The sequence below is a fragment of the Manihot esculenta genome, chromosome 6, assembly GCF_001659605.2.
Source record: "Manihot esculenta cultivar AM560-2 chromosome 6, M.esculenta_v8, whole genome shotgun sequence".
Lineage (NCBI taxonomy): Eukaryota > Viridiplantae > Streptophyta > Magnoliopsida > Malpighiales > Euphorbiaceae > Manihot > Manihot esculenta.
The window spans coordinates 22602709-22742601 of NC_035166.2; the positions used below are offsets into that span (position 1 = coordinate 22602709).

At 34.7% G+C, this 139893-nt stretch overlaps 17 protein-coding genes, 2 long non-coding RNA genes and 3 other non-coding genes across 29 annotated transcripts; 10 read left to right on the forward strand and 12 right to left on the reverse strand.

Moving 5' to 3' along the window:
• Positions 1–2687: 2687 nt before the first annotated feature.
• Positions 2688–4712, reverse strand: LOC110618339 (transcription factor MYB28). Its single transcript, XM_021761506.2, has 3 exons — positions 4538–4712; positions 4254–4383; positions 2688–3716 (listed from the first exon to the last, which is right to left on the reverse strand). Exons 1-3 carry the CDS (start codon positions 4668–4670, stop codon positions 2753–2755), a joined length of 1227 nt encoding a protein of 408 aa, XP_021617198.1. The 5' UTR covers positions 4671–4712; the 3' UTR covers positions 2688–2752.
• A 17603-nt stretch (positions 4713–22315) lies between these two features.
• On the reverse strand, positions 22316–23053 carry LOC110617913. The gene is made up of 2 exons (XM_021760915.1): positions 22982–23053; positions 22316–22933 (listed from the first exon to the last, which is right to left on the reverse strand). Exons 1-2 carry the CDS (start codon positions 23051–23053, stop codon positions 22316–22318), a joined length of 690 nt encoding a protein of 229 aa, XP_021616607.1.
• A 6951-nt stretch (positions 23054–30004) lies between these two features.
• LOC110616659 (NAC domain-containing protein 100) lies at positions 30005–31943 on the reverse strand. Its single transcript, XM_021759097.2, has 4 exons — positions 31788–31943; positions 31236–31596; positions 30860–31137; positions 30005–30767 (listed from the first exon to the last, which is right to left on the reverse strand). The coding sequence occupies exons 2-4, from the start codon at positions 31420–31422 to the stop codon at positions 30156–30158; spliced, it is 1077 nt and encodes a 358-aa protein (XP_021614789.1). The 5' UTR covers positions 31423–31596; positions 31788–31943; the 3' UTR covers positions 30005–30155.
• Positions 31944–35544: 3601 nt separating this feature from the next.
• On the forward strand, positions 35545–38667 carry LOC110617388 (pentatricopeptide repeat-containing protein At4g21065). Its single transcript, XM_021760130.2, has one exon. It carries the CDS (start codon positions 36046–36048, stop codon positions 37552–37554), a length of 1509 nt encoding a protein of 502 aa, XP_021615822.1. The 5' UTR covers positions 35545–36045; the 3' UTR covers positions 37555–38667.
• Positions 37712–41464, reverse strand: LOC110617391 (2-hydroxy-palmitic acid dioxygenase mpo1). The gene is made up of 4 exons (XM_021760133.2): positions 40939–41464; positions 38295–38357; positions 38123–38194; positions 37712–38024 (listed from the first exon to the last, which is right to left on the reverse strand). The coding sequence occupies exons 1-4, from the start codon at positions 41284–41286 to the stop codon at positions 37908–37910; spliced, it is 600 nt and encodes a 199-aa protein (XP_021615825.1). The 5' UTR covers positions 41287–41464; the 3' UTR covers positions 37712–37907.
• A 2646-nt stretch (positions 41465–44110) lies between these two features.
• LOC110617389 (photosynthetic NDH subunit of subcomplex B 4, chloroplastic) lies at positions 44111–48513 on the forward strand. 2 transcript variants are annotated; one of them, XM_043957525.1, is made up of 6 exons: positions 44111–44221; positions 47460–47504; positions 47594–47756; positions 47831–47886; positions 47981–48052; positions 48140–48513. In XM_043957525.1, exons 1-6 carry the CDS (start codon positions 44126–44128, stop codon positions 48251–48253), a joined length of 546 nt encoding a protein of 181 aa, XP_043813460.1. In that variant the 5' UTR covers positions 44111–44125; the 3' UTR covers positions 48254–48513. The 2 variants fall into 2 exon arrangements, with proteins under 2 accessions (XP_043813460.1, XP_021615824.1); XM_021760132.2 differs by lacking the exon at positions 44111–44221 and adding an exon at positions 47029–47360.
• Positions 44525–46045, forward strand: LOC110617914 (expansin-A1-like). Its single transcript, XM_043957205.1, has 4 exons — positions 44525–44599; positions 44826–44885; positions 45021–45373; positions 45463–46045. The coding sequence occupies exons 1-4, from the start codon at positions 44525–44527 to the stop codon at positions 45770–45772; spliced, it is 798 nt and encodes a 265-aa protein (XP_043813140.1). The 3' UTR covers positions 45773–46045.
• A 16322-nt stretch (positions 48514–64835) lies between the features above and the next one.
• LOC110616845 (thioredoxin-like 1-2, chloroplastic) lies at positions 64836–66500 on the forward strand. The gene is made up of 4 exons (XM_021759344.2): positions 64836–65398; positions 65489–65671; positions 65789–65953; positions 66054–66500. The coding sequence occupies exons 1-4, from the start codon at positions 65159–65161 to the stop codon at positions 66273–66275; spliced, it is 810 nt and encodes a 269-aa protein (XP_021615036.1). The 5' UTR covers positions 64836–65158; the 3' UTR covers positions 66276–66500.
• Positions 66501–70277: 3777 nt separating this feature from the next.
• On the reverse strand, positions 70278–70357 carry LOC122723937. The gene has a single exon (XR_006351131.1). It is a non-coding gene; the product is annotated as a small nucleolar RNA snoR122 (small nucleolar RNA).
• Positions 70358–70697: 340 nt separating this feature from the next.
• LOC122723929 lies at positions 70698–70786 on the reverse strand. The gene has a single exon (XR_006351124.1). It is a non-coding gene; the product is annotated as a small nucleolar RNA R44/J54/Z268 family (small nucleolar RNA).
• A 240-nt stretch (positions 70787–71026) lies between these two features.
• LOC122723927 lies at positions 71027–71100 on the reverse strand. The gene has a single exon (XR_006351122.1). It is a non-coding gene; the product is annotated as a small nucleolar RNA Z267 (small nucleolar RNA).
• An 8164-nt stretch (positions 71101–79264) lies between these two features.
• LOC110616865 (expansin-A15) lies at positions 79265–80896 on the forward strand. Its single transcript, XM_021759372.2, has 4 exons — positions 79265–79494; positions 79586–79715; positions 79813–80125; positions 80194–80896. Exons 2-4 carry the CDS (start codon positions 79589–79591, stop codon positions 80501–80503), a joined length of 750 nt encoding a protein of 249 aa, XP_021615064.1. The 5' UTR covers positions 79265–79494; positions 79586–79588; the 3' UTR covers positions 80504–80896.
• Positions 80897–81305: 409 nt separating this feature from the next.
• On the forward strand, positions 81306–82609 carry LOC110617228 (chlorophyll a-b binding protein P4, chloroplastic). Its single transcript, XM_021759886.2, has 3 exons — positions 81306–81711; positions 81824–82239; positions 82323–82609. Exons 1-3 carry the CDS (start codon positions 81506–81508, stop codon positions 82457–82459), a joined length of 759 nt encoding a protein of 252 aa, XP_021615578.1. The 5' UTR covers positions 81306–81505; the 3' UTR covers positions 82460–82609.
• A 52-nt stretch (positions 82610–82661) lies between these two features.
• Positions 82662–88135, reverse strand: LOC110617226 (agamous-like MADS-box protein AGL65). 4 transcript variants are annotated; one of them, XM_021759885.2, is made up of 14 exons: positions 87976–88135; positions 87826–87889; positions 86912–87097; positions 86582–86641; positions 86459–86477; positions 86263–86327; positions 86158–86173; positions 85994–86055; positions 85235–85331; positions 84765–84812; positions 84565–84692; positions 83837–84221; positions 83065–83083; positions 82662–82984 (listed from the first exon to the last, which is right to left on the reverse strand). In XM_021759885.2, the coding sequence occupies exons 3-13, from the start codon at positions 87094–87096 to the stop codon at positions 83072–83074; spliced, it is 1077 nt and encodes a 358-aa protein (XP_021615577.1). In that variant the 5' UTR covers position 87097; positions 87826–87889; positions 87976–88135; the 3' UTR covers positions 82662–82984; positions 83065–83071. The 4 variants fall into 4 exon arrangements, with proteins under 4 accessions (XP_021615577.1, XP_043813321.1, XP_021615575.1 ...); XM_043957386.1 differs by having other exon boundaries at positions 82662–83083; positions 87976–88134; XM_021759883.2 differs by having other exon boundaries at positions 82662–83083; positions 87981–88067.
• A 67-nt stretch (positions 88136–88202) lies between these two features.
• Positions 88203–90275, forward strand: LOC110617229. Its single transcript, XR_002488330.1, has 2 exons — positions 88203–89329; positions 89887–90275. It is a non-coding gene; the product is annotated as an uncharacterized LOC110617229 (long non-coding RNA).
• Positions 90276–92402: 2127 nt separating this feature from the next.
• Positions 92403–95860, forward strand: LOC110617196. Its single transcript, XR_002488325.2, has 2 exons — positions 92403–95352; positions 95524–95860. It is a non-coding gene; the product is annotated as an uncharacterized LOC110617196 (long non-coding RNA).
• A 2575-nt stretch (positions 95861–98435) lies between these two features.
• On the reverse strand, positions 98436–100929 carry LOC110616631 (cyclic dof factor 3). Its single transcript, XM_021759061.2, has 2 exons — positions 100675–100929; positions 98436–100010 (listed from the first exon to the last, which is right to left on the reverse strand). The coding sequence occupies exons 1-2, from the start codon at positions 100828–100830 to the stop codon at positions 98778–98780; spliced, it is 1389 nt and encodes a 462-aa protein (XP_021614753.1). The 5' UTR covers positions 100831–100929; the 3' UTR covers positions 98436–98777.
• A 1772-nt stretch (positions 100930–102701) lies between these two features.
• LOC110618030 lies at positions 102702–103777 on the forward strand. Of its 2 annotated transcripts, none has more exons than XM_021761039.2 (3): positions 102702–103067; positions 103157–103218; positions 103322–103777. In XM_021761039.2, the coding sequence occupies exons 1-3, from the start codon at positions 102920–102922 to the stop codon at positions 103460–103462; spliced, it is 351 nt and encodes a 116-aa protein (XP_021616731.1). In that variant the 5' UTR covers positions 102702–102919; the 3' UTR covers positions 103463–103777. The 2 variants fall into 2 exon arrangements, with proteins under 2 accessions (XP_021616731.1, XP_021616730.1); XM_021761038.2 differs by having other exon boundaries at positions 102741–103067; positions 103319–103777.
• Positions 103778–106694: 2917 nt separating this feature from the next.
• LOC110617149 (GDSL esterase/lipase At1g74460) lies at positions 106695–108460 on the reverse strand. Its single transcript, XM_021759759.2, has 5 exons — positions 108105–108460; positions 107893–108023; positions 107538–107777; positions 107214–107463; positions 106695–107062 (listed from the first exon to the last, which is right to left on the reverse strand). Exons 1-5 carry the CDS (start codon positions 108340–108342, stop codon positions 106830–106832), a joined length of 1092 nt encoding a protein of 363 aa, XP_021615451.1. The 5' UTR covers positions 108343–108460; the 3' UTR covers positions 106695–106829.
• Positions 108461–109482: 1022 nt separating this feature from the next.
• On the forward strand, positions 109483–112787 carry LOC110618260 (malate dehydrogenase, chloroplastic). The gene is made up of 2 exons (XM_021761397.2): positions 109483–109782; positions 111266–112787. The coding sequence occupies exon 2, from the start codon at positions 111275–111277 to the stop codon at positions 112511–112513; it is 1239 nt and encodes a 412-aa protein (XP_021617089.1). The 5' UTR covers positions 109483–109782; positions 111266–111274; the 3' UTR covers positions 112514–112787.
• A 752-nt stretch (positions 112788–113539) lies between these two features.
• LOC110617915 (protein RKD1) lies at positions 113540–115865 on the reverse strand. 3 transcript variants are annotated; one of them, XM_043957177.1, is made up of 4 exons: positions 114731–115865; positions 114455–114594; positions 114024–114367; positions 113540–113943 (listed from the first exon to the last, which is right to left on the reverse strand). In XM_043957177.1, the coding sequence occupies exons 1-4, from the start codon at positions 114964–114966 to the stop codon at positions 113641–113643; spliced, it is 1023 nt and encodes a 340-aa protein (XP_043813112.1). In that variant the 5' UTR covers positions 114967–115865; the 3' UTR covers positions 113540–113640. The 3 variants fall into 3 exon arrangements, with proteins under 3 accessions (XP_043813112.1, XP_043813111.1, XP_043813113.1); XM_043957176.1 differs by having other exon boundaries at positions 114024–114370; XM_043957178.1 differs by having other exon boundaries at positions 114024–114346; positions 114731–115859.
• Positions 115866–116570: 705 nt separating this feature from the next.
• On the reverse strand, positions 116571–119408 carry LOC110616481 (protein EMBRYO DEFECTIVE 514). The gene is made up of 2 exons (XM_021758849.2): positions 118998–119408; positions 116571–117189 (listed from the first exon to the last, which is right to left on the reverse strand). The coding sequence occupies exons 1-2, from the start codon at positions 119349–119351 to the stop codon at positions 116863–116865; spliced, it is 681 nt and encodes a 226-aa protein (XP_021614541.1). The 5' UTR covers positions 119352–119408; the 3' UTR covers positions 116571–116862.
• Positions 119409–139893: the final 20485 nt, after the last annotated feature.

The following is a 139893-nucleotide window of genomic DNA, read 5'->3' on the forward strand; positions in this document are numbered from 1 at the left end:
TACTCAATAAGCCTTTATATTAAAGCCATTTATGATATGCCAAATAATTTACTGAAATAATTCTCTTTTAAATATGGAATTTTGGATAATACAATATGAAAAATAATAAATGATTGTGAAATAAAAATGTTTCTTTCAAAATTAAATGTTCACACGAAAATTTTAAGATTAATTAGAACTAGCCTGTCTTAATCCGACCCCACAGGTTAAATAATTAAAAATATTCTATTAAAATTTTAGATTTATTAATCTTCGCTTTATTTTGAAAAATATATTTTTCAGAAAAATAATTTATTTTTATTATTTAATTTTAATTTAAAAAATAAAATATATATTAATAAAATTTTCAAAATATATAAAATAATTTTTTTAAAAAAATAAAAAAATTTATTATTTAGCTTATAAATATTGTCATTATTAACAAATCAGTACCTACATTTTTAAAAACTTATTAAAATATATATATATTTTTTTTTCCACCAATAAAATAATATTTCTATTTATTTCTACCATTAAAAATATAGTAAAAGACCATATTATCTCTCTCCTCCTTCTCTTTTTCGTCTTCTAAATAAGAAAGTTTTAATAGATTTATGAAAATACAGTACTGATTATTAATAAAGGTAATATTCAATAATTAAATAAAGAATTTTATTTAAGAGTAAAATTATATTTTAAAATTTTTTTCTCTCATTCTTCATTTATTTTTAACGATAAAGAGTAAGAGTGAGCAGTATTTGGTTCAAACCGAAAAAATCGATCGAATTGAATTAATTTAAAAATTCAGTTTGATTTTTTATTCATTTCGGTTCAGTTCGATTTTTAATTTCAAAAATTTTGATTATTTCAGTTCAGTTTGGTTTTGATCAGAAAAAATCAAAAAAATTGAATCGAATCAATTAGTGATAATAATATATTTTTTTAAATAATACAGAGAAATTTAATCATATTAAATTAAAATATTTTAATTAAAATTTAAAATATTAAAAATAAAGTGTAAAAAATAAAAAAAATTATTAAAAATTGAAACCAATCAAACTAAATTGAATCAAACTGAATCAGACCCGTTCAGTTCAGTTTCTGACTAAAATCGATTCGATTTGAATTTCATAAATACTAAAATTTTAGTTTTCGATTTATTAAATTCGAATCGATTTTAAATCGAACCGACCGAATGCTCATCCTTAATAAAAAGAATAAAATAAATATTTCGTTAATAAAAATAAAAAATAAAACTACTTTATTAAATTTTTTAAAATATATAAATTAATTTATTAATAATAAAAATATTTAGAGATTATATTGAAAATCTCTTGAAAAAATTATTTTGCTTAAAATTATTTATTTTTTTATAAAAAATTATTTTTTTATTAATTAATTCTTTTTAAAATATTTTGAAGACTAAAAAATATATAAAAATATTTAAAAATATTTTTAAATTTAATTCACAACGTCATTGATTAGACTACCTCTGGAAAAAGAAAAAAAAAATCATTGATTAGACTCTTTCCTGACTAACTTAGCTTTAAATCTATTACATATGGCAGCGTGATGACAGACCGTCCCAAGCAAACAGAAATACACATTTTTCATAATTTTAAGGGTGCTTTCATGGAAGATGGGCTGTAAAACCCTCAATCAAAACGTGCAGAAATTGGCATAGAATTTGGGAAAGTTGACCCTTTTGACGATTTTCATTTTCCATATTTAGCATATATAGTTCTTCAGTTCCACAAAATAATTGTATAATTATTTCTATATAAATTAAAAAATATAATTAATACAGTTAAATTTTCCAATTTATATATATATTTTTAAAATATTAATATAATAATATTAGAAAGTGATATTACATAAATTATAAAGAAAAGTCACTTATAATTTATAATTTTCTTTTGAACAATTGATAAATATTATTTAAGCAGTATATATATGTAATGATGGAAATTTTGCTAATTGGTTGGTAGCAGTGATGGGCGGTTTGTCAGAATCGGACAAAGCATCTCAATATTATGCAGAGAACGTATCACTGGATTTCTGGTCCCCGCGGCCACTCAATTCTTTCACACCACGCCACCATAAGCTGACACCTAGCCTCCATTTCGCATCTATTTCTAAAATAATAACATTATTTTAATTTATTAAAATACTAATATTTTAAAATAAAAAATTATATTTTTATCCCCACGTGTTATCAATATTCAAGAAAATTGTGTGGAATCGTATACATTGAAACTTGATAGAATGTTTGGTTGTATTGCTCCAATTCTCTGTATCGAGTCCTTTCTTCCTTCAATGTGAATTTCAAGAACTCTCTCGTCTCCTAAAAATAAAATTATTTTTTTATTATACGTTTTTAGGATAATGTATTTATTATATTTTTATACATCTATATGTCTTTGATTTATATACATTAAAAAATAAAATTTATTAGTTGTAACAATAATAATTTAATAATGTCAATATAAGCGGAGAGCATATTTAAATAATAATATAAAAATATTATTTTAAATATATATTTTTTAATGCATGTGAAACTAATTGTAAGTCTATCGTCGTACGTCAGATAAAGAAGGGTGTAATGAGTAATTTATATAATTTATATGTCCTAAAAAATAATTATTTTTATAACCATGCCCAAAAAAAAAAAATACAGAATGTTTATTTTCTCAACTGATGATGGAAAGCTAAGGTATTAATTAAGCATCTAGCGAAAGAAGAAGAAATTAGAAAAAAAAAAAATTACACCAACTCAAACGACATTCGAATCCGGGAGTTGATAATTATTCTCAAAGAAGTGGTCCTTATGCCGAGAATATGTAGCATCTTCAAAAACCCTGTCTTCATGTGAATCTTCACTGCAACCATTGATTGAAAAAATGGAGAAGCCATCCATGAAATGATTATCGTATTGTGCAGATCCATATGTCTTGTCACTGTCATTATACGTCAATGCATCCATAACTTCATGCATTGATTCACTACCAGAAAATGTCTTTTTGTTCTTAAAACTAGTGAAGGGAGACTCCCAGCAGCTGCTATAGGTGTCAACCATGTTAATACTTGAAACGCCGCCGTCATCCACCCCGTTCCAATCTTTAAGCAGGTCAAGATTAAAAGACTCCATTAATGGTGAAAGATCAGGGGTAGCTATAGCATTAGATCTTGACATATCTGAGCCAGTCTCTGAAAGGCTTGAAGCAGATGTAGAACGATGCATGAAGTCATCATGATGAGGAGCCTCGATGGCATTGTGACCTTCAGATTGATAATCTAAAGAGCTTGAGAGGATAGATTTTAACGTATTAAGGCAGTGTAATGGAGTCGTGAGTCTACCGGCCATTTTGTTTAGCAGCCTAGCAGAAGTACTGGAAATAGGCCTCTTTGGCAGAACATTTTTTTCAGCTTCTGTAGACAGGGACCGAAGAGAAGGGCTCTGGCTAGTTTTTAGTGCCACGAGGCATCTTGATGGCGCAAGCTTAGCTGCTAGTTTGTTGAGAAGCTGGGCTTGAGTTGTAGGTTGGGTAAGTTGAGAGTGGGGAGACGTGTGGGTAGGGTTAGAGTTGTTATCGGTGGTCGGGGAAGAGGGACCGAGTGGCTTGTGAGTCACCGGATCAATGCCCATCTCGGCTAATCGCTTATTGAGATGTGTGTTCCAATAATTCTTTATCTCGTTGTCTGTTCGCTTTGGGAGATGCCTGGCTATGGCTGACCACCTGGCGACAAGGCATCATGATTAGACCCAAACTTCTTTCTCAAAATGGTCATATGAGAATGCCTATTTTTATTCTTTATTTTTCTATGTTTTTTTAATTTTTTTTTATAAAAATAAATGTAATCCTAAATAAAAAAAAATGTGTTTACTTGTTAACCATGAAAATTTCGAACTTCTGAAGTTATTCGTATCTTTACAATTAAAAATTATTATAAAGTTTTATTTTTATAATAATAAAATTAATTTTTATTACCCTAAATAATTATTTATTTTAATAATGAAAATGATAGTATATATAAGTTTAATTATGAAAACTAATATTTATTTAAAATAAGAATTTGTTATAAAAAATAATTTTTAAGTTTTGAAATTAAAAGTTAATTTGGGAAATATAATTTCGTCGTTTCAGTTAATTAAATAACATTAGATTTATTGTATGTGTAATATAAAATTACTGTTAAAGAAATTCATTATGTTTTATTTGGTAAGAAGAAATTCATTAATTTTCCTATAATAACATAATGAAGAATTAGTTCACCTGTTCCCTAGAAAAGCATGGAGTTGAATGATCTTTTGCTCCTCTTCTGTACTGAACTCTCCTCTCTTAATATCAGGTCTAAGATAATTAGCCCACCTCAGCCTGCAGCTCTTTCCACATCTTTGGAGACCTATTAATTCCAAATCCAAAATGAATCAACAGAGCTGGTCAGAAAACAAGCTACTGGGGATCTCACATCCTCATGAATTTTAGGTCATCTAATTGCTACACTTGAAGAAAAATAAAATTATTTTTGGATCTTAAATTGAGTATCTGATAGATACCAGCTTTCTGAGGCAAGGTTCGCCTGCCTCCTTCGCCGTGTTCTTGAATGTAAGCGATGAGTTTCTGGTCCTCATCAGCTGTCCATGCGCCTTTTTTTAGGCCGTCTGCATTGCAGCATGGAGTCCTTCCCATAATTCTTCTGCTAAGACTGGAAGTGGGCCGAAGATAAATCACTAGATAATAGGTGATGACCGCTGGATTTCCCTACCCCCAATCCTGGGCCTAGATTACGGCCACGGCCCATGAGGTTATACGGGCCTTCCTTTCATGGGCCGTGGCCGTAATCTAGGCCCAGGATTGGGGGTAGGGAAATCCAGCGGTCATCAATTGCCTCTTCACCTTCTTGGCAGTTATTGCTCCGATTGCCGAGGGGGTAAATATCGAGAACCATTATGACCGCGCCTGTTCGGAAAAAGTAAACCGAAAGCTCAGTGGGCTAGTGGAACTCAGAGCTCGACCCATTGATTAAAGACAGAGCTCGCAGGTCGGTTAGTCTCGCTTGGATAAAGTAAACCGAAAGCGAGCTCGCAGGTCGGTTAGTCTCGCTTGGATAAAGTAAACCGAAAGCGAGCTCGCAGGTCGATTAGCCCAGCTCGGAAAAAGTAAACCGAAAGCTTAGTGGGCTAGTGGAACTCAGAGCTCGACCCATTGATTAAAGATAGAGCTTGCAGGTCGATTAGTCTCGCTTGGATAAAGTAAACCGAAAGCGAGCTCGCAGGTCGGTTAGCCCAGCTCGGAAAAAGTAAACCGAAAGCTCAGTGGGCTAGTGGAACTCAGAGCTCGATCCATTGATTAAAGACAGAGCTCGCAGGTCGGTTAGTCTCGCTTGGATAAAATAAACCGAAAGCGAGCTCGCAGGTCGGTTAGCCCAGCTCGGAAAAAGTAAACCGAAAGCTCAGTGGGCTAGTGGAACTCAGAGCTCGACCCATTGATTAAAGACAGAGCTCGACCCATTGATTAAAGACAGAGCTCGCAGGTCGGTTAGTCTCGCTTGGATAAAGTAAACCGAAAGCGAGCTCGCAGGTCGGTTGGTACAGCTCGGAAAGAGTAAACTGAAAACTCAGACTAGCTAAATGAATTCTGGGTCTGATCAATTAAAAGGCAAGACGGAAAAAACAATATCGCAGATTTCTCAGAAAAAACCACGAAGAAAGCAGTCTCAACACCTTATTCATAATAAAGAAGGAACAGTTCGGGTATGAACGAAAAAACAAAAGTTTCATTACAGCACGTTACGAATACCCACATTACAGAATAAAAAGCTATCCTCAGAGGATTTACATGACCAGATACATCATCTACGTTTACATCACTATCACCTATCACACTATCCTAGTTTTCGATACAGAGGAACTCTCGGATACGGAGAACGAGTCCTGTAGGCCGGTCGAGTTCTGCTTCGTTATTATAGGGGAATTGAATAAGTTGATTCCCACAAGTATTTCTCACTGTTCCCCTATAGGCAAACATTCGGTTGCCCAAGTGTGATTCACGGTACATACGAACAAGCTCAGATATTATATGCTGTTCGTATATCACGCATGAAAAACATAAGTCTTCGAGTTACGGCTTCAAGAAGATCACAGAGCATATATTCGAAGGCATCGACGGAAGCTTGACTGAGTGCAGCAGATCTCAGCCTCTCATAATACAGGTATTCCACACCAAAGGGGACAATAAATTGATCATTTTCGCCACCTCCATTTATATCAAAAGCAGACAACAGGGGCATCGGGGAAATTTCCTTCTCGAAGAAAGGTAAAGTCAAAGCAGACCTCTCAACAGCCCATAGCCTCTTTGGAGCTCGAACAACAACCAGAGGAGGAGGCCAGCCAGACGATCTGGGTAAAACAGTTTCAACGACCTGCCAAATGGCCCTACCCATCAACCGCCCTACTAGGAGGACCGCTGAAGCAACCTTCAGACTCCCTCGAGGTAATATCAGATTTTCAAGAGGTTTGGACTGACCCATCTTTATCTCAGGTACTGCAAAAAGTTCCAAACAGAGATAAGTCAGGATAATCTTTTATCAAGATGATGAAAGCAAGATTAGAGCAAACCTCTGGGGCAACAAAGCAATGAAGCCCCAGGCTCACCTCAATCCGTTTGAAGAAGGCGTCAAATAGGTCCTTTGCAGAAAAAACAGGAGAATCTCGCTGGAAGAAGGAAATAGACAGAGGGCTGGAAGGAAAGACTCCCTTTCTGCGACAAAGGGCCTAAGAGTGAAGAGGAGTTGACGCTGATATATACTCAAAATCTGAAGTCTTAGCACAAAGTAAAGTAACTCTAGACTTTGAGCCCACGATGTCAGGATCTTTAAAAGATATTCATGGAAAAGGAAAAAAGAGGCATGTCCAGGCGATAATGACAGGAAATAAAAAGAGCAGAGTATACGAGAGGCAAGGAAAGGCCAGAAAGGGAAAAAGGCAGATAGGACTCAAGAAATGAGGAATGACAAAAAGATGAAAGGGAGTTATGAAGGCAGCTACACACGAACAGGCGCGGTCATAATGGTTCTCGATATTCACCCCCTCGGCAGTCGGAGCAATAACTGCCAAGAAGGTGAAGGGGCAATTGATGACCGCTGGATTTTCCTACCCCCAATCCTGGGCCTAGATTACGGCCACGGCCCATGAAAGGAAGGCCCACAAGCCCTCTCAAGTAAAACAGGCCCGGATCACCAGATCCCTGAGGCCGGACTCCACCAGATTCTTCCTCATCGAGATCGGCCCAGCCCGTATAACCTCCCCACGGATTCCTTCTCCCTCTGGGTTCAGCGTCCAGCCCAGCTCTCGGCCCAGCCCAGAATCCAGAACGAGACTCGTCATACAGCCTGGCAGATCCGCTCGAGTGTACGCACGGGGGAGAATCAGAGGCCGTTACGCATGGAGCAGGCGCCGATATCCTCGTACGCCCATATCTGTATGGCAGAGACGCGTGGTCCAATCATGGGAGAGTCGTTATATGTCACCAGCAAGCAGGAAGAAAAGGATAAAAGGGATACCCCTCTAGAGAGATAGGCCAAGTTTTATTCTTCAATACACAAACTCTTGTAAAACCCTATTCTATTGAATCTCAGATCATCAATAGAAAATGAAGGTTTTGGTTTGATAAACTAGTTTAACTCATGTAGTTCTGTTAAGATAAATTAAGAATCAGGAACATTCCTCCAGTTGATAATGCTTATTTCTTGCTTAGAAGAAGATAGATAGAGATGCAGGTGGTGCTTGGCAAATTTGGGTGTTATTTTTTCTGGAATATAGATGGCATTGCTTGCTCATTGATATTAAGCGGAAACGGAAACGGAAACTTTCTCCATATATATATATAGAAAAGAATGATTGGTTCAGAATGTCAGAATGTATTTTTGAATATGCGAGACTTAGTATTTCTCTATATTTTGTTTGTTTGTTTGTTTCGCTCTATTCAACTTTTTAAAAACTCTGTTTCTTGGACAAAGTAGAAGGTAACCCAATCTCAGAGCCTAGATGAAGAAACCCAATACTACCGCCAGTCCACTCACTCATCATTGAACTCTCAAACAGCACCAGATCTCACTATAGGAAGGATGAAGAAAGCAATACCAATGCTTGAAACCAACATAATTCCGACATAGACAAAGGAAAAGCAAAAAGACGTGGGTTATCTTGAGCGCTTAAAGTCAGCATTAGATTAATTTAATTTAAAATTAAACGGAATCGAATGAATTAAAAATTAAAATTTTAATATGTATGAAAATTAAATTAAATTAATTTTAATTAGAAATCGAATCGAATTGAATTTAAATTTTTAAAAAATTTTTTATTTTTTAAATTTTATTTTTAATATTTTAAAATTTAATTAAAATATTTTAATCTTATTAATGTAATCTCTATATATTATTTAAAATAATATACTATTATCATTAATCAGTTCACTTCGATTTTTTTAATTTTTTTTTAATTAAAACTGATTCAAATTAAAATAATAAAAAAATTTAAAATTAAAAATTAAAACGAACCAAAATAATAAAAAATCAAACTAAAATTTTAAATTGATTCAATTCAGTTGATTTTTTTAATTTAAAATAAATACTACTTTGTATCCATCCGCAGCATTAGGGAAAGGGTTTGAAGGGAAAAGATCACCCATTAGTGACCTATTTGCATTTTCCCATACCAATGGTTTAGTATTTTTTTTTTTTTGAAAAAAAAAATCAATTTTGCACAAATATCTCACTACGGTTTATTTATGCAACTCTTTAACTATAATTTTTTTAATATTTCAAATATGATATTTACAATATCGACATTAAAATATCAGAGTAATTCTCACATAGAAAGTAATAGAACTCAATTTTATTGGAGCTAATGTGAACGTTAATTATTAGACGTACTGATACAATCTCGAAATGTCCACATTAAAGTTAAGAGAGTCTCTCTAAATAAGAAGCAAAACGTCTCATACTATTAAAATCGAAAAACCAAATCAATAAATACAAAATAAAATCAGTAAACAATAAAATTATATATGACCGGACGGAAAGAAGGTATTGAAGCCAAAGCTGCCTTCCCACGGGCGAGTCAAACCCTCACCGACTCTCAGACTTCTTTTTTGCTTATTAGTCAAGACGAGTAATAATTATGGTATAGTTGGGTGCAGACAGTGGCGGAGTCAGGAGCTTCCTTTTGGTAGGGCACTGCAACTGTATTGCTGCAGCACCACCGGCTACACCGCTGCGGCACCTTCATCCCCTTCAAAACATTTTTCGATCGCCGGTACGGCACGTGCCTCTTACCGTACCCTCCCTCCGCCCCTGGGTGCAGATAAGAGGATGATTGAGAAACTAATTGTTTGTTTGCTGACTCCATTTTATGCAAACCACATAATGCTCTATCCCTAATTTATTTATTTATATGATGAACATCACCACACGACCACTCCCAAAAATTGGCATATTCTCATTAATTCACCAATTTACGCAGGCATGGTCATTTGATGTCATCCCCAATACTTATAAAATTATTTATTTAAAATTTATAAATCCATCATGCTCATATGTTATAGAAAACTAATTAAAATTATTTTTATACATGCCATGTGTCAAAAGTCGAAATATAACCTGTTTATTTTCGTAACAAATAACACTTTCTTAATAAAAAAATAAAATACAGTACTTCTGTCCCACAAATATTTTTTTATTTTTTGTTTTAAAAATTTTAAAGTAATATTAATTTTAATTTTTTTATATATATTCTTATTAATTTTTAAGTTATTTTTTATTTTTTGAAAAAATACAACTTTCAAACGGTGGCAAAAAAAATCATATAGTATAAAAATATGTGAAGAGAATGAGCAAAATGAAATGTGATGGATCTGATTGTTGGCCTTACAAATTGTAATAGCATGAGGAGCTGGGGTGAGCAGTATTCGGTTCAAATCGAAAAAATTGATCGAATCGAATTAATTTAAAATTTTGGTTTGATTTTTTATACATTTCGGTTCGGTTTGATTTTTAATTTCAAAAATTTCGATTATTTCGGTTCGGTTCGATTTTGATAAGAAAAAATCAAAAAAATCAAACCAATTAGTGATAATAATATATTTTTTCAATAATATAGAGAAATTAAATCATATTAAGATTAAAATATTTTAATTAAATTTTAAAATATTAAAAATAAAGTGTACAAAATAAAAAAAATTATTAAAAATTGAAATCGATTAAACCGAACCGAATTAAATCGATTCGATTCGATTCGATTTCTGACTAAAATCGATTCAATTTTTATAAATACTAAAATTTCAATTTTTAATTTATTCGATTCGATTCGATTTTAAATCAAACCGACCGAATGGGTGCCCCTAAGAGTCTTGATGAGATCCACCATCAATAATTGGCGTCAGGCAAATACGTGAATGTCTCGTTCATTAATTATCAGCTAAAATGGGCATGCTACAATTATTATTATTTTCCGAAAATAGAGATGCATTCAATCTCCAGGATGCTGCAAATCTCTTGAAAAAAATAAAAGAAAAAAAAAGTTAAAGATTAAGAAAAAATTCAACATGTTATAATTATATTTTATATTTTTTTATTAAATTTTATTTTTTAAATTTATTTTAAATACATTAAATTATTATTTATATCATTAAAATTAATAAAATTATCACGTCACTCTCAAAATTAATATGATATCATAAATCATATAAGTAAAATTTAAAATTAATAATTAAAAAAATATATATTTTAATTTTATTAAAATTTCACCTAAGTTATCATTTTTTATTATTAAATATAATTATTTTTTTTTTATCAATAATTTTATAGTAATAATTTATTTTAATTTTATTTTAACTAAAATTATCATGAACTGATTTTCTTTGAATTTATCATATATTTACTATTTAGCATTATTTTTAAAATTATTGTTAAGAAAATAATTTTATTAAATATAATTATAAAATATTAAAAATAATTTAAAATAATATTTAATATGATTCAAATTAAAAATACTAAAAATATTAGAATAATTTTTTAAGATATTTTTTATAAATTATTCTTTTAATTTTCAAATATAATATTAATTTGACCTTTTTTAAATTATATTAATATTTAAAATGAATTTAAAAAATTAATAATATATTAATTAAATTAGAATTTAATTGATTAGTTTGATAAATAAGTGATTAAAAAATATATAATTTATTTGAAATCATAAATTCGAATCTTATTTTTTATTTTTTTAAAAAAATTTATATCTTTAATTTTATTGTTATTATAATCAAAACTTTTAAATTATTATTAAAATATATTTATATCGCATATTAATATGATAATGATAATAATGTCAAATTTAAAAAATTATAATTTAATTGATAAAAAATAAATAATACATAATGTAATTACAATAAATATTTATTGACTAAAAAAAGAATTTTTATATTTATAATCTAAATTTTTATTTTAAATTAAAAAATTACAATTTTAAATTTATTGTAATTATAATAAATTTTTAGATTTATTTTAATTATATTTAAATTAACTCAGATGGCATGCTACATGTCATTATTTTGTCATATAAATAATTTAATTAATTTAAATTAAATTTTAATTAAGATTTTAAATTTTTAATTACTTAAAATTTTTATATGAATATAAAAAAATAAATACTTTAATTATATAATTTAATAATTTTATATAATTAAAAATTAAAAATTTTAATTAAAATTTAATTTCAATTAATTCAGTTTCTTAAATAATAAAAATAATAAGATATTTTTAAATTAATTTAAATATGATTAAAATTAATTTAAAAAGTTATTATAATTATAATAAATTTAAAAATTAAATTTTTTATTTAAAATTAAAAATTTAGATTATGAATATAAAAATTTATAAAATTAGAGTATTTTTAAATTAATAGATTATAATAAAATTAAAATTACCCAATTTTTTTTAACTAAAAAAACTATGATACAAAGCATCATGGCAAAACAAAAAACACATACAAAGCATAACCTGTCAGTGAGATGGCGCCAATCCATGGCAATGACGGAGACGACACATTCCACAACTTGTCATCAATATTTAACATTTTATCCCCCACGTGTCTTAATTCCGTTGGTGGTTTCCTCACCGTTGATGAAAAGTAGGAAATGCAAATGCCATGACTAATTACATTTTTAAAAAATTATTTTTATTGATAATTTTAATTCATAATAAATAATACTTTTAAATTATTATTACCTATTTTATATTTTAGTTTGTTACTTATTATATTGATTAAACATTTTATCTCTCAATTTTTTAGTGAAAAATTCACAATAAATATGATAAAAATACAATAATAGTGATTAAATTGGCCTGTGGATGACTGGTAGAAAGCATGCTATAAATATTTTCTATTGCAAGAAATATAATTGGCCTGTGGATGCAACGCTGGGTTGAATAAAAATGAATTCTTACGGTTTTTTTTTAAATAATATTTACATAAAATTGATACATTAAATAAGAAATTATTTTTAATAAATATTTACTCTATTTAAATTATATCAATCTCTCGTTATTTGAAAGTTTCAATAAATTTTAATCGAAAGAAAATAAGCAACAAAAAGAATTGCCATATTAAAGTACCAACTGTATATAATTAAATTCCAAGGTTGTCAAATATAATATTATTCATCACACTCAACACGCCAATCCATAATCTTTTAATGATAAATTAAATACTAATCTTTTAAGCAATAAGGCTAAAATGTAATCATAAATAATATAATAATTAAAATATGATATCAATGAAATCAGTTGTCATGCATCAAGAAAATTTTAGAATCTCAGAAATAGAGGTAGGTTTAAATTGAATAAATTCACTGAATAAAAATTTAGTTTAATTTATTAAATAATTTAATTTAATTATATTTTTTTAAAAATTTTAATTTAATTAATTTAATTTTTAAACAAAATATATCGATTTAACCAAATCAAATTGATATATAATATTTAGTAGATTTTTTTATACCATTAATTATATATTGCCGAGTAGTTGATGGATATCCTTAGAAAGGTATAGATTAAGGTTTAAATTTTATATTTTGAGATACAGAAAATAGAGTTTATGATAGGTGTATAAGTTTAGTTTGAGAAAAAGACTTTTCTCCCCTTTTATCCTTTTTCTTTTATCTGCTAGTGATGTCTAACTGTATTTCTGTTATAGTACTACATATATTTGTCATTCAGATTCGTATATACGGATCTGTCAGAGCTTATCTCCACTTCAAAGAGCCTTTTAATTCGCTCGATGCGCATGCAGATAGAATTGTGAAGTAATTGGACATGCTTGCTTTTCTACTTTTTATCACGTTACCAGACTAAACTTCATTTAGATGGATTCGCGCGTGTAGTCTGTCCGGCCTGCTTTTTGTCACTAAATTAAGTCGCACCGCTTGAGGCTAGTTTGTATTAAGAAAGGCCCGGTGAGTCTTGAACCTGCATTCTTCTTTAAGTCTGACCTTGTCTTCAAAGGTAGAAAGTCCGGCGGTTATCAAAATATTTTTTTATCTAATTTTTCATTTTTTTAATCTCAATATAATTTAATTTTTCATTTAAATCATTCACTTATATATTATAAAATTTTAGCCATTAAATTTCTGATATATATTTATTTTTAATGGAAAACCTTAGTTGCTCTCCATTTTGAAAATGAAGAACATTGAGTTAGTTGCTGCTCCTCAAGCCCCCTCCACAGTTGTTGCTCCTCTACTACTTTTTCGTCGCTCTTCTTCCATTGCTGTCGCCATCGCTTCTCTACTGTTGCCATCGCTTCTCTACTGTTGCTTTCGCCTTCACCATCGCTCCTCTGCTGCTGCCTTTACCGTCGCTCCTCTATCGCTAGCATAACTATTATCACTCCTTACTATCATTGTTGTCGTCACGCTTCACTCCTTGCTGCCAATGTATTGTTGTCGCGCTGTTGTTGTCGTCGCTCTTTTGCCATTGTTTCTCTGTTATCGCTCTTTTGCCTCAATCCTTTTCCTTTGATGTCATTGATGCTCTTTCCTAGTGCCATCGTTGCTTTGTTTTCGTTCATTACTTTAAAAATTTGAGGGAATAATATTTAAATTTTGAGATTCTATTCGATCTTGACATTCATTTATTTTTTTTCATTCAATTTGGCCCAAATTTAATTATTTAATTATTTAATTTTTATATTGTAATTTGTATGATTTTGATAAATGGGTTAAATATTAGTTGAAATATTTATGAGAAGTTTGAAATTTTTAAATGAATTTGGATAGATATTGATGTGGGAGATGTTGAATATGTGTTTAATAGTTTTCTTGTTGAATTGTTGCAATTTTAGTGGATCAACTGATTGGATTAATGTAATAATATTATTTATATTTTATTTTTTATAATAATAAAAATTTTCATAATTTTTAATATATTTTATCATTAATATTTAAGTAAAAAAATTATTAGTGATATATAATTTTATTATTATAAAATTAATATTATATTATAATAAAACGTGTAAAAATAAATCAATAATACTGTGCACATCTACTTAATAATATAATTTATTAATTATTTATAATAATAATGTAATTAAATAACATTAGTGGTATATAATGTCATTTCATAACTTTAATTTTTTTGTTATCAACTTTTATAATATCTCTATATTAAATATAATAATTATGTATCAATAAATTTATAATTAATATTATTTTTCGGTGTTATTATAATATTATATTAAAAATAAAATAATATAAATATATTATTATTATAAAAAATTATATTATAAATAATATTAAAATATTTCAAGTTTAATTTTTATAAATCTAAAAATTCATTTTAATTAATTAATTAATTAATTCTTGTACAATATTACTAAATTGTTTATAATTTGAGAAATAAATATATTATGAAAATAATTAAAAATATTTATTATTATAAATAATACTATCAAATTAATATAATATAAATATATTATTATAATATAATAATAATTAAAAAAATAAAACTATAACAATTATTTTGTTGAAAAACTAAATTTATTAGATTGTAGCGGTTAAAAATAATTATTTATTTAAAAATAATTATCTATTTAAATATTACCAGTTATAGAATACTATTTTTAATATATTATTATAATATCATAATTAAATAGTATTAGTTATAAATTTATTAATAATATTTATTATATTTTATTATTTTTAATATATAAAAATACTATAAAAATTGATAATAAAAGAAATTAGACAGAAAAGTATTTAATATTATAATATTATTATGCTATTAAATATATATAAAATTATTTAGTTGTTTATAATTTATCAAGTAAAAATAAATAAATAAATAAATAAATATAATTTGAGAATAAAATAATTATTTAATTTATTTATCTTATTTGATACATATAAATTTATTATATAATATATTAATAATTAAAAGAAATTTTGGATGGTAACAGGACAAAATGAATATTGGCGAACATAAATTTATTATTATAATATATTAATAATTATGAAAAAAATTAAAAAAAAAGTGACAAGGACATATTTTAAAAAAGAAAATAATCTGATGCTTTTAATAAAAGTGTGCGAGGCTTGGTGCACTTATAGCGGTCAAACTCCAATCAATAAATTTTTTATTTTAATTCTTTTTTCGTGTGTTTATAGCGGTCAAATTCTAAATTAATAAATTTTTTATTTTATGCTAGAACAAAAAATAGAACATACAGCAATAAAGAAAAATATAGCAGAATGAGATAATTATTTTATGGGTAAACTATAATTTAGTCCCTCTGATTTAGTGAAATGCAACCTTTCGTCTCTCTGTTTTAAAAAACCTTTAATTTGTTCACTGTGATTTTTAAAAACTATGCCATCAGTCCCTCCGTTAGATTTTCAGTTAAATCACCCGTTAATTTTAACTAAAAAGACTAAAATACTCATTCTCTCTCCTTCCTCTTCCTCTTCTTCTTCTTCTCCTTCCCGATCTCCTTCTTCTTCTTCCTCTTCTTCTTCTTCTTCTCTTTTCCGATCTCCTTCTTCTTCTTCCTCTTCTTCTTGTTCTTCTTCTTTCTCCTTCCCGATCTCCTTCTTCTGCTTCTTAAAATTTTTTCTGAGTGCACTAGTTCCCTTTTATTTTACTGTTCTTTTTCTTTGTGCTTCATTGTGAAAAAAATTTTCTTAAAATTTATTGTTAATAACAAATTTTTATTTATGATATACTATGTTCTTGTTGCAACATCTTTCTTTTGCTTAAAGAATCAGGAGGTAATGTCATTTTCTGTTCTAACAGAAACCAAATGTTCATCATTAGCAAAGACTGAATTGGGGAATCAAAAAGATCAATTAAGCAATGGTACTCTGAATGCTTGGGCTGAATTGGAAAATCAACAGGGATCTCATAGCAATGGTGTTTCCGAACATGTTATTCCACCGCCATCCAATACGGCTCAGACGGCTGCTACTATGATTGCCGCCTCCAACAATGAAATTCCACAAGTTCAAGCCCCCCCACAAAATGAGGAACCAATGACTTGAAAAAGATTGTAGAAAGCTTTTATCTCTAAAAGCTGTCCCAAGCCCCAAGGTATGCTTCTGAATTTGGTCATTCTAGATCAATGATCATTGTGGCTTTGTCCTTGCTGCAATCTTGAGGTGGCATTGGGGCCCATTGTTGGAACTAACCAGGATCTGATTTATTCCTCATGTCAACAATATATTTACATATCAGTCATTCTGCTTCAGCCACATATCAAGTCAAAGTGGTGTATTGCAGAGCCTTACAATTGCACAGTATGTCATTTATGTTATAACATGGCAATGACCATCATAAATTGTATCTTCAGATACTAGGAATTTTTCTTGTTCTCTTCACGGTATTGAAAACAAAGAAAAAGGAGATCGGGAACTAGTGAAGGGAACTGGTGCACTCAGAGAAAATTTTAAGAAAATTTTTTTCACAATGAAGCACAAAGAAAAAGAACAGTAAAATAAAAGGGAACTAGTGCACTCAGAGAAAATTTTAAGAAGCAGAAGAAGGAGATCGGGAAGGAGAAAGAAAAAGAAGAAGAAGAAGAGGAAGAAGAAGAAGGAGATCGGAAAAGAGAAGAAGAAGAAGAAGAAGAAGAAGAAGAAGAAGAAGAAGAAGAAGAAGAAGGAGATCGGGAAGGAGAAGAAGAAGAAGAGGAAGAGGAAGGAGAGAGAATGGGTATTTTAGTCTTTTTAGTTAAAATTAACGGGTGATTTAACTGAAAATCTAACGGAGGGACTGATGACATAGTTTTTAAAAATCACAGTGACCAAATTAGAGGTTTTTTAAAACAGAGGGACGAAAGGTTGCATTTCACTAAACCAGAGGGACTAAATTACAGTTTACCCTTATTTTATTCACTGCTATGTGCTTAAATACAGCAAAAAGAAATTAAAATTTCTATATTTCAGCTCAACCATGGAACATACTTTCATATTTAACAACTTAACTAAGAAAATGAAAATATTAACTAAAAATCAGTAGAATAAATCAATTGAAAATAAAAACAGTAACTAAAAAATAGAAAGTGCAGTAGCAGCTAAGTCAACATTTTAATATTCCTCCTTGGCTTTAATGCTGCAAATTCCAAGTTTTTCTCTAAGAAACTCGAACTTGCTTTTTTCCAAAGGTTTGGTAAAGATGTCTGCAATATTGTCACCAGTTTTGCAATATTTCAGAACAACTGAACCTTCTTTCTGCACATCTCCGAGAAAAAATAACTTGATATTGAAGTGCTTTGTTTTCCCATGAAAAACGGGATTGTTGGATATAGCTATTGCAGCTTGATTATCCACAAACACATCTGTACCTTCCTTCTGCTCCAGATTCAGATCAAATAAAACTTTTCAAAGCCATAAAGCTTGATTTGCAGCAGCTGTAGCTGTAACGACCCGAAAATCGGACCGCCACCGGCGCTAGGATTCAGGTCGATTTAAGGTCGCCGAAACCCGTAGCAAGCCTGCTATACTCCCTGTGTACCTGTAAAATCCCATACATGATCATACATTTTCCGTGAAAATAAAAATTTTTCTCTGAACCAAGGCTCAACCTGTGCATGCACGATCTCTGTACTACCGAACCCCTGACTAGAGCTTGCTCTAGATGGGTTAAACTCATACCTGTTAAGCCTGGTTTTACACATGCTTATAAACATTTATATAAACAGATCAAGTACATAAAAGATTTACAGTACAACTAAGTCAAGCACAATTCTAACTCTATATACAACTATTACATCTCTTTAATGTTACATGTCCACACTATACTATTACAGAACTCTTTTCTCTTCCTGTACTCTGCTGAACTTCCCCTGTACACTGATCCTGCAAGACTGGGGTTAAGGGAGTGGGATGAGCTACGATAGCCCAGTGAGTAGAACAATAACATAGGTTATTAAACATGCTCTTATGGAATGCATCACAACACAAGTAAATCACATCACCTCGGGTGATCATGTCCCCAATAGTCCCGACATCTTATCCTCATGCCAGGGCGTAGAATGGGCACCTGGTCTTCCTGTACACAACATCTGATACTTACCATATACCGTGCCAGGGCGTAGACTGGGCACCTGGTCTTTCTACCGTGCCAGGGCGTAGAATGGGCACTTGGTCTTACTCAGAGACTATTGGATCATCCACTTTCACCCACAAGAGGACAGAACCTTGCTCTGCCTCACGCCGAACCTCTCCAAACTTACCCAAACTCAAACACCACAATTCCTCCACATACATATACTCAAGTATATGCACAAAGGGGTCAAAAACTACTTAAAACCCCAACACAAACATAACACAACACACATATACATGCTTTCATCACAAAAACACCAAAAAACACTCTATGTAACCTAATCATGCAACTCTACCTATAAACTCCATAAAACCTTCATAAATAATGAAAAGAAGCTCAGGATCTTCACTTACCTCTTGAAAATAAGAAGATGAATGATCCCAACGTGGAGATATGGAGCAACTCTCCTTCAAACTCTCCAAACTTCAAAACTTGTGTTTTTAGCTCAAACCCTTCAAAATAATATTAAAATCAATCAAAACTTTGCAAGATTTGATGAAAACATGAAGTATACCCAAGGAAAGCATGGTCTCACCTCTGTTTGTGAAAGGAAAAGCAAATCTTATCCTTTAACCGACTGAGGGCCTTTTATAGGTGGCTGGCCAGACCACCTTCAGCGGCCTAACGTGAAACCAAAAGCCATGCATGTTCGGCGGCCGAACTTCACCTTCGGCGGCCGAACCTGGCTTTTCTTCCTTGACTCATTTCTTTCAAAAACTCATTTCTTTTATACGTTAAAACTATAAAATATACCAAAATACTTTAGCAAAACATCAATCTTACCATTCTAGAGGATTCCGACATCCCGGATTCCACCGGAAAGTAGAATTCCGATGCCGGACTCTAGCCGGGTATTACATTAGCTGCAATAAACTCTGCCTCCGCAGTTGATTATGCAACAGTTTCTTGTTTTTTACAAGACCAAGAGAACATCCCTGACCCCAGATTAAAACAATAACCAGAGGTACTTTTCATATCCTCAGAACCACCATAATCGCTATCTGAATAGCCCTGCAAAACATGATTCTGACTAGCACAAAACTGAATTCCATGCTTCAATGTGCCTTTTACATATCTTAAAACTCTTTTTGCAGTTGAAAAATGAGTTTCCGTAGCACAATTCGTAAATCTAGAAAGCAAACTCACAGAGTATAAGATATCGGGTCTTGTGGCTGTTAAATACATCAAATAGCCCACTAGACTTCTGTAAAGAGTTTCATCAATCTTTTCCGCTACATCATCCTTGTTGAGCTTCACATTTTTACCCATAGGAGTGTTAGCAATTTTGCACTCATCCATTCTGAATTTTTTCAAAATTTCTTTAGCGTATTTGGTTTGACAAATGAACACTTCTTTCCCCTTTTGTTGAACCTCCATTCCAAGAAAATATGCCATTTCTCCTAAGTCAGTCATCTCAAAGATCTGCTGCATATCTTTCTTGAATTCATTCACAAGCTCCAAATTGCTTCCTGTAACAAGCAAGTCATCCAAATACAGAGAAACAACAATAAAATTGATTTCATCACCTTTGACGTAGAGGGTAGCCTCATTGAGACTTTTTTTGAAACCCAACTGCATCAAGTGCTGATCAATTCTGCTATACCAGGCCCGCGGTGCCTGCTTCAGGCCGTATAGCGCTTTTTTGAGCAGATACACATCATTTTCTTGCTCTTCTATGACAAACCCATCTGGTTGTTCAACATAGAGCTCCTCTTCAAGAAAACCATTTAGAAACGTTGATTTGACGTCTAACTGGTAAACTTTCCATCCCTTTTGAGCAGCAATGGCCAGTAGCAACCTGATTGTTTCAATTCTGGCAACAGGAGCAAAAGTATTCGAAAAATCTACACCAGGGATTTGGGCATACCCTTTCACGACAAGCCGCGCTTTATGCTTGTTTATAGAGCCGTCACCATTCAGTTTTGTTCTGAATACCCATTTTACCCCAATCACGTTTTTGTCATCGGGTCTTTTTACAAGTTTCCAGGTTTTATTTTTTTCAATCATGCTTAGCTCCTCCTTCATCGCAGCTACCCATTTTGGATCTCCTTTTGCCTCCCGAAAATTTTCTGGTTCCAGGATTGCAATATTGCACCTCTGATAGATTTCAGAAAGTGATCTTGTACCTCTGATCGGTTCATCATCAAACAAATCAGATTCGGACAGCTCTTGCAATTTTGAATCTTGATTTGGAATAGTTCCAGCCTGATCTCCTTCCCAATTCCATTTCACATCTTCCATAAAATGCACGTCTCTGCTTATTTGAATTTTTCTCGTATTAGGTTGAAAAATTCTATAAGCCTTTGAAACTGAGTTGTATCCCACGAAAATTCCAGCTTCAGCTTTTTTGTCGAGCTTGTCCCTTTTAATTTGAGGCACATAAGTGAAAAACAGGCAGCCAAACACTTATAAATTTTTTAAAGAAGGTTTGTAACTATACCAAGCTTCAAAAGGTGTCTTTCCATCAACTGCTTTTGTAAGAAGTCTGTTTAGCAAAAACACAGAAGTGTTAGCCGCTTCTGCCCAGTATTCTTTGGGCAAATCCTTCTCATAAAGCAAACACCTGGCCATCTCCATTACTGTACGATTTTTTCGTTCACTGACTCCATTTTGCTGAGGAGTATATGGAGCAATGAGTTGATGATTAATTTCAGCCTCCTCACAATACTTACTGAATGTTGCAGACGTGTACTCCTTCCCATTATCAGACCTCAAAGTCTGAATTTTGCAGCCACTTTATGTTTCAATCCAGTTCTTAAAGTTCCAGAACACACCAGCCACTTCTGATTTGAATCTGAGAAAATAAATCCAACACATTCTGCTATAATCATCAATAAAAAGTAGATAATACTTACTCCCATTAAGTGAAGGAGTTCTATGAGGACCAGCCACATCAATATGAATCAATTGAAGCTTTTCTGTTGCTCTCCAAGTAGCTTTCTTGAAAGGAAGTCTTGATTGCTTACCATATTGGCAAGCGTTGCATTCTGGCAGATCAACTTCAAGATTAGGCAAATCGCGAACAAGTTCATTCTTTTGCATATTCACCACTGCTCTATGATGAAAATGCCCCAGCCTTCTATGCCATACTTCTGCATTTATTGCTACTGCTGAGTAAACCGATTGCGTTGCCTGCAGGGGTTCTAGTGCAAAGCTTTTCCCTTTCATCCTCACTCTAAAAATACCTTCATCTTTTGAATTTTTGATTAAGCAATGGTTGCTCTCAAAAAATAGTTTGAAGCCATTTTCAAGAAGCTGACCAACACTGAGCAGATTTTGAGAAACATCAGGTACAAATAATACTTCTCGAATAAATTTTATACCTTTCAAAGTTTCTATTGCAACTGTGCCTTTTCCTTCCGCTGCGATATATTCTCCATTGCCAATCTTCACCTTGGATATAAATGACGTATCCAGCTCCTTGAATAAATCCCTGTCAAACGTCATATGATTAGTGCAGGCACTATCAATGAGCCATTTGTCATTTGAGTGATTTGCTGCAAGACAAGTGGCTACAAATAGTTCCTCCTCTTCATGATCAGCTACATGAGCAACGTTTTTCTGCTGAGAATCATCTTGAGTTACAACCTTGCTCTTGCAAATTTTTTGATGATGTCCCATTTTTTTGCACTTCTTGCATTGCACATCAGGTCTCCTCCAACATTTTGATGGCGGATGACCCTTAATTTCTGTTGCAGTGCTTACAAGGAGGAAAGTCAGATTTTGATGAACTTGAACCTTCCTTCTTGTTTTGTACCGTTGCTGCCAATGCTCCTTCAACAAAACCTTCACTTCGCAGAAGCCTTCTCTGTTCTTGAGCCTGCAACGCATGTATCAATTCTGCCAAGCCAATCTTTGACAGATCCTTGGTATTTTCCAAAGAAGTGATGGTAGCTTCAAATCTTTCAGGGACGGTAACAAGAATTTTTTGAATTATTCTTGTATCATCAAAGTCAGAACCAAATAACCGTACCTTGTTTACAATATTGAGAAGTCTATCTGAATACTCTTTGACAGTTTCAGATTCCTTCATTCTTTGCATCTCAAATTCTCTAACCAGGTTCAGCACTTGCATTCCTTTGATCTTCTGATTTCCTTCGTACTCCTTCTTGAGATAATTCCATATATCAAAGGCTGTTTCCAAGGACATGATTTTGGTGAAAATTGAGGATGAAACTGCAGCAAACAAGCAGTTTTTGGCTTTGGACTTTCTTGCTTTCCTTTCTTTGAAACTCTTCATTTGAGCTACTGTAGGATTTTCAGATAATGGAAGCACTTGGTAGTCTTCCTCAACAGCTTCCTAGAGATCATTTGCATCCAGGTAAGCCTCTATTCTGATTGCCCAAACTTGATAGTTTTCCCCATTGAACACAGGAAGTGCAATGGCATTGAAAGGAATTTCAGCACTTGAAGCATCCATTTTTGGTGAAAAAAAAAAAACACTCAAGTTCCTCACAAGTCCCTTAAAGAAGAGGGCTTGATACTAATTTTGTTAGAGCAAAAAATAGAACACACAGAAAAGAAGAAGAATGTAGCAGAATGAGATGATTATTTTATTCACTGCTATGTGCTTAAATACAACAAAAAGAAATTGAAATTCCTACATTTCAGCTCAATCATGGAACATGCTTCCATGTTTAACAACTTAACTAAGAAAATGAAAATATTGACTAAAAATCAGTAGAATAAGTCAATTGAAAATAAAAAAAGCAACTAAAAAATAGAAAGTGCAGTAGCAGCTAAGTCAACATTTTAATATTTCAATTCAAGCTGATGTGCTTATATCAATTAAACTCTAAATTAACAAAATTTTTATTTTAACTGAATAAATTTTTTCCCTCAACCCTAAATTGATTTTTTATTTTTTTTTCCTCTGTCTAAAGTTCGGAAATCAACCTTCCAATAGAAATAGACTGATCCTTGATCAACAAGTCTCATTTGAAGATCGTTTAAGCAGTTGCATCTCTTGTGGAACTCTGTGGGATATTGGATTTGCCTCTTATTGGCAGACTTACGTGGGTGAATGACTAATAACACGAGTCCTGTTGGTCGTGTACTTATCAACATTATGTGGCTCTCTTCATCTCCAGATTTCAGGCTTTGTGGTGTTAAGAAAGGACTTTCAGATCATTGCCCACTCTTTCTTGAGTCCGCTGTCACTAACTGCAATGGCCTGGGGTTTATTACTTTCCTGGATAATTGGTGGCAGGACATCGTTCGCGACATTTTGGACCATTTAGACAATTGTATTGCTTCACTAAGTATATTTAGTGAAGTCCCCTACGACGCTCCATGTTACAGATTAACAATATCAGCTGCCTATCTCACGCAGCTGCTTGATATTTGGAAACTCCTTTTACCTCTAAAGAAGTCAAATCAGCTGTTTGATCTTATGGCAGTGATAAAGCCCCTGCTCCAGATGGGCATAAGTTTGCTTTCATCAAAGCTATTGGGGGATTCCTTATGGCCTGATATTATACGTAGAATGAATTTTGGGAGGTGATGGGACCACAACAGTCTACTTTCAACTGCAAGTGATGAGGCAGTTCAGTCGCTTAAGAAGAAGAATCAAAGTGGATTTTTGTTTAAAAATAGACTTTGAAAAGGCCTTTGTCTCACTAAACTGGAAGTATCTCATGATGGGCCTCGGGCAGAAATGGCGTGGTTGGATTTGGGAATGTCCCTGTGCTGCAAAAATATCAGTGTTGATCAATGGGTCTCCTCCCGTTTTCTCTTCATAATTTGCAGCTGCATCAGAGTGGGGTTGGGAAATGGTAAATTCTGGACAAACACATGGGGTTAGTAATTTTCCTTCACTTCTTTCCATTTCTTTGGATCAGTTTGCTGCAGTAACCAATATGGGTTTTGGGTTTTGAGAGAATGGGGAATTAGCTCATAAAGATAAACTTTTGAATTTGATCAAAGTCCTTTCAACAATGATTTGGATGTTATGGTAATTTTATGCCAAAGGAAATTCTAGTGTCAAATCAGAATTAATTTTTGCAAATAGAATTATTATTATTTTTATTTATTTTCATTCCTATTGTTATTTTAAATTTTATTTAGTTAATAATGCAAATAGATTTTAAATTAAAAATTAAATTTAATATTTTAATTTATTTTCCTCTAACTAATAAAAGAAGTTTAATAATGCATATATTTAAAATGCTTCATAATTAATATTGAAATGTATTTATTTATTTAAATTAGTGATAATTTTTTTAAAAATAAAAATATTAATTTTTACTTAACATTGAAATAAATAATTTTTGTTTGTAATAAATTATCTGTGCAACCAAATAATAGTTTTAAAAAACCTAGCATTATTATAAAATTTAATTCTTAGTAAACTTTGCTTCTGGGCTATCCGTAAATCTTTATGTTTGCGAACTTTAGAGGTGTATGGTTCCATATTGATGTAGGATAAGCAAATTGCATTAAATATAAATAAATGGGTAATCATTTCCTCTAAAATTGGATTTAGGAATGGAGTTAGGCCAAATCCATTTTCTCAAAAAGTGATTAAAAAAAGAAAAATTGTTAATTTAATAAATAAAGAAATTTATCTCAGAAATTTTTGTTTTTAAATTGAATCGAGTTTAAATTAAAATTTATGAATTAATTTTAAATAGATAATATTTGATAATCGTCGTGTCTCATTTATTCTGAGTGAGTTTGGGTTCAAAAGAATAATTATATCCCAAAATCCATGAAACATTCTTTTGTTTGATTGGTCTAACATCTCAAGTCTCGATTCAAATATATGGAATAGGCTAGGTCAGTTGTAAGCCCAAGACTAGTGGTAAATGATTCAGTCCGGTGATGTGACATGAAGGAGAGTAGCTAGTCCAATCACTTTGCAACCTTATTCGTATGCGCGTCAGAGGAATTAAATAGCCGTCTGACGTGAAGAGGGATTTGATACGTCTGTACGTACGAATCTGTGTGATAGAGGCAAATGACGGATAAAGAAAAAGAGAATAAAAGGAGATGATTCCTTCCATCTAAACTTACACTAATATCTTAATTGAATATTTAGAATATCAATATTTAATCTTTTTAAATAATGATTAATTGAGTATTTAGAAAATAATAATAATAAAAAGTTTGTTGGCATGCAACCAAAATTTCAAAATCTAGATTTGGTAAAAACACAATGTGCATGACAACTAGCAAGAAGGAAAATGTAAACATCAATCAAAAGGTGCAAGTCATGAATGCTCCCCTCAATGATTCAAACCTTTATATTATTATTATTACCACTTTAAAAAACGAATCTACGATAAGTTTGAATAATTTTTCTTTACTTTAAAAGTATATTTAAATTTAAATTTAAATATTTTTATTTATTTATTTATTTTAAAATATTTATTTTTATGATGAAAAAAGACTATTTAATCCATTAATTATACTGAAATTTTGCAGTTCCTTAAAAAAAAAAAAGGAAGATGATTATGATTAGGAATGGTTGAAAGGGGATTGTCCCACAGTAACAAAGACATGAATGGTTGCCCAATTTATCTAAGTCAAAGTGACTATTTAAGGGTAGGAGTGATGTGGAGAAATGAAAGGAGCTATAAATATAATTACACGTGTGCTTGTCACAGGTAGATTTGAAATAGACACCTCTATAATCATTGATGAATGGCAGGAAGAATTTCCATCAAATCTCTCAATCACCATAACCTTTCACAACTTAATGGGGTTTTATAAAATCTTTCAAGAACACTAAAATTTTGCTTTCTTGAAACTAAATTTAGGGTTAACACTTGTATGATACGTGTTAATTAAATATTGTTTTAGGGCATCAAATCAAATCAATCTATTTTTGTGTTTGAAAAATTTAAATGGGATGATCCTCTTTAATTGTGTTGGGTTGACTTTGGTAGTGGAGATGGAAATATGATCTTGAAGATCAGTAGGGGAAAAGACAAACCAAAATCTTTTTTAATCATATTTAATGTTGAAATTTTATTAAAAAGGATAATTAAAAGTGAGGGATTGAGAGATATTTTCAAAGGTAATGCATTCATGAAAACAGGAATGTGATAATGTTGCCTAAGTTAGAAAGGAGATGATAGAGTTTTGGTAATTATATATTGAAGGATTAAAAACCATACATACTTGCCATTTGATTTTCGATTTATAAGTATAAATCAATATTTTAGTATGATTTTCCATGTCATTAGAAATTTTTTAAGATAAATTTCTCGTTATTAATTGATTCATTATTTCATGTATATAAATTTATATAAAATAATTGATTTATATAATGATTTTATGAAATTTCATAGCGCTCTAATTGAATTGAATCGATTTGAATTTTAATAAATTCATACTCGATTAAAAAATAAATTTAAAAATTTAAATTCGAACTCAAATTTTATTTATATGCTTGATCTCGATTTATAAAATAAATATTAAGCTCGAATTCGGTTAGAATTTAATTCGTAATAAACTCATGTATCACATTAATGAGTCAACTTAAACTCCATTCAAAAATTTTGAATTTGAGTTTGATTATATTATAAATAAGTTTAATATAATTTAAATTCATTTAAAATATAAATAAATTTAAATTAAAAATAAAATTTAAATTATAAAATCATTGAAAAATTTTTAAATTAAAATTTTTTATTTAATTGAAATTTCTTAAAACTCAAAACTAATATCCTTTTATTGAGAATTCATAATTTTTCATATCTCTTCACTTTTCAACATGCGATTGGTGCGAGTATGTTTATGAGCTTGTTCGCGAGTTTGCTTATGAGTTAGCTCGCGAATTTGTTCATAAATTTAAAAATGAGTCGAATTTGCGAATTTAAACGAGTCGAACTTACGAGTCTAAACGGGCCGAATACTGCTAAATTCAAATTCAACTCGTTTATTAAACGAGTCTAAAATGTAAATTCGAATTCGGTTCGTTTTCTAAACAAATCAAACTCGATTAAATTTTTATCAAATCGAGTTTCAAATAATTCACGAATAGTTTAATTTGTTTCCACCTCTACAAATTCCCTCTCACTAGGACGTATTATTGGTTGAATTAAAATCATTTATGCTTTTGAAATAATTTATTTAAAAAAAATTGATAAAATTATGTATGATTGAAATTTCTTTTAAAATATTAATTTTTTTAAAATTAAAAATATAAATGAGAATTAATAAAAAAATTAATTAAATTGAATTTTTATAAAAAAATTTATTTTCCAATAAAGATTTAGGGATAACTTATAATTTATTAGTTTTTATTTCTCTTGAGCCCTTCTCCTCATTTGTTAAAAAAATAATTTATAGTATGTATAATTGTTGAGATTTAAAAAATTTACAATTTAGTTCCTATTTGATATTAAATAATTTAATTTTTAAAATTTTATTTTATTAAATTTATCATTAATTAATTATTAATTAAAAAATAAATTAAAATTAAAAAATTAATTTATTGTAAATATTAAAATCATAAAGATTAAATTGTTATAAGTTATTAAAATTAAAAAAAATTGAATCGTTATAAATTGTGAAATCTAAAAAATAAAAATTATAAATTTAATAAAAAATATTTATTAATAAAATAAAATTTTATGAACTAAATTATATGAACTAAACCATATGTTTTATTAAATATTCGAACTAAGATTATAAATTACTTTTAAAAAAATAAAATAAAATTCACGGAACGTAGAAGTTATGTCAAGATTGATAAGCGTGCGACGCACCCTAGCGTTTCTTTACAGAATTTAAAAACAATATGGTATTTTTCTTTTTCTCCATCAAAAACATTTGTGTTATACGACAAAACAAAAGAATCTTTGGGTTTGAAAGGCTTGAAATAACAGTTTAAGACCGTTCCAGGGATTTCCACGTGAGCGTGTTCCAGCTGGAAAAGGACCCCACTATGATAGTATCCAAGTGGCATTCTGTAGCTACCCAAAAGTCAAGTTCTCTTTTATTCATTACTGGAGCTGTGACGCCAGCAAAACCTGAACCGCGTGTCTCATTAGCGCGGGAATCGATGGTAGGACCCAATTCATTACGTGTCAACCGTTAAAAAGGCCTAACTCTCTCCGGAACCTGATCTCATCATTTGTGGGGCCACAGATACATACAACTACGCAACAACATCGTTAAGGTTAACCAGGTGGGACCCTTTCTAAGTAGGTTCGTATACGGGATATTCCTTACTTGGCTTAAGTACCCCAAAAAATACTGATAATATCTAAATTAAATACTACTAATTAAAATTTAAATATTATTACAAGTATTTCCTATTTTAGTACAGTTGGAGGTTTAAATATCACATGCACAACCACTATGTATGGATTTTCGTTCTATAAATAAATTAAAAATTAAAAATACAAACTATATTTATATTTATAAATTTAATTTAATAATAAATATATTTGAATATAAACAAAAATATTTTAAATTCTATCATTTTAATTTTCATTTAAAAAACATAGATAAATTGGAGATGAAAAATTATTTATTTCATGTATATAATTATTTTGTAATGGATTAAATCGTGTAGGACTCATATTATTGTATGGTTGGCCGATTTTATCATGTGCCAGATTTTGAATCACCACATTATACATTTATTTTTTTTTATCATTACAGGCTTACAGCTCGAAAACGGAATGCATGCATCATCAAATGAACGAACGGACAAAAACGAAAGAAAGATTGAAGGGAGAGAATTGATTTATACAAATAATTAATATTATATTTTTTATATTGGGATCACAAATATATACATATATAAGAGTATCCAATACCGTATACTACTACGAATTAATTGGTTATGGATATGCGTATAATACTTAAAAACATGCAAAATATACGTATTGAATGATGGTATATTGAATACGCCACATTAACTAAGTTGCTTTAGTTGGCAATCAAATTTAATTGCTAAAATACAAAAATAATGAAAAAATTAACAAAATTTAAAATCTCAATTAAAATTGATAGTATATTAAAAGGCATTAATTTTTTTTTCAATGGGCTTTTGAGTAATTATAGTACGAGTGTATATAAATATTATTTGCGACAGAATTGTGGAGGAAATACTGAAATTAATGTGAATTTGAAAATCCAAAAGTAATTTTTTTATTAAAAAAAAAAATTCATGTAATCTGAATGATGTAAGCACTAATTAAATCCATAGGTCACATTGTAATATATTTAAAATGAAAATACAAAATAAGATCAATTAGCCACCAACTAAATCTCATAGATGACGAATTTCTGGCTTCTGCATATAAGCAATTCGATGATAATTAATACAAAAGCAGCCCCTAACACAAATTTATATTCAAATTAAAACAGTTAAAAAGGATTTCATATTGTAATTTCTTGCAAATTCTACATATAATATCATAATTTTGCTTCTTCTCCATTAATTAGATTCAACAAATCTATACACAGACTAACCACTTCTTTTCAAAATAATAATACCAGTAATTCAAATTACTTTTCTTCTTCTTCTTCAAGCTCACTTTGTAATTATTGGCCACTTGTTTTCAATAATTCCAAAGACAATCAAGATCCACTGGCCCAGCTGAGGTAGAGGGGGCTTCTTGATCATCAAATCCTCTCTTTCCCATTTCAAGATTGGAAATGACAGAAGAGATTTCAGTGTTCATATCAGTGGTTAGGCCTGTTTCTTGCGAGGCACTTACCATCTCCCTCTCTGTTTTGAAACTCTGCTTCAAGTTTGATCCTTGGTTCTCAATCAGAGCCCTTAATATTGAGTGGTCTTGCATTAAAACAGAACCTGGGTACTGCAAATTTGCTGAGAATGGAACCGTTTGAGAAGAGTAAAACGAATTCGGAAGTGGAATTCGTGGATAAATATCCGCAGGATTAGAAGAAACTGCAAAAAGATTGTTGTTGAGACAATCAATGGACTGTTGCTGGTTTCTCTGAACATCAATGGGATTGGAGAAGCAGGGCACGTAGGCAGATTCAGCAAAAGGTTTAGTCTTGCCACTAAAAGGGGAAGAATCCATTAACGGAGGTAAACCAGAAGGACCCAATTCATTGCCGAATGAGCCTAATCTCACTAGTCCTGAAATATGGGTTTTCTTCCCACCAGAACTCTTTTGAAACACCCTGCAAATCACCCATTCATTCTACAAAACAAGGAGGAAAAACATCCATTAGAGCTTCAGAAAACAAAAACGAGATGACAAAAACAGTTTAAAATTAAAGTAGATATGCGAACCTTGGCTGTTTTGGGGAGGTTGTGGACAGAGAATTTGCCCTCCAGTCTGTATTCATGCATGACCCAATTGGTTTTCTCTCCTTTAGGAGCTCTACCCTTGTAGAAAACAAGAGTCTTTTTCATTCCAACCAGGGATTTTCCTCTGTAGATCTCCTTATCTTTCCCTGTGGCTTTCCAGTAACCAGCTTCAGTTGCCCTGTTTGTCCTCAGACCAGTTGGGTACTTTCTATCTCTCACACAGAAAAAGTACCACTCTTTCTCTCCCATTTTCGCTTTCCCTTTATACAAACAAAATCAAACAAATAAATAAACAAATTACACTCTTTTCGCATAACGCAGAGAAACTGAAAGAAATTCAGTTATCAAAGGAACTTACAAGGCAATTCCCAGGGTTCAGACTTGTTCAAATCCACATCTCCAATAGCTCTAGAAGAGAAGTCGATATCAAGAACCTTCTTGTACAGGTAGTGAGAAATAAGCTCTTCATCAGTTGGGTGGAAGCGGAAACCAGGGGGCAAATCCATCTGATCATCTTCCTTAACCAGTCCAGAAAGGTTTTCCATTTGCTTGAGAAAGCTAAAAACCCTATCGTTTTCTCTTGTTTACAAATGCAAAATCTTTATATTTCACAAATCCCAAAACCAAGCTCAACTCTTAAGACGAAGACCCTTATGCGACCTCTATATATCGAGTGGATATTGACCAAACAGCTCTCTATGTCTCCATGTTCAAGGAACCTTGTAAAGCAAAACAAAAGTCGTGAGAACTTTCAAACGGGAAGTGAACTAATATAAGATAGCCAAAAAAAAGCCGAATTTACAGCTAAAGAAAGTTAAGAAGAAAGGTAAAAATAGAGTGAGAAAAAGGAAGGGAAGCCATGAAACTTGAAAAACAAATAAAAAGAAGAAGAAGAAGAAGAAGTAGAAACCTGAAAGATGAAGAGATGTAATTAGAAAGGCAGTATGGAGGAACAGAAGTCCCTAAATACTGGTGGCTTTGGCGAGGAAGAAACGTGGTATGTAAGGCAACTTTGGTAGGTTATTTGAGCTTTCTCTCTGCCCTTTATAATTAACTTTTAGTGGTGTAGCAATGATAATTTCTTTCTCATTTGACCAGAAACAACTCATCTCAGTTTCATCTTTCATGCATGTATATCTCATAATTATTTATTAAGTTAATTAATAACCTCATTTATTTATTTTTAAAATAGAATTATCATGAAGATAAGACAAAGCAATGAGCTTTAGTTGTGTTTTCATTGGTTGTTTCATCTGCAGATAATGAGCTGGGAAAGGGCAAAAATGCCTGCATATATTTTTGTAAAGATTTGAGATGCTTATGAGAGAAAAATAAAACAAAAAAAGAAACTAAAAATGGGTGATAAATGAGAACAACCTATGTGAATGCATGCAAGTCATTACAGAAGCGGCCGTTTCTAGCTCTCCAATGCTTCTGCTTTTGTAAAATGACTTATATACCCCTCCCTAATTGCCTTCTTTTTTTTTCCCCCCTTATTTGCCATCTTGTTTTAAATAATAGTGAAACTGACATTTGCATAGAATTTCAAAAAAGTGAGATTTTGTGGCACCAAACCAAAATAAAATTCCATTTATAAATAAATAAAGAAATAAATCCATAGGATCTATTTTTCCAAAACAAGGGTTTTTTGAAACTTGTATTAATTAGATACAGATTAATTTAGAATGTTTTAAATTAGTGGGTTTTAACAATATAAATCCAAATTAACCAAATATTAATTCACTTGCTTTTTGTTATAACCATATATCTTTTTGGAGGAGGCTTAATTAATTGAGATTTTTCAGTTTCTTATGAGGGTGATGTGCAAAGGAGAGAAAGTGCTCAGTAGCATTTATGTTGATTAGGTGAAAGAAAGAAATTGATTTATAATCCCTATTTAATTACTTATGCACTGCATTAAAAACGTGAAGAAGAATATTTCCTTCATCAGCTCTCATATAATTAACGGAAATTCAAATTGAAAATTGCAATTATTCTGATTTATAAAACTAAATCAAAAATTAAAAAGTAGGAAAAAGGTCAGATATTTTTCTAATTTTCCTATAACATCACTAATCCAACGGGCAACTTTACAGGTGTTAGTACAGATGGAAAATACATTTCAACAAGAAATAATCCAAAGAAACCAAAATTAAAAGAAAGAAAAATCGAGTAAAGAAGCCTTTCTGAAAGCAAACCGTTTGACGATATCTTGAAAAAGCCGTGGGACCCTTCCACTTCATGGGGGCAAAATGGTATTTCCATTCCACATTTAATTATTGAAATAGCTAAATAGAGAATGACCCTACCCATTAACAAACTATAATGACTAAAGTAGCCTTTCCGTTTCTGGCAACTTACCCAATTGCAGCCTAACGCGTGTCGACTTCTGCTTCCATGAGGAATTTCATTCGTCTCGGTAACCTGACAAATTTGTCAACGTCCATATCTGCCACGTAAGCATCCTAAAGAAAAAAACAGGCCAAAAAAGATCGAAGAAATTGTGAAATTTTGACACCGCGATGCATGGCCACACCACACTCTATCACAAGCTAACCTCGGGATGCCACTTGGCTACAAACAATTGGACTGTTTAGAATGCTAACCACGCTTGATTAACTTAATTTAATTTAGTTTAACTTAAACCCAAGAGTTGACTAGCAACCTAATGTAAGGCTGAGCTGGCATTTGTGGGCCCTGTTTCATTTGTACCGACATGTGGGCATGAAGAGGACATGCAGGTGGCGAACTGTGATTGGCAGAGAAGCCCGGGAACTTTGGGATTAGATCGTTTGGAATTAAGCAAAGGTCATTCAGTTTGACTAGCTACAGAGATTTGGGTTTAAGACTTGAAAATCTTAATCAGCAGTACATTTTAAGTCGAAATTAATGCTTCACCATTCCATTACCTAACTTTGAGATGAATCACTGATCAGAGTGAAAGCCAGCAATGCAAACGGCAAGTTTCATTTGAATTGCTAAAAGGTACCAAGTTTGAATATAGAGATCTTACATAGATTTAATTTACCGAATATTTATTATAGGGATAGAATTTCAGGCGATCTGCAGTTAAATTATGATAATTGTTAGATTTATTATATGGAAAATAAAATTGGACTCTGAATAAAAATATAAGTTTAGAGTCCATAGATTCTTTAAAGCAGACAGACTTGTGACTAAAGTAGGTATAATTGATTATACGTGCGAGTCTATTAGAGGATAGTCTAGCCTAATGATGTGACGAGAAATAGAAGAGTAGGTTTAGTCACTTCGCAGTCTTATTAACATGCATACCGAGAGAATTAAATAACCGTCTGACAGAAAAAAATATGCTGGTATATCCATATATATGAGTTTGAATAACATGACAGATAATGACAGATAGTATTATAATAGAACGACGATTATACTATATAATAAAAATAAAAAAATAAAAAAGAGAAATATAATATTTACTGTAAACTCTATTTCCTGAATAGTTACAACATTAAAACTTAATATGAATAAAATATAATAAATTATATTTAAAATATTTAAAACTCTTATCTATATTATTAATTTTTGTTTTGGAATAAAAATTTTTTTAAAAATTTAATTTGATTGATTTTTTTATTAATTTTATGGTGATTAAATAATTTAAGTGAAGTTTGGAATGAAATTATTTTATTATGATAATATTGATTTTGAACAGCGACTGAAAACCTAAAACATATTTAATTTAGTAATGACGCAGTTGTTCAGGTGTCTATATTTCTTTTTGGTTTTTTCTTTCATTCTATTTTTAACAGTAAAATCAAAATGGTGTCCTACCAAAACCTTCCCAACTGGCTGCTGGCTATACAATGCAATTCAATCATTATATTATATATAATGTGTGTATAAAATATAATATCAAATTAGTCTACACAATGATATCTGAAAAATAAAATCATTCCAAAAATAAATAAATATCATTCTCATAAAAGTACACTTTTTTACTTCATCTTTATTTTTTTTTAGAAAAATGATATTTCAATTTTTTTTTTATATAATTAGCAGGACTTATTTTCCCAATTCCATTTTGATTAATTTGTCCAAAAAATGAATAAAATAAAGAAAACTATGGTTCTGTTGATAGTGAATTGGGAAGAGGTGTCACCAGCTCATTATTTGACCATTTCGTAAAAATTGTTATATATAGAATATATAATTTATTTAATGAAATTAGTCAGATTATTAAAATTCCTTAATAATTAATATTGTGGTTGGTTGGAGAAGGTGGCTCTATGAAAGTGACAGTGAGTGATATACAAATCCAAGCTGATTTAGTTAAATTAAAATTTCAATTCTTTAGTTAATATATTAATACGATTTCTATTTTAATTCACATCTAGTTGAATTTCAATGCCAGTTTTAATTTCATTTCGAATACTAAAATTGCAATAATTTTTCTGTCAATTGTTAAAAAAGCAAAAATAATAATAATATCAAAGTCATAATATATAGTCATTCATACGCATATAATATTATTTTCCATCTATTTTTTAATTATATAATTTTTAACTAAAGAATTTAAATTATAAATTAAAGTATATATTTAAATTATTTTATCTGGTATAAGGTTGGATGCTTTATATATATAAATATTTTGTTAAAAGGAAAAAAAAAAAACACTAGACTCATGGGATCCAAAAGTGAAAACTTCTTTTCTTGCGAAAACTTCAGGCATCAAGAAATCAAAGTTGACATTAATGCTTCCTCCTTCAACTGAAGCAATAAAGCGAAAAACAAACAGAAGCTCAAGGAAGTAAGGAAGAGGCATTGAAATCTTCCACCAAAATCAAAGAAGGCAATCCAAAGCGAGATAAACTCACTACTGCCAGATCAAGCTGGGGAAGATAACAAGCTACGAAGATATTTGTCCCACATAACTAGCTTCTAGATCAAGAGAAACAGTGGGGAATTTTTTGTATTGGGATATATGATTTCATTTGGTTCTTGATAAAAATCAGCATCAATTAAAATAATAAATAAAAATTCAGACCTTGCGCTTTAACAAAGTCATGGCACCACATATGATTTTTTATTTCTTTCACTCGCGCATTCCCAGCGTTAACCCTTTACTAGTTCAGTGTGTATAATGGGCGCTAAATTATAAAACCGAGTGTCAGTAGAATTGTCGTGGAACTATGAGTTTTCAATGCCTAAAATCAAATTTACAGACCCATCTTTTTCTGCGACTGCCTTCCTCAAGGTTGTGTTTCCTCTCTTTGTGTTGCTCCATATCATCCGCAAATGCGTTCCCCAAACCCACTTCTTTGTGTAATGAACATATCCTTATGTCCCTTCTCAAGAAATGCTCTTCCATGAAATATTTGCACCAAATCCATGCTCGTATTATCCAATCTGGCTTTCAACAAAACCTCTTTGTCATTGGCAGAGTTATACTGTTTTGTGCTGATTCAGAGCGCGGAGATATGAATTACGCCATTTCAGTTTTTGAAGATATTGGAAACCCAGATGGGTTTCTTTGGAATACAATGATTAGGGGTTTTAGCAAGACTTCTATGCCTCAAAAAGCCTTTGATTTCTATAAGCGAATGCAAGGGAAAGGATTGGTGGCCGACAATTTCACTTTCTCTTCCTTGCTCAAGGTTTGTGGCCTGCTGGGCTCTGTTTTGTTGGCCGAACAAATGCATTGTAGTGCTTTAAAGCATGGTCTAGAATCACATGTCTTCGTTAGGAACAATCTAATTCATATGTACAGCATGTTCAAGGACATTGAAACGTCACGCCAGCTGTTTGAAGAAATTCCCTATCCAGATTTAGTCGCATGGAACACAATTATCGGTTGCTATGTCTATTGCGGCAAGTGCAAAGAAGCACTTGATACGTTCACTCGGATGTTGCAATTTGGCATAGAGCCTGATGAAGCCACATTAGTTGAGACCCTTGCAGCATGTTCTGCACTGGGAGCATTAGATTTTGGGAAATGGATTCATTCTTGTATCAGTAATACTAGTCTTGGTAGCATTTTGAAGGTCAATAATTCTCTGGTTGATATGTATGCTAAGTGTGGAGCTGTTGGAGAAGCCTATGACGCATTCTATAGGATGACAAAGAGGAATACAATAACATGGAACACAATGATTTTGGGGCTAGCAACTCATGGCCGCTCAAATGAGGCATTGGCGCTATTTTCCGAAATGTTAGAACAAAAGCTTTTGAAACCAGATGGTGTAACTTTCCTGGGAGTTCTGTGTGCTTGCAACCATGGCGGGATGGTGGAAGAAGGAAGAAGATTCTTTGATATTATGAGCAAAGAATATCTTATACAACCAACAATAAAGCATTATGGGTGCATGGTCGATATTCTGGGTCGTGCTGGGTTTGTAGAAGAGGCCTATGGTTTGGTTAGTAACATGCCAATGGATTGTAATGCCATCGTATGGAGGACGCTGTTGGCCGCTTGCAGGTTGCATGGAAATGTTGAACTTGGGAAGAAGGTGCGGAGGCATCTTTTGCAATTAGATCCAAATCACAGCAGCGATTATGTTCTTCTTTCAAGCATTTATGCGAGTGCAGGGCAGTGGAATGAAGTAATGAAAGTGAGGAAATCAATGCAAAAGGGGGGCGTTCAGAAACCTGAGCCTGGCAATAGCTTCATTCGTATGCATCCTAGCATGAGGAGAGATTAAGTTCCTCCGAAGACAGCACAAATACGAGTTACCTTGTAATCATAATTTTGACAATGGAGATTTCAGATTTGAGTTATGGAGTCGATCAGCTTGTTCTAAGGCAAAAGGGTAATGCTACTGCAACTTGAGTTATGCCGTAATTTGGAAATGTTCACGAGAGAGTAAAACTGAATAATTTGCGAATTCTAAAGATCTTGTAGATTTTCCTGGTGGTGGCAGTAAGATTGTGATCTCTGTCCAAGAAAAATATCGGTACATAAAAGATGTCTCTAGTTTATAATGCAACATCACCAGCCAAATTTTTCGTCGCTGTTAAAAGTTGAAGTAGTTTGTTTATTTGGTGACTAGGTAATCTAGGTGGATTTCTTTTGTTTGTGGTCCTTCCATTCCTTGATCTCTGCATCTATCTTTGCCTTGACGCTTGCGTGAAACCCCGAATATGGTTCATAGCGAAAGGCTGTCTGAAGAACCTGTAATGATAACACTATAATCAATATTGATGTCATTTCTCGAATTTCATTGAGATTTAAAACAGAACCTTGTTCTGGTACAGAATCAAATGGCAAACCTCAAGCAATACAAAGAAAGGAGCCATCAGAAAAGCTTGTGCAAGGTTATCAAGGAGAGCAGGAGCTCGTTTCTACAGCAGAATACATCAGTTAGGATTACAAATTTAAAGGTAACTGGAAGTAACATTTATTATTCACTAATCACAATATTATGGAATACAAAGTACGTACCTCAAACACCCCATGGCCTAGAAACTGTCCAGTCCAACAAAACAACTGTGCTGCCAGCACAACCTAATTTAAATTGATGTTGTAGCGAGTTTAGTGTTTCAAATCAAATCTAAGTACATAGAAATACTATTATCCTTCGATTCAAGAAATCAATAGCTGACACTGTCAAGCATGCCAGTTTACTTAGCAAGATAACCAAAGTACAGAAGAGTTTATCAATCCTTTATTATCTGGAAATAGCTCCTAGGAATCTTCCTAACTGTTGCAGCAAGCAGACTTAAAGGCTTGTCATTTTCTTTTCAATAACACTTATACATATGATGGATAACACGACTCTATATAGTTATGAACAAAATAACTTTGTTAAATTTGGGTCAGGCCTAACTCACTCCAAAAGCTAGCTCAAGAGGGAGGAGTGCCTATAGCCCATATAAGGGCACATTACCCCTTTTTACAACCGATGTGGGATTCAACACACCCCTCACACCCAAAATTTTTACTGGTGCGTGGCATTTTTATGGGGCGCCCAACATCGGATGGGGAGGCTCTGAAGCCCATACAAGGGGCACATTACCCCTTTCCACAACCGATGTGGGATTCAACACACCCCTCACGCCCAGAATTTTTACTGGTGCGTGGCATATTTATGGGGCGCTCAACATCGGATGGGGAGGCTCTGATACCATGTTAAATTTGGGCCAGGCCTAACTCACCCCAAAAGCTGGCTCAAGGGGGAGGAGTGCCTATAGCCCATATAAGGGGCACATTACCCCTTTTCACAACCGATGTGGGATTCAACACACCCCTTTCCAAAAAAGTGCCAAATGTGCCGCCCCAAAGTGGCACCCAATACGGAGACGTTACCGTGTGCAGGGTTCCTGGGCTATATAGGATTAAAGTAGCGCCTCTACTAACAGTTTAAGTTTTTGGTAGAATGGTATGCGCCCTAATAGTATCAGAGCCTCCCCATCCGATGTTGGGCGCCCCATAAATATGCCACGCACTAGTAAAAATTCTGGGCGTGAGGGGGTGTGTTGAATCCCATATCGATTGTGTAAAGGTAATGTGCCCCTTATATGGGCTATAGGCACTCCTTCCCCTTGAGCTAGCTTTTGGGGTGAGTTAGGCCTTACCCAAATTTAACATGGTATCAGAGCCTCCCCATCCGATGTTGGGCACCCCATAAACCAGTAAAAGTTTTGAGCGTGAGGGAGTGTGTTGAATCTCACATCGGTTGTGGAAAGGGGTAATGTGCCCCTTATATGGGCTATAGGCACTCCTCCCCCTTGAGTTAGCTTGTTAGCTTTTGGAGTGAGTTAGACTTGACCCAAATTTAACAAACTCAATTGGCAAAAAATTCAGATCTATTTCAAACAATTAAAATGACTTCACTGATGTTTTCATTCTACCTTATTTTTCCATGTACCAAGTTACCATGGTGCATATTTAAATCGCAGTGAAATGATAGACAAATTCACAGAAGTTGAAAATATTTACATGGCATGACAGAGAACAGATGCTGGGAATGATGAAAACTAACATGTAGACAAATTCACAAACATGGTTCAAATCTCAGGCAAACTTCAGTACTGAACAATGATAGGCAAATTCACGGAGTTGAAAATATTTATGTGGTTTGACAGAGAACAGATGCTGGTACAGATGAAAACTAACATATAGACAAAGTCACATATATGATTAAAGCAATTGATTAGCCACTCTCAGCTTGTCCAGAATAATTTTTAATTTAATAAAGGTACTAGTTTCAAACTTTTCCAATTAACTACAATGGCAAGCCAATTTCGTTTCTTGCGTTCCCAAGTGAACAAGACTAATATGAAATTAGAGCTCTTCGATCCTATCAAATTTCCCTATTTCCATTGGTTATATATTTTGTGTTTTGTGTTGCGTTGGCTGAGCAGACTGGGGCAGCTCTGCTTCAGCATCTTAATTGTTGCATAAGGCACCTGGTAAAGTTACAAAACCTTATTTGGTAATCACCGAATGCATTTCCCAACACAGTTAATCTCTTATAGCAATTACCCAGCGATTTGCTGATGGTCAATCCTACATGATGATGAACACCCAAGTTGGAATAGTCGTCTTCTTCTTCTTCTGTTCTTGCACTCAAGAAAATGAAATGCACAATCTAATAAACTCGGCTCAAACTATCACAAAGGTAAATCATGACGCAAAGCTCAGAAATAGGCATTTAAAAACCATTATTGTACACACAGGCATGTGGTCAAAACCATTAATGCCTGCAGCAGCCTTAAAACAATATTCATAGAGGCAGAGGGGCCACTTCACCCTTATTCTGGATCTAAAATAACAATAGAGAAATCGATGACAAAAAACAATCCCTAGATTCCACAGCAGATAAAAATAATTAAAAACCAAAATTTAATTACTTAAAGAATGAAAAAAAAAAAAAAAAAAAGAAGGGAGAAGCAGGACATAACATATGAGACCATGACAACCAAATCCATATCAATTTGATGCTTGTTTATGGATTAAAAAATCATAAAAACTAAAACAAACCCTAACAATAGCCAAATCACAGAAAATTTTTCCATTTTTTTTATATGTGTTCCAACCAATCAAACAGTTTCAATATCTTTTTCTTTAGCCAAACCAAACTTACCTTCCAAGCCAGAGAATACCCAAGCCTCACAGAAATGAAACTGGCACCAACCCAACAAGCAAAGCAGAGGAGAGCAGCCAGAGTCCCAGCTTTCTTATCCAAGCACACATAAAACAAAGCATAGATTAGAGTGAAAAAGAAGCCAAAATTCAGCAATAGCCCATTACCAGCAAACCCAATTTGAGATATATCGTATATCGAAGGTGTAAAGTGGAAGAGCATAAGAGAAGTGAAGAAGATTGGCCACACAAATAATGTGTGTATGAAAATGTTAACTGGGTTGCTGTGATATGCTCCATAGAAGGCAAAGTGGGTCTCCAAATCAAATATTCCTGCCTTATTAGCCATTGAGATTTTCTCGGGAAAAAAAATTTGCGAGACTTCCAGCGAAGTTGTCGAGGAAAATAGAAAATTAGAGGAGTCTGATCGAGTTGTGAGAGGAAATGAAAAGAAAAAGGGAAAAAAAAAAAAGAAAAAAAAAGGAAGAGTCGTTGAAGAACTGATAGAAGTGCTTAGGCTTAAGAGGATGGAGCCACTTTCGTGAGCTAAGCTTTGCTTTGTTATACGGCTATTGGGTATTTTTGGCACGCTGATCCAACTACTCTTCAGAAATATATTACTTTAAAATAAATAAAAAATAAAATTATTTTTTTATATTAATTAAAAATATAATTGATATAACTAAAATAATAAGTTTTATATTATATTTCTTAATATACCTTATATGATATTACCACATTATTAAATTAATTTTCAAACTAATAAATTTTTTATGTATATTAAATAAAAAAATATTAAAGATTTAATAATAATATATAAGTTGCACTCCGAAATTTAGTCTGGTGGAAAGTGTATCCTTATAGTCTTAAGAGGTCTAAGATTCGACTCAAATTATTTATATTTTTTTTTATATATAAAAACTTTTAAACGAGAAAATACACGTTTTAAACCATTAAACATTCAATTATTCAGATTATTTATATTTATATAAGTTAAAAATATAAAATGAAAAATTGAAGTGTGTGCTAGTCTGGCCATAAAGCTGCTGCTGCTGAAAATTGGTGAAATTGGCTGTATTCAAGATTTGGCATATCGAAGACTCAGAACAATAAGAATAAAAATGGGCATCGTTCTAGTTTGTGTGAATCATGATTTGTTTTTAGGTTGGTTGTCTTGATTTTTTATATTTGAGCATCGTTTTTCTTTGGAGGAGGGTTTATGCTCATTGATAATGATAGCAACTTGGGATTGTCGTTGTTTCGTCCGACAATCTTTTCTCCCATAGGTTTTGTGAAACTGTGTTTTACTGCATCACCTACTTTTGTATGAGTTTCAGAGCCTCAAACTTTTATGGTGGTCTCGGGTATGTTTGGTTGTTGATGACTTTTGGCTATGATTTGTTTTGGCAAGCTGTGGTATTTAGGGATATAACGGTAGGGTATCAGCAAAAGTTAAAATATCTGAATTCAACTTAAATTCACATTAATAATATTCAAATTTATTTTAAATTTAATTAAAAATTAATATAAACTATTTAAATAGAGAATTCATTTTAAATTCGATTATTAATAAATGGTGAATTCATTTAGTCTCATATATATTAATTATTATTTAATTTTTAAAAAAATTTATTGACTGGTTTTTTAATTTTAAAAATTGTATTAAAATATTTCTAATATTTTGAGAAGTCTACTGGTTAGTCTCTCAATTAGTTTAGCCATTAAATATCGTAAAAAAGTCTAAAATGATTAGAGATTAATTAATAAATTTTTTAAAATTATGGGATCAACTAATAAATTTTTAAAAATTATAAAAATTAAATAGTAAAATATTTAATAAAAAAAATTAACGGAGAGATTAATTTATAAATTTTTTAAAACGTTAGCAACATTTTAATGTTTTTTTTTAAATCAAAAAACTAATTATTAAATTTTCTTAAATTATAAAAATTAAACAGTAATTTTTGTATTTTAATTAATAATTTATATAAAAAATATTTTTCATTAATAATTTTCATTTAAAAAATTTAATATTTCTAAAAAATATTTAAATTTTAATTTTTAAATAAAAATATATATTTTTTTTTCATAAATATTATTATAAAATATATATTTTTATATTAACTTAATTATTTATATAAATGGATTCAAATTATGGATGTTTTATAAATAAAATTTGAATTCAATCCAAACCGGTTATGAATATTATTTTTTAAATTCGAACTAGTGTCAATTTCTTGTATATAATTATCTAAATCCTTTCTATCATAATTCAATGGGATGGAATACATAAAAATAACTTAACAAAAATAACCTATTATCATCTTAATTGATTGATGTGCTCTTCCTTAGATTAGAGTCAATTTTAACCTTATTATCTGAACTTAAATTAACCTCTATCTTGTTATTGTCTGAGTTTAAATTTGGATATGTCCATGCATTTGACTGTGGATTATTTCTAGATGTGCAATGTTCTCTTCTTCTTCTTCGTTTGTGTTAGTCATGGAAGGGGTGGAAGAACAACAGAGTAGGTAGGTTGGATTTGTCTATTAAACTTTTAATGCAATAAATTTTGCATAATAAAAAAAAACTCTTTTACACCTCTATTTTTCAATATTACAAATTTAATATCAAGAAAATTCAATTCATGGTTATCAACGTTCACATTAATAAAAAAATAACCTATATATATATATATATATATATATATATATATATATATGCAAGCAACAGAGTATAATTTCGTTGAAAAATAATTACATATATCTTATCCAGTGGCGGAGCCAGGAGCTTTTCTTTGATAGGGTACCGGCTGCGCCGCTGCGGCACGGTACGGCACGTGCCCCTTGCCGTACCTTCCTCCGCCCCTGATCTTATCGGCACGCGGATTGTTCGCACTTCTTATTCTGGGCAGGATGAATCTTGGCACGTTAATAACTTTTGTCCAAAATTCATAGGTTTTTTCCGTTCCTCTAAAGTTTAACCTTTGATGGATTTGGATTCGTATCAACTCAAAGGATACAATGGTTTTCTCCCTAGAGATCAAATCATCTGTATCCAAACAAGTTAGGATACGCGCATGCAATGCAAGGGTGAAGCTATCATCCGTAAATGCTTTGCTTATCCATCCCTCCCTGAAATAAAATTACAATTATGAAGCTGGTACCCAATTCTTCCCCTTCAAAACAATGGTTGAAGCTATCATGGGATTTACCATAGCTAAACCACACATCTGCAACTCCTTCCAATCAACAAAATTGGACTTCAATCCATCTTCAAGATCGGTAAGATCTTACTGTTCATGTGCCTATTCATCATTTTAGTCATTGATTCTCTTCAAGTTTCAGATGCTGAAAATTGAGTGCATGTTCTTGCTTTTGTAGCTTAGACAATGTTCAAGCTCCAAAGTTTTCACTGGGTGGCAGCAGGTAAGCCCCAAAAGTTTAACTAAAGTCTCTTGGTTATATATAGAAGCAGAAACTAGCATCAAATATTGAATTAAATTTGTTATGCCGTAGCCTGAATCTAGCAGCAAGAGCAAAAGAGGGTCCTCAAGTAAAGTGAATGCTTTCCCAGATTGGCATCTAATGGCAGTGGTAGATCATATGGATGGCCAAAGAGACCTTGTTACTTACAAATCCATGTGGCATCTCAGTGATCAAGTTTGTGAGTTTACTCATCTATTTCTCATGGATGAATGTTACTTTCACTAATCCTTTGTTTCTTTCCTCCCCTTCAGGTGTATTTTACATTATGTTCCCTTGTTGGGATGTCTATTCTTTGGTTCAATGAAAGTAAGCTCCTGTCATTCAAATTTACTGTTCGAACTTCTAAAACCATATCAAAACTCATTATTGCAGTTTTTAAAATTATAATGTAATGTTTCAGGATCCCTATTACCATTCGGACGCATATAGAAAAGATGGAGGAGATGGTAGTGGACATTGGGTGTACGAGAAGATAACATATAAGGCCTACTAACAGACATTGACCTGACTCATGGAACCTTTCCGTATCTCCTGTACATATGTCACAAGGGACGCTATTTTTTATTTGTTATCAAGCCCATCCATTAATATATAGTTGTGCACCTTTCTTTATACACGAGTTGTTGACCTTTTCTCTTATGCAGGTGCGGCCTGTGGGTATGGAAACCTATACAGCCAAGGTTACGGGAAAGACAATGCAGCTTTGAGCACAGCATTGTTCAACAATGGCTTGAGCTGTGGAGCCTGTTTTGAAATAAAATGGAGGGACCCGCAGTGGTGCCTACCAGGCTCAGTTGTGGTTACAGCTACCAATTTCTGCCCACAGACCTCACTAACCATGCTGGAGGCTGGTGCAATCCTCCTCTGCATCATTTTGATCTCGCTCAGCCTGTCTTCTAGCGAATTGCTAAGTTTAGAGCAGGGATTGTGCCCGGTGTCTTATAGAAGGTATATCATACATGCACTTGCATGTCTCTCAATATAGATTCAGCGCTGTTTATCAAAAAATTGGGATTTATATATGAAATTTATTATAGGGTACCATGCGAGAAGAAAGGAGGAATAAGATTCTCAATCAATGGGCACTCATACTTCAACTTAATACTGATAACCAACGTTGGAGGTGCTGGCGATATTCATGCAGTTTCAGTAAAAGGGTCAAAAACTGGATGGCAACCCATGTCAAGAAACTGGGGTCAAAACTGGCAAAGCAACACATACCTCAACGGACAAAGCCTCTCGTTTATGGTGACAATTAGTGATGGACGCACTGTGATCTGTAATGATATAGTACCTGCTGGGTGGTCCTTCGGCCAGACCTTCATTACCGACCAACAGTTTGATTAAATCTAAAGACCAGACCAACCAATTGCTGTACAAGTCAATAAATGAATACATAGGGAGGGGTGTTAGTTTTGAGCTCAGAAAATTTGAGAGGGCTTAATTTAAAATGTGGTTCTTATCAATTGTCGTTTCCAGATTTCATTATGATGTAGGTTTGATTCTGCTTTGCTATATATGAAAAGACAGGTGGCCTGAAAATTTAGCTGCGCTGGACATTCACCACCCGCAAATTATTTTGTTTCATTTTTGGTTTCCTTGTTGATTTATATAAAGCAAATTTGGTTGGCCATGCAGCTGCTATAACCAGCCTTTTGCTGGTTGCTGGCGAAGCAACTTGTGACATCCTCAACTGTTACAATTACTGTTTAATAAAAAGTGTGCCAATTTTGTTTTAATTTGGAAGTATTACTCATTATTTTAAGTCCTACTCTAATTAATTTCCCCTAATTTCATATGATTTATAAAAACAAAAATAGTTCACTTTACTCCATCTGAAAAGGTGGGAATCTCAATAGGGGAAGGTAAATGGATAGGGCATTTGTGAAATTAAACTATTTAAATTTAAATTTTATTTATATTAATAATATTTGAATTTATTTCGAATTCAATTATTATTAATCTAAACTATTTAAATTTATTCTATTATTATTATTAAAATAAAATTTGAATTCATTCAGTTTTATATATTTTAATTAATAATTTATATAAAAAAATTTTTATTAATAATTTTATTTAAAAAATTTAATATTTCTAAAAATATTTAATTTTTAAATGAAAATACATATAAAAAATTTATAAATATTATTATAGAATATATTTTTTATATTAAATTAATTTTTTACATAAATGAATTCGAATATGATTTAAAATCTACATTCCATTCAAACATGTAATAAATATTATTTTTTTAAATTTAAATTTATTTCAAACTCGATTATAACTATTTAAATTTATTCCACTGCATCCAATCGGGTAAAATACGAAGAGATTACCTTGTTGACCTAGCAAGCAATTTTCTGAATATCTTTGGCAAACATGCCACTTTTCAATCAGCTATTGGCCGAAGTAATCCAACGTCATAGTTTAAAATCTTCCTGCGTGGATAAACAACGGATCCCCGTGGATACCTGCCAATAGAAACAATGAAATAGACACGTGGATACGGAACCAAGATAAGGGGATAAGCCTCAAGTATTCGCCAATCCAAAACCCGAATACACATCTCAACCGTTGGCTCCATAAAATCAACTAAATCAACCGTCAAATTTTAAGGAAGAACAACCACCACAAGCCCTTAGAATGAAGAGCCATCACAACCTTGTATCAACTCGAGGATATGATGGTTTTCTCCCTGGAAATCAAATCATCTGTATCCAAACAGGTTAGGATGCGCGCATGCAATGCAAGGGTGGATGCAAATGGTTTGCTTATCCATTCCCTCTTGAAATAAAATGACAATTCTGAAGCTGGTACCCAATTCTTCCCCTTCAAAACAATGGCTGAAGCTATCATGAGCTTTACCATAGCTAATCCACACATCTATAACTCCTTCCGATCAACAAAATTGGACTTCAACCCATCTTCAAGATCGGTAAGATCTTACTATTCATGTGCCTATTCAACATTTTAGTTATTGATTCTCTTCAAGTTTCAGATGCTGAAAATTGAGTGCATGTTCTTGCTTTTGCAGCTTAGACAATGTTCAAGCTCCAGATTTTTTACTGGGTGGCAGCAGGTAAGCTCTGAAAGTTTAGCTAAATTCTCTTGGTTATGCATAGACGCAGAAACTAGCATAAAAAATTGAATTAAACTTGTTATGCGTAGCCTGAATCTAGCAGCAAGAGCAAAAGAGGATCCTTAAGTAAAGTGAATGCTTTCCCAGATTGGCATCTAATGGCAGTGTTAGTAGATCACATGGATGGCCAAAGAGACCTTGTTACTTACAAATCCATATGGCATCTCAGTGATCAAGCCATAAAGAACGTTTGTGAGTTTACTCATCTATTTCTCATGGATGAATGTTACTTTCACTAATCCTTTGTTTCTTTTCTCCCCCTTCAGATGTATTTTACATTATGTTCACTTGTTGGGGATGTCTATTCTTTGGTTCAATGAAAGTAAGCTCCTGTCATTCAAATTCACAGTTGGAACTTCTAAAACCATATCAAAACTCATTATTGCAGTTTTTAAAATTATACTGTCATGTTTCAGGATCCCTACTACGATTCAGACGCGTATAGAAAAGATGGAGGAGATGGTAGTGGACATTGGGTGTACGAGAAGGTAACGTATAAGGCCTACTAATAGACAGAATTAATGACTGTTATGTATGAGATAAATTTGAGGCGAGTGTTCTGTGTGGTGATGCAGCAAGAGGACATAGAAGAATCTGCAAGAGCAGAGCTGTGGAGGGAGGAGTTGATTGAGGAAATTGAGCAAAAGGTTGGAGGATTGCGCGAATTGGAAGAAGCTGGCCGAAAATAGTTTGCTTAATTACGTTTCTGAATTAAAAACATGGCTCTATGACCTTGTATATTGCTGAAGCAAAATCTTCTATATGCCTATTGCCCCATTTCTGAAAATATTCGCTCTCTTCTAGGCTTTGCGACATCATAGCAGAATGGGCTTTGGATAGAGCAGGCTGCTATTTACTTGTTGGGACGATCTTTCGAACTTATTACTTCTAATGTAATGGATTGGACTCCTTACTCCTTATGAATTAAATCTTATCTTTAAAATTTTAATGAATCTCTATTTTATGGCTTTAAAATAAGTATAATGAAATAGTATTTTATAATTTAATTATCATTAAAATTATTTTAAATAAAATTTATATCTAATATAGGACCGTTTAAATTTTGTTAGGAGTTTTAATAATATGGTTTGATTAAATTGAAATTCAGAAAATAAAATATTAAAAACTGAAATTCAGAAAATAAAATGTTAGAAGCCAAAATTTCTTAAATAAAATATTAGAAATCGAAATTTTTTATTAAATTTTTAAAAATTAAAAAGTATTTCAAACGGTTAAGAAAATGACTATTTATAATAATAAAAATTCTAATGTGAAAATTTATGAAAAAATTCAAGAAAATAATTATAATGCAAAATTGATCTCCAAACATCGGTAGCAGAAATTAAGCCTAGTTCAAGACTTTCATAAAATTCAAGACTAATTGCATTGTATAATTCCCTTCTACTTGTAATAAACTCGACGTCAAATTGTCATCAGCAGGGTCGACGTCAAATTGTCATCAGCAGGGTAGTATTGAAACAGATCCGCGACGCTAAATATCTTGAAAATTTTCATATAATCTGAAAGGTCAAGAACATAAATATTATCATTAATTTTCTGAATAATTCAAAATAGACTAATTTTTTTTGGGTCAAATTTTTTCTGTCCACCACGTTTCTTGCACAAATACACCATAATTTGACCACCGATATTGAAAGACTTGAAACGCCTATGTTTATCAGCTGCAGTTTTATACTTGTCATTAGCTTCTGTAAGACATTATTCTAGCTGTTGGAAAATGTCCACATACTGCTTTACCAAATTGTTTACTGCAATACTGTTATGAAAATATGTAGGAAGGGCAATAAGGTCAATTGTATGCATTGAAATTTTTCTGTACACAACTGTAAAGGGCGACATTTTTGTGGAGCTGTGGACAGAATTGTTGTAAGTAAATTCTGCTTGAGTAAGAGCAAGATCCCAAGCAGTTTTCTTATTACTGTAGATGCAACGCAAAAGATTGCCAAGAGTACGATTCACCACTTCAGTTTGGCCATCAGTTTGAGAATGAGCAACACTATTGTACCAAAGTTCAGTCCCAAAACACTTTCATAAAGTCATCCAAAAGTGAGCTAAAAACTTCACATTTTTATCAAAAGTAATGGTATTAGAAATGCCATGTAAACGAACAACCTCCTGGAAAAACAGTTTTGCAACATGAGAAGTATCATTTATTTTCTTGCAAGTAATGAAATGCGCTATTTTGAAGAACCTGTCAATGACAACAAAAATAGAATTAGGTCCACATTGAGTACGTGGAAGACCAAGAACAAAATCCATAGATAAGTTCTCCCAATAATATTTTGGAATAGGTAATGGAGTACCCGCATTCTGCGAATGACCCTTCTGAGTTTGACAAACTGGGTACTTATGGACCATCCACCTGTATCCTTTTTCAATTGTGGCCAATAAAAATGCTCTTGTAAACTAGTAATAGTCTTATCACCCCCCAAATGACCACTTAAACCTCCGCCATAAACCTCTCAAATTAATTTTTCCCGCAGAGAAGAATAAAAAATGCATAATTTGTTCTCCCTAAAAAGAAATTCATCATGTATCAAAAACCCATCAGCAGGCTAGCGAGTCTGGACCTTCGCTCATATATTAGAAAAATCATCATTTGCAATATACACATTCTTTAGAAATTCAAAACCCACGACCTCCTAACTAACTGTAATCAACAAAACAGCCCTTCTACTCAAAGCGTCTGCTACCTTGTTACTATGGTCAGGCTTACATTTTATGATATGATGAAAAGCTCCAAAATAAGCTGCTCATCGAACATGCATCTTATTCACATGTTTTTGAGTCTTAAAATAAATTAAAGATTGATGATCTATGTAAATAATAAACTCCTACCCCATCAAATATTGTTCTCAAGTTTTAAAGGCCTGGAATACTGCATACAATTCTTGGTCATAAGTAGACCACTTCTTCCTAGCATTTTTCATTTTTTCACTAAAAAAAGCAAGAGGCCTACTAGACTGCGATAATATAACATCAATCCCAACTCCACAAACATCACATTCAATCTCAAACAGTTTATCAAAATCAGGTAGAGCAAGAATAGAGGCAAAAGTATGCTTATCTTTAATCTTCTCAAAGCTTTTGTTGACAGTTTCAGTCCAAGTAAATTTCTACACTCTCTCTTTCTTTAAACAATCTGTGATAGGGACAACGATATTGCTGAAATTTATGATAAATAACCGATAGAAAGTAGCAAGTCCATAAAAGCTGCGAACTTTTGAAATATTTTTGGAAATGGGCCAGTTTCGTATTACTTCTACCTTCTTCTCATCAATATGTATCCCTTTTGCACTAATAATAAAACCAAGAAATAGAACACACTCCATCATATAAATGTATTTTTTTAAAATTAATAACCAGTTCATTTTCTTGCAAGGCTATCATGACTTGACGGAGGTGTTGTAAAAATTCTCTTCACTGCGACTAAAAATCAAGATATCATCAAAATAAACAACCACAAGTTTGCATAACAAAGGGCGCACAATTTGGTTCATAAGTTGCATGAACGTGCTAGGTGCATTCGTCAAATCAAACGGCATACCCAGCTACTTATACAAATCTTCCTTAGTTTTAAGGTCAACCTTAGAGAAAACTATAGACCTTGATAACTGATCCAACATGTCATCCAAACGAGAAATAGAAAATCGATACTAAACTGTAATATTATTGATGGCTCTGCTATCCACGCACATTCTCCAAGTTCCATCTTTCTTTGGAACCAGTAAGGTAGGGACTCTGCAAGGGTTAATGCTCTATCGAATTTGCCCTTTCTTCAATAACTCTTCAACCTATTCTTGAAGGATTTTACTCTCCTTTGGGCTCATCTTGCAATGAGGCAAATTCGGTAATTTGAATCCAGAAATTAGATCAATCCGATGTTGAATATCCCGTAAAGGTGGAAGTTTTGAATGCTCCTCCACTACCCTAAGAAACTCCTACAACAGCTCTTTGACGGATGGTGATAAAGATGGTACATCTTTCACTTCACCTTTTGCTCTTACCAATAAAGCCAGTGTACTTCGAGATTTCTCAATTGCTCCTGAAAGCCTTTGCATTTCCGTAGAGACAGCAACAACCATTTTTCCTTCCACTGTAGAATGTCTCGCAGAACTAGAAGGCAAAATAGTAATATTCTTTCGATTCCATGTAAACATGTATGAATTCTCCTTCCTATTATGCAAAGCATCAATATCAAACTGCTAAGGCCAACCTAGAAAAATTCCACAATAATCAATATCCACAACATCACAATTAATAGATTCAGTATAAGATTTACCGATCGAAATAGGTACGCTGCAGATTCTGTTGACTTCAATTGTCGGGCCTTCCTTAATCCACCCAACTTTGTATGGCGAAGGGTGAGGCTGTGTAGGCAACTGCAGTTTCTTCACCAATTGCTTAGATATCATATTCTTACAACTGCAACTATCTATAATTAGCCTGCAAGTCGCTTCTCCCACATGACACTTCGCTTGGAAAATCTTTCTCCTGTGCATCTCATCCTCCTGTTTCGTCTAGCATAAAATTTTCTTCACCACATAGGTGACCTTCTCATCTTCAGAACCAGCAATGGACCCATCTTCTTCATCCACTTGCTCCTCATATTCAACCACCTCCTCAACCACATTAACCTGTCGATGATCATTATTAATTCTTTTGCGTTCTAGACAATTATTCGATCGATGTTTAGGTTGCCTATAGCGATAACATATGTCTCGAGTTTTTTTCTGATAATGATTGGTTTTGCCTCCTTTGTCTACTGTATTGGTGACTGCCTTTCCCTTATTGTCTCTCCTTTCTTTCACAATATTTTGATGTTTGCCAGAATTTATAGCCATAGAAGGTTGTCTGCTGTAATTACCTCTATGCTACTGAGTTCTTATCGAATTAGAATTTCTGTAATTAAAATTTTGATTAGACTGTTGTCGAGGCTACTATTCAACATGTTCTTCCACTCTTTCGCCATTTCAATGGCATCTGCCAAAGTAAAAATCGCAGCTATCCTATCATACAGTGAATTTCGTGATTCAGTCCCTTTTGACAATGAGCAACCTATTGGGCTTTATTCCTACAATTATCACATCTCACCTGCAATGTAATACCCGGCTAGACTCCGGTATCGGAAATTCCTACCGTCCGGTGGAATCTCGGATGTCGGAAACCTCTAGAAGGGGAAAACCATGTTTTATGAAATGTTTTTAAGGTATTTTATGTTTTAAGTAAAAAGGAAAATGAGTTTTGAATGAAAAAGGCCTAAGGAGGCTTTACCAGGTTCGGCCGCCGAAAGTTAAGTTCGGCCGCCGAACATGGATAGGTTTTGGGGAGCGCCTTTGGCCCCCGAAAGCCTTATTTGAAAGACTTAAGGTTCGGCCGCCGAACCTCATGTTCGGCCGCCGAACATGCATGAGATGTGGGGGCACGTTAGGCCGCCGAAAGGTGGCAGAACCAGCCCTATATAAGGCCCCGTGACCGAAACAGGCGAGGTTTCCTCTCCCATTTCGGCCGACGGTGAGCTCTAGCCCTCCTTTGGTCATTTTAAATGTTTTCCCTCAAACCTTTCAGATTTTAACGAGTTACATCTTGTTCTTGAAGAGTTTTGAAGTTAGAGTAAGATTGGAAGCTTGGAGACCAAAGAGCGGATTTCTCCCTACCTCCAAGCTAGGATCGTTTTTCCTCTCGATCTTCAAGAGGTAAGCTTAGATCCAACCTCTCTTGCGTGTTTTAAGAAAGTTTTAAGTAAATTTATGGGGTAGAAATGCGTGAGTAGGCTTGTTGAAGTTTCTGTTATGTTTATGGGTTCAATGTGCATGTTCTTGAGCAATGTGCCTTGTTTGTGTGTTGTAGTTGGGGTTTAAGTTAGTTTGAGACCCTTAGGAACTTGTATGCTTGAGTATGCATGTTGTAGAATAGGTCTTTGCATGATTGGTTGTGTAGGGGGTTGGAATGGGCAAGAAGAACCAAGTTTCTGCCCTTTGGCAGAAACCAGGTTCGGCAGCCGAAGGGACTTTCGGCCGCCGAACCAGCTTGGGAGGCAGCTTTAGGCTGCCGAAGCCTGCCCCCGAAAGTTGGAGTTTCGTCTCTATCTGGGAGTTTCGGCCGCCGAAGGTGCAGCCGAACCTGCCTGACTTTCGGATCTGTCTGGACTTTCGGCCGCCGAAGGTGCCGCCGAAAGTGCCCTGTCCAGACTTTTCTTGCATGTTTTTACGTGATGTTTTCAGGATGTTTTAGGGGGTTTTTGGGGAGTTTAGTAGAGTTATGTTTATGTAAGTTTGGTCCCTCACTGGAGTCCACCTGTGTAGGATCGGACCCGAGGAACCAAGGTGTTTAGCAGTGTCAGCCATTTCAGAATCGGTGCAGTGCTAGTCTCAGGTGAGTGGAACTAAACCTAATGTTTTAAGCTAAGAAATTAAATGTTTTTAGAGCATGATCCATGCATCATAAATGCCATGATATATGTATTAGGTTGTTTTGCATTAGAACTCACGAATATGATGCATTGCATAATATGTTGTTGATGTGGATGGATGTTGGATGATCCTTAGCCCTCAGTATGAGATGAGATAATATGATATGATATGCCATGGTATGATATGAGACAGAAAGACCAAGTCGCCCTTGGTACTATGTTATGTAAGCGGACACTAGGTGAGGCCTAATCGCCCCTGGTGTAGTTGGACTTGTTATGATATGAGATATGTAAGCGAATACTAGGTGTGGCCTCATCGCCCCTGGTATAGTTGGACGTACTACAGTATGTAGAGGGCTATAGGTGACAAATTCATCCTTGATGTGATATGTTTGTGATGTGTTGCATTTCATGAAAGCATGAATAAGAAAAAGTTACTTAATAAGATACCTAAAAATGGAGGAACTATAATAATAATAAAATGAATAATAAGATACCTAAAAATGGAGGAATTAAAGCAAATATTTTTAGTTTCTGCTCACTGGGCTTTCTAGCTCACCCCTCCCCCCTAACCCCAGTCTTGCAGGTGCAGAGTAGATAGAGATAGTCAGGAGATCAGCAGGTTACGTCCATGGTCATGATTATGTAATAGAATAGTTGTGGACATTATGTAATGTAAGGTTATGTATTGATGTAACAAGAGTTGTATTGTATAATGATATTATGTTATATGATCAGAGTTATAGTATTGTGCTTGGCCCGAGTTGGTTAATCCCTTTGTACATGAGTTTTATTTTATGTGTTTCATGTGATGGACCGAGTTTGACAAAGGGGTATGCTGACCCTAGGGGTTCTATGAGTTCAGTCATAGTGCATACACAGGTCAAACGGGTTAAAGAAGAAGTTTACAGTTTTATACTTTAAAGTTTATGCTTATGTTTGATCATGTATGGGATTATACCAGCTATACAGGATGCATGTTAGGCTTGCTACGGGTCCCGGCGGCCTTAAGCCGATCTGGATCCTAGCGCCGGTAGCGGTCCGGATTTGCGGGTCGTTACAGAGTGGTATCAGAGCCCTAGGTTCACATGGTCGGACCTATAGTGTGTCGGGCTCATAGAGGTTATAGTAGGGCAAGCACAATAGGAAGATCATGTCCATTAGGATAGGATATGGAGTCCTGTCTTGTATGATGATGTGGAATGCCATGATGATGAGCATGTGCATTAATGCTATGATATGTATGTTATGTATGTGATGCAGGTTCATGTGTTTCCACATGAACCGTATGATGCTTATGTTTATGTGCTATGTTATGCTTTCAGAAGTGAAGATGAGAGGAACTCGTCGATCTGCGAGATTGACTGGAGCTCCGCCAGAGAATGAGGGCATGGATGCCCATTCCCCTGCTCTGCAGAGGGCAAGATCTTGTAGGACGATCAGAGAAAGTACATCAAGGGACCCCAGAAGGTCTTTTGATGCAGGTCGGAGGAGATCAGTTCATGAAGGTATTTCAGCGGATGTGATGGAAACAGAGGAGGATAACCAGAGAAGAGATAGCAGTTTGGGCATGAGTATGTCAGTAGAGGATATGGGAGAGTCCCTAGGAGGCACTCAGGCCTCGGGTTTTGTTCCACCGCAGTATCCACCCTACCCGCAAGGGCCAAGGTACCCGATGGGAGGTACATCGGATTTCTTTAGCCATAACCCATATCCCACCTTTATGCCCTATCCTCCCTTTTACCCACAGTACCCCATGTTTCCATCCTCACCCTTTTTCTCAGGTCCAGCTAACCCTAACCCAGGGAATGCTGCACCTCCTCCTCCACCAGCAGAACCAATTGTCCCTGATGTCCAGATACCCAAACCTGGTTCATCAGTTGGGGGTAGAGTAAAGATGACAGATTACCTAAAGTTGGATGCCCCCAAGTTCGAATCAGGTGATGACCCTTTTGAGTACCTCAGAACGGTAAAGATGATAACAGATGAGTTGGGAGCGAGTGACAGTAGAGCCATTCAGATGGCAGGGTTCACATTGAAATGCAAGAAGGCAAGGGAATGGTTCAAAAACTATGTGGACCCAAGGTTGGAGAGCTTATCCTGGGAGCAGTTTGCCAATGAGTTTGCAGGATGGGCTTTTCCAGATAGTTCCAGAGAACTAAAGATGATTGAGTTTGAGCAGTTAAGGCAGACGGAAGAGATGAGTATAGATAAGTTTACAGACAGGTTCCTGGAGCTGTTGCCGTTTGCAGAACAAGGTCTTGACACAGACCTGAAGAAGTCTAGGAGATATGTTATGAAGCTTCACTCCAGGTATTCCTCGTTGGTTCAATCAGCAGAAAGGGAGAGCTTCCATGCTATAGTGGATATGGCACGGAGAATGGAGGCTAGTGCCATTGTCCAGGGGACAGTTAAACAGTATGTGGCACAGTCTTCGGGTTCCAAAATCCCAAGGACAAGTGATGTTGATCTCTCCCCTTTGAACGAGGCTGTCACAAAAAGCAAGAAGGGAGGCAGAGGCCTTAGAAGATCGAAGAAGAGCAAGTTTTGGGAACAGATAAAGTCTGGTCTGGGTTTAGGTGATGGTTCGAGCTCTGGTTCGGGTAACTCCAGATGTATACGGTGCGGTAGGCAGCACAAGGGAGTCTGTTTGATTGGGACAACAGCATGCTTCAGGTGCGGACAGGAGGGGCACATGGCACGTGAGTGTCCCACCGCGACCTTGGTGGCATGGTCCCAGCAGACAGTTTCGGGCAGTGTAGCTCACCCAGTAGCTCCATCCATGTTTCAGGGCAGTGGTAGAGGCGGAGACAGGGGGACAACCCCTTCTTCAGCAGGTTCCCGTGGGGAAGGTCCATCAGCTCCAGCGCGGATCTTCGCCATGACCCAGCAGGAGGCTAACACATCAAACCCGATGGGATCAGGTAATCTCACTCTTTTATGTTTGATGTGTACGCTTTTATGAACCATGATGTTTCTCTTTTCCTTGTTTACTTGTGAGCCCTTGTGAGGTTGGGTTGATAGCTTATGGGTTAGAGTATCCCCTTGGGGTCAGTGCACCCAAGTGTGATCCATCTTTGGCAGAGTCAGTCTGCCGGTATAGTCAGAGTTTGTGTTGTGAGTAGATGCTTTCCAGCTGACCTAGTGGTTCTAGATTTGACTGTTTGACGTCATTCTAGGGTTGGATTGGTTCTTCTACTAGTGGTACTACCTAGTCTGCAGAGACAAGGTAGTCAGGTTCAGAGTTCAGGATGGATCAGAGGTAGTCCGTAGAGGGGACAGAATAGGGATACCTAGAGGTTCAGTATCAACCCTATAGGCTCGTAGGTTGTTCAGGAAAAAGTTGTCAGGGATTCTAGCTCTTCAGAGAGAGTATAGCAGTCAGGTCAGGGAGCCCGCCTCAATGCCCGTTGTTAGAGAGAGTTTTAGATGTTTCTCCAGATGAGTTCCCAGGACTACCACCTGTCAGGGAGATAGAGCTTAAAATAGAAGAAATTCATGAAATTGGACCAATCTCTATCCCTCCCTACAGGATGGTATCAATAGAGTTAAAGGAGTTATAAGGATCAGTTGTAAGAATTGGTAGTTAAGGGTTTCCATCTGACTGAGCACTTCGCCTTGGGGTGTTCCAGTGTTGTCATGAGAATGAAAGATGGATCCCTAAGACTTTGTATCGACTACAAGTCGTTGAACGAAGTCACTACCCAGATCAGGTAGTTGTTACCGTGGATCGACGATCTAGTTGAAATCAGCTAGCAGGAGCTAGTTGCCCTTCCAAGATAGGTTTGAAGTCCAGGTACTATCAGTTAAGATCAAGGAAGAAGATGTACAGAGAGCAGTGTTTAGAACCAGATATGGGCACTATGGGTTCCTAGGAATGTCGTTCGGGTGAATGCACACCCCTACAACATTCATGGATCTCATAAGCAGAGTTTTAGTCGGTTTCTGGATCACTCCGTTATTGTCTTCATTGACGGTACCTCGGTGAGTTCCAGAAATACAGAAGGGTACGCCCATCATCTGAAATCAGGATTGCAGATCCTGAGAGAACATGGCTTGAATGCTCAGTTCTCCAAATGTGAGTTCCGGTCAAGGAGCATACTTTTCTTGGGTCATATGTGTCGGAGAAAAGAAAAGTGAAGTAGACCTGAGAAAGTTGAAGTTGTAGCCGACTAGCCCAGGCCCATTGTAGTGACAAAGATCAAGAGCTTTTGGGTTGGGCAGGTTACCTAATGGAGGTTCATCTAGAACTTCTCTAGAGTTGTTGCTCCTATGGCCAGACGGATCAAGAAGAACTAGAAGGTGTGTGGTCTACTCAGAGTGAAGAGGGCTTTGGAAGAGCCAAAGGAAATGTAGATGTCAGCACCAGTGGTGGCTCTGTCCGCCAGTGATGAAGATTTCACAGTGTTCCGTGATACGTTCCGAGTGGAACTAGATTGTGTATTAATGAAAAAGGGGTAGGATGATTGCTTATGCTTCTAGGTAGTTGGAGAAGCATGAGTTGAATCATCTTATACATGATCTAAGGATGGCGATGGTAAGCTTTGCACTCAGGATGTGGAGGCGGTACCTGTATAAGGTGTGGTAGTAGATCCTTACAGATCGAAGAAACTTGCAATACATCTTGAGTCAAGGGAGAAGAACCTGAATTAAAGGAGATGGGTAAAAACTGCGTAGTGGTTATGACTTCAAGGTTCGGTATATTCGGCTGAGGCAGATATTTCGATAGATGCCCTCAACCGGAAACCACTTGGCAGCTTACCCCATCCCTTAGTACAGTAAGAAGGAAGCCACTAGTCAGAAGATGAGAAGAAACAGAACTGCTGAGAGTCAACAGGAGAGTATGGAGTCGTCCGCAAGAGACATGTAAGTTTCAGAAGATGAGAAGAGTTTTTGTTAGAGTGCGCAGTGGGAGCGTGTTGAGGTTACTGGAGGTGTCTCCTAAAGAGAGGGTGACTCGTTATGGGCAGAAAGGTGAATTAGCTCTAAGATACATTAGACCCTTTGAAATCCTGCAAAGGATTTGGAAATGTATCCCACGAGTTAGATTTACCTACTTCAATGGAAGAAATCCATCCGTTTTTCCATGTTTCCAAGGTATATGAGTTTGTGTCGGGTCCGAATGAGGTTCTTGAAGGAACCAGAGGTGGAGATCGCAGAGGATCTCACCTATGTTGAGCAGCTAGTACAGACCGCAGACACGCACGTTAGAAAGTGTGGAAACAAGGAAATCCCGATGGTGAAAGTCCCTTAGAATCACCTTAAGATGAAAAGTGCATCAGGGAGACCGAGAGTTCATACTCCAGTGACACCGTGTTTCTTCTTAGATTAGAACTTATGTGTTGTTATGATTGTATGTTATGTCTCATGTTATGCATGTCCTAGCTGAGGAACATTCGGGGACGAATGTTCTTAAGGGGGGGAGAATGTAATACCCGGCTAGACTCCGGTATCGGAAATTCCTACCGTCCGGTGGAATCTCGGATGTCGGAAACCTCTAGAAGGGGAAAACCATGTTTTATGAAATGTTTTTAAGGTATTTTATGTTTTAAGTAAAAAGGAAAATGAGTTTTGAATGAAAAAGGCCTAAGGAGGCTTTACCAGGTTCGGCCGCCGAAAGTTAAGTTCGGCCGCCGAACATGGATAGGTTTTGGGGAGCGCCTTTGGCCCCCGAAAGCCTTGTTTGAAAGACTTAAGGTTCGGCCGCCGAACCTCATGTTCGGCCGCCGAACATGCATGAGATGTGGGGGCACGTTAGGCCGCCGAAAGGTGGCAGAACCAGCCCTATATAAGGCCCCGTGACCGAAACAGGCGAGGTTTCCTCTCCCATTTCGGCCGACGGTGAGCTCTAGCCCTCCTTTGGTCATTTTAAATGTTTTCCCTCAAACCTTTCAGATTTTAACGAGTTACATCTTGTTCTTGAAGAGTTTTGAAGTTAGAGTAAGATTGGAAGCTTGGAGACCAAAGAGCGGATTTCTCCCTACCTCCAAGCTAGGATCGTTTTTCCTCTCGATCTTCAAGAGGTAAGCTTAGATCCAACCTCTCTTGCGTGTTTTAAGAAAGTTTAAAGTAGATTTATGGGGTAGAAATGCGTGAGTAGGCTTGTTGAAGTTTCTGTTATGTTTATGGGTTCAATGTGCATGTTCTTGAGCAATGTGCCTTGTTTGTGTGTTGTAGTTGGGGTTTAAGTTAGTTTGAGACCCTTAGGAACTTGTATGCTTGAGTATGCATGTTGTAGAATAGGTCTTTGCATGATTGGTTGTGTAGGGGGTTGGAATGGGCAAGAAGAACCAAGTTTCTGCCCTTTGGCAGAAACCAGGTTCGGCAGCCGAAGGGACTTTCGGCCGCCGAACCAGCTTGGGAGGCAGCTTTAGGCTGCCGAAGCCTGCCCCCGAAAGTTGGAGTTTCGTCTCTGTCTGGGAGTTTCGGCCGCCGAAGGTGCCGCCGAACCTGCCTGACTTTCGGATCTGTCTGGACTTTCGGCCGCCGAAGGTGCCGCCGAAAGTGCCCTGTCCAGACTTTTCTTGCATGTTTTTACGTGATGTTTTCAGGATGTTTTAGGGGGTTTTTGGGGAGTTTAGTAGAGTTATGTTTATGTAAGTTTGGTCCCTCACTGGAGTCCACCTGTGTAGGATCGGACCCGAGGAACCAAGGTGTTTAGCAGTGTCAGCCATTTCAGAATCGGTGCAGTGCTAGTCTCAGGTGAGTGGAACTAAACCTAATGTTTTAAGCTAAGAAATTAAATGTTTTTAGAGCATGATCCATGCATCATAAATGCCATGATATATGTATTAGGTTGTTTTGCATTAGAACTCACGAATATGATGCATTGCATAATATGTTGTTGATGTGGATGGATGTTGGATGATCCTTAGCCCTCAGTATGAGATGAGATAATATGATATGATATGCCATGGTATGATATGAGACAGAAAGACCAAGTCGCCCTTGGTACTATGTTATGTAAGCGGACACTAGGTGAGGCCTAATCGCCCCTGGTGTAGTTGGACTTGTTATGATATGAGATATGTAAGCGAATACTAGGTGTGGCCTCATCGCCCCTGGTATAGTTGGACGTACTACAGTATGTAGAGGGCTATAGGTGACAAATTCATCCTTGATGTGATATGTTTGTGATGTGTTGCATTTCATGAAAGCATGAATAAGAAAAAGTTACTTAATAAGATACCTAAAAATGGAGGAACTATAATAATAATAAAATGAATAATAAGATACCTAAAAATGGAGGAATTAAAGCAAATATTTTTAGTTTCTGCTCACTGGGCTTTCTAGCTCACCCCTCCCCCCTAACCCCAGTCTTGCAGGTGCAGAGTAGATAGAGATAGTCAGGAGATCAGCAGGTTACGTCCATGGTCATGATTATGTAATAGAATAGTTGTGGACATGATGTAATGTAAGGTTATGTATTGATGTAACAAGAGTTGTATTGTATAATGATATTATGTTATATGATCAGAGTTATAGTATTGTGCTTGGCCCGAGTTGGTTAATCCCTTTGTACATGAGTTTTATTTTATGTGTTTCATGTGATGGACCGAGTTTGACAAAGGGGTATGCTGACCCTAGGGGTTCTATGAGTTCAGTCATAGTGCATACACAGGTCAAACGGGTTAAAGAAGAAGTTTACAGTTTTATACTTTAAAGTTTATGCTTATGTTTGATCATGTATGGGATTATACCAGCTATACAGGATGCATGTTAGGCTTGCTACGGGTCCCGGCGGCCTTAAGCCGATCTGGATCCTAGCGCCGATAGCGGTCCGGATTTGCGGGTCGTTACATGCAATCTCAAAAACTTCTCTATATATTCATCCTCCTTTCGACTCCATTGAACACAATCATGATATTGGTTATACAAAACTTGGGTGTGATCGCTAAGCAAGAATCACTGTTCAATCATCTGTTTCATCAATAGCCAATTTCATATAGGTTCAAGTCTCCTGCAATAGCATTTATTTTGAACATATTTCCACCATACTGTTGCCCCACCCTTTAATTTATAAGCCACAATCGAAACCTTTCAATCCTCTTTGATATTCATAATTTTGAAAAATCGATCAACCTCCGTTAATCAATCAAGGATAGATTCTATATCCAACAAACCAGAAAAGTTTTGAAGGTCTATCTTTATCGTGTAATATTCGTGATAACCCTGTTGGGGATTTGCAACCACAAGATTTGAAATGAGCTGTGGGTGTTCAGCTGCGACAGGTTGGTTGTTACCCGTTGTAGGATTAACTGTCCAATTATCTCCCTCAATTCTGCTAATAATATCTCAATTGCAGTGAGTCGTGCCTCTTAGTTGTCGGTCATGGATAAATTTTGCTCTAATATCAGTTGAAATAGGACTATTTAGAGTCTGTTAAGAGTTTTAACCAATATCATTTGATTAAGATTAAATTTAAAAAATAGAAGGTTAAAAGTTGAAATTTCTTATTAAATTTTTAAAATTTGAAAAGGATTTCAACATTCAATAAAATAACTATTTATAAAAACAAAAATTCTAACGTAAAAATTTATAAAAAAAAATTTAAAAACTTAAATTTGAGAATAAAAATTAAATTTGATTCAAATCTTTTATAAAATTTAAAATTAATTTTTCATTTAAATAAAATAATATAAAAATATAATATTTAATGAACAACCATCTACACTCAAATCGTCTTATTATTCGATTGACTTGTCCGATTATCCGATTGGCTTTTGTTTAGAATCTTGACCGTAATATTTATTTTTTAAAAAATAATATTTTAAAAATATTTTTAATCTTTTAAGGTGAAAATATTTATTATTAAAAAATCTTTATTTTTCATCTAATAATTATGTCAATATTAACAAGTATTCTCATGTATTTTTAAAATTAATATTTCAATTTCTATGTTTTGACTATTTAAATTGATGGTCTCTGGGCTAATTTTTCATAAATTATTAAAATATTCTTAAAAGTATATATTTCTTTTATTCTTACATTATATTAAAACTAACACTTGCATCTCTAAATTTTTAAAATATAAATACTTTAACCATTATATTTTAATTTTATTAAAATTATAAAAAAATATTTTACTTTTTAATATCATAAAGAGTTTTTAATTTAATCAAATTAATATATATATATATATATTAATTTTAACAAAACTCTAAAATATAGACTTACAAATTTAATCGAATAGTCCGTGCATCTAAATAAATCTAAGAGATTTCGAATTTTATTTTTCTAATTTTCATTTTTAAAAAAAATCTTAAATATTTATTTCAAAAAAAGTTCAAAATATTTTTAAAAATTACCCTCGATAAAAGGTTAAACCAATTTAAATTACTGAAAGCTAGACTAAAAATTTTGAGCATATTAATCCAATTAATTGTTTAAATTAATTACATAAATTTTAATATAATAATTATTAATTTTTTAAATATAAACTTGAATTTTATGTTAGATTGATAAGAAAAACTTAGCCTGGATTTTGACAAACTGCAATTCTTTTTTTTCAACACAAAGACAAACTGCAGTTCCGAGACGACGGTGCCAACTGCCAAAGATACTTCCACAATAACAATTAAAATTAAAATTAAAATTAAAAAATTAAAAAATAAACAAAACTGCCAAAGATAAACCTGTGGGCTAACCCTATCCGTGAGCTCTTTTGCACTTTACAACTTGGGATTTGCGTGTCCTTTTCTTTTCTTGACCAGCCTTCTAACGTTCTTTTTTTCTAGAAGTTTTATTATTATTTAAGAAATTAAAAATGTGTCTACAAATTGAGCGTAAATAATCTAAATTCACTTCCGTGCAAGACCCATACAATAGTTATTGGTTTGAAATTTTTTGTGTCCAATTCAAATACATTTAGATTAAAAATTAAAAGTGACTAATGAATTCGAGAGAGAATATCTTTTTTTTTTATTTTTTTCGCCAGTCTCCGGCTGAACATGTGCTTTGCGAGATGCCATGATCCGTTCAAGTTTTGCGAGTAAATGGCAACTGAATTATATAATATTATTAATCAATTCCAGAATTCAAATATTCTAACACAATCCCCTTTTCACTATTAAAAAAAATTATATATATAATTTAAAACTTAATTGAACTTCTGCATATCTAAGTATGTGAGAAACTGAAAAAAAAAATTAACTTAAAAAATCACCTTTCATAATGAAAAAAAATTATTTAAAAAATATTGTTATCACAAATTAAAATTTGAATATTCATTAACGGAAACTTTAATCAAACAACTTAGATAAGATGAGAAATTCAAAAGAGGATAAATCCAATCAATAAAATTCAGATATAAAATCGAGTATCCAAATGGCAAACTGCAATGAAATTGAAATTAGATTGATAAATTTTGTTAATATTTTAAAAAGATCCCAACCGTTTGCTGTTGAGAAGAACCAGTGAAGCATGCCATTTGAGTGGACGAGGAGATAAAGCCAGAGAGCTAGCTACTTCTTCAACCATTTATTTAAGAATAATATTAATAATAATATTTTTTTTCTTAATAAATGAGCCTTATCCATAATTTATGGAATAGGCAAAACAGAGTGAGTGGCACGGTTCAGACAAGATGTGCATATGGGCAACTTACCTAAACATGTGCAATTAATTAATTAATTAATAATTACTGTGCTAAACGCAAAATCCGCTTAAGGATGCAAACCAGACACGCCTCAAATTCTTCAATTACTGTTTCAATTATCTATATTTTAAAGGAAAATAAATATTTTTTTTAAAACAAAAAAAAAAGAAATTGGATAATGTTATTGTTAAATCCAAATTTTTGACAGACCCCACCAGCACCAACCTCTTTGTATTTTGATCCCTGCAGCTCCGTAGCTATTTACTTTCTTCTTCTTGTTTTCTCTTTGAAGCTTTCAAACTTGAAGAACAAACCAATTCCCTCTTCTCTCTCCATCCATCTCTGTCTAAGCCTGGTCAAAAAGAACAAACTTTTTTCAAGTTCTTGACTTCTTCTTTGAAAAATCTAAGTGGCTCTTATTTGATTTTGCGTTTCAAGGTTATTTCATTACATTTTTGCCTTTGTCAAAACATTTTCTCTTCATATACCCTTTTACCTTGGTGCAAAATTTTTTTTAATGCTATTATAAGTTCATAGTGACACCCAGTTGTATACATAGTAGCCATGGCTTGTTCATTGAAATGCAATCTCAGTACTTCTAGGATGAACGAGACTATTCTGAACTCAAAAATCGCAGGTGCTTCTGGGTTTTGTCCATCTTTTGGTACTGCACGAATTGGAGAATCCAAAGCCAATGGCTTCCCTATTCTGAGAATAGATTTCATGGGCAAACCACTTGTTTTCCCAGATCAAAATGACCACGAAGATTCGAGTACCAAAGCACCAAGCAATTTCATTGTTCGTGTATGTGGACCTCTTTCATCCTCTGTTTCATTCTCTCTTTTCATTAGCATTTCTGGGTTCAAAACTGATGTTTCATTTCTTACTTTACAGTCACAAGCTTCGATCTGTGTGAGCAGAGCTCTCAGATGGTGGGAGAAAACCCTTACACCCAATATGGTTGAGATCCATTCAGCTCAAGAGCTTGTTCACTCCTTGCTTAATGCTGGTGATAAATTGGTGATTGTTGACTTCTATTCTCCTGGATGTGGAGGCTGCAAATCCCTCCATCCTAAGGTATAAAATTTTCTTCTAATTGGGTATATCACATAAGAAAAACCTAGTTTGTCATCTCTATCTGCTAATTTGTGGGTAAATTTCTTATGATCTGAACATTTTTTTTCTTCTTATCAGATTTGTCAGCTGGCTGAATCATACCCAAATGCAATTTTTCTAAAAGTAAACTATGAAGAGCTCAAAATCATGTGTCAGGCTCTCCATATTCATGTCCTGCCATTTTTAAGGTTCTATAGAGGTGCAGAAGGGCGCTTATGTAGCTTTAGCTGCACTAATGCTACCGTAAGTTATCTTTCTCCTTCTTTTCATTAGGTGGATAAAGAACTTATTATACAATAATCAATCTTTCATGAAAAATTCTGAGTCAGTTCATGTGCTACAGATCAAGAAATTCAAGAATGCATTGGCTAAGCATGGGGCAGATCGATGTAGCCTAGGCCCAGCCAAGGGTTTAGATGAAGCTGAGTTACTGACATTGGCATCAATGGGGGAATTGCCGATAGGCTTACCTTTAACATCCACTAAAGAAGAAAGTGCTGGGGATTTTAGTGTGAGAAGCATTGATTTGCCTGGTGTTTGTAGCAATACTGCGGTTGGAGTTTGAGTTATAGTACTAAGATTTATGAAAAATAGTAATGGGATTGCATTGGGTGGTTTTTATTCTTGAATTGTATATATCTATTATTGGATTTCCAGAAGCAGGCCGGTTTCCAGGTTTTCTTTTTGATTCAACCTTGATCCCAGACGCTTCATGGAAATTATTTAGGCATTGGAGATTGTATTATTGTCAGGGATCATTGTCATCTATTGATTATTTTTTTTCTTGGTCTGTGATTTGTGGGATTTTTCTTATTTTTCCCATTCTAATCCCATTTTTGAGTATTACTTTTGTGTTTCTGTATAGAATTTGAACGAGTCCCCATCAATGAACTTGCTAATGAAAAGCATATGACACCTCACTTTTGTAAAAGATCCAGCTTGATTTGTTTGGAAGAGTGCACTTTTCTGAAATATTATGATTGTGGGTTATGCTGGATAACACTGGATCCTTTTGATATGGAATTAATGCGGTGGTTGAAGCCAGAAAGCTTCCAAAAATTCAATCTTCATGTCATTTTCAGCTACCTTTTCTTCCACAAGTTTAATATGATTCCGCATCAGCGATTGATCCATTATTGCGTACGCCAAGATCTGTCTGTCTCCAACTCTCACATTTAGACGAATTTCATCAAAGGTATTGCGTAATTTAAAAGTTATAATTTCCCAACCATTTCTTATTGGGCAATGGGTCCTCACACAATCTGTATATGGATGGGTGATTGCAAGTGGGACAAATTCTGACAGACTCAGCACGCACACCCATCAGATCATCCAATGGATTAAGTTTCCTCTTTTATTTTTCCTAGTTCTCTCTAGATATTACAAATTATATTTAAATGGGGGAATCTTTTCTTTGTATGTATTACTGTTTCTGTTTCTTAAATGGATGAAATCTAGATAAGCTTCACAGGTGAATCAACCCTGCTGCTGCAACTTGTACCACTCTCTGTTTTATCCATTATCATTTTTTTACATTTCTTTAGAGGTTTAATTTTATATCTAAATTAATTTAAAATATTTGGGCATGTTTTTCTTATGTGTTCTTTTAATTTTGTAGATATTTCTGAGACTATGAAAACGGGTAATTGATCAAATGAAAAACTAATTTACTTAACCAAACTAAATATATAAACTTTAATTTGATTCAGTTGTATTTAATTTTTAAAATTTAATAAAATTTAAGACTCGTTGATTACTATTGTGATTTTAAGATTTTCAATTTTTAAAAAGGGAAAAAAAAGCTGGAAATGTGTTTGGTGTGATATAATGTTTTTATTTTTTAACAGATTATATTAAATTAAAACGTTTTAAAAAAACTAAAAGAGACAAACATAAAAAAGCTGATTTTTTTTTTCTTGTGGTTGTATAAACTTGAATCTATTTCCATGGCTTTGATTGATGTAAATCTAAGACTGATTGGTCACAGGAAATAGAAAGTTGGTATCTTTTATTTAAATTCATAAAAATTTGATGGTTATGATTTTTCTGTTTGATTGAATTTAATTTGATCTTAAAGAATGAAGTAAAAGAGGCTAAAAGATGGATAAAAACAGCCTAGGGATTTAAGTTTTGATTTGCGAATAATCGACAACTCCTCTGGAATAAACAAAAAGATGGGAAAGAGCTAAATTAATCCTACAACTCTCTTTCTAATCTTTTTAGAGAGAGAAAACTCTCTTTTCATCTGTTTTTTTTTTTTTGGGGCGAAAGGCTCTTCTCTTACCAAATCCGCCGGCTTTCCCTGCCTCTCTAAACGGGGTTTTTTTCTTTGTTCTGGTTGTGGGTTGCCGTCCCCATAGCCGGGATGGATGTTTTCTTTTCCTTTCATTTTCTGTTTCTTCTAGTTTTTCTTACAGCGGGCTTTTTCAGTGAAGGATATTTGGCTGCATGTTCACTTTTTCGCTCTGTGGTTGGTGATGTTTTAAGAATTAAAACCGCACAGGTCTTTTCTTCCCTTATGTTTATCGGCGGAAGATGAAGATGGTGGTTGTGTGAGAAACCTCGGGAGACATGTTATTGTGTCCGAAAACGCACCTCTTCGCCTTCCAACAAAGCTGCAAATCTGTGATGGCTTCCCTTGAACCTTGATTTGATGGCTTTGTTGTTGAGTTTTTATGGTTCTTTTGCTTTGGTGCAACAAACCTCTTTTTCTCCTTCTCAAATCTGTTTTGCACTTGGCATTCTGTTTATTATCACATTGCTTTCTCTCTTACTTCGAGGCTTCTGATTTCTTGATGTTGGTTATTTCTCCTCTATTATTCAGTTGGTTCCTATGGCTTTGTAGCTATGGTTGCAGGAAAATGCTTCTTTTCGCTATTGATTCGGCTTCGTGGTGACCATGGATTCCTATAGCGTTGAAGGAGTGGCGCAGATTCAATTGTCGGGTCAAGGTTCGGGTCCTATGATTCATTAGTGTTCAGTGGGCTTTTTATTTTGGACCCTAGAAGCCTTTGGTTGTAATTGATACTTTCTGTTTAGATTTGAGTTTTATATTTTTTATTTAGCCTAAGCCATGAAATGAAATCTATACCTTTGGAAAAAAAAAAAAGAAAATAGAAAAGAGAAGATATGTAATGATTTTCTAAAATAGAAAAACAAAAATAGAAAATAATTTCTTGTTTTTAATAAACTAAAAACAACAAAACTACAATATAAACAACCACATTCTTAATTTTTAACATTATTAAAAATGGATAAATCAAACTAAATCAACCGGTTGAGTTAAAAACCTTATTTAAAGAGAAAGGCTTTAAATTGGTTGTGAACCAGCCAGGTAACGAGCAAATCATCACTCTAGATGATTTGAAACCAATTTACTTAATCGAATTGTTTGTCACAATATGCTGCAAGTGAAATCTAAAGAGGCACATTTGTCACCAAAAACACACCTCTTTGCCTTCCAACTAAGCTATGCAGGTGTGTTAGCTTCCCTTGACCCTCGTATTATTGGCTTTGTATGAAGTTTTATGTTTCTTTGCAATGGTGGAGTAAGCCCCCACATCCTTTTTTTCATCAGTTTTTGCATGCGGCTTCTCTTTTGTTTTATTTGTGTTTTATTGTCATTCTCGTTCTTATTTTGAGTTTCTATTCTACTAATGGTTTTTCTTCTTTGTGCTTCAATTGGTTATATGGCTCCAAAAGCTCATTTTTGCCGCTGATTCAGCTTCTTGGTGACTGAAGTTTCTTGTCGTGGAGGTCCTAGAGGATAAGTGACATAGTTATGGACAAAATAGGTTTGATCAATCGAGTCAAGGTTCGAGTTCTAGCGAAATAACCAGCAGACTAGAATTAACAACAAGAATTGCTTCTCGAAGGTGCTGGGAGATGAAGGTCACAAAAAGCATACCATTCTCCTAGATCCATAGCCTGCAGACAAAATTCATACAAAAATCATCTTCCCTATCCGATCCAACATCATGCTTACCACTATTGATCTGTAGCTTCTGTTAATCATTCTCCCGCACAAGGTTGCTGATGCTCCTGCACAAGGCCAAAGATTTACCAAAGATAATAAATATAACAAAAGAAAAGAATAGTTTTACCCTTTATGGTTCTTCATTGCCCTTACTTCAGCTTCTTTTAATTTTAAAACTCTCTAAATTAAAAGGATTGGAGACAACCTTGTACCATTTAGTAAAATTTGAAACACATGTTGAAACCACATGGCTCATGCATAGCCACCATATGAGATAAATGACCAAGTACTTGGATTTAAAATCAATAATTATCAGAACGTCTGTTTTCTGGTAAGGAAAGCATATTAGAGTAAGAAAATTATGTCTCAGATATGTAGTGTCTCAAGGTTAAATTATTTTCATTGCAGTTGCTCGGAGTATATTTAATACCCCATCATAGGCACAGTGAAAAGCATCTTGCAGTATACTCTGGCTCGTAAATGAGCATATAACTAAATTTAAGAAACAGAGAAATCTGAAAAACCCAAAAAGAAAATGCCAAGCAAATGAACAAAACCATAAAAGAAATTCCCAAATTCAAGTGATTATTTTGCCTCAGCGGTAGTGACAATTAGATATAAATCATCACAGTAATATCTGATATTACGTGCATTTGATGTCATCATAGGCAGCGCAAGGTGCTATGGATCCACCAACTAATGGTGATAATGATGTAAATCTACCATTTTTTTTTAAATAGAACATACAAAGCGTGGTAATTCCAGAAACCATGCATAATAATTTGCACATCAAATTCACTTGAGGTGCAGGTAAGTCTTCAACTTCTTTGAAGTGCAGAAGTCATCAAAATGCAATGCAAGTTTTCTGAAACGAACAAACCCCACACGAAATGCATAATCTTGGAGACGAAATGACAAGTTCAAACTTAATAATCCAACTCGAAAGAGACTAATAAAAATGATATAAATATTCCAAAGATCAATAGAAAAAAAATATTGGACGACATGCAAAATGCATCAGAGAGATTCCCATTTAGACTAAGTCATCATTCTCCATAGGAGTAGCTGATGTCCCTGTCTATTTTGTCATCACTTGCACTATATACATGTACTTCAATTTTTAATATGAAAAATTCAATAGAAAATGCATCTATGGAGAACAGCAGCAACTGTTATAATCATGGAAAAATCTGATTGGTTGCAGGGATAACAGAAGGAAATAACTGAATCCTGTGCACCCAATAATAATTTGAAAAGCATAAACCAGAACAAATATGATAAATCTAGCTAAATTGATCACCCTTATAACCAAAAAGAGAATACTCAAAAGAAACTAACCCTAAATGCCTCAGATCAAAATTCTTTTCATAGACAATAAATCTCAGAGTATATTTAACACCATCACTGGCACAGGCATGGTATATGTAAACTCAAAAGAAAAAAGAATCTGATGTAGATAAAAAAGAGAGGTAGCAACACGATTCAGCTAAGCTATTGGCTAATATAAAACAGAAAAAAGACAGTTGATAGACGGCAGGAAGAAGGGTTTTACATTTGTGAGAAGGGGAAATGGTGATTTTATATAGAAAATGAGGACGTTAGGGGGCGCGGCGATTAGGGTTTCAAAGGGTTTTGTGTGGTTTGAGATATTTACACCTGTGCCACTTCGTTTCCCCTCAAAATAGAGTTCATTGTGCTTATTGGCCAATTTTAAAATTAGCTACTTATAGATTAATTTAAGAGGGTATTGTAAAAAAATTAAAATATTTATGATAATTTATATTTATATTTAATATTTTAAATATATTTATAGATTTAATCATAGTCTAATAGTAAATACAGCTTAATAACTCAATTTCATTTTAAAAAATATATATATATATTTTAAATCCTGACATAGTAAATTTAAATTTTTTTAATTTGAAATAATTATAATTAAAAGAATTTAATTGAATTTAAAAAAATAATGATAAATTATAATATAATTTTTAAAATTTTATATTATTAATAAAATATATAATTTTTTATTAAAATTTTATATTAAAATTAAATATATTTTATGTTATTATATGTAATATTAAATATATTATAAATATTTATTATAAATAAATTCATATAATATAAAATATCAGATATAAATAATATATATTAAAATATTTTATTAAATATTTATACTCAATATTATTAATTATATGTATATTTTTATATTTAGAAAACTTTTATTTTCTATTAATAATATTCTAAATAAAATAAAATATTATATTATATGTTTTAAATTATAAAATTTATTTTTTTATTTTATTAATAATTTATGATATTATATAAAAATAAATAAAATGGAGACTTGTTGGTTTTTCTACTGCTGTTGATTTTCCTATATTCATGGATTTCTTTATTTATATTTATAATACTTTTGGCAGAGAAAGGATAGCACGTATGGCTATACATGCATGGAAGTTATGGCATGCCAATAATGAAAGATTGTGGGTCAATAAAATTTTGTCATCTAGTGAGGTTCATCATGCTGCTAGTTCCTATTTTAATGATTATGTGGCTTCACTTGTGGCTCGGCCAAGGATGTTATCCCACCCATATGTTCCTCGTGTGCTCCCTTTGATTGAGGCTACCACTCTTGAAGTTGATTGGATTGCATTTATTGATTGTGCAGTCTTTGCTAGTGCTGATTTGTTCGGTTTTGCAGCAGTATTTGAGGACTTGGAAGGCTTCTTTTCCATTGCAATTTCGGGTTTCTATGAGGGGGGTGGGCAACCTGTTATTGCTGAAACTTTGGCCTTGCGTCAATGTTTATCTTATGCTAGAGATTGTTTTCTTCAGGTTGGTTGTATTTTTACGGATAACCAATCCTTAGCCTTGGCTATCCGCTCTCCTCTGGATGACTTTTCGGAGTTTGAATTAGTTGTTTCTGATTGCAATGATGCTATGCGGTCTCATGGTAACATTCATGTTCGTTGGGTACGACGTTCAGAAAATAGAGCCGCCCATTTATTAGCTAGAGAGTCTATTCATCATGGTATATTCAAGATTTGGATTCGATTCAAACGTGTTAAATAACCGATTTAGTGGATAGGCCCAAGCCCAAGCCCAAGCCCAAGTCCTCCCCCTTCCCCTCTCGTACTTAACCCAGCACACCAAGCCCTCCCTCCCTTTCGGCCCTAGGCATTCTCCTTCCCATTCCCGATTCTCCCCAGCCCGAAACCCCTATTCACTCACAGTCTAAATTAAAATCCCTAACAACGAATCATCGAATCTCATTCCCATTAATCTCTTTCTCTTTCCCGTCGACCGTCGACCGTCAACCTCTTCCTGTCGATCTGTTGAACGAAGTCATGAACCGCTCGCTCCCTATCGATCTCTTTCCCTCCCTCCCTATTGATTTGCTGAGTGTCGCCGCCCGTCGATCTGCTGAACGAAATCACGAACCGCTCGCTCCCCATTGATCTCTTTCCCTCCCTCCCTATTGATTTGCTGAGTGTCGCCGACTGTCGATCTGCTGAACGAAGTCATGAACCGCTCGCTCCCCATCGATCTCTTTCCCTCCCTCCCTATTGATTTGCTGAGTGTCGTCGCCGATTGTCCTCTTTCAATGATCTCTTTCCCTCCCTCCCTATTGAGGTATGATTTTTGTTTTGTTGCTAAACAATGAATCTGCTTATTGAGTTCTTGCATTGTATAGCGTTTACTGTGGAGCTTTTCTCTGGTTGGGTTTTTGTTTGTTGTATGAGATCAATTGTTTATGGATTTTGGATCTTATTGAAAGACTTGGGTCAGCTTTGTTAAAAGATTTGGTTTATCATTTGGTTTATTTATTGATAAATTTATGTGAAATATTTATTGAATTATTTGTTGAAATTAGAAATAGAAAATTAAAAAAATATTATAGATTTCGGTTTGAACCGAACCGAACCGATTTTTATCGGTTCGATTCGATTCGGTTATATATTTAAAATCAATTTTTTTCGGTTTTTAAAATTTTAACACTTTAATTTTCGATTTTTAATTTTTTCAGTTCGATTCAATTTAAAATCGAACCGACCGATTGCACAGTCTAATAGAGGAAGGTAAAAAAAAACACAAAACATGGTTTAATAAAAGTTCAGAGAAAATTTTTTTCTAAAAAAAATTAGGAGGAGGCTACGGAGAATAAATATAACTAAAATACTCATATGTAATTGATAAGCAATTGACACACTTATAAATATTAAATTTAAGCCTATTTTTTATTTAAATGACTAAGATGAGTATTAAATAATAAATTATATTAATACATTTTTAAAATAATATGATCAAATTATATTCCAATTATATTAAAGTATAATTTATTTTATAAAATAATTTTATTTTATAAAATAATAAATAAATACTTTTACTAGAACTAGTGAAAATAAGTTTTAGATTATTTAAAATTAATATAAATAATTTATTTAAATTAATAAAAGTAACACTCAAATGAGATAGTCAAATTAATCTGCAAGTATTTAGTTTATAAGTATCAAAATGACAATTTGGCATTGCATGTTAAGTAAAAAATAGTAAATAAAATATGTCAACTTATTTTTAAAATATTTTTAATATCTTTTATTCAAAATATATAAAAAAGTGTTTTTTAATTGTAATTTAATATTCTTTTTTATTATAATTTTTATTAATTATTTTAAAATTATTATTTATTTTCTTCTTTTAAATTATAATAATATATAAATTGATTATTATAATTTTATTTTATTTTATTTTAAAGAAATTTATTAAAATATTTTTAATATTTAATAAAATTTAATATATTTAAAATAATTATAATTAGAAAATTAATAAAAAATTATATTTTTTAATACATATGAAAAAACAAAATAAAAAAATTATAGGAGAGAGAAGTATTGCTTAAAAAAAAAAGCAAACCACTAAAGGTTAGTGGACATAAATGGGCCAATCAGTCATAGTTGGGTGAGTTACAGCTTCCAGGCTGAAATGAAAATAGGTGATTGGGCCAACTTCTCAAGGTCGCTTACTCCCTTAGGCCACCCCACTTTTGTTGATTGGGAAAATAATTGCCACAAAATAATTAAAAATGTCTTTATTTTTATAATTAAAAAATAAATTATTTAAAACTTAATTAGTTTTATTTTTAAACTTTTTTACAATGTAATACTAATTTATTTTATAGTAATATAATTAATTCCAAATATTTTTTAAAATAATTATTTAATTTTAAAAAAATATTATAATACATTTTTTATTATAAAAGAGTTATTACTTTACATTTGAAAAATAACTGGAAAACAAAATTTAATATAAAGAAAAATTGTGGAAAACATCTTAAACATGTTTCTAAATCATAGTTAAATGTTAGAAAACTGAAAAAACTGATTTTCTAGTTTCCTATTTGGAAAACTTACATATCTGAATAGGAGTGAGCAGTATTCGGTTCAAACCGAAAAAATCGATCGAATCGAATTGATTTAAAAATTTGGTTCGGTTTTTTTATATATTTCGGTTCGGTTCGGTTTTTAATTTTAAAAATTTTGGTGATTTCGGTTCGGTTCGGTTTTGATCAGAAAAAAACCAAAAAAACCGAACTGAACCGATTAGTAATAATAATATGTTTTTTCAATAATATAGAGAAGTTAAATCATATTAAAATTAAAATATTTTAATTAAATTTTAAAATACTAAAAATAAAGTGTAAAAAATAAAAAAAATTATTAAAATTCGAAACCGATCAAACCGAACCGAATCGAACCGAATCAGACCGGTTCGGTTCGGTTCGGTTTCTGACCAAAATCGGTTCGGTTCGGTTTTTATAAACACTAAAATTTCGGTTTTCGGTTTATTTGGTTCGGTTCTGTTTTGAACCGAACCGACCGAATGCTCACCCCTATATCTGAACACAAAACCTAGAAAACATATTATGAGCTAGTCTGGAACGATAGAATTGAATTAATTTAAAATTTTAGTTTGATTTTTTATTTATTTTTATTCGATTTGATTTTTAATTTTAAAATTTTTAATTATTTCAATTCGATTCGATTTTGATCCGAAAAAAATTAAAAAAATCGAATCGAACCGATTAGAGATAATATTATATTATTTTCAATAATTTAGAGAAATTAGATCATATTACGGTTAAAATATTTCAATTAAATTTTAAAATACTAAAAATAGGGTGTAAAAAATAATATTAAAAATTCAAATCGATCAAATCGAACTGAATCGGACCGGTTTGATTCGATTTGATTTCTGATCAAAATCAATTCGGTTTGATTTTTATAAATACTAAAATTTTAATTTTTAATTTATTTAGTTCGGTTTAATTTTGAATCGAACCGACCGTATGCTCAACCCTAACTGTATCATTGAAATTAGCATATAACTTATCAGAAAGTCTGGCATTTTTCCATATCATTGAAATCTCGCAACTTCAACACGCAATTAAGTAAAGGATGAAAAATTAAAGCGGCTTTTGATTACAAGCGATTGATTCTGCATCTATAAATAATTGATTTACCACCAATTAATTTGACAAAAAAGAATCAACATACACACACTAAAAAAGAAAGGACAATTAACGGTGGCCGTGGGATATGTGCACAGTGACGGAGGTGGTGGGGTTGGCGATTTTGAATTATGAGAAGAGGTGGTGGTAATTGCGGTGGCAGCTCATGGCAAGTGTCCCAAATTAGAAGACAGTGCACATCATAATATAAGAGGACAAAATCCACATCTTACCATCAACATATTTTGCAAGTGCATTAGTCTTCCAATTATGATATCTACACCTTTGCTTTGCTTTATAATTTGTCACCTTTCACTCTCTGACAGATAAGATTATTGAGCATTGCTTCGACTCCAGCCACCAAAACAATCCCCCTGACGTCCAAAACTAGCTAGCTTATCCTTAAAAAGCATAATCTAAAGAATAAAAAGAAAGCTTTAATAATTATGCTTTTTTACTAACCTCCCTTTTTCATTTTTAGGCAGTCTCTTTAATTTTGGCCTTATTGGTTTTATTTTCAAAGATAAACCTCTTGGCCTGTATTAAATGCTAACACGTACGTATAGCATCTTTAAGCTCCATCACAAAGAATAAATGAAAACGAAACTGCAAAATCATGGATTTCATTTTTGTATGGTTAGCCTAGAAGTTGCAATTGTCGTTGTAACTACCATATGGTTTTGATGATATAATGTAGATCGTATCTTAACCAAGCAGGCTCCATCAGCTAGAATCACATATAGCTAATGGGTTTGGGTTGTCAGGGTAGCTATCTTAGCCTGTGGTTTCTTTTTTTGCCTGATTGTTTCCAGGTTTTGGTTTTTGTGTTTTCAGTTAGAGCTTTACATGCAACAAAACAGACAGACGTGTTTTCGAGAACCGATAAAGGTTTCTTCTTCTTTTGCTATTTACAAAAAAAGTACAGTGCTACGTGTGCGAATCTTTAAGTTCATTGAGGTTGTTTTCATGAGCCCACAATTTTATCTATTACTTTCGATTTTCTTCTTTCTTCTATCTTGATTTTGTTCATTGCTTTTATTAATTTCGTTCCCATTTACCATTTAGAAATTGCTCTGACTGATGAAAAATATTTCATACTACCCAATCTATTCATAAATGCCAATATTATCTTAAAATATAGTGGATGTGTTTTTTTTTTTTTTTTATTAATTGGATGCATATACACTCAGAGTTTATATTAAATTTAGTCTAAGTTGTGTGTGTGACAGGTGACCAGCACAGGTTTGGTAATGGGAGAAGGGTTGAAGTATCTCAAAAAGTAATTGCAAATATCGCCTCTTTCAAGTAAAATTCAGTTTCTATGCTGAAAACCAAGAATCTGCCCTATGTAATCAATGGATAGCCTGCAAAACTTTGAAACTTTCTTGTATGGAAATTCTCCTATATTAGCAATAATGGAAATTGATCTGCTTTTTGTGGAGATAGCCAATGAGGATTGAGGCAAGTGGCACTAGTAATAGTAGCAGGATGAATGAAACGAACAACATACAAGAAACAAAAGAAAGCTGACCGAAGAAGGAAACTGCAGAATATATAGCGTGCGAAGAATTCTAAAAAGTCACCTAACGATGAAGTGGGATAAGGTATGGAGGCTAAGGACTTGCGAGGATTAAAAAATTCAAAAAAAAAAAAAAAAAGAAAAAAGAAAAAAGAAACTGAAGGACACTATATTTTAAAAATTTTATCTTGGCATCAGGATTCAGGAACCAGGAACCGACTTTGCAAGTTGAGTTTGCAGCTTTTCTGCAGAATGAATTGCCAATAAAATGATACGTACATGCATAATAAATGAGATTTAGTTGTTCAGTTGACGGTCCTTGTAGTATAGCAGCAACTTACATCACCCATGTGCTGGTGTCTGCTGCCCAGGCTCTCTCTCTGCCAGGCAGCTGTTCACATTTAATCAGAATTTACAAGAGCTCACGAACACTTCTCAAAATTAATCTCCTTCATTTTTTATAGTGTAAGCCGTGCAAAGTCTTAATCTCTTAGTTCCAAGATGCTGGTCTAAATTCACCTAATGTGGGATGATTTCACTAACACACTAGGCTGCAGGAATAACAAAACTGTTTACTTGAATATTGCTTTGCTTTAATTTTCTCAGTCACCAGCAACAGAACAAAAATTGAAGTTATGTGATATGACTTTTGTAACAGTCATCTTTTGCCCATCCTTAACTCGATTTGTTTGTTAGAATTTTTCTTCTTCCCATGGTATCCACAAATAATAAATTCACACAATGAATCATGCATGGATTCCATGTGTATCCCACTATAGACGAGTTCATATGAATCTAATATAGAAAAAAAAAATTAAATTATCTATAAAAATAATAAAATGTTATTATTAAGATTATTATACGGAATTCAAGAATAAAGAGTATTTTTACCTATAAAATTACAGTCAAATAAAGTTAAAAATAAATTATTTTTAAATAAAAAAATTATATGGTGAAACTATTGTATCACGTGCAATTATTTATATGATATAACAAATCAATAAATATAAAATAAATATAACATTTTTAATTGTTTGTTATACCAAGTATACATTCTACATGGTAAAACCAACCAGCTCACTATATGATTTTTCCCTTGGATGAGATGAGCAATCTTCAGTCATGCTATCTTCTGACTAGACACCGTCCTCCCTACGTGTATATGGCACTTTACGAGGCACCATGACTTCTCTTCACTTTCCGATTCTTGTCGTTTCTTGTTTATGACACATATCCGCCAATGCCTACCTAAGATAATTAGTCCATCAATTTTAAATAAATCTCTCAATTCTGTTTAATTAACAAATCAATTTGCTTCCCACTTTATAGATTAAGATTTTAGTTAAGCCAAATCATAGTAGTGAAATTTTATTCACTTATTTTTGTGCGATTAATTTACCTTAAATATGCAAGTTGCAGTAAAAGATAAAAGTGTGTTCCAACAAGTTGCAGTAAGTGTAGCTCTAGGCTTTAGCCGCAGCAGATTAAAAGTGCTTTAAAAAAGCCACAGCATAACCAAAAGTAGAATCAGTGAATTCAGATGATATTTGCAAAAACAACATACAGACATCCAAGTGGTTTGAAGAAAATTGAAGTTGCTTGCACAGACAAAATTGCGGTTTAAGGTCCCCACAGCCCAGTAGTTAGTTTGAATGACGTTTCCTAAGGGGAAAATTTTGATTCCTTTAAGCATCTATATATTGCCCACATCACCCCCTCCCTCTTCATTTCCTCACAAACAAATCCTTTCTCACTTTTCACTCGCAAATTAAGATTTAGCTGTGAGTAACAATTCATCTTCTACTTCTGGTTTTTTTGAAGTGCCTAATTTATTGTTGTTTTGGGCTTATTAAGTGCTGTCTTTAATTCCAGGAAATGGCATTTGCTGGGCTTCTTTTTCTGGGATTTCTTTCTTTAGCTTCATTCGTTTCTGGGGATGATGGGGGCTGGATTGATGCTCATGCTACCTTCTATGGAGGTGGTGATGCCTCTGGTACAATGGGTATGTTTTTGCACTTGATCTTCATTTGGCCCATCCATTAATATATAGTTGTGCACCTTTCTTTACACACGAGTTGTTGACCTTTTCTCTTTTGCAGGTGGGGCTTGTGGGTATGGAAACCTATACAGCCAAGGTTACGGGAAAGACAATGCAGCTTTGAGCACAGCATTGTTCAACAATGGCTTGAGCTGTGGAGCCTGTTTTGAAATAAAATGTAGGGATGACCCGCAGTGGTGCCTACCAGGCTCAATTGTGGTTACAGCTACCAATTTCTGCCCACCGAACAACGCCCTCCCTAACAATGCCGGAGGCTGGTGCAATCCTCCTCTGCATCATTTTGATCTCGCTCAGCCTGTCTTCGAGCGAATTGCTAAGTTTAGAGCAGGGATTGTGCCCGTGTCTTATAGAAGGTATATCATACGTGCGATCCAGCCTTGTTTATAAAAAATTTGGGATTTATATATGAAATTTATTACAGGATACCATGCGAGAAGAAAGGAGGAATAAGATTCACAATCAATGGGCACTCATACTTCAACTTAATACTGATAACCAACGTTGGAGGTGCTGGCGATATTCATGCAGTTTCAGTAAAAGGGTCAAAAACTGGATGGCAACCCATGTCAAGAAACTGGGGTCAAAACTGGCAAAGCAACGCATACCTTAACGGACAAAGCCTCTCGTTTATGGTGACAACCAGTGATGGACGCTCTGCGGTCTGTAATGATGTAGTACCAGCTAGGTGGTCGTTTGGCCAGACCTTCATCACCGATCAACAGTTTGATTAAATCTAAAGACCAAACCAAACAATTGCTGTACAAGTCAATAAATGAATACATAAGGAGGGGTGTTAGTTTTAAGGTCAGAAAATTTGACAGGGCTTAGTTTAAAATGTAGTTCTTGTCTATTGTCGTTTCTAGATTTCATTATGATGTAGGTTTAGTTCTGCTCTGCTATCTCTGAAAAGGCAGGCAGACTGGAAATTTAGCTGCGGTGGACATTCGCCACCCGCAAAATTATTTTGTTTCATTTTTGGTTTCTTTGTTGATTTATAGAAAGCAAATTTGGTTGGCCATGCAGCCGCTATTACCAGCCTTTTGCTGGTTGATGGCGTAGCAACTTGTGACTTCCTCAACTCTTACCATTGCTGTTTAATAAAAAGTGTGCCAATTTTGTTTTTACATAATTTCCCCTAGTTTCGTATAATATATAAAAATAAAAATAGTCCACTTTACCCCAGCCCAGTAGTCCAAGAAGAGATTACCTGGTGGTGTATCGAGTCACTTGACCTATTGGCTATTGGGCTTTTTTTTTCTTTAATTTTGCCAATTTTTCACTGTGACACAGGCACAGCCTAACTAAATGGGCTCTTGGCCTAGCAAACAATTTTCTGGATAGCTTTGGCAAAGATAACCCTGCCACTTTTCAATCAGCTATTGGCTCAAGTAATCCAACGTCATAGTTTAAGATCTTCCTACGTGGATAAACAAAGGATCCCGCTTGGATCTTTTGCCTGCCAATAGAAACAACGAAATAGATACATGGATACGGAATCAAGATAAAGGGATAAGCCTCAAGTCTCCCTATTGGCTCATGCAAAACCCGAATACACATCTCAACTGTTGGTTCCATAAAATCAACTAAATCAACCGCTAATTTTTAAGGAAGAACAACAACCACAAGCCCTCACTTAGAATGAAATACAAAGGCTTCGCCAATTGATCTTAGTTTGTTGCTACTATCACTGCCCAAGTCCTCATTTTCTTCGTTGGAACTCAGGGAGAGCAAGGATGGCCACCGTTATAACTCAAGCTTCTGCTGCCGTATTCCGGCCATGTGCATCAAGATCGAGATTTCTCACCGGATCTTCTAGTAAACTCAACAGAGAAGTGTCTCTAAAACCGATGCTTTCTTCTCCTGCAGCTTCTTTTAAAGTCGAGGCCAAGAAAGGCGAGTGGTTGCCCGGTTTGCCCTCTCCGGCCTACCTCAACGGCAGGTAAATAACTCTCAACTCAACAAATAAGGCCTTAAGGGGAAAAAAAAACCCTAATTATTCATGATCTCTTGGTTTAGCTCGCTGTTAACTGAAAGCTTGTCCCTAAATCCAGTCTTCCAGGAGATAATGGCTTTGACCCCCTTGGACTCGCCGAGGACCCCGAGAACCTAAAATGGTACATCCAGGCGGAGCTTGTGAATGGGCGGTGGGCTATGTTAGGTGTAGCAGGGATGCTATTGCCAGAGGTCTTCACCAAGATCGGAGTCATCAATGTTCCTCAATGGTATGATGCCGGCAAAGAAGAGTACTTTGCATCATCATCAACCCTCTTCGTGATTGAGTTCATATTGTTCCATTATGTGGAGATCAGAAGGTGGCAAGATATCAAGAACCCAGGAAGCGTCAACCAAGACCCCATCTTCAAGCAATACAGCCTGCCTCCAAATGAAGTTGGTTACCCTGGTGGTATTTTTAACCCCCTCAACTTTGCACCAACTCTCGAGGCCAAGGAGAAGGAGCTTGCTAATGGTAATAATTATCCGACAGCCTGGTTGATTCTCTTGGGAATTTTTCTAGAAAATAGGCTTATACTGTTTGATTTGCTTCTGCAGGGAGATTGGCAATGTTGGCTTTCCTAGGATTTGTGGTTCAACACAATGTTACTGGAAAAGGACCATTTGATAACCTCTTGCAGCACCTCTCAGACCCATGGCACAACACAATTGTTCAAACGCTAAGAGGCTACTAAAATTCATTATGGAAGAAAAGGGGTCCTGTTTCTTGCTTTTGTAACCATCAATATATGGTTTTTGAGTGAGGTTTGAGCATCAATGTAAAACAAAGGCACCTCCAGTGTACAGAGGAACTTAGATGCCGTTTATTTATCATTCTTATATCACTTCAATCCACTTAATTCTAAAGCACAAACCTCATAGAAAAACACCAGCTGCTTGGAAATAACAATTCGATAGGACTAACTGAATTATAACCACGATGAAACTACTGCTCATATTGCTTTCAATTTCTGCAAATTTATAGATATACACATTGTATGACCGACGCCTATTGCCAGAAATCAAAATTAAAATACAGCTTACGTAGAGATCAAATATATACAGATGACCTAGAAATTATGTACTGTGTATATCAGATATACAGCTAAAAGCCTAACATACCGGGTCGCCAGAGAAAATCCAGATGGCTCTCCATTTCTCTGTTGATTTGTCTTCCATAAATCAAAGTCCTGTCCTATGACCTTCCTGGCCATAAATGGCTGGTCCAAAACATATTCAAAATTACACCGCTAATTCTTCCAGCAATAACTCCTCCCATCAAAGGATAAAGAATGTTTACCTCGCGGTCAATTTGCTTGCTGCATAAAATGAAGAAAACAGTAAAAGAAAAAAACGTGAGTCATACTAAGTTAATGAGAAGTTTAAATTAGCCAGCTAACACGGAGAAGGCAGGATGTGATAATGATGCACAGGTAAGGCTATTCAATGCATGAATGCAAAAGGATGAAAAACAAAAGGTTTAAATTGATGCTAAGAGAAGGAAGATATCTATACGGTACATTCTATACTGATGCAACACCCGACCAATGAAGTAAAACTATGTGTCACAGGTGAAACCTCACGGGGTAAATAAACAGCTGAACTAAGTGAAGAATGCAAACTACAAACAGAAACAACTTCTTTTTTCAATTGTGACTGAACCATGAAATTAGCATTACTTTTCTTGTAATGAAAATAAGCATTTGTTAAGCTCATCACTTCTTGCTGAAAAGATTTAGGAGGATTATACAGGTAAGTAAGCATAATTCTACACTTGTGCCACTAAATACATCTTCCTTAGAATTTGGATCCATTGGTAGTAAAAGATTAGGGACATACACATTATGATCACAAATGAACAACACAAATTGAAAGTGAACAAACACAGGTCATGCCAGTGGACAAACAAAGTAGCATGCAACTACATTAGAAATTAATATAAATAGCTGACTATATATTATATAATTAGACATGATCTGAATCCTCTTAAGTGCATAAAAATAAAAATAAAAACAAAAATAAAAACACTGCACAATCCAGTAATATACAGCACAAAGAATAGCTTGCATAACCTGGTGATACTGATTCTCACTAAACATTGCAACGCTGCAAGGCCCAGATGCAGAACCCCAAGTATGATGGCCATTGTCATATATAGGTCTAGTCAGTTCAAAATTGCCATTAACTTGATAAACAGAATGGTCTCCTTGGGAGTTCATCTGCATCTCAGGCTTCATTTTCTTCACTTCAGGCAAATTTAAACTACTAAATGGATGGTATGAGAATTGTTCATCAAGTTGTACACTTAAGCATGTATTGCTACTTAAATTGCATAATGCACCACCATCCTGTCCCATGTTATCAACTGGTCCCAGATTCCCAATTTCAGAGTGTTTGCCAGGATCATAATAACCAGAACAGCCTGGAAGTGATGTACTGGTAGACCCTTCCATATCTCTGTAGAAAACAAAATGAATCCAGTTATAAGATAACAAGTAATGATGAAAGAAAAAGGAAACCTGTTTGCCATGTAAACAGTTATCAAATAAAAAATATAAAACGGGAGAAGTAACAGAGTTAACAGGGGTCCGTTACTAGCATCTGAAAATAAATAATATGTGCTAATAGGAGTTGGTCGGTAGTGGCCTGGCGACAACTTTTCATATACTTTAATGCCCAAGTGATGTATACCTATGACCAAAAATTACTTTGTATAATGATCTCTCAGCCTGACATTTATTACAACTTTACATGGTACAGGGACACTAAATTCAAAGACGCATAATTGAGGAAGATTTACCTTTGAGGCAAAAAGTTTTGCTCATTGGATATTATCAGATGTTGATTGCTATCATTTGGAAGCCATGATAGAGGTTGGGCCTCTTGCATGCTGTTTATAATAGTTGGTAAATCCATTCCATTCTGAAACTGTGAAGTAGATTACTCCAAATAAGATTTTCCCACTAGCAAAATCAGTTCATTACATGGCCAGTGCATTACCTGGCTATTGCATTCTAGTGGCACAAGTTGGCACCTCCCAATATTTTCCTGCCAAAGAATAGTACCACTATAAGAATATAATACCCAAGTTATTCCAGTACTTCCCCATTTCTTGCTAAGGTTGTAAAAACAATTAACAGTTCTATCATGCAGTGTTGACAATTAAGTCGTACATATAAATGCTGTCAAAAAGCTTGCAAGGAACACATGATATCTCAATCAAGATGTGGAATGATTTTAGAACATAAAATACATTATTGATAAACATGAAGGCTGCAGGAAGACTAAAGATTTGTCACTAGCTAGAGATAATTATTGAGAAGGTCAGTAGGGATACGAAGAGTGTTGTGAATTACCAGAAGATGTGAAATTGAGATGCAGACTCAATCTTCCAAACATATCTCTACAATATGCTACCTTAAATGAGTGATAACTAGCCATAACACCAACAATGTATTGAGGAACCATACCTTCTGGAGATGGATTTGGTTAATCGACTCTTTCAGTGAGTTTTCCATTTGATTGAGATGTTCTATGCTATCAACCTTATCAAGATTATTCCAATAGCTGAAAAAAGGCATGAAACTGTAAGACTTACTGCCTATTATAGAGTAAAAAAGGAAGTCATAATATGCATCTACGTTAAGCTGTACATGTGCCACAGGCCTACAGCAGGCATACCTAAGTATTAAACGTCATAGCAAATATGCTGGAAGTAGAAATTTAACAAAAGTTAAAATTTCAGAGAGAACAGAAGAAGAACGAGAAGTCACAAGATTCTAAGGGTCTGACTAGGAAAATCAGGTCAGACAAGATTTATCTGACACGTAAATTTTACTTTCTTTGGCAGAGATATTCAAGTATTTGAGACCTCAATTTTGGTACAAACCAGAACATTTATGACAATGTTTCCTTAGTTGTTTTCTGGTTTTGATTACAGCAAGGAGAAAAATCTGTAGCAAATAGGATAAATATGAAAACACATGTACAAGGATGTCAAAGTTGACAAGATATGTCCTGCATAAAAACAGTTTGTCTGCTGCACCTCTTTGGAGTTGATTTATAATATGAAAAGGAAAAAAGTAGGACGAAATTCTGGAAGATTTTCAGTTCTTATTGGTACACCAGGCAGAACCAAAGTTTCAGAGTCATGCAATACTAAAGATAGCTAGACTTTGTAGCATAAAAGTGAAAGGAATGTTTTAATGGCTAAAAGATTGAAAGTGAACCTCATTCTGTTCTGTATTTCTGTAAGTTGTGCTTGCAACAACCTGACTTGATCAGCCAATTTCTGCTTATTACACATTAACCACAAAATAAACTATTGGCACGGATGCTAACATAAGAATCCAAAATCTTTATAATGATAAAAATGTCTGCAATCACTTCATACCTCGACTGTTTGAGAGCTGCAAGGAAAAGAAAAAAGGACATTGAGATCCTTTTTAAGTCCTTTTTAACAAAACAATCCACTAACTTGACCAAAATAATCACATACCTTGCACCCAAAAAGTCTTGTATATTCACATCGTGGTCCAATTTCTTGAAGGTTTTCCTCAATACCTACATTCTCAAGAAGAAAACCAAATTGATTACATGAATTGAAGACAAAATGTAGGTCCAATATTGACTAAAAAGAAGAAAAGCATTAAAACAAAAAGGACATTTTGGAGAATGGATGGCAGTAATCTTACTTCAAGGCTCTCCACTTTCCTGTTCCAATTAAATGGAAACTCTTAGCTATATTATCACAAAAATTCAACCAAACTGCTAAGTTCTAACTGGAAAACCTCAAAGTTTCAGTACAAGTCTCATACCTTTTTGCCCTTTCCTGCGGAGTTAATTGAGCAAATTTTGCAAAAACATCTTCAAAATTGCTGTAAAAGTTAAATGTGAAAAACTAAATAAATAAATGAATAAACATATACTCTAACTTCTCAGTTTTCTGAGGCATTTGGAGTATTTGCCACTGATAATGAGATTATTCAAACACAGATGCTTAATATTATCTGTAATAGTGAAACAATAATGAAGTTCATCGTTTTCCATCATTTATATGAGTTGCCTTGATTGTCATAGCTACATGAATATTATTCTAAGTTATATTTAACCAAAAAGGACAGTGAAATACACAACAGTCAATTCACCTGTGCTCTCCTTGAAATAATGTAGGCCTTCCCGTTGGAGAAAACAAGAGGAGGACTATATCTATGTCACATAATATAGACAATTCCTTAGCTTTCTTCAAGATCCCATTCCTTCGTTTTGAATAGGTCACTTGTCTATTGCTGGTGCTCTCTAACCTCTTTATCTTTAGCTTAACCCTTCCCATCCTGCAATCAATAGGTGGTAAAACCAAACCCTTGAGACTACAATGACCAACCAGCCGCCAACTTTAGCCAAATTTTAATCCTCCCTTTTGCCTCTATACAAGGCTCAACACCCACTCACTTCAATTATGCTAAAAATATACCTCTCCAGTTGAAGCTTTCATCCCAGGCACCACATCTAGATCGCGAATATGGTTTTCACCGGGATAGAAAAACTAAATTCTTCACCCCACCCCCCAAAAAAAAGAAAAAGAAGAAGAAGAAGAAGAAGAAGAAGATAAAACCAGGGAATTCTGGAACAAAATTCCTTTATCTTCTACACTATTTATATACAGAACAAAGAGGTTACAGACAAACAAAATTAAATAACACCCACTAGCAAAAACCGACCAGTTTCACAATAATAATAGAAACCCTCTTGTCATTAGCTTTATAAATAGCGGAGGCAGAAGAGAATTTACGGAAACAAAGTACAGGTAAACTCAAATTATGTATATACCCACTTGAGAAAAAGATCAAGGAATAGCATAAACATAGCAAATGTTACAATTTGAATGGAAAAAATCTACTGTAGCTAAGAAATTCAGCGAGAATAATAACAAAAAAGAACACATTTACAATGAAAATACCCAAAAAAAAAAAAAAAAGCAAACAAGAGGCAGCAGAGAGAATTGAATGGGAGGAGGGAGAGAGAATGGATAAAAGGGGACAAATTTGGGCGAAGGGCGTACCTTTGATTTCGGTGGGTAATTTAAGCAGGACCAACCAACCCCAAATTTGTATTTGCGCAGTTAGCTGGATAAAGAAATGAGCAGTGACCAGTGAGATTTATATTCGTAAAGAGCAGGGAGTATCGGGAACCCAATGAATATTAGTACTACCTTACATCATTTGATTAATCGTAGTCATGAAGTCGTTCAAATTTGATTTTTTTTTTTTAAATTTTTATGAATGTTGCCAAAGTTTTTAATCTTTTCAGTTGCAAACTTCCATGACACGGCTTCTGGTTTCGCATATCTGGTGAATGTGGGTGAAAGGGCGTGAAAAATACTGTCCACGAACGGTGTCGTATCAAGCTGAGAATCTATTCATTGCGAAAAACCGTCCTTTGAGAAACGGGTAAAGTCCACCGACCTAAAATGACGTAGCCGACAAGTTGGCAGATGGCATCCTAGAACGGTTCTCATGGGTCTGTAAATCTCTATAAATTCCTAAAACCCTATCTGCCTTCTCTGTACGGCGCCTTCGTCCCTCTGAGGACGCTGTTCATTCCTCTTCCTAAAATGGTTTCCCTTTCTTCTCTTTACTGAGTTGATGTTGAATTAAGGGAATTCATTTTAGGAAGGGAATGAATACTGTCATCAGAGAGATTCTCTGTTGTTTGTAGTCGGAGGAATTGGTTACCAGTGTGGGGTAGCTTCTAGATTAGATTACAAATCTACAAGCATTGGATCTGGTGAGTGGAGAAGCAAAGCAAGGAGTTATTGATCGGCGGATGAGAACGGGAGGCAGAGAAAGGCCATCCACAAACCAACTATTGAAATCGGTATCATAGCTTAAGGATTTACCTGCGCTGGCTGCTCAAATATAAATATTAATCCTTGGAAATTGTAAAGAAAATGAATACTGTGTTATCGAAACAGTTAATTTGTCAAATTTCTTTTTCTTTCTGTGACAAAATCTCTATTATTTCTTTCAGTCCTAGAGAAAGAAAAGATCCGTCCTTTCTGTGGACCCAATTAATCCTTGTGTATAGATAGAGAAATGGTGCAATGTTTACATGTTGTTTTAACTGCGCTTTGGTTGTTTGGATCCTGATAGATTTAGATACACCAGTTGTTTCAAGTTTTTCCTTTTTGTTCGGATGTTTACTCTTAAGCTGTTGCATGGGTACAAGGATATCCCTGTGAGATTGTAAATCTGCAGGACGTAAGTACTGCTCCGGGTGAGCGGATGGATAACAGATCTGGGGTTAGGGATGATAGAACAAGCTCTGGCATGGGCAGGGCAACTGAGGAAACGTTTGTTTTGATGGAAAAAGGCAGAGCTTGGCCTCCATTTCAGTTTTGACAGTTTAAAATTGATCCAAACCTAATCGATTCGGATTTTATAAATTTTATTCTTCTTTTCAAATCGGTTTGGTTGGACATTATTTTTAATGATTTCGTTTTGGCAGTGCAATTCAGAATTTTTTGTGAAGCAAAATGTACATAGTCTCCAGTGCAATTCAAATTGGTGAGTGACTGATTGCTTTCCACTATAATTTATAATTTATCGTAATCAATATAGATTCTAGACAATGAGATGACCCAAGTTTAATAAGATATGAAATGTCATGGTAAACAGAAATATTATGAAATGTATTACTCTATGGCTATGCATGTTATGCATAACGCGTAGGAAAATAAGCTTGTACCGTAAGCGGTCCATCAGAAAGCCTATGAAAAATCCTGGCACGAAAAGCGGTTTTCTTTTTTATTTTCGGTATGACCTCTTGGCTAAGAATAATGGATAAAATACTTAAGTATTTATTCTTCAAGATTTTTAAAGGAAGTTTTTTCTTTTTTCTCTCTTTTATTTTATGGAAGAAAGTCTCTTACTGCTGCTTTGACTGCTGCTTTGTCGGCTCCCTTCCTTTCTTCCCCTGCAGAGTGTGGATTTCTTCCTCTCCTTAGAGTGATATTTTGGATTTTCTTTTTTTTTTTGTTGTTGATTTTCTTGTTCAATAGAGTTGTGGAGAATGAGAGGAGAGTTTTATTCTCTATAGTAATTCTTGGTTGTCTGTTGTTTAGTTGCCTGCAGGTGCGTTTCTGTCCAGATCGATAAATTATTGATGATGACTCGTGAAAATAAATCTTGGAAGGTGCGAATGGGCCGCCAAAAAGTATTATTTCTTCTCCTTTCGTTGATGCTTATATCCATATAAAGATGATTTGATTCGACCTAGTGCGATATCTCTAGAGCTTTCCTTGCTGTTTATGGTTTCTCTTTGATCCAGTAATTTTTAGCTCACTATGAGATTAGATCTGACTTTTCTAAGGTTGCATGTATTCTCTTTTTTCTTCTTGATCTTCAATTAATTTGGTTATAGTATTGTCGCTACTATTGTAAGAGTTTTCCGATGATGACCATCGGATTTATATACTTTATGACAACACTTTAAAAAAAGTTTTATTTTTTAGATAGGTCTCTTTCATCATATTTAAACTGGGTCAAGTTCAGCCAGTAGCATTTAGGTTATTTTATTAGTCTTATCTTTTAGGACCTAAATTTTTTGTGTAATTTGATTATCTATAACTTCGTGCAAATTTTACAAGGAAAAGAGTGTTTCTCAATATTTTTAGTTTCTATTTTCAAGCAGAAAACTTTTATTAATACAAGTTGTTTATATATTTCATTAATAAATGTATATTTTATGTAAAATTTACCTAGTTTTAGTTATTATAACATTTATAAATTGGAAAAATATTTATATTTAAATTTAAAGAAGTCTATCTTTTTAAGCAAAAAAATTATAAAGTAAAGACAAACTGATAGGAGATAGCCAAATATACAATCAACTTGCTTTCGTAAAACCATTGTTCCTTTTAGTCGCCTAAGTCGAGCAAGAAGTTAAGTTTATTTCATCCATGGATGGGTATACAATAAAATAGATCTCCTCCTCATATCATCTAATGGAGGACAACATGAAACTTGATTTTTGATAAAGATCTCCTGTGCATTTGCAGCTAAAATGTTAAGATGCCCTCTGGCAATCTATACTTGAAGTTCTTTCAATAATAGTAATAACCATAATAAACCCGACTCAAGAAGTTATAAGAGACTAAGTCCTACTTGTGAAGGGAACGCATTGGCTATTTTCGAAGCTTTGGAGGGTGGGAAATATTGAGCTTTGGAGGGTAGGAAATATTGATATCAGGATTCGACGACAGTGAGTCATTAATTAAGATATTTTCCTCTGCACGTGAATGAATAAGGAAGCAATCAGCTTCAAGATAATTGAAGTTATAATTTATCATTCATTCTGTAGGAATCATGCCCAAGGCTCAGTGGTCATGCATCATTCCATGTTGTCTTCGAGATAGAGAAAATAAAGATTTCATTTTCAAGAGAAAGGGGATAAGAGAATGATGTTGTTTTCGAGATAGAGAAAATAAAGATTTCCTTTTTAAGAGAAAGGGGATAAGAGATCGGTTTCAATCCAAATGAACAGAGAGAATTCAATGGATATTTCCTGGCAACGGAACTAAATAATGCGGCCGAAATGAAACTGTATTACGATTGGTTAAACTTGTAAAAAAGAGAATGTGAGATGGTTCGCGCTTACGGCAGCTACTCTAATGCTCAAGTTAATAAATTGGAGAGTAGGACGAGTATAAGGAATTACTTAGAATTCAAGAGTAATTGTATAAAAATTGCATACATTTATCTTTGTGATCGTTAACTTTTATATTGTAAGAAGAAATAATTAAATATAACATTTTCTGAAAATAAGGCAATGATGTGGCCAGCTATTTGATAAGAGATTTTGCCGGTTAATCGGTTGGTAATCTCGCGATTACAGGCATAGTGAGAGTCTGCTGGATTGTGTCTACTATCGCTAGTTTTATGTAAAGATTCAATCTTTTCAGGAGAATGTGAGTTTTGATGAAAGATCAGATACTATGGTACTTAGGTCTTTCTCTCTATAAGTGAGACTGCGTATTGGTTGACCAAATTCTTGTCTCGTGACCTGTCTTATAATAATAGATAACATATTTTGAGTGATTATTATATAATATCATCAATAAATAATTTTAAGAAAAATATTGTTAGGGTAATATGATTTTTTTTTCCCAATTGCTCCCAATTTGCATCTCTCTTTTATTGATAAAAGCCAAGAGATTTTTTCCCCTTAAAAAAGTAGTATTTTGGAAAACTTCAAGAGAAACGAGAATATCTTACATATTTGTAAATTGACTGTTTGATAAAATTATTTAAAAATAACTTTTAATTAGCTTAAGTATCTATTTAAAAAGTGTTTAAATTTAATTTAACTTATTAAGATATATAATTAAATGTTGTAGTTACTAAAATAAGGACTTATATTTTTAAAAAAATTAGAAAATTATAATATTTAATTAGTAAACATAGTTTCAAAGTAAGTACACAAATTTTTATTCCTCACTTATTTTAAATAGTTCATTTAAATCAAATTCCACTTTATTTACAATTTTATTTTATTGTTTTTTTTGAAATGGAATTTTATTTTATTTATAAATAGATTTGATTAACTCGTAAATAAAATCAAACACCTTATACTCAATAACCCGTTACTAATTTTTTTCCTCTTTGGAGAATGGGCCGCGAGCTAAATCCATTATCCCCTCGACAACAATGGATGGGGCCAACCAGAGACATTGCCAAAGGCTAGCCCGTCCTCTTCGCCGCCCAGGTATGCTCGAACCACCCCCACCTTCCCGTCTGGACCGGATTCATCTCCACCCAGCCCTCAGGTCTCCTCAATCTACACTCGACCCTTCCGCTTCCCTCCTGACTCAGCAAGACATGTCACTCTGTTTGATTTGAAGACTTCCCTCCCAGGACTTCACCAATCCAAGACCTTAACCGAGGACCTTTCCTTACAGCGTCAAGCAGCAATGGTTGGAGAAGGTCAACTGCCTCGACCCTCTTGGTAACGTCGTCTTTAGAAAGCTTGTGGGTTATCCTGGTTGATTATTGTTGAAACAAATATACAATACAGACATAAATAGACTCTTCAATCACGGGAATTTGCCAAAGGTGTAATACAATCTCTCATGACTTTTAAACTCTACCTTCGGTGTGTTTCCCTATGTTCTGTTTTTTCGAGGTTACTTACATGCATGGATGAGTAGCTCTTTCTGTTTCCTTAAGAACTGGAAAGAGCGGAAGTGCCAGAGGAAATGCTCGCGTGATAGAAACGAACATAATCGAGATAAGGGTGAACGGATAGTTAATAAATTATGACCAATCGGCAAGTTTTTTGAGAAACCAACCAAATTGAAAGCTACCTCGTGAACTTATTTGGGTTAATGAGGGCAATATGGTGGCGGGCGATGGTCATTTTCGCAAAAGACTTGATTGTTTGGCTGATTTAGTATTTATCAGTTGTGCACAATGAAGCTATGACGAGTAGTCATAAAGGGTATGGGGCTTTTTGTGTCGGCGCAGATGCTGCAATTATATGCACTAATGTGAGAGTTGGAAAGGAATTTCGCCATTTGAAAGGTATTAGTTTTCGTTTTATGGATGGGCCATGTTCCTATGGTTGCCTTGAATGCAGTGTTATTGAGCTGTCACTTCTGATATTTCTGTGCAAGAGTAATTGAATCTAATGTCCGCCTTTGTATGGATTATTTTAATATTTTATTTAACCATGATAGGTTTGATTGTTCAAAAAAGAATTTAGTCTTGCTTGCTTGATTTCTACCTTCCCCATACTTGGAAGTTCTATGTGTTGATTATTTGCAATTCTTATATGAACTTCTAGTTAGTGAGATATGACAAATTGAAAATAATGCAATTGATATGAAGTTATGGGTCAGAGACAGAGACAAGGTAACGATCAATCCTTTTGGTGTTGAGATAGAAGAAAAATAGTCTGACATGGTCTACGAAAGAGAAAAAAAAATCTGGGAGAGATTATGTCAGCATGGAGCTTGCAGTAATATACTGAAGGCTGAAGAGGATTAGGAGGTAATGGATGCTGCTAGATTTTGAAGCAAGACAGCAGCAGGATCAGTTGGGGTTCGTTGCTATATAGAACAGAAAAGATAGCAACTGAAGCAAGAGAAGATCAATTTGAATTTAGAGATGCAGAATGAAGCATCTATTGTTGAAGGAGTAGGACTTCTTCTTCTTCTTTTATATTTTTATTTTTTATTTTTTTACTTTGTGAGAAATTAAATTCAGGTTAATTTTCAGCGTCATTGGACTAGTGAGCTGTAAATTTCACCTAGTTAGACACATATTGTAGGCTTATGAAGCAAGCTTCATAACACAATTTTTGGAAGACACTAGAAGTATGAAACCAGCCTGATTGAAAAGAAATACAATAAACTTCTGTTCATTTGTCAATTGTTTGTGTTGAAATAAGTTTGTTTCCATGTAGGATTGCTGTAGTCAAAGTGGTTGAAATTATTTCAGGTTTGGTACATCAATCTTGAGAAGTACAAGGATGCAAAAAGTCAAAGCCGCATGAAGCATTTTGTTCCCCCTCTTTCTCAGCATGTGCTTCAGTGCATGTCAAGGGTGGGCAGGGGAAGGGGTGGCTGTATGCATGTGGTATTCCTATTTTAAAACTGGCAGTAGGAGATTGAATTTTGCCCATTTGGGAAAATCTTATACTAAGTTGATTTCATTGTTGATCACTTCAAAATTTCTTTGTATTTTTCCTTCTGATAATCACAGATATGTTGTGGATTTACGCTCAGTATTTTTTTCCCCATAGGAAATCTTCTATCCAATTGTTTGTGTAGTTTTTGAGTGTCTATAAAAGTTTGTTTTGTTATGAGGTTTTAAACAAAGGATAAGGTTGGCATAACTTATGTTATCTTCATGAGTGATTATAGTTTGCCCAGTTGTTAAAAATTGATCAGTAAACATTTTGGATTCATTAGTGAATCAATGATAAACTATCTTTTGTATTATTGAAGGTGCTCAATATATTCAATTGTTGTTTGTTGCCTCTGTGTTTATACTTTGCTTTATAAGCTTTCATATTATTTTTACTTTAAATCATTTGCTGGTTTAAACTTCTATATTGCACAGAATTCTACGTTAGATTCTTGTGAACTCTTTATGAGACTTGTTTCTTGCAGTACAGCTGGTCATAATTGTAGATCTTGTCTGGAATCACTCTTATGACCACCCTAATACGAGTATTTATTTTTTGTATTATACTTTGCAACTTCTTGTTATTTATTTATTTATTTTATTATTTTTGCATGTGGCAGGCTTTAGATATTTCTATGGGCAAAGCCAATTAGTATTCCCATTCATTTGATGCAAAATCTCCTGATTGTTCTACCATTGAGATGTCTAAAGCTAACAATCAGATTAATTTTCCTGTTTCATCTTATTTCGAGGCACATCTCTTCCTAGATCTACATGATTTGATCTTCTATGAAGTCCATCCAAGACATGAGAGTTCACTTGGACTCTCCCAAGGAAAACTGACTCTTGGCTTATATGCTGCAGGCGTAATAAGTAGTTAATTGATCTAAAGGGAAATAAAGGTTGCTGTCTGGGGCTGATCTTATTTATAACAGTTCCTAATTTCCTATAGTTTGTCTCTGGTATTGTGTATTTTAATGAAAGAAAGAAGGAAAGAAAGAGAAAAACTTAAGAATTCATAATCGAAGAAATTCAGTAGAATAACTAACTGGAGACTTTTGTATAAGCTGCAGGACACGTCATGGATCTTATGAGCTGTCAGGCTGCTGGAATGTTCGGCATGTGCAGGATTCAGGATATTTGTGGAATTCAATGACTAATGGCTACAGTAACCTGTGAAACTGATTTTAAGATGGAGTAAATGGAATTTTCCTTGTAATGATAAAATTAATGGGACCTATATCCACGTTATTACAGAAGCTTCTCTTTCAATGCTGTTGGGATACCTTTCTCATTTATGTTCAGCAAGATGATGAGCTTGGGCGCAACATATTTCTTGTGACAAAAAGGATATGGTTCCTTTGGAAGTGAAACCAGAATTTTATCTCACTAAATTGATGGTATTTTGCATCATCATCCACCATCAAAGGAAAATAAAAAGGAAGAAATTTATGCATCTTTTTCTTACTTTTTGCTGGAAAGGGGAAAGCATGACATCCAATCTGTTCTTCTTTTGAGCTACTTTTCTTTTCCTCTCAAGTCTTAGATTGAAGCATTTCATTCTTATGTTACATAAAGAAACATTAATTGACAATGGTATTGGTCATCCTGCTATACACGTGTCCCACAAAAGTCATTGTTTTTCAAGAAATGGTGTGCATTTTTCCTGAGATGAAAGCTACCTTAAGCACCAAATTGACTTTGTTGCACCTTTTCATATTTGTATTTGAGCATCCTGTTTTAACACAAAATCAGAAAGGCCATAATTTATATGGGCTCTTTAAGTGGGTTACTAATTCATTGGAGAGGCCAGAGGCTTTGAAAATATTATATCTATATTTCCCACTAACTAGGGATAATTTGTAATGGGAGGTTGACATTGAGACCCAATAACAAGGGTTGCTTATTTCTTTAAGTCAACTTTGATTAATGGCCATTTTTCATCTGAGTTTCAAATGACCATTAATCCATCATGGAAGTGGTGGAAATTTCCCCTTGGGTACTGGGGAGGGTCAAAACAGTAAGTAATTAAGACATGTTATTGGATGTGGCTGACATCTGATACTTGTTGCTAGTAGCTAATTAATGTTAAGCATTAGCAAAATTTTATTGCTTTAGTCTCCATCCTTAGATTGGAGAAATTTTACAATACAACAATTGTATAATGATTTTATTATGTTTATTGATCAAAGTAGATTTATGCAGGTCCTACCGTATCAATGTCAATGTCTAACATCTAACCCTTAGACATACAAGGGTTGTTTTGTAAAGTTTTTCCTTGGATGGGGCAAAGTTGCCTAGTTTAGATAAATCCTTAATTGCAAGATTACCTTTAAAGGAAAGCATTCAAGGAAATTACAAATTGAATGCTTTATATTCTAGCTATTTTCTGGACGAAATGATGCATAATATTTTTTAATCTATTTTCTTATTTCCTTTTTCAGGTTAACCTATTAATCCCCTTTAAGGTATTTGTCAAACTGAAACTTGAATCTCAGGTATGCCACACAGTTTTTCCTATTTTGAGTTACTTGTAAAAAAACCTGAAACTAGACATATGGTTGGAAAGAAATGAAACTATCGCTTTCCCCTTAAAAGAAAAGAGCAAAAAGGAAAGAGGAAAGAAAACAAAAGCAAGGGGGAATGCCAAAAATTATTTGTGGCGGTACATGCAGAGTTGGGTTTCCATAACAAGTGACAACTCACCTGATTCACAAGCTGTGGCCTGTATTTGCTGCTAACAACTTAAATATCTACGTGTTCTTTCTTGCTCATCAACCAGGGACACACATTGTTTAGATTTTGATGCATCTAGTAATTAGTTTTCCAAGGAAAATTTTCCAGGGCCATACATCTCATTCTCATTGGGGTCATAATCTCTCTATATCCATTTTCTTATCAATACAGTAGACCTCTTCTGGCTTTGTCACTATCTTCTTGATCTCAATGCAATTGGTAAATTGGGTATCTACAGTTTTTTCTAATGGCCTCAGATTCTTCAGATTACAATTATAATTAGCTTCATTTTTTTATCTGATTTCTGGGAATTTGAGCATGTAATAGTTCAGAAGTAATTAAGTCATTTATTATAAGAGATGAAATCAATGGAAAAGAATAAAAAATAAAGGAAGAAGAAGACAATTTAAGGAAAATATCGAAGAATTTCACTTGCCTTTACCTTTTTGTGCAAGTTGTTTATGTCCACTGGGTATGAAAAGGAAAGGTACCTGGCTTTTTGTGAGATAAATTCTAGTTTATCCACAAAAGAGAGGACCTCACTTGAGGTTGTGTTTGGATGGATGATTTTAGATTTAAATACTAAATTTAAAATTTAAAACTCGTAAAGAATTTTTAAGTCTTAAATTCATTTTTTTGGTTAAGATGGATTTGAATTTCAATAATATAGTTAAAATTATTATTTTAAATTCCTTTTTTTGATATTTAAATTGATATATTTTTAAATGTTTACTGAAATTTATTTCTTGATTAAATATAAATTCATTGGTTCGAATTCATAAATCCAAACGCAGCACTAAAAGAATTCGAATTTTTTTTTTTTATTGGATTAGTCATTTTCTCCACTATAGCCCCACCAGCAACATGCTTCAACATTATTTCATGTATTGCAATGACTTTTCAATTTGAAAAATAGAAATATAATCAAATCATAATTTTTTTTTTATAAAAATTATGTTTATTTTTTTAATACTTTCTCCCTCAATTTTTATATTAATTTAATATATAAAAAAATTTCATGCATACTTAAATATATATATTTATTAAAAACTTTATTTTATTTACATAAAATCTATTTGAATGCGAAGTTTCATGTTTTGCGAAATGAAAAATTGTGTTTTTCAATATGATAAAAGAAAACATGAAAAATAATCATTTCAATATTTTTTATTCTCTTTATAAAATTTAAAAAATAGAAATTTTATTTTTTATTTTTGACTTAGATATAGAACCAAGAAAAAAGAGAGCCTGAAAGGAAGACTTCAGTTTATTGTTTAGAATGGCAAGGAAAATGGAAAAAAACGATCCAAGTTTCTAGCTATAGTATGAAAAACTTGAGTGCAGCTGTAGAGATTTTCGCTGCATCTAAGGATTCTTCTCCAACCTTAGCCCATATATCACATGTATAGATAGATTTACATGAACACAAATCCAGCAAACCAAGAGCCATCTGTTCGTAGTATCAGAAGAAGAAAATTAGTCACACGAGACCTTCATTTTAAGTCCTCCAAAACCTGAGTTTTGTCCCTCTACTCCTTTTGTCTCAGTCAGTTAACTTGCTAACTTGATCTATGGTCTACATGCCGACATTTTAAGAATTTTCATTAAAGTTTATGGATCGAGACGCAGCAGCAGGATTTGCCAGCAGTATCGGAGAGGTTTCAGCAACATGTTTCCTTTCATCAGTCTTTGGTTGGAAGGCCTTGAACAGTCCTTCCCCAGTGAAAGATTCATTCTTGATTCCAAGAGTTGCCCATATGGAACTTCTTGCAGCTTCAGTTGGGTCATCAATCCTTAGAATTTTGGGAACTAAAATACATCCATTTTTAAGCTTTGTTGGCTGCTCTTCTTTCTCAAAATCGTCTAACTTAAGTGTGTACCTATCTCTCGAGTGCTTTCCCAAAGTAGAATTATTACCAGAGGGAGCCCTTTGATTTGATGAAGAAGAAGATGATTGCGGAGACAACAAAGGGGTGTTCCAAATACCACAATTCCAGAAGTGAGGATAAAATGACATTGGAAATCCTGGTGGGCAAAAAGGTGGAGGGAGCAATGCAGAATTCCAGGGAACACCAGGGAGACATGGGAGTGGAGAAGCAAAGCCATTGATGCTCTGCATAAGAGGTTCTCGCGAGCAAGTCGCACCTCCTTCCTCCATTGAATTGGAAACGGTCACAGAAGATCCACTTGAACAATCATCACCATTTTCTCTACCTTTGAAAGGAACTGGAATCCTCTGTTCTTCCAAATTATGAAAGCCATTCAGAACCCTCTTATCAGCAAGATTTAATACAGAAACCATGGAATCACATATTGGTGCATCCAAGCCAAAGCTAAGGACTCTACCATTAGTTTTCAGTGCAGGGTTGTGTGTTCCATTAGGAGCTTCAATCCGAGCAGCTTGCAGCACCTCAGAAATGGTCATGTGACGATAATGAGAGGCAGAGTTCTTGTTCTTGCGACGTCCAGCGCCCACCGGGACATTCCTCATGGTACCACCAGCAGTCCAATATCTCTGACAGGCTTTGCAGAAATGGCGCGGTTGGTTGACATTGTAATTGTTAAAGTAACAAAATTTGGTATCCATGCTTTTGCACCGCGGGCATGGAAGTATTTTGTCAGGCTTCTTGAGGATTTTCTCTTGCGGGGTGCTTGCATAATTCTGTTCTTTCTCTGTTTCGGAACTCTTTGATTTTGCAGATTCTTCATTGATAGAAGGTGTTTTGGGGTTCGCATTAGTTTCTGGATCTGCAGACTCCTCTGCGCCCAGCAGTGGAACGTTATTTTCTTCTGCTGTATCAGGGACTATCCTCGCTGGAATATCCTGAAATTTAACATTGTTTCTTACTTAATCAGTATTCAGCGTTGAACCAGCAAGAACAAGTCAAAGGAATGAATAAAACAAAGTGAAGATTCCATGCATAAACTTTATCGTTTCTGAATTCTAATTAAATTCCAGAATTTGCTTTATCAATCTTTCTCTGTTTCTTGTCAAACACGTTAAGGGGTCTTATTGACAAGATCAGGGCTATGTTCAGGTTTTATAAACCATAGATAGTCAATTACGCAACGAACAGACAAATGTACAAGAATTATGGTCATAAAGTCTAGAAATCAGATACTAACTGAACAGAGTAAGTTGCCGATATCGAATAAGATCAGAATTTTCTTTTTTGTTTTCCTAACTTTTCTCATCTTCCAAACACTAAAACCAAAGTTGGAAAAGTGAATTAAAAGCTTTAAAGTGAAAAAACAACTATAAGAAGTAAAAATCTAATCAAACTCAAAAATGGGACAAGTTTGACACAAATGGAATAAGAACTGCCACTTGAAGTTTACCAGGCTAAGTATAAGAAAATCAAATCAAAGAAGCTAAAAAGGCAAAGCTAACCCATAAATTCTTTGAGGATTCTAAAAAATGTTGCGTCTTCAGATCCCCTTATAAAACACCCCCCAATACAAAAATCTCTCATTGTAGAAAGTGGTACCTTCTCTGCTTTCTCATCATCTTCTTCTACTACTTCCACTCTCTCCAATGACGGCAAGTCGTCGGCGGAAATCAATGGAGGCTGACCGTCGGTATTCAGAGTTATTTTCTTGCCGAAAAGCTTGATAGCGGGTTCCGTAGTAGCATCTTCTCGCATTTTCTTTTACTTTCTCAGTAAGCAAACAGGGGAAAAAAGGCGCGAGAGAACTCTCGCTTTGTTTTTTTTTTTTTTTCCCTTTTTTTTTCGTTGGCAATCTGGCATGGAGGTTCTTTGATGTCCAAGTTTTTGATCCGTTTAAACGAGAAGTGGATGCCACGTCAGCGTTGTAGTTTGTTTCTCAGCCACAAGTTCTTGTGGCCTTAGACAGTGGCGAGAAAATCGGTTGTAATTAAAATATCAAACCGAATAGTTTTAGTTGAATTCTTTTGATTGATTAATTTAATTTTGTTAGCATTTGAAAAAAAAAATGTTTTTTTTTAAGATTAAACAAATCGATTTATCTGCTAATTTTCTAGACTTTTATTTTTTTAAAATTTCGTGAAGGATAAAAAATATATATATATATAAGTAATTCTTTAAAAAAAAATCATTTTTCCTATTTCATTGTGCTAGATAATGTAATATAATATATATTTTTATGAAATCGAATCACAATCCTGATATTTTCTTTTCTGATTCTATTCCATGTGGTTACACACAGATTCGGTGCACTGTCTTGGTCCTAGTCAGCCTTAAAAAATAGCTACTGTCATGACATGGCTAAGACGCATTGGTGATTATTGCACTATTTTTTCTTTATTTTACTAATATATTTTCTATATTTTAATTTTTAAAATTTTACTATAAAATTTTGTTAGTGATAAAAGTTATTAAAATGTTACTTATCCTTTCTGAAGGGATCTAAATCTGAAATTAATTATAGACAGAACAACTTTCTCAGTAGGAGAGATTTTTATTTTTTATTTTGTCAAAGAGAAGTTGATATTGAAATTGGTAGATAATAATACTTTTATAAATTTAAATTTATTCTCCTAATTATGCCGCTTAGCAATTTTTTAAATATTTTCATAAAGTTAGATAATAATATTTTCACCTATAAATACTTTTATAAGAAGATGGAAGGGGGCGTGGGCCTATAACATTTCTGGACTTAAAATACGCGGAAGGGGAAAATCAAGGTTTGAATTTTACAAGCCCTATGGGGGTGAAGCCCATCACAATCTTGACCACCTCATGAAAATTCTTAAACTAATTTAAATAATTATAAATTTATAAATAATAAAAAAAATATATTTCCAAGGGATACCATTTTTTAATAGTAAAAGTGGAATTTTTCAAAAAATGAAAATTATTATATAAAAACTATTTTTGGTTTTGTGTGTGTGTGCAAGTAAGTGTTCATGAGTGCAAGTGAAAATACATATAACCAAAAATAGCATGAAAAGTAGCAGCAGTGGCTGCAGCTAATAAAGCATAACAACATTTTCCACTTTTGCTTTTCAACTTCTCTAACTTTCTCCACCATTTGCAAGTGTTGCACTCAAAAGCTTTCTGCTTCATTCGTTTTACAGGTAATGATGTCCTCATAGCCTCACTTTCTAAGTTGTTTGTTACAACCATCTCAGTTTTGTCTTATTCTTTTTGTCTGAATACGACAGCTTATATATGTATAATCAACCTAGAAACCACCGAAGAAATTTCATTTAGTTTTCCTTTTCTTTAATTTTATTGATGTTAATTATGCATCAAAATTATTATAACCATCTCATTGATGGTGAGAAACTGCTGCAACATTTAGTAGCTAAGCAATGGTCTGCTCCCACTTCTGAAATGGAGAATTACATTGAAATAAAATAGTCACAAAAAATATAAGTGCTGACTCAACTTTTGTTGATTACTTCCATGAAGGTGAGGCTTTGATGACTAAAAATTCAATTCCATGAGCTCTAATGACAATTTCCACTAGGCCTTGACTTAAATTAGTGCAAGGACTCGTATGTTGTCCTGTCATCATTCTTCTGTCATCATCCACTTGCTTAATGTGCTCCATCTTTGCTTAAATATACCTTAATTTTTTCCATATCTTTTCTATGGTTGAAACACTCAACACCCAGTAAAGCCTTCCCCCCCAACAAAAATTGTTATGTTCCCATCACCTTTTTGACTTCAGGAAAATATACATGATCACTGATGTTTAAAATCTTGCCTTGTGGGTGTAAATGTATAAATTGATTTCTTTTGCTTTATGAACAGCAGCACACCAAGAAAGTTTTCGTCCTTGAGGAAATTTGAGCTTGCTCTTGAAATGGCAGGCACTACTACTCTCTTTCGCTTACTTGTAATCTTTCTGGGGATTTCCCATCTTATCTGCTTGAATGCTATCCCAATTACAAGTAAGTTTATGATGAAATTACCAGTTGATCTTGATTCTTCTTTCTTCTTATGCTAATTCTTGCAATTTCTTTCTCTCTCGTTTTTTCAGGAGTTGGAAGGTTACTGCATGGATCTCATCAAGATCTTCAAGTTCCAGAGGCTATCCACATGGTACCTAATCAATAACTAATATATTGTTCTTGAACTTTTCTTCTTGTCTATAATCCTTAGACATTTGTGGAGGATATGAACATTAATGTTTCTGTTACAGAGGGTGGCTAAGGAGAGAAACTGGGAGGAAGATATGAATCGTGGTGGGAGGATGGCTGTGGAGCTAAATGATTACCCTGGATCAGGAGCAAATAATCGCCACACTCCAAGGCCACCACAGTTTAACAGATGTGGTGATTGTTAGTGTAATTTGTTTGTCTGCAACTATTAGGTGGGCACTGGATAATGGATATATCTAGTACTTGATTACTGTTGTGTGGGCATGCAGCTGTAGACGTGATTTTGCCCATCCATAAGACAATTAGGAAGTTCTTTATTTATTTATCAGTTGGGGGCAAAGTTGATATGCTCATTAGACGAGAGATGGAGAGAGTTGTATTAGAAAAAGATATCTCTATGTAGTAAAACTCTTAAGAGAGTATGTAAGAGCTTTTAGTTTCATCTATTATATAATGAAAACTACTAAGTTGGGTGCTACAAATTGAGCACTGTGTTCAAATCCATCTGTTTTGTGATTGCCTTTCAATTTCAAACAGTTTACCGTTGCAAGTTTCATTGCAAAATTTTCTTTTCAATCCTCAATAAATAATTAAGCATGGAATTCCATTGCAGGGGCTGTTTGAACTTCAGAGAGTGTAGACATCCTTAATGATCTCTCTTTTATTTGTTTTGAAAAATTAACCCATCAAATTTAATTGTAGTTCTGTTTTGCTTTCCTTCTCGTTTTACATCATGTGATAAAGTTTTAGATGTTTTCAATAGACACTGTTAAATTCCCCCCTTGAATTTATTTGCCTTGGTGCAACCATTCTTTGTAGTAATACGTTCTCGTATTTGTTAAAAGTTAAATAATCATTGAGATATGAGTATACTGTTGATTTTGAATAGAAAGATGAGAGGAAATAATTTCCTTCCCAGTAATTGAAGATCGAGCTTGAGGGTCAAAATCTGTATTGGACAAACAACTTTTGACTTTTCCGAGAAAGAATGATGAAAATTATGAATATATATATACTAAAATCTGACCATACATGATGAGATTGAAGATATGTTCAACGCTCAAAAATCATCAATATAAATACACACGCCAGTTCTCATATATATTCCGAGAGTCTTCCTCTTGCTCTTATTCAGTAAAGAATAGTAAAATTTATCGATTAAATTATAAAAATAATAATCGTTAAAATAAATTATTAATTGATTAATTGAATTAGTAATTGATTATCGATTGAATATTGTAACTATATATATATTTTTCTAATGAGTTTACTTTAAATGAAATGAGACTTAAATTTGAGATTTTTTGAAAATTTTTTAATAGCGTTAAGATATATAAAATATTTTCATCCAAACAATCTTATTTTACATTTGAACAGTTATTTTAATGATTTTCAATTATTAGTGTATACACTATGAGATCAGATTTTACGAAAACTAAGAGGTGCACACGACCCTTGCGCTGCAATTGGTGCATTATCTTCGTTGATGGGGTGCTGTCTGCCATGCATTCTTGTAGTAAAAAAGCACCATGCTCTAGTGATGTTTTGTTAGATGAAGAGTGCAATTGGGACTGGACCACAACAATTCTTGAATCTTAAGTAACCTTGAAAGTCGTCTCTGAAATGTAGCTTTACCCCGTTTTGTGGGCTAAAGGAAAAGAAAATAAAAGAAATTTGAAGTTGCTTTTAGACAGTTTGGTTTTAAACAACCAAGTCCGAAAGAAAAAAATCCATTAAAATTGGCGACACGGGTTGTTTACAGAAATAGGTTGTTAGGTAAACCAATAGGTAGCTAGAAAGCTTTGAAATATCTGAAAGGCAAAGTGTAGTAGTGCCTTGTGGTGAAGTGGAGAAAGTGGATTACTGAGTTGGTAGGCATATGTTCACTCTCTCACCACTATGTTTCCATTGTAGAACAACCTTTTTTGATTTGGTGATTTTTGTACAAATGGACAACTATGAATAATGAATTAGATTGAAATCTCATTATAAAATTAAGCGTATCTATGGTTTAAAATATGGCCTTTTGTAATATTGTGGACCTTCAAATGGAGACTTAAAACCAAAAATGCAATAGGAGTTCATCAAGATTGAAACATTTGCACAGAAACGATCGAGTTTGCGAAAGTGGCGAAGCCGCGTAATGGGGGAAGGGGCATTGCAATTGCTTGCCTCCTTCTCTTCTTTATTGTTATTATTATTTACAAGTCCTGCAATCTGAACTCAGAATTTGCCACTTTTCCATAAAAAATAAACTGAAAATAATAAAAATTAATCAGAGATATAATATATGAAGAACATTTTGTTTCGGCTTCTTCGATTTTGTCCAATCCCACTTATTGATTATTATCATTAAATGAAACTTTAATTTAGTTATCTCATATTTTTATATCCGTTTATTTGCTTGCCTAGCTATAGTACATAATACAACAATCAAATTTATGGGTCGCCTTCTGTTGGTTCGGTTTAAAATCGAACTGAACTGAATAAATCAAAAATTCAAATTTTAGTATTTATAAAAATTAAACCGAATCGATTTTAGCCAAAAAATAAATCAAACCGAACCAATCTGATTCAGTTTGATTCGATTTGATCGGTTTCAATTTTTAATAAATTTTTGTATTTTTTACACTTTATTTTTAGTATTTTAAATTTTAATTAAAATATTTTAATTTTAATATAATCTAATTTTTCTATATTATTAAAAATAACATAATATTATTACTAATTGATTCATTTCGATTTTTTTATTTTTTTATTAAAATAAAATCAAATCGAAATAATTGAAATTTTTAAAATTAAAAACTAAACCAAACCGAAATGAATAAAAAATCAAACTAAAATTTTAAATTAATTCAATTCGATCAATTTTTTCAATTTAAACCAAATATTGCACTAACTCTAATCAAATTAGAAAGGTAAATGATAGTGGTTTTTCATGGATACCCATTTCTATTAGGACATATTTAAGTAATATATTATTAAGTTTATATTGAGTTTAGATCCAACCAATAATATTTCAAGGATTCGAATTTTATACGTTAGACGTCTATTACTCAAATTTATTTAAATAAATAATTATTTTAATATGCAAAATAGAATATAAATATTATATTAACTATTAAAATTTAAAAGTATAAGTTATCTTAAAAATATTCTAACATATATAATTATTATTTAAAATTATTTAAATTGAATTATATATCAAATACTTATTTATGAAAATACACGTTCTATTTTTTTTATTCTCATTGCTCTGACGCAATATCACTGTTAATTTTCGCATGAGAGGCATAATGTCACCTAATTACTAGATCAACCTTAGATTTTTTTTTTAATAAAAAAAACCAATAAAATGAATATTCTAAATGAACCTGGTGTTTTTTTTTTTTTAAATATTTTTTTAACTGTCCTCCAGAGCAGATATCAAATCTTATCAATTAACAAAGGCAACAGTATTAAAATCTATCACAACAATCATCCAAAATTACAGAGAAAAACATCTTCCTTGGTAAATATTTTTGACCAGCAGAGAGATAATAAGCTCACAGGCTATCCCTCTGGAGCTGGTGCAGAGGAAGGACCATTTGTATCATTTACACGTAAAAATCCAAATTTCTTAATTAGCTCATTTGCAATCAACGCATTTGCACTATCTGATGGATGGTATTCATCCCAAAACACGTACACGCTTCTATCCTTGCACAATGTTGATGCTGGAACACATGTCAGAGCTGGTCGTATCCTTCCAAACGAGCAACATGGCGAGTCTGAGTTTTTGAATCCTGCAATTTACATAACCAATCGTTTAAATTCTGAGAAAAATAATACCCAATTCAACCAACCAAAATTAGGAGATACATTTGCAAGATGAAGGTCAACATCAGACCCTCCACCTGAAGGAAAAAGTGGGGAAAAAAATTTCAAATTGCTCACCATATTTGGTTGGGTTGGTGATCACATCATTGACAACATCATAAGCATCTCCAAATTTGAAGCTTGCATTAGCAAGTTTGGTGGGTAAACTATCTATTAACTTGCTTGTAGCTTGATTAAAGCTAATAGCTAGTTTGTTTGTTCTGTCTTGACAATTCCCAGATGTACTCAGGACCCTTTGGAGTGGAATACAGCCCATTGGTCCTAGCCCAAATACCATCACCTGCCTTGCCCCTAAGCTATGTAATGTCTGTACAAATAACTCTCTCGTTATTAGAAACGTTAATTAACCAGCTGCTTAAGTTGAACAGATTAATTAATTACCTTAAGTTGTCCTTCAAGTGTTTCCATCAGATAGTCGATGAAAGTCCGATCATTGTACTTCCATGAGTCGCTGTAAACTGGCATTAAGTAATTGTTAATGAAGTCATTGCTCCCTAAAGCAACCACATATCGAGCTTCTTGAAAGAACTTCTGCGCTTCTTCTTGGCCAATTTTGTTTATGATCAGTTGTTGCGTTCCTTGAAATAACTCGATCTGCTTGTTGAGAGAAAGCCTTTGAATCTGCAATAATGGTAATGGAATATTTCAGTGTTCATGCAAGTGTGTGGTTAATTAACCTAAGAAGGGTAAATAGGGGGACTGTGGTTGAGTAATGGTTGCAGAATCTACAACTTACAAAGTAGCCACCAGTTTCATTCAAAATGCCACCACCTCCTGACGCATAATTTACACCGTTATCCAATATATCATCTTCTGTTAAAGATGGATCAAGAAAGGCAGGCGGCCTTGGCAGACCAGCTCTGTCACCTGCATATATAATAAAAAGTTAAAAGATTTGACAGCAGAAGATCATAGAAGATGGCAAGTTATAACTCCAAACAATATTACCTATTATATCAGCGACCGTGCGGCCATTAGTGAACCTGCCATTAGGCAGTCCATTGCCAAAATCTATACCATACCAAGGCAGGCTAGCCTGAGCAAGACTCTTCGAGAGGTACAGGTTGTTACCGACATCAGAAAGCGAATCTCCGAAAATAAACTGCACAATTTTGCAATGGCACCCATCAATGGCAACCCCTACAATGGCCAGAACCAGGATCGCTAAGGAAGACACCAGCTTCATGTTCGACGGTAAAGGAGGAGCTAATTTTCTTTCCAGGACTTTCAAGTTATGTGTGTTCGAGAGTGGATTTTAAATACATTGAGAAAAAGCACAGAACTAGAGAAGTTATGGGCTAGAAGAGGTTGCAACCAGTGAGACAATATCGGCCGAGACGTACAGAAGTCAGGCTTGTTGGATGAACCAACTGTTTAGTCATTCAAACCTACTGCCAACTACCTTGGTGTATTGTTACAACGGCATTGCAAATTGTGGCGTTAGAGTTTATGCATGCACAGAATTATGTTATTGATACTTCCAAACCTCAAGGAAGTCCATTTCGATCATTCGGAGAAAGCTTGCTGGTTAAAATTCTAATAAATGATTATTAGTTTTTGTGAAGACTAGAAGGGTTTGGCTCTTAAATTTCAATATTGCATTTTGGATTTGTTATTATGGGGCACCTACCCTTTGTTTTTTCTCATTTCTTGCATGAAAGCACAAAATCTGATAAAAAGAACTTAGGCCCAAATTCCAATAAAAACAAGCCCAATTAGAGGGGTCCATAGCGCTCTAGGGAAAGCCTATCTAAGAGCTAGCCCAAATCCAATAAAAACAAGCCTACACGTAGCTGGCCACTAGTGTTTGGGGATGGTAACAAAATTGTGTAATAGTGTTTCTTTTAGAAAATATAAATTTCTATTTTCTGCTATAAGAATTCCTCCCATTATTTATTTATCCATGATGGGAACAAATCCAAAACTACTAATTAAAAAACCTTTCATCTCAAGTTTATGATTTGAGAGTGATGCATGGTGGACAATTTTAATAATCTTTTTTATTGGCTACTGGAGTTAAAAGAATGAATTTAATTTGTATTAAATCATTAAATAGTTTAAAATTATAAATGTTGGCTTTTGGGTTCTCCGTAAAAGCATTAGCTCCTCCGCCGCCAGTCATCGCTTCTTTGATTAGGAAAAAATGGCTCTACTTAACAGGCAGGAGTTAGTCTTACACAGTTTAGAAAAGACATAACTCATTTAGATTTGAGTTACTTACCACTTATTTGATTAGTCTAAACCTTAATTTGAAAAAAATAATAATAATAATAATAATAAAATGAAAATGAAAAAATTATTTCCGTCGGTTATTTTACTTCCCCCGCTTAAAGACATCCAAACGGAGTGTTGGAGGGAGATTCCTTTCATAAGAGTGGCGGCGTATTAGGTGCACAGGAAAAAGAAAAATTATAAAAGAGGAGGTTTGCTCGTTGCTGTGAGTGTCGCAGAGGTGTCCAACTGTCGATAGTTTGAGAGAGTAGGTGTTGAGCAGATTCCTCCAAGCCCCATTGCCGGAGATTTCAACCCATTAGCTCCCTAATACCATTTCCTCTTAAATTCACCAACCTATTTCAATCAAACTCTTATTATCACACACCAATCTTTTCTCTAGATCACTTTCAAGGTTCGTCTTCCTTTTCTTTCCTTTTTCATGTTTCCGTTACAGTTAATCTTTTATTTTCTTACTTGATATCTGAATTCTTTTGAGTGTATGGCATCTTCATATTTAGATCTGATTTTTTTTTTCATTTGTTTATTGTGTTGTTTTTTCACCTACTAATTCGTTTCTATGGCTAGAAGTTTGTTAGATTATGGAACATGTAGTCTTCAAATGGATTTCCTGTGATTTTTCAATTTAAGGTGTGTGAATTATTTCCCTGAATCCGAAAGGATGGGTTCAAATGGTTCTTGTCCTTACTATTTATTGGGATTTTGGATTGATAAGCTGATTATGCAAGAATGCAAATCAAATTTAGCAACTGAATGGGAACTTCTTTTTTTTTTTTTAAACAAATCTCTTTCGGAGATGAAGTAATTGCCACTTCATCTGTATCAAAAGATTGACTATTATAGTATGCTGTTAAGCTGCAAAAGTGATTGAATTGTCTTAAACTAAAGGGGAATAGTGATATAGGTTTGTGTATTGTGTCTTCATAGGATGTCAAGCTGTCAAACGTCCCTTAATTGGATTTTACCATGTAGCTAATAGATGATCTCTTTTTTTTTTTTTAAAAAAAATATGTTTTATTCTATGCTCGTTAAGGTTTCTTTAAGGTTTACATGTAGCAAGTATTTGATTCAATGTTGCATATGTTTAAAATGATTATATATTTCTTTTCTACTTGTGATATTTCATATTTTTCACTTGGAAGTTGAAACTAAATACTTCGACTTTTTAGTGTGTGATATGTTTGCAAATACACTCTATTTTCTATGCGGTTTTATTTATGTTGGATTTGCAGTCATAACAATCTCCATATGGAAGTTATAGCAATGTACAGTAACCGTACTCACTGTTTTTCTTCACGTTTCCTCTTGAAGGAATTTAGGGCTGGAATTAAGGGCCTTGTATGATCTTCTTTAATTAAAATAGATAACATGAGGATAATGTCTGTATGACTGGAACAAATTCTCCTGATCTGCAAATAAAGTATACATGGATCTTGAAGGTAGCACCTTATATTCTTCAAGTATTTGTTCTTGCCTGAATTCTAATTGGGCCGAACTTTATTCATGCTTTTATCTGCTTTTTATCTTAAAAAATTTGACGTCTCCCCTACAATAAAACTTGGGTTCTGCAGTGAACCAGCTGTTATGATCGTGAGACGAAAGCTTCATATCCATTAATACAACTTTTCTGGCAGAAGTTTTTGAAATATCATTTTCTTGCGCTTCCAACATTTTCAGCATAGCATCTCCATCATTGTCCTAGATCATTTTGGCACCAAGATAACTGCATTTAGGCTAGTTTTGAGATATTTCTATCTATATATGCCTGTTATCTGTGTTCTTTTGCATCTTTGTCATCCAAGGTCAATTATTTTGGCAAATCTACTAGCTTGTATTTCATGTATCTTAAATGCCTTGATGATTCTCTATGTTCACAGATTTACAAGATGGCAGCAACATCAGCAGCAACCTTTTCAGTTGGCTCAGCCATCTCCTTTGGCCCAAAAGTAAGCCAACTTCCACAGTCAAAGCCATTTGTTGTGAGGTTCAACTCCCTGAACCCACTCACAAACTTCTGTGGTCTCAAGGCATCAACTCTTGTGAACTGTGAATCAGAGTCATCCTTCTTAGGCAAGGAAAGTGTTATGGCCCTTCAAGGATCTTTTGCTTCAAAAGCCCACAGATCAAGCCAGAGACCACAGTATCACCTAAATCCCCAGGCATCTTACAAAGTGGCAATTCTTGGAGCTGCTGGAGGAATAGGTCAGCCACTTGCACTTCTAATCAAGATGTCTCCATTAGTTTCAGCCCTGCACCTATATGATATAGCAAATGTCAAGGGAGTTGCAGCTGACCTCAGCCACTGTAATACTCCCTCTCAAGTTCTGGATTTTACTGGGGCTTCTGAGTTGGCTGATTCTTTGAAAGGTGTAAATGTTGTCGTCATACCTGCTGGAGTTCCTAGAAAGCCTGGTATGACTCGCGATGACCTCTTCAACATCAATGCCAACATTGTAAAGACCTTGGTTGAGGCTGTTGCTGATAATTGCCCTGATGCTTTCATCCACATTATTAGCAATCCAGTCAACTCTACAGTGCCAATTGCTGCTGAAGTTCTGAAGCAGAAGGGTGTTTATAATCCAAAGAAGCTCTTTGGTGTTAGTACACTTGATGTGGTAAGAGCAAACACATTTGTTGCTCAGAAGAAGAACCTCAAGCTTATAGATGTGGATGTCCCAGTTGTGGGAGGGCATGCTGGGATTACCATTCTTCCCCTTCTGTCGAAGACAAAACCATCTGTCAGTTTCAGTGATGAGGAAGTGCAGGAGCTAACTGTGAGGATCCAGAATGCCGGGACGGAAGTTGTGGAAGCAAAAGCTGGTGCTGGGTCTGCTACCTTGTCAATGGCATATGCTGCAGCCAGATTTGTTGAGACTTCTCTCCGTGCACTTGATGGAGACGATGATGTCTACGAGTGCACATTTGTGCAGTCAGATCTTACTGAGCTTCCATTCTTTGCATCGAGGGTAAAACTTGGTAGGAATGGGGTTGAAGCTTTAATTTCATCTGACCTCCAAGGGTTGACAGAGTATGAGCAGAAGGCACTTGAGGCTCTGAAGCCCGAACTGAAAGCCAGCATTGAGAAGGGAATTGCATTTGCTCAGAAGCAACCAGTGGCTGCATAGATCACTTTCGTACTCAAAAGCCCCAACTAAAGTGATGCAAATCATATCGAAGGTTTAGCAAGTCGATCATTTTTGCCACAATTCATCACTGCATCAGCACTTCAGTTTTGCCGAATTTTTCTTTTTTCCCCACGAGTCAAGAAGACTTTTTATGAGGAGTTAATCTGGAGCTGTGTTTATGTAAGTGTTGTAGATTCGAAAATTGCAATCAATATCATCGAGTGCTTGTAATATTTGTTTTTCTGAATAACATGGCTGGAGCACTAAAGTTCAATTAAACGCTCAATAACATGGTGATGAATCCTACAAGCCCCTGTAAGATCCTCCAAAATGTTGAATCTGGCTTCACCTCCATTGCCATTATAAGATGATACCATCAATCATACACCCCGTTATGATGCTATCCCGAAATCGTTATCCTAAAAATCCCTGCTCCTATGATCACGAATAAAACAGGAAATCAACACATTCCAAGCAAGAGTATCCCTTTGAGGTTTCCCATCAAACAATTTGCATGCTTCACTTGCACATATAATCAGCAAAGCGAATATATATCCACTAAATTTGTAAGCAATAAACTATCTGATTGATGATCATCTCTTAAAATCTTAGCATGAACCTCTACTCCACCCATTAAAAGGACATAAAACAGCAGAGACGTATCAATATAATTTCCTCTCTAAAGGACCAATCTTCAAAAGAAAAACACTTAATACTAGTTCTTATTTTAAAAGCCAATATATGATTAGGTCTCTATAGGTTTAGAAAATCTATTAATTAGTTCTTATTTTAAAATTATCTAATTAAAATATTTTGTATTTTATAAATTCAAAATTAAGTTATTCTATTAAATAAATTTTAGTAGGATTTAATATTTATGCTATTTAGTTAATATATTTTTAGCTATATTATAATATTTAATCCATCTAGCTCTCTATTATTTTTCAATCTAAAATATTTAGATCTTATTTTCAAGATTCCAAGTAATAAAATTTTTCTTAAATTATTTAATCATCATCAAGCAAATAAAACGAAAGGACTATCAGATATACATATATAAAGAAAATATCTACATATAAATATTAAGGGAAACAAGAAGCAAGCAACTGATTGATGCAAACTAGAGTTCAGAACATCATAGTGGGGTGACACACTGGATCTGCCAAGAGAGACTTGATCTCCTCATCCTCATCTTCATTTATCTGCCCATAATAATCAATGGCGCCACTGGAAGAAGATGGTCTACTCATCATTGCCATGAGCTTTCTCTTCTTGTAATTTGACTTAAAGCAGGCTTGTCTCAGCCTTTTTGTTTTGTGCTCCAGCTGCAAGTCTGGAATCTCTTCCAGCATCTTCCTTTCACTCTCCAGGATTTCAATTGCTTCTCTTAGCTTCTCCTCACTCTCTTTCCCTTCCACCTTCTTCATTTCCTGCAAAAACCCAAATGAAGATGGACTCCTAATATATGCAAACGCCTGAACTAAGCAAATGCATGTTGACAAATTTTTACCTGTACATTTTTTATCAGGGTTTGCAGGCTCATCAGCTTTCTATGAGGCCACCTTCGTATCCCCAACTCCCTGCATCTCTTTTTCAGAAGGGTCAATCCCATGTTGAGCTCCTTGGCCGCTTGGGTTATGGGCATGTAGAAATATTTGGATATTGTTTGCCTTGATAAAGATTTCGAAGTGCTGTTATTAATCTTTGGTTCTCTGTGCTTTTTTACCTTCTTCTCTTCGCTTGATCCTCTCATGCTCGATGAATCTTTAGTACCATCGCATAAAAGAAGAACCTGCTTCTGCGGCTCTAATAAAGAGCCCAACTCACTCCACACTACACCAAAACCATTGACACCTTCTTCATATTTATGAGAATGCAGCAAGTAAGAAATCAAAGCATAAAATATATAATTATCTGTTAAAACTATGAGATCGTGATCACCTTGAATGGAGCTTTGTTCGATATCCAACGAAGCATATAAAGGATCAGGACTGAAGCTCTCCATTGAAGGACAAGCATCAAGAAAGTTCTCATGCATAGCCACTTCGTTATGCCAATCCGCCATGGAAAACACCCGTCCACTATCAACCCACGTAGAAGAAAGGAAAAGGAAAAAAAAAAAAAAAAAAAAAAAAAAAAAAAAAAAAAAGAGGAACAACCAGGCGTTTTAGAACAAGGGAAATTAAAAGAAATCATATGTTGAGAGACTCGAATTACCTGATAAAATCTATTGAAGGTAGTTGGTTCAACAAGGTTTCCTGTTCAGCCATTTCATACCCAAAAGTTCCTGTTCGGCTTGCCATCTTTCCACGGAGCGAAAGAAAGAATAATGGAGAAAATTTATGGTTTTCTGGAACGAGAAGAGCTGCTTGCGTTGGCAAATGTTGCAGAGGCATTAAAGGAGATAAGGAAGAAGATGAGTCGCAGAGGAGTATATATAAGCGCGCAGACATTCACAGTTACTTGAGAATCTTAAATGAATCTAAGGATGACATTTAGTATTTAATTTGTGGGAGACTGTGCGCCGTCGCATGATATAACTGGCCATGCATGAATAATTCTCATTTATGGGTTACAGTGTGTGCTTGTGAGAGTTACAATGCAAGAGATTACTCACTACTCATTACTATTTACTATCCTGTTCTACAGAGATTGAAAATTATAATTTGAGATATAGAGAGAGAGAGAGGGTGTGATTATTATTTTCCCAATATTTTAATCTTAAAAGTGTACTATCTGGAGGAGTTTGAGTAGTGTAATCCTTGCATGGAAGCCAGATGTGAGTCTCTACCAATTCAGAAGCTTCAGTCTTCATTGGGTGTAAATCAATTGTTCTTTTTATCTTTCACCTTTTGTTAAGGCACTCAAAACTCAGAAGCAGCACTCCTTTCTCTACTTCCTCAAGAAACATAATCCTTCACAAGTCACAATGATTATATCTCTCTCAAACCCTCCACTCCACTCATCTAGTTTAATAATTACACTTTTTTTTTTCCAAAATCTTAATTAAGGGCAAAAGAAATTACATGTATTTTTTCTTTTAACTATTGCTCTGGCACATATGGCCATTTGCCTATATGGGTGTAACGTACCAATCATTCTTTTTTTCTTATTAATTATTAGTAAATTAGTGATAAGGGAGTTATTTCCCCTCATTGTAAATGAGTGGTTGATTAAATTAATCATCATGACTATGGAGAAGGTTACATTAGTACTGCTAATTATATAATAATCACTTCACGGTAGAAAAAATGGTTAGCAATACAGTTGTTATTAGAGGATCAGCATTTGGTTAAATCAAATTAGGGCTTAAACTAATTGAAATTTTGATTGATTTTTATTATTATCATTTTTATTAAAATTTATCAAATTTTGAGAACTTCAATTAAAATCAAATAACAAATTGGCAACGAAATGTTTATTATCCATGATTGGTTGTTTTTATTATATTTTTTGATATTTTTTATGGATGTAAATATATTTTCACTCATTCGTTAGAAATTTTATATAATTATTCTAAATAAAAATATAATCAAACAAACAAAAAGTTTGTGTGTACAAAGTGCAATTATATTGAGAAAAAAAAAACTAAAAATCTAATTTAACATGAAGCTGATAGTTTCTGATGTTGCACAGTTTCAATGATTAGAGATTAAATAATCCGTACTTGGGATCTCAAACACGACTTCAAGACTCGTTCATGCTGCAAGAACAAGATGCTGCAGGAATAACAAACTGAAGGGAAGCCTGTGAGGTAGGCCTGGCTCCTGATTTGGTCTGATAAGATTTTGAGAAGATTGAATTATAACCACACTGAAACAATTTGGTTTTAATTGATTTAAGTTTCTAATAGATTTAATTCGATTCAAAGACGACTCTAGTTTTGAAGATTTTGAATTCGACTTTAATTTGATGCCTGGGAAAAATATATTTAAAGTACTCTGTTTTGTTAGCTGTAGGTATTCAGAGTTTTTGTTTTTTAACCCCACCTATATATTTCGAATCTTGTTTTAAGCAATTCAAGCCCAAATCCAAATTCCTCTCAATGGCAACGAACTAAGGAACAGCTTGATGTCTAACCTAAAACGCAATTGAGTATAGAGCAATACATGACAATTGACCTTGTTTTTATATGAAGGAATGAGGACGAAAATCAGCGGCTAACAGCAAGACATAAAATAGCCAAAAATAGGGATCTCTAACACTATTCAGAAACCACTGAAGTTTAAGAATCAAAACTAGGACAAAAACTAGTTGCTCAACTGAGTAAATACAGAAGAAACACAAGTGATACCGGTTGTTTTTTTCTTCCACATACCCCTTGCTCTGGGTAAAACAAAGAAAATGCTTCAGTTTCTTGATTTACCACCTCTTCCACGGGCATGGCCACGGCCTCGGCCTCGGCCTCCTCTTCCACCACCACCACCTCTTCCACCATTGCCCTTATTGTTTCCATCAGATCTTATTTTCATGTCCTCTGGCAGCGGAAGTATTTTATCCACACACTTCCTGAAGCTGAAATCATCAACAGAATCATCATCCCTGATCAGGAAGAAGCATCTACTCTTCCACATTGGATGATATCGGACTTGGAAAGCTTGGACTCCAACACCAATCTTTTTCTCAGGCTCTAAATGGCCCTTCTTAAGCAAGTCCAACAACGCCATGTGCTCATACTGTAAAATTTACCAGGAATCAAACACACAACATATATACATAGACAACAAAATCATCCAACCAGTCAACCATCAACAAAATCATCCAACCAGTCAACCATCAAAATTCATACACAATGATAATAAATCAGAACTCAAGACATTATCCTTGTGCATCCAAAATAACTAACCAGTGGCTAAGATTAGGGAGTTGAGGTGGGAATTACTGCAGGACACTGTTTTAAAGGAGCTAAGAACCTGGCTGGAAGATTAAGTTTGCGCTTATTCCACAAAAAATGCTGGTTTTCCATAGAAATCCCATGGATTTCATGTCTTTCACAGTGACATTATTGATCTAACGTCAACTAGATATTTCAATGACTAAAGCAGAGTGTTGAATGTGCACCTAGAAAGTTGCATGCCATACTTGAGCTAAATGATTACATAATTATAAGTTTTGGAACTTCACGGATTTTGGCGCCTCTGTGTAGAGATTAAAATGTGTGCACAGGAAGTGAGCAAGTGAAAGATGGAAAGAGATTCTAATGGGAGTCAATTAATGATTTTATGGATAGAAAATTATTTAAAAAAAAAATGCAGAAGCCCCTAAAAACTACATTTTATTACATTCATTAACAACCACCACGTGGTTGCTGTTGCTTCTCATTACTTTTCTTGGATCTGATCAATTCAATATGCAATCATCTAATACACAAGAACATGATAGAACAGTCGAGAAATTTCAATGACTTACCATTCTCTCATGCTAAATTAATCCCAATAAGTGCAGTGAATTTAATCACTTGCTGGTTTTACTTCATTAGAAACCAAAAATTTTCCTTTCTTTCTCCTTCCCTACTTTCTAATTGACCATGCTGGTGAAGAAAACACATGAAAACTATCAATTCCACTTAATCATATCCAAACAATAAAACCAGTACCACATTAACTTAATTCCATTACTTTACGTCTATTCACAATCCAGAATTGGAAATTCTAGGCTCGTTCAGTATTGTTGCAGTTTTACGTTTTTTGTTCTATTTTTGTTAAAAAAACTAAAAGTTTGTTCGGGTTAATAGTTTCCATTTGTATTTTTAAAGCTCTTCTCCTAAACGGTTACTGATTTTTACCTTTTGAATTCTCCATTTTCTCATGAGCATGGATCCTCTCTCTCACTGTTCCTTTTCTCATCAATGTCATCCTCTCCCTCTTTCCATGTTATTTTCACTCCAAATTATGATTTTTTTTCCTGCATAATCTTATTTCTTTCCTCTCTTTTTGAAAGACCATTTTCAACCAACTCTGGATCCTTTTTTTCCCTTTACTTATTGTTAGATCAATACCAAACAAAAGAAATTGTGAGCATCTCTGTTTACTACCATTATAATGGGTTTATATTATTTTTCTGAAGTGGGTTTCACAAATTAAATGGCAATTTAGATATGAATACAGAAACTATCTCTGAATATATTTTGGTAGTTTTGCTTAGAATTAACTAGTTTGATAATGATAATAAGTGGTTTTAATTAAATGAATAAAAACTTGCTAATTATTTAGATGATCTTATAGTTGTAGGAAGAAAAAAAAAACAATATTAATTAAAACATAAAAGATAAAATAAATGAAAAGCAAAAGCTTTAAAGCTCATTCCTCAGATTTCAAAAGTAAAGGTGCAGAACAGCCTTGAGTTTTCAATAATTAAAATACAAAAAATTAGTGATATCAAATGCATGCTTAATTTTACAGAACCAGTTTTTAGAAAACAAATAATAAAAAAACAAAAAGTGGTTTTACTCTTTAATGTAATTACCACAATATCGAAAGGTTACCTGGTTGATATTGATATTTGGAGGCCAATAATGAAGGAAATTATAGAAATAATCAAACATCTCCACCGAAGAACCGAAACTTTTCGGACCCAAGCTAACCGGGGCTGTCTCCCCCTTCTGTTCATCCCCTTCCTCTTCCTCTTCCTTCTGCTCACCACCAAGCTTCTCTAATCTCTCTTCCTCAACTGACTTGTCCATCTTCTGCTTTTTTGATACATCATCGTCACCTTCCTCCTCCCTTGCTCGTTTCGCTGCATTTGCGGCCGATTCCCCCACGAGATCCATGTCTTCAGAGACTGGGTCTAGAGCCTCCTGGTTGAGCTCGGTGGGTTCAGCTGTTTTTTCTTCAGCCATGGTTATGTGATATGTGAAGACGAGAGCTAGAACCCTAACTTTTAAAACTCGTGCACAAACTTCGGTAGGTTTCTCTACGGGCCAATTTCAAATTACCCGCTTCCCGCCCGCCCGAAAATTATCGGGTAAATAATATTATGGTCCTTTGTAACCAAATACACGTTTACACCCGAGTTTTGTATTTAAATTATTCAAATATATAATTAAAATAATTTTATAATTTTAATATAATATAATATAATATAATATAATATGCATTCGATACATAAGCGAGTGGTAATTGTGTATGAGTAAATTGAAAATATTTTCAAAAATGTTTCATATTCTATTTTCTAGTTTTCAATTTTTATTTAAAAAAAAATATATATATATATATAATATAATATAAATTAAAAATGTATTATATATTTATAAGATTCAAATTATAATTTAATTTTACTATTAATAATTAATAAAATAATAATAATAATATACAATATTTAAATTTTAAAATTAAAATTCAATTTATATTTTCTACCCTAAAAAAATTATTTGCATTCAAATTAGTCTAAAAATTGTGAGATCTATTTTCACATTTAAATAGTTTAGTGTAGATGTTCTTAAAATTCAAAATACTATAAGATTTTTCTCATAAAATTAAGTGGTGCAAAAATACATTATGCCATCTTTTCATTTTAGAATTTTTATTAATTTTTTTATTTACAAAATAAAATAAAAAAAATCAAATAAAACATTATCTCCTTATTTAGAATAAAAAATTCACAATAATTCAATTTTTTTTAACTTACACCTCTATTTAGTATTATTTATTTTGTAAGAAAGTAATTTAAATAAATTTTATGCATTAAAAAATTCTTCTATTTCAAACAATAAAAATGATAAAAAATAATAGAATTAAATTAAATTAAATTTTTATAAAAAATTTTTATTTCAAACAATGAATCCAAAACTTTCATTTAAAAAAAAAACAAATCATATGTGATTCTGTAATAATTTAATTAAATTTTTTTCATGTAAAATGAATTACACAAAATGGATGGCATATAAAAATTTCATCAATCCTCTCTAGCAAAAAAGTACTGTTCTAATATTAATTGTAAGATTATATAGTTACTGTCATGATAAAAATTTAAAATGTTAAGAAAATATAACTCTAATTTCTTATAGTATAAGAACTAAGTGTTATATGTGAAAAACGAGCAAAATGCTGGCACACTTGATAAATGATTCACTCTTTGTGTTTAAGAGACTTGGACTGGTAGCACCTCAAAGTTGTATAGCCAGTTTGAGTCGTTGAAAGATTGACCCTAAGGCACTAAATGCAACCTTTAACTCAATCTTGTCTTTCTTTAATTTGAAAAAGAAAAAACAAACTCAACCTTGTTTCTAATTCTCCAAGACTTTTTGTATTGCTCCTAGGTTATTTAGGTTCAGTTAAGCTTTTGAATGGAAGGCCAAAACCTTGTTATGCTTCATACTAAGGCTCATGTTATGAGCCAATCCTTTTTGTCTGATGATTTTATGCAGAATAGCCCATTGGGTGGCGTTCGCACTGCTAAGGGACTACTGTATATTTAGTCTTCACTCTCGAGTTAAATATCCGATTTTCAGTTATATTTTTCTTTGGAGCTAAAGTAAGGCCTATATATGGGCTTTGATACTAAGCTCAAGGTTTTAGGATCTTTATATGTATCACGTGATGGACACTTTTTATTATATTCATCTTTTAGTCGATTAAAGCTTTATGAAATTTTCAATAAAAATGAAAGAGAATATTATTAGAGGAGTGCAACGGATATTATCCAAATTATTCATATGCAGATATATATTCATCTAGATAATTTTAACGGGTGAAGTTACAAACAAATTTACAAAGTAATATTTAATATTTGGTTTTATACATTTTAACATGTTAAATTTTTATCTATGTTAACATAATCGATACATAATTAAAAGATATTACATTGATTGATTGATAATTTTTATGAGTCTTAATAAGATCTTATAATCTATATATATACACACTTATTTCAATAGAAAAAATATATTTAAATTGTTCAATTATTTTATTTATTATCTTGTTATACAGCATCAAATTTTTTGAATTAATTTTAATTGTCTATTTTATTTGGATTTCTCAGATTGAGAAATTGGTTGTTGGGTCACCAAGTTTGGATGTTCGTTTGGTCTCACTGCCGGTATAGAGAGAAGGGCAAAATCATTTTCGGCCGTTTCTCAAAAAACGGTAACTGGAGCTTTCATGAGTGGTGCTCACGCACCAATCCAAGTTTCGACTCCAATTTCACGCGACAGCACGTGGAAGCACAGATAGTGTCCGTTTGACTTTCGGTTTCTTTCTCAACGATCGCTTTATCATTTTCGGCACGTCTTCGGTGGAACTCCAACCATCGGATATTGATTGGGAAGTGTTCTTTAATGGTAGCCTACTGTTCACTGGGTTACTGTTTACTGGGTTAGGTTCTGTTGTCTTTTTTTAATTCGTTTGATGGTATAGGAGTATAGAGTTTTGGTTGAAATTATTTCTAATAGTAAGACTCATATTATTAAAATTATCCCAACGCCTCCAGTAGCGGCTGAGACAAGTAAAACTTGCCTTATTTCCTCTTCATATAAATGGGTCATTGATTCTGGTGCCACGAATCACATGACAGGTAATCCTTATATTTTTATCAGCTTTCGATCTCATAAAGCACCTTCTCCTGTTACTATAGCTGATGGGTCAACCTATAATATTGAGGGTTCTGAAACTGTTAAACCTACTCCTTTTATTTCCCTATCCTTTGTGCTAAGTTCACCTAATCTTGCCTTTAATTTAATCTCTGTGAGTAAACTTATCAAACACCTAAATTGTTGTATTTCTTTTATTCCTGATCATTGTCTCATTCAGGATATTGTGACGAAACAAATTACTAGTAAAGGAAGTTTATCTAGGGGTCTCTACATTTTGGATGCATGGGTGCCTCAATATGTTATCTACTTCAATATCGTATCTCCGTTTGAAGCACATTGTCGATTGGGACATCCTTTTTTACTGGTTTTGAAGAAGTTATGCCCTTAATTTCATGAGGTATCTTCACTGAAATGTGAGTCATGTCATTTTGCAAAATCGAAGCTCTTTAAGTCCTAAAGTCAATAAACGAGTTGAGTCTGCTTTTAAATTAGTTCATTTAGATGTTTGAGGCCATGTTCGGTTGGATCTAAGACTGGATTCAGATATTTTATCACTTTTGTAGATGATTAATCTAGAATGACTTGGATTTATTTTATGAAGCATCGTTTAGAAGTGCTTTCTCATTTTTCTATCTTTTATGTTGAAATCATGACTCAATTTAATGTTTCTGTGCAAATTTTATGGAGCGACAATGCTAAAGAATATATGTCGTAATCATTCCAGGCTTATATGACTCAACATGGTATTCTTCACCAATCGTCATGTGTTGATACACCTGCTCAAAATGGGGTAGATGAAAGGAAGAATCGACATCTCCTTGAGACTGCTCGAACTCTATTGTTTCAAATGCAAGTTCCTAAGCAATTTTGGGCTGATGTTGTCTCTACTACATGCTTTCTCATTAATCACATGCCCTCCACAGTACTAAATGGTAATACTCCTTATAATGTCCTTTTTCCTAAGAAGCTATTATTTCCTCTGGAACCACGACTTTTTTGGCAGCACTTGCTATGTTCGAGATGTCATACCTCATATGACTAAACTTGATCTTAAAGTTTTGAAGTGTTTTTTTTAAGATATTTTTGCCTTTAGAAGGGGTATCGGTGCTACTATCCAGACCTCAATATCTGGTCTCAACAGATGTAGTCTTTTCCGAGTAAATTCCTTTTTATCTTGTTGCATAAACCTCTACTGGTCAAGTGGAGGACGATGAGTGGCTAATCTATAGAATCATATTTGATAGTGGAAACTCTTCGAGTATGTCTTCTGATGTACAATCTGATGGTAACATTCTTCCTAATACTCAGCCTCCTCTTAAATCGTCAGTTGTTCAAGTTTACTCTTGGAGACCAGTACCTGATGATACATGTCCTGCACTAAAATCTTCTTCACGACCTTGACCTCCCTATTAGTTTTCGTAAAGGTAAACGACAGTGTAAGTCTACCTATTCTGTTGTTAACTTTCTATCTTATGATCACCTGTCTCCTTTTTCTACCTCCTTAATTATCTCTCTAGATTCTATTTCTTTACCTAAGATAGTTAAAGAGGTCCTAGCCTATTCTGGATGGCGTGATGCAATGTTTAAGGAGATCAAGACTCTAGATAAATATCATACTTGGAAACTAGTTGATTTACCCTCTGGCAAGAAGGCTGTGGGCTGTAAATAGATTTTTGCAATCAAAGTCAATCTAGATGGTTCCATAGCGAGGCTTAAGACCCGTCTTATCATTAAAGGTTATGCACAAACCTATGACATTTACTATTCTAATACTTTTTTTCCTGTGGTAAAAATGATCTCAGTTCGCTTATTCATCTCCCTAACTGCTTCTCAGCATTGGCCTTTATACCAGTTAGATATCAAGAATGCATTTTTATATGGTGACCTCCAAGAGGAGGTGTATATGACAACCACCAGAGTTTCTTGCTCAGGGGGAGTATGAAAAAGTATGCCATTTGAAGAAATCTTTGTATGGTTTGAAGCAGAGTCCCCGTGTATAGTTTGGCAAGTTCAGTGAAGTTATTCAAAAATTTGGATTGAAAATAAGCAAGTGTGACCATTCAGTCTTCTATAGAAATTCAGATACTGGTATTATTCTCCTTGTCGTGTATGTTGATGACATTATCATTACAAGGAATAATAGTATAAGGGTCTCTTCTCTCAAAAACTACTTGCATGTGAGTTTTCATACCAAAGGCTTGGGTCAGCTTAAGTATTTCTTGGGAGTTGAAAACTTGAGGAGTTGAAAACTTGAGGAGTTGAAAACTTGAGGAGTAAAAAGAAAATTTTTCTATCTCAAAAGAAGTATATCCTTGACTTACTTGCAAAAACTGGCAAGATGGGAGCTAAATTCTGTAGCACACTAATGATTCCTAATATATGTCTCATAAAGGATTACGAGACTCCTATGATGATCCAGAGAGGTATAGAAGGTTGGTTGGAAAGCTGAACTACCTTTTGGTGATGACTCGGCTAAATATTATTTTTACAGTAAGCATTTTAAGCCAGTTCATGTCTGCACCTACGGTGAAACATTATGCCACTCTAAAACAAATTCTATGTTATCTAAAAGGAACCCCTGAACTTGGTATACTCTATAGTGATCATGAGCATACTACACTAGAGTATTTTTCTGATATTGAATGGGCGGAATCCAAAAATGATAGAAGGTCGACTACAAACTACTGTGTATTTGTTGGAGGAAACCTAATGTCTTAGAAAAATAAAAAGCAAAATGTGGTATCCAGATCTAGTCTCAAGTCAGAATACAGGGTCATGACTCAATCCACTTATGAGTTTCTGTAGATAAATCGTATGCTGAAAGAAGTTGGTATGAATATTGCATAACCCACGAAACTTTGGTGTGATAATCAAACTGTTCTTTACATTACCTCCAATCCAGTATACCATGAATAAACTAAGCATATTGAAGTTTGATTGTCATTTCATCTGTGACAAAATTTAAGAAAATTTAATCTCCTTATAATTTGTATATATACACACTTACTTCAATAGAGAAAACATACTGAAATTGTCCAATTATTTCTTATCTTGCTATAATTTTAATAAAAAAATTAATGGTTCTTTGCTTTTTAATTTGATCCTCAGACATTTGGGAAATCATGTTGATCAAGCACAATTTAGCCACATTTTTATTATCTCTTTTATTGCTTATTTATACATTTTCTAGCTTAATTTATAGTTTTTATATTGTTTTTACAGAAAAGGAAGAATCTGGAAAATGGGAGAAAAAGTGCAGAAAATTTGCAAAAGGATGATTTGCCCAGTGATTTGCCCAAAAATCTGCTCCAATCACTGCCCAGATCAAGCTAAAACAGATACCCAGAGGCAACAGACAGCAGTGACATGGGCAGGCGATTTGACCAAGACAATCGAGGATCACTAGCCAAATCACTCGCAGAGGCATAGAGGACTGACTCACAGAGAAGCGATTTGCCCAGTGATTTGCCCAAGAAACTGGTCAAATCGCCGGGCAAATCACTTTGACAGCAGAAAATTACAGCAGAGCGGGAAAATGGACAGCAAACAGAAATCCGAATTTTCAGAAGTCCAAATCCAATCCAATCACTTCCAGCACTTATCCAAGAGCCACGAAAGAGCTTCTCATCCAAGGAAATCCAATTGCAATTAAATTCAACATCAAAAGAGGAGTCCAACACCAAATCAAAAAGGGATTTCAAAACCCTAGATGAGAGAATTCTTCAGCTATAAAAGGAGGACTTCCAAACCAGAAAATCATCTTCTGATCAGCCTCATTCAGCATCTCCCCCTCGCCAGAAATTCTGCAGCTGTTCTTCTTTATTTTCTTTTCATCTCTTTGTGTATTTAGTCCACCATGAGTGGCTAAGTTCCTTGTTTTCTAGTTGAAGTTGTGAATATTCAGATTTGTGATGAATTGGGAGGTTTAATACTCCATTGTTTAACTCTTGTTTGTTTCAATATTTATGCAATCTGATCTTTTCTATAAATATTACTTGCTTTTAGAATCAATAAGGGCCCATTGCTTTTAAATTGCTTAAGTGATATTGTTTGAATGGTTTAGGTCCGTAATTGCTTAGGTTGTTCAAATACACATCTAATCAGGTTGCATAATCTAAACTTGACCACGCGGTTGGCAAGGATAGAATTGGGTTTCTCTAAGTCTTAATGCAATCAACAGTTGTTCGATGCTACAATGCCCCAAGGACGTTCCTTGGCAACTTGTTGGTTAGTGTTTGATTAGCGAACGTTTCCTAATCAAACTAGAACTAAGGAGGAATTTGGTTGTGAGAAGCGTCTTCCATAACCAAAACCAATTTATTGAAGTCAAACAGGAGTCTTTAATAAATCAATGATCAATTCTAAACAAACTGAATAAGGCTCACACTTCAGCTAGAATTTCTTTCTTATTGAAACTTCTCATCTATTTAAATTATTTCTCTCTTTTGCTATTTTATTTTACTCATCAAATCAAAACCCCCCTCTTTTATTTATTTGCTATTTACCTAGTCAGTATTAGGAAAAACATTGGTGTCAATTCCCTGTGGTTCGACCCTATTGCCACTATCTACAAATTTATTTGTTGATTGATAATAGGTTTATTTTTTGACGGCTTCGACAACCGCTTATCAAAAATTGGCGCCGTTGCCGGGGACTTGATTAAAACTAACGTATTTTCCCTTTATGACCGGGTCTGGCCGTAAAGACACTCTTCTTTACGACCCTGAGATTGAGAAAACTGCCAAGCACTTAAGGAAGCAAGCAAATTTGAGGAACCAAGCCTCAAAGGCATCTTCATCAGCAACACCATCTCACAGAGCTGTTGCTACACCTGCTGATTTTTCTGCACCAGCAAATTCACCTACTTCTGCACCAACTGAAGCACTTGCTGTCACATCTGCCCCTGCTGCAGAAATTTTTGCACCAGCAGACTCGCCTACAGCCACTACTGATTTTGCACCAGAAACTGAGTTCCAGGTTATGGCAGAAAATCCAGCTATGGCAGCACCACCTGCTGCACGTGTTGAAGCTGAAAATCAAGCCAGAAACTTGCTTATCCAAGTACCTCAGCCACGGGAAAGAACCCTCGGAGAGCTAGATGAACCAGAAGGAGACCAAGCGCCCTTATGCATTGAGTATCCCCCATTGACAGCACCTTTTGAGCTCAAGACAGGTCTGATCCATCTCCTGCCCAAATTCAGAGGCTTAGAAAACGAAGATCCTCACAAGCATTTGAAGGCATTCCATGTGGTGTGCTCCACCTTGAGACCCCAAGGTATTCCAGAAGAGGATATCAAACTTAGAGCCTTCCCTTTTTCCCTTGACGACTATGCCAAGGAATGGCTATTTTACTTACCACCTGGATCCATCACATCATGGGCTGATATGGTAAGAACATTCTTGAGGAAATTCTTCCCAACTTCAAAAGCCATAGGCATCCGTCGAGAAATAAGTGGCATAAAGCAAAAGCACTCTGAAAACTTGTATGAATACTGGGAAAGGTTCAAAAGGCTGTGCACAAGCTGCCCTCAACATGATATTTCTGACAAATCTCTCATTCATTACTTCTATGGAGGTTTGCTACCCTCAGAAAGAAAATTTATTGACGCAGCCTGTGGAGGATCAATTGAGAAAAAATCAGCTCGAGAAATGAGAGACTTAATTTCTACCATGGCTGCAGCTTCTCAGCAATTTGGAGATCAAGAGCAGCCATCAAGGAGAGTGAATGAGGTGAGTACATCTGATTTGGCATCCCAAATTTCTGATCTCACCAATGCTGTCCGCAGCCTTGTTATGGGTCAAACCCAACAAGTCCAGCAAATTCAGCAGCCCAAGACATGTGGAATATGTGCCAACAACCACCCTACTGATCTATGTCCTTCCCTTCAAGAGGAGGACCAGCAAGTCAATGCTATTGGAGGCTTTAATGGGCAAAGAAGGTATGATCCCTATGCAAATACTTATAATCCAGGTTGGAGGGACCATCCAAACTTCAGTTATGCAAGGGGACAGCAATATCCAAGCCACCAGCAAAGAAACCAAGCACAAGCTGCACCTCAGAATTCTAATGCATCTCTTGAAGAGATTGTGAAAAATTTGGCAAATACTGTGCAGAATCTTGAGAAACAAATGGGGCAAATGGCTTCATCCTTAAACAAAATTGAATCACAAGGAAAGCTACCTTCCCAAACTGAGATAAATCCAAGGCAAAATGCTAGTGCCATCACATTGAGGAGTGGAAAGGAGTTGCAAGACAATAGGGCTGAAAAAGTGCAAAAACAGGGCATGGAAGAAATTCTGCCAGAAAGTGATCAGGGCAGTGATTTGCCCAGTTTGCTTGTAGAAACTGACCCGATCGCTGGGCAAACTAAGCTGTCCAGCAGTGATTTGCCCAATTCTCCAGAGAAGGCAGAAAGTGATTTGCCCAAATCAACAGACCAGGCAGAATCAAGTCAAAGGCAGAAACAGCAACCTATGGAGAAATTCAAGGTACCTCCTCCCTTCCCAAAGAGATTGGCAAGGTCCCAAAAGGAGAAAGAGGAAAAAGAGATATTGGAGACACTTCGCAAAGTGAAAATTAACATTCCCCTACTTGATGCTGTGAAGCAAATTCCAAGGTATGCCAAATTCCTCAAAGAGCTATGCACAAACCGAAGGAAACTTGCTGAACGTGAGAAGGTAAGCGTGGGGGAGTGTGTTTCAGCTGTCATCCAAAGGAAACTACCAGTCAAATGCAAGGATAGAGGAATGTTTGCGGTTTCATGCAAAATAGGCAATGTGGGAATAAAGAAGGCCATGTGTGACCTTGGAGCTTCAATAAATGTCATGCCTCTGTCTATTTTTAACTTGTTAAATGCAGGTACACTCAAGGGCACCAGCATTGTGATCCAATTGGCTGACCGATCCATTGTCTACCCCAAAGGAGTGCTTGAAGATGTGTTGGTGCAAGTGGACCAATTAGTCTTTCCAGCAGATTTTTATGTTATTGACATGGAGGAAGACAAGAGCAACACCACCTCTGATATCCTACTTGGGAGACCATTCTTGAGCACAGCAAGAACAAAAATTGATGTGCATGATGGCACATTGACTATGGAGTTTGAAGGGGAAGTTATCAAATTTAATGTTTATGATGCCATGAAATTCCCCAATGATGTTTCTCATGTTTATGGACTTGATGTTATTGATGATTTAAGCCAAGAAGTTTTTGATTTTGATCAAGAAAACTTACTTTATGAAGGTCTTTGCAGGAGAGAAGAAGTGGACAGCAACATCTCTGAAGCAGACAAAACAGCAGACTGCTGTAACTTGCTGGGTATGAGTGATTTGCCCAGTGATTTGCCCAAAAATCTGCTCAAATCACAGCTCAAATCGGACAGTATGCAGACAGAAAACCAGCAGACAGAGGATGCACCAGATCTGAAACCTTTGCCTAACCACCTCAAATATGCCTACTTGGGAGCTGGAAATACACTTCCAGTAATCATTTCCAACCAGCTCAACCAAGAAGAAGAGAAAAAGCTCCTGGATGTGTTGATGAAACACAAGAAGGCAATTGGGTGGACATTGGAGGACATAAAGGGTATCTCACCATCAACATGCATGCATAGGATTCTCATGGAGGATGAATGCAAACCTGTTCGTGAGGCACAAAGAAGGCTGAATCCACCTATGATGGAGGTTGTAAAGAAGGAGATTGTGAAGCTCCTAGACATTGGGGTAATCTACCCCATTTCTGACAGTAAATGGGTGAGTCCCATCCATGTGGTACCAAAGAAGACCGGGATTACCATTGTCCCTAATTCTGAAGGAGAGCTAGTACCCACTCGTGTGCAAAATGGGTGGAGAGTTTGCATGGACTACAGGAAGCTCAACACAGCGACAAGAAAGGATCACTTTCCCTTGCCCTTCATGGACCAAATGCTTGAGAGACTTGCTGGAAAAAGCCATTACTGCCTCCTTGATGGATATTCTGGATTTTATCAAATCCCCGTTGCACCAGAAGATCAAGAGAAGACCACTTTCACATGTCCATTTGGCACCTTCGCATTCAGGAGGATGCCCTTTGGTCTTTGCAATGCACCAGCCACTTTCCAAAGGTGCATGATGAGTATTTTTTCTGACTATGTGGAGAAGATCATTGAAGTCTTCATGGATGACTTTACAGTGTATGGCAATTCATTCCATGAATGCCTAGCCAACTTGGAGAAGATACTTCAAAGGTGTTTGGAGACAAACTTGGTTCTCAACTATGAGAAATGCCACTTTATGGTCAGCCATGGCTTAATCTTAGGCCATATTGTTTCAGCTAAAGGGATTGAGGTGGACAAAGCCAAAGTTGACACCATCAAAAATCTGCCCTACCCAACCAGCATTAGGGAAATTCGATCATTCCTTGGACATGCTGGTTTTTACAGGAGGTTTATCAAAGATTTTTCTAAAATAACTCAGCCTCTTTGCAGATTGTTACAGCAGGATGTACCCTTCAACTTTGATGACAGCTGCAAATCAGCCTTTGATCTGATCAAATCACTCCTAATTTCTGCCCCAGTCATCCAGCCACCTGATTGGAACCTTCCATTTGAGATAATGTGTGATGCCAGCAACTTTGCTGTAGGTGCGGTATTGGGACAGCGTATAAGCAACTCTCCTCATGTTATTCACTATGCCTCACGCACCCTAGATGCTGCACAATGCAACTATTCCACCACAGAAAAAGAATTGCTGGCTGTTGTGTTTGCATTGGAGAAGTTTAGACCCTACCTACTTGGGACAAAGGTGATTATATACTCAGATCATGCTGCACTAAGGTACTTAATCAAGAAAAAGGAGTCCAAACCTAGGCTGGTGAGATGGATACTGCTGTTACAAGAGTTTGATTTGGAGATCCGTGACAAGAAAGGCAAGGAGAACCTTGTAGCTGATCACCTCAGCAGAATTCTGACTGAGATGGAGACATGCCCCATCAATGAGACCTTCCCTGATGAGCACCTCTTTGCTGTCCAAGAAGAGGAACCATGGTATGCTGATATTGTCAATTTCCTTGCCATAGGTGATTTGCCTACTGATTTGCCCAAACACATAAGAGACAAGATCAAGAAAGAGGCAAGGTATTATGTGTGGGATGAGCCCTACCTATGGAAGCATTGTGCAGACCAAGTCATAAGGAGATGCATCCCAAACCATGAGATCACTTCTGTCCTAACTTTCTGCCACTCCTACAGCTGTGGAGGTCATTTTGGGCCACGCAAGACAGCCTTGAAAGTCCTTGAAAGTGGATTATTTTGGCCTAACATATTTAGAGATGCTTATTTATTTTGTAGGTCATGTGCAAGATGCCAACAAACAGGAAACCTTGGCAAAAGAAGTGAAATGCCTCAAGCACCCATCATGGTGTGTGAAATCTTCGACATATGGGGCATTGACTTCATGGGACCATTCCCACCTTCCTTTGGCAACACCTACATACTTCTTGCTGTGGATTATGTGTCCAAGTGGATTGAGGCCAAAGCAACAAGAGCTGATGATGCCAAAACAGTGTGTGAATTTGTAAAGTCCCACATTTTCTCAAGATTTGGACTGCCCAAGGCAATAATCAGCGACCGAGGCACCCATTTTTGCAACAAGGTGGTAGAAACTCTCCTAAAGAAGCACCATGTCATCCATAGAACCTCTACCACCTATCATCCTCAGACAAATGGGCTGGCTGAAGTATCAAACAGGGAGATCAAGTCAATCTTAGAGAAAACAGTCTGCCCAAATCGCAAGGACTGGAGTATACGCCTCAATGATGCCTTATGGGCATATAGGACAGCATATAAAACCCCAATTGGGATGTCTCCATATAGGCTAATTTATGGGAAAGCCTGCCATCTACCGGTGGAACTTGAACATAAAGCCTATTGGGCTGTGAAGAGCTGTAATCTTGATGAAAAAGAGGCTGGAGTTCACAGAAAACTACAGATTCAAGAGCTTGAAGAGATTAGGCGTGATGCATATGAAGCTTCATGGGATTATAAAGCAAGGACCAAAGCCTTCCATGACAAGAACATCTCCAGAAAACACTTCCAGGTTGGTGATAAGGTTTTGCTTTTTGATTCCAGGTTCAAATTATTCCCTGGAAAGCTTCGGTCAAGGTGGATTGGACCATTCTTGGTTGAACATGTCTATCCACATGGAGCTGTTGACATTCGGAGCCCACAAACAAGCAAAATTTTCAAAGTTAATGGGCATTGTTTGAAGAGATTCTATGAAGGTTTTACTGTCCATGTTGTGGAGGAGGTCCCCTTGGATCCCCCTTCCCCAGATTGCTGAACAAAACACTGAAGTCCAGCCCAAGACAGAAAATAGGGCGCTACTGGGAGGCAGCCCAGAGGCAGTGATTTGCCCAGTGATTTGCCCACTTTTTGCTCAAATCGCCGGGCAAATCGACTGAATGTACCATAATCACAAGTGATTGGGGCAGTGATTTGCTCAATTGCCCAGATAAACTGACCAGATCACCGGTCCAATCGCAAGATCAAGCACGTCATCAGCAAAAGGCGTGAACAGTACCAGTACAGCAATTGCAAAAGAAGAGTGATCTGGCCCAGTGATTTGCCCACTGCTTGCCCAAATCACTGGGCAAACCACCATGTCAATAATCAAGAGGGCCAGCATTAAATGATCAGGGCAGATTCACATACCCAAATCACTTTAAGTAGTCTTTTCTTTTATATTTTATTCTTTTACTTTTTACGCTAACTACTGTTTCCTCTTCTTCTTCTTCGAGCTTTCTCTTCTCCGACCACCACTCAGCCACCGGCAAACTCAAGACCACCATGGTAAGAATCAAGATGAGGGCCACCGGCGGACCATTCATGTGGAAGAAATTAGGGCTACCCAAACCACCCACTCCCTCTGACAGTGACGATGAAGCGTGGGACGCACCTCCTCCGGCCACCATCAACACCGAGACACCACCGGCCACAAGCACAGGAACAGGACGCACCGATTCACCGGCCGTCCAGATATATCGCCGGCAAAAGAAACAACAAAGAACGCAGCCACCACCATCCACAACAGCCTCGACGGCCAACCCTGCCGGCGAAATACTGCCTGAATCCACCACTTCCTCCAGCCACGGCCAGAAACGGCCAAGAACTCAGTCGCCACCTCCACCGTCGAGATCAGAGCTAGAACCACAAACCGCCATTGCCACACATCCCATAGTTCACGAGGAAGGCGGTGCGCCCAGTAATGAGCCCACTGATGCGCCCAGCAATCTGCCCACTGATACCACCAGCGCTTTGCCCAATGATACGCCCACTGGTGCGCCCACAGACTTACAAAGTGATGAGCCTAGCGATGTGCCCAGCGACACACTCAGTGATGTGCCCAGCAATTTGCCCAGCGATTTGCCCAGGCCAGCACACCCAGATCACATCGTCAAAGCACTGACATTCAATAAAATTTCTGAGCGCACCAGGCTGCTTAAAATCTCATCCCTACCATATCACCCAGGTAAGCATATCCATCATGCCACCCTTGGAGCACTGAGACTCCATTCCCAGGTACGTTCTCTAATTTCTGCTATTGGCTGGGACTCCTTCTTTTTCCTGCGCATGCCCTCTTTCCTGGAACTCACACAGGAGTTCTTCACTACATTTTATTTTGATAAACCTGCCATGCACAACATACACACACCAGGAACTATTGGATTTAGGTTACTGGGGAAGCGATTTCGCTTATCCCTGCAGGAATTCGGCATAGCCATGGGCTGTGAATGCCCACAGTCCACCTGGGACTTCCCTGCTGAGTTTGATCCAAGCTCTGTGTACTTGGAGTTGAGTGATAATCCACCAGAACCATACTCACCCACTAGGTCCAAGGACCTATACCTCAGCAACCCCAGTCTGAAATACCTTCACAGGTTCCTAGCATACACATTCTCTGGGAGGAAGGATGCTTCCAACATCCTGACCAGAACTGAGTTATATATTCTTTGGTGCATGCACACACATAGGAAAATACATCTGGGATACTGGGTTGCCACCCAATTATCTAGCATCATTCAGTATAACAGGCCACTGATTTTTGGCCGCTTGATCACTGCCATTGCAGTGAATCTAAAACTTTTGCACCCAGCATATACTGACCTCTCCCCCACCCCCAAAACAACCCCCTTGGACCTACGCACATTGGATGATATGGGGTTGCTTTGTAAGGTGGGGGATGTTTTTTCCATTGCACCTGCAGGTCCAGTAACGCCACGCCATGAGCGTGTTTTCAGGAGGAAGAAAGCCACCATAAGCACCACCACCCAGCAGCCAGCCACTATAACAGCCCCTGCAGAAGAGACAACACAAGCAATAGGGCAGGAACCTGCAAATGAACCACATCCAGCAGCCCCCCAGCAGGATGCTCCTCAGCCACCTGAAGACGAAGCCCCCAACCAGACAGTAGAGGCTCGTCTCAGTAGGATTGAAGAACGAATGCAAAGGATGGAGCACTTGTTGGACCTGCTGGTGGACCATTTTCTGCCCCAGCACCATGACAGATAGCAATCTGCCCAGTGATTTGCCTAGTACTTGCTCAAGTCACTGGTCAAATCACCCCCAGGCCAGGAAATATCTTTCCCTTTTCTCCTTCATTTTTCTATATGTTTATTCACACATTGAGGACAATATGTGGGATAGGTGTGGGGGTACTGGAGAGTATTTATTCAATGATCACACCACATTTTTACCTTTTTGATTTCTTTTTGTTTCTTTTTGTTTCTTTTTGCATTATTTTTACCCTTTTTTGCACACACACAGAATTTTGTAGCTAATTGCTTTACTCAACATAGTTAACAAGGTTGAAAGAGTGCCCTTATCTCATGACCCCATTGATTTGCCACCCCTTTAAGCCTAAATTGAATCATTCACAGTATGTTACCTTCACTTAGGGAGTTTTTCTCTTGAATTGAATCCTTAAATTTGCTAAGGTCAAGGGAAATAAAAATACAAATACATGCAAACACAAAGCTAGTGTAACTCCCTATGAGCTGATTTGCCCAAACTATCATGACAAACCAGCACAAATCACAAACTTGTTCCAATGGTCTAAGACTATGAACTGTGCCTAAAAGCCACTTGGACAAGTGACTGACTGAGTAACCGGGGGTGTATCACCCATGTACACAATCGCGTAAAAAGGTCAGTAACTTTTTCAAGCAAATAAGTTTCGATGGTCTAGACTATGAACAGAGCTAATAGCCACTTGAACAAGTGACTAACTGAGTAACCGGGGGTGTATCACCCATGTGCACAATCGCGTAAAAAGGTTAGTGACTTTTTCAGGCAAGGATAAGAATAAGTGCTGCTGAAAATAAAAACAAAAAGAAATAGAGAAGGAAAGGGGCAAGTCACTCCTAGGGGTTGCATTAAACCTAACATAAAAGAATAAGCATGATTGAATCAAAAACCTTTCCCTTGACCATGGTAGGTAAAAGGAAACAAGGAAAGGAGAGGATGACCTTAGTGCATGTACTCTATACTGTGATAATTCAGGTTAGGAGTCTAGGGGGGGCTGATTAAGTGGTGTTTAGGTTCTAAGGAAAAAGGGGGCTTGATTGGCTAAGTTATTTGTTGCTTGAGGACAAGCAAAAAGCTAGGTGTGGGGGTATTTGATCAAGCACAATTTAGCCACATTTTTATTATCTCTTTTATTGCTTATTTACACATTTTCTAGCTTAATTTATAGTTTTTATATTGTTTTTACAGAAAAGGAAGAATCTGGAAAATGGGAGAAAAAGTGCAGAAAATTTGCAAAAGGATGATTTGCCCAGTGATTTGCCCAAAAATCTGCTCCAATCACTGCCCAGATCAAGCTAAAACAGATACCCAGAGGCAACAGACAGCAGTGACATGGGCAGGCGATTTGACCAAGACAATCGAGGATCACTGGCCAAATCACTCGCAGAGGCATAGAGGACTGACTCACAGAGAAGCGATTTGCCCAGTGATTTGCCCAAGAAACTGGTCAAATCGCCGGGCAAATCACTTTGACAGCAGAAAATTACAGCAGAGCGGGAAAATGGACAGCAAACAGAAATCCGAATTTTCAGAAGTCCAAATCCAATCCAATCACTTCCAGCACTTATCCAAGAGCCACGAAAGAGCTTCTCATCCAAGGAAATCCAATTGCAATTAAATTCAACATCAAAAGAGGAGTCCAACACCAAATCAAAAAGGGATTTCAAAACCCTAGATGAGAGAATTCTTCAGCTATAAAAGGAGGACTTCCAAACCAGAAAATCATCTTCTGATCAGCCTCATTCAGCATCTCCCCCTCGCCAGAAATTCTGCAGCTGTTCTTCTTTATTTTCTTTTCATCTCTTTGTGTATTTAGTCCACCATGAGTGGCTAAGTTCCTTGTTTTCTAGTTGAAGTTGTGAATATTCAGATTTGTGATGAATTGGGAGGTTTAATACTCCATTGTTTAACTCTTGTTTGTTTCAATATTTATGCAATCTGATCTTTTCTATAAATATTACTTGCTTTTAGAATCAATAAGGGCCCATTGCTTTTAAATTGCTTAAGTGATATTGTTTGAATGGTTTAGGTCCGTAATTGCTTAGGTTGTTCAAATACACATCTAATCAGGTTGCATAATCTAAACTTGACCACGCGGTTGGCAAGGATAGAATTGGGTTTCTCTAAGTCTTAATGCAATCAACAGTTGTTCGATGCTACAATGCCCCAAGGACGTTCCTTGGCAACTTGTTGGTTAGTGTTTGATTAGCGAACGTTTCCTAATCAAACTAGAACTAAGGAGGAATTTGGTTGTGAGAAGCGTCTTCCATAACCAAAACCAATTTATTGAAGTCAAACAAGAGTTTTTAATAAATCAATGATCAATTCTAAACAAACTGAATAAGGCTCACACTTCAGCTAGAATTTCTTTCTTATTGAAACTTCTCATCTATTTAAATTATTTCTCTCTTTTGCTATTTTATTTTACTCATCAAATCAAAACCCCCCTCTTTTATTTATTTGCTATTTACCTAGTCAGTATTAGGAAAAACATTGGTGTCAATTCCCTGTGGTTCGACCCTATTGCCACTATCTACAAATTTATTTGTTGATTGATAATAGGTTTATTTTTTGACGGCTTCGACAACCGCTTATCACATGTGTTTTAATTTTCCTTAAATGATCAATTGTTGTGTATATATATAAATTCCACTTCCACTGTTGATTCCATTACCTAGCTAGTGATTTGTTTGTTATTCCTTGAAAATGATATAGCAATAAGTTATTAATAATGAAAGTGCTTTATTAGGTTGGTTCGGAAAATATTATTTATAATATAAAAAAAAATTAAATGAATTTGTTATGAATATGCATGTTTTTAAATAAAGCCTTTTAAGTTAATTTTTTATTTTAAATATGTAAATCAATTAAAAAAAATTAATTGAATTAAAGTTTTATAAATTTATTTATTGCAAAGAAGAGGAACATAATTACTTCAATATATATTTATTATATTATAAGTACTTCACTAAATATAACCACTGAAATTGACATTTTAAAAAAATTTTAAATACAATAAAATGTTAGTATAAATATTCTGTTCCTGACAGTTTTTTTTTTTAAATTTTTTCATCAAGCACTTTATTAAAATCAAATTGATGACGTGGCCAAAATTAAACTGTATTGTAATTGGTTATAATTTGTAAGGAAAAAAATGTGAGGTAGTGGTGGATACTTACGGCAGCCACTCCGACACTTAAATCAATATTTTGAAAAATAGAGAGAATACAATAGATTACTTAAAGTTTAAATAGTATTAGAGAATAGCATACATTTATCTGTAATTTTTCTCCTTTTATACTGTAAGAGGCAGAAATAAATATGATATTTTTTTGATTTGTCGTTTGCTTGATACAGAACATCATCAGCTAATAGGTGAGAATCTCATGATCACGGGCGTAATAGGAATATGTTGGTCTGTGCTCGATAACGGTAACTCCGTATCGAGATTTGCCTTGATAAAGGAAGGGCGAGTCTTTTGGTGATGACCCGTGTATTTGCAGTGTACGGATCTTGCTTCCTTGGGATAAACCACCTTTCCTACTTGTCTGGTCCTTGCCACATGACCCTACATCATAGTGATAACTTGTGGCTTTCCTTGGGCGGATATTATGTAACATCAGAGGTCCCCCCGATTCAATTCTTCAGATTTAAAGGAGGTATCTCTTATCAAGGCCTAGGGCAGGTGGCCCCTCAAAGTTGATTTCTGGCTACTCACATCATTTCGTCTATCTAGCCTTTCAATGATCACTGCAAATCGTATTTCATTTAAAGCCCGCTGTCAAACCGTCCTATAAAAGCCCTTCATCTTTCCTGAGCACCACTTTTGCTTTCTACAATTTTTTAGAGAGATTTGCTCAATAGATTCCTTCCCATTTTTGTTCCTTACAGCCTCACTTTTCTTACGGTAATTTCATTTTCATTTTCCCTTTTCTTTAACATGAACATGAACACCTCTTCTTTCTTTAGCGGGATCTGATTTGTCTCTAGTTCCTCCTCTAATGGCCCCATCCGAGTGTCAACCCCTATTATTCCTTTGAGAGAGGCTTCAGAGAATGAGGGTGGTCTACTCAGTGATATATTGTCTGTCTTCCTGGAGTGCAACATGGATCGTTTGTATTATGCTTACCCTAAACCCTTTTTTCATGGAGGTCCTTCAGTTTCACAAGCTTTATGTTGTCCAACTTCATCCCAATGGTTGGAAAACCTTGGTGGCTTTTCGGTTCATGTGCCATAACAACCACATTGAACCTAATGTAGCACTTTTCTCCTAGATATACCAATTGGATACCCATAAAAATGAGAAATTTTAGTATTTTAGTAATTGAAAGCACTTGAGCATTTTTTACCGGATGCCTTCCTTTTTTAACCAACGCAAGAATAATTTTTTTTTCCTCTGTTATCGGACGCCAGAGGATTTTGGGCGTCTTCTAACCAACTGACCTTATTGAGTGGAGTTGAAGAAGGATGGGATTCATCTGAGGAAAGAGGAAGATGAAGCTTAACCTTTCTCTTGGCGATGGCTAAAACCTTAAGAAAAATTGATATTACCCAAGCGGTGAAGAACATCATTTTGTCCTGGCAAAGTTATCTGTTGGCAAACCAGACTCGCCGATCCTCATTTGCCCAATCGTCATAGCCTTCTCGAAAGCATTCCTCTGGCTCAGGATCAGGGTACGTCTCTTTCCATCTTCTTTATTTTTGAAACTGCCTTTCTTACTTACTTTTCCTTCCTACGGCTGAGGAGTTGGCACCCCTTTAGCTCGAATCTTTAGCCCTGGGTGCTTCTGCCCCAACTCCTAAGCTCCTTGCTAATGTTTGTTCCCCCTTTGTACCTGCCTCTACGAGCACAGGAGTTGAGTCTTCCTAGCCTGCAGGCATTCAACGCTTAGCCTTGGCACTAAACCAGGCACCTTCGCTCATTGATGATCCTTCTTTGGGTCTTTTGCTAATCAAAAGTGCCCTTAGACCTGTAGATCACCACCACTTGAATGAGGTTGAGACGGACGAGCTATTTGTTAATGCCATTCATTCTGCACTGGAGGGTGCCCTTTGCACTTATATGGCCAATGAGTGATTTAAAGCTCAAGGCCGGAGTTTGGTGCAAACAAGACGCAGAGGAGGCTTTTGGCTGAGGAATGTTTAAGATTGAAGCCTCGGGTTGCTGAAGTTGAGGGCACAATAAAGGAGACTCTGGAGTCGATAGACAAGCTTTAGGCTGATCTTAATGCGACCCTTGCTTCTAACCTGGGCCTTGAGAATAGGGCAAAATCCACCAAAGATCAAGTGGCCCT

Bases quoted from the DNA above. Each gene is read 5' to 3' on its own strand.
- LOC110618339 (XM_021761506.2), bottom strand. From the start codon at position 4,670: ATGGGAAGGACTCCATGCTGCAATGCAGACGGCCTAAAAAAAGGCGCA. The intron at 4,384-4,537 runs GTATCTATCAGA...TGGAATTAATAG, and splicing joins AACCTTGCCTCAGAAAGCTG to GTCTCCAAAGATGTGGAAAG. The intron at 3,717-4,253 runs GTGAACTAATTC...CCTTGTCGCCAG, and splicing joins CATGCTTTTCTAGGGAACAG to GTGGTCAGCCATAGCCAGGC.
- LOC110617913 (XM_021760915.1), bottom strand. From the start codon at position 23,053: ATGGATGCTTCAAGTGCTGAAATTCCTTTCAATGCCATTGCACTTCCT. The intron at 22,934-22,981 runs GTTTGGGCAATC...AATGATCTCTAG, and splicing joins TCAATGGGGAAAACTATCAA to GAAGCTGTTGAGGAAGACTA.
- LOC110616659 (XM_021759097.2), bottom strand. From the start codon at position 31,422: ATGGAAAACCTTTCTGGACTGGTTAAGGAAGATGATCAGATGGATTTG. The intron at 31,138-31,235 runs GTAAGTTCCTTT...GTTTGTATAAAG, and splicing joins TGAACCCTGGGAATTGCCTT to GGAAAGCGAAAATGGGAGAG. The intron at 30,768-30,859 runs GTTCGCATATCT...CTTGTTTTGTAG, and splicing joins ACCTCCCCAAAACAGCCAAG to AATGAATGGGTGATTTGCAG.
- LOC110617388 (XM_021760130.2), top strand. From the start codon at position 36,046: ATGAGTTTTCAATGCCTAAAATCAAATTTACAGACCCATCTTTTTCTG.
- LOC110617391 (XM_021760133.2), bottom strand. From the start codon at position 41,286: ATGGCTAATAAGGCAGGAATATTTGATTTGGAGACCCACTTTGCCTTC. The intron at 38,358-40,938 runs GTAAGTTTGGTT...AATTTAAATTAG, and splicing joins GGTATTCTCTGGCTTGGAAG to GTTGTGCTGGCAGCACAGTT. The intron at 38,025-38,122 runs GTTTGCCATTTG...TTATCATTACAG, and splicing joins CTTTCTTTGTATTGCTTGAG to GTTCTTCAGACAGCCTTTCG.
- LOC110617389 (XM_043957525.1), top strand. From the start codon at position 44,126: ATGGTTGAAGCTATCATGGGATTTACCATAGCTAAACCACACATCTGC. The intron at 44,222-47,459 runs GTAAGATCTTAC...TTGCTTTTGCAG, and splicing joins TCAATCCATCTTCAAGATCG to CTTAGACAATGTTCAAGCTC. The intron at 47,505-47,593 runs GTAAGCTCTGAA...TGTTATGCGTAG, and splicing joins TTTTTACTGGGTGGCAGCAG to CCTGAATCTAGCAGCAAGAG.
- LOC110617914 (XM_043957205.1), top strand. From the start codon at position 44,525: ATGGCAGTGGTAGATCATATGGATGGCCAAAGAGACCTTGTTACTTAC. The intron at 44,600-44,825 runs GTTTGTGAGTTT...GTAATGTTTCAG, and splicing joins TGTGGCATCTCAGTGATCAA to GATCCCTATTACCATTCGGA. The intron at 44,886-45,020 runs GTGTACGAGAAG...ATTAATATATAG, and splicing joins GAGATGGTAGTGGACATTGG to TTGTGCACCTTTCTTTATAC.
- LOC110616845 (XM_021759344.2), top strand. From the start codon at position 65,159: ATGGCTTGTTCATTGAAATGCAATCTCAGTACTTCTAGGATGAACGAG. The intron at 65,399-65,488 runs GTATGTGGACCT...CTTACTTTACAG, and splicing joins CAAGCAATTTCATTGTTCGT to TCACAAGCTTCGATCTGTGT. The intron at 65,954-66,053 runs GTAAGTTATCTT...CATGTGCTACAG, and splicing joins TTAGCTGCACTAATGCTACC to ATCAAGAAATTCAAGAATGC.
- LOC110616865 (XM_021759372.2), top strand. From the start codon at position 79,589: ATGGCATTTGCTGGGCTTCTTTTTCTGGGATTTCTTTCTTTAGCTTCA. The intron at 79,716-79,812 runs GTATGTTTTTGC...TCTCTTTTGCAG, and splicing joins TGATGCCTCTGGTACAATGG to GTGGGGCTTGTGGGTATGGA. The intron at 80,126-80,193 runs GTATATCATACG...AATTTATTACAG, and splicing joins GTGCCCGTGTCTTATAGAAG to GATACCATGCGAGAAGAAAG.
- LOC110617228 (XM_021759886.2), top strand. From the start codon at position 81,506: ATGGCCACCGTTATAACTCAAGCTTCTGCTGCCGTATTCCGGCCATGT. The intron at 81,712-81,823 runs GTAAATAACTCT...CCCTAAATCCAG, and splicing joins CCGGCCTACCTCAACGGCAG to TCTTCCAGGAGATAATGGCT. The intron at 82,240-82,322 runs GTAATAATTATC...TTGCTTCTGCAG, and splicing joins GGAGAAGGAGCTTGCTAATG to GGAGATTGGCAATGTTGGCT.
- LOC110617226 (XM_021759885.2), bottom strand. From the start codon at position 87,096: ATGGGAAGGGTTAAGCTAAAGATAAAGAGGTTAGAGAGCACCAGCAAT. The intron at 84,693-84,764 runs GTAATGCACTGG...TCTACTTCACAG, and splicing joins CACTAGAATGCAATAGCCAG to TTTCAGAATGGAATGGATTT. The intron at 84,222-84,564 runs GTAAATCTTCCT...TGTTTTCTACAG, and splicing joins CAAAACTTTTTGCCTCAAAG to AGATATGGAAGGGTCTACCA.
- LOC110616631 (XM_021759061.2), bottom strand. From the start codon at position 100,830: ATGCGAGAAGATGCTACTACGGAACCCGCTATCAAGCTTTTCGGCAAG. The intron at 100,011-100,674 runs GTACCACTTTCT...GTTAAATTTCAG, and splicing joins ATGATGAGAAAGCAGAGAAG to GATATTCCAGCGAGGATAGT.
- LOC110618030 (XM_021761038.2), top strand. From the start codon at position 102,920: ATGAACAGCAGCACACCAAGAAAGTTTTCGTCCTTGAGGAAATTTGAG. The intron at 103,068-103,156 runs GTAAGTTTATGA...TCGTTTTTTCAG, and splicing joins GAATGCTATCCCAATTACAA to GAGTTGGAAGGTTACTGCAT. The intron at 103,219-103,318 runs GTACCTAATCAA...TTTCTGTTACAG, and splicing joins TTCCAGAGGCTATCCACATG to AGGGTGGCTAAGGAGAGAAA.
- LOC110617149 (XM_021759759.2), bottom strand. From the start codon at position 108,342: ATGAAGCTGGTGTCTTCCTTAGCGATCCTGGTTCTGGCCATTGTAGGG. The intron at 108,024-108,104 runs GTAATATTGTTT...TTATATATGCAG, and splicing joins CACGGTCGCTGATATAATAG to GTGACAGAGCTGGTCTGCCA. The intron at 107,464-107,537 runs GTAATTAATTAA...TTATTTGTACAG, and splicing joins CACTTGAAGGACAACTTAAG to ACATTACATAGCTTAGGGGC.
- LOC110618260 (XM_021761397.2), top strand. From the start codon at position 111,275: ATGGCAGCAACATCAGCAGCAACCTTTTCAGTTGGCTCAGCCATCTCC.
- LOC110617915 (XM_043957176.1), bottom strand. From the start codon at position 114,966: ATGTCTGCGCGCTTATATATACTCCTCTGCGACTCATCTTCTTCCTTA. The intron at 114,595-114,730 runs GTAATTCGAGTC...GTGGGTTGATAG, and splicing joins CCTTCAATAGATTTTATCAG to TGGACGGGTGTTTTCCATGG. The intron at 113,944-114,023 runs GTAAAAATTTGT...GGGTTTTTGCAG, and splicing joins CCCTGATAAAAAATGTACAG to GAAATGAAGAAGGTGGAAGG.
- LOC110616481 (XM_021758849.2), bottom strand. From the start codon at position 119,351: ATGGCTGAAGAAAAAACAGCTGAACCCACCGAGCTCAACCAGGAGGCT. The intron at 117,190-118,997 runs GTAACCTTTCGA...TAAATTTTACAG, and splicing joins CAAATATCAATATCAACCAG to TATGAGCACATGGCGTTGTT.